We start from the raw sequence: 136,318 nt of genomic DNA on the forward strand, positions 1-136,318 counted from the left end.
TTTTTTTCTTTTCTTTTTTTTTTTCGAGGGGGGGGGGGGGGGGGGGGGGGTAAGCTGCATGAGACTATCGCCGCGAAGCGACCTGTACGGGTCGGTTAGGTGGGTTAACATTTTTGTAACGAGCAGCCGCAGACTGTCGCCGCGAAGTGGTGTGAACGCAGGCGGGGGTGTGGGTTTACGCGCACTTCAGTGATACACGAGTGGCGAAACGTCACTGCAGCATGAAATTCGCGTAACGAGTGTCGATGAAACGTTCGTGTCGACGAAACGTGTCCATAAAAAGTTGTCCACGACACGTACTGCCGCGAAACGAATTTCGACGAAACGATATGGACCCCTCGGCGAACTGAGAAGGCTACAGGAAGCGCGAACAACGATGCGAAACTCGTAAAGCGCACTCACGCACTCAGACGATGGGTTGTCACGTGCTTTACTGCAACTCTTGCGAGCCAGCACGCGCGAATAGCCTCCCAATCGCTACAAAACACGAACCGCGCGTCCCATTGGTCCCAGCGAGCTCACGACATGACACAAAGTTCAAACGAGCACCCGACTTGAGCTTTCAACTCTGAGAAGAACGTCAAACACGAACTGAGATAGCAGCGACAGTCATTGAACCCGAAAGTTTCAAGCGACGCAAATCCGTGGTTTCGTTTCTTTCGAGGAAAGAAGTGTCAAAAATACGAACGTATATACGACAGTCCCCCATCAATGTTAATAAAAAGAGCAGAACAAACTCACCGTTTTGATAACAACAAGGAAAGCTCGCACAAAAACCACCAAGTACCTCTACCCCTCGACAAAACAAGCGCGGCAGTAACGGCCGTAACGGCAGCAAAACGACCGAGCGGAGATGGGTAGATGAAGAGATAGCGGCAGTGTGATTATACTAGACAAAAGTCTTACCTCGTGCTTTTCAGTTGAGCGGTAACTAGCGCTACCTCGTTTCGGAACGTTTATCATTAGTTGATTGACAGTGCAATAAATGATTCTTTAAAATGTGAGAACCGTTGTCTATTAGTCTAAACCAAATAAAACAACTTTCAGCTTGTCGCAAACAATTTTAGTTGTTTAAAGAATCGTAACTTTAGATTTACGGACAAGTCAATCGTATTTCAGATTGCGGATGCTTCTCCGTAGCTTTTAATGAGAAGCTCTACGTTTTTTTACGGAACGTTTTTACCGTGCACACCTGATAGAAAGATATAAACTTTCTTGCCTAAACCTCTCGGACCGAGTCAAGAGCATTTCAGTATTGCAGCGAGAGGTTCCGACAATGAGTGCATCGCTCTAAAAAGTGCTTCGGCTGCATATGCAGTTAAACCAAGCAATCGTACATCAATCGCCGTACTTCAGTTCTACTAACCTGCCAAGCACAGTAGTTTCGCGTCGTAGAATCCTCCTTTCGTTGGAGCGTCTCCGGCCCAGTAGTACACCTTGTCGTCTTCAACTACACCGCTAAAGTGCCTTACATTGTCGGAACTCACAACAGGCTGGGTCTTGTCGAGTAGAAATTCTACTAAAACGTAAGACATTGTAGAGCCCGGGCAGGATCGACAGGTTGGAGCAAGCGGGCAAACAAAACGAGTCGAGAGCGATCGTTCATGAAAGCTCGGCGAAGCCTCCATGGGCGAAGCGAAGTGCGAAGCTGCCGAGCGTTCGACGCTTCGGCAGCTTCGGCGGCTTCGGCGGTCTTCTGATCAAGGTTGTCGGTCGGTTGCGTGTCACATCTCTAACGTCAGCGGTTTTATGGGCTCACGTCCCGAAATCGTTTTCTCGTGCATAGATTACTTTTCGTATTCATAGATTTGACGAAATAGTGGTATCCGAACGAACTTTACGTCTTTTGACCGTACTTCTGTCTGCACGTCAAAGCTTTCTGACGTACAGTCAGAGACAATCGATGTACAGTCAGAATCACCACCAGGACATCCTGATGGCATTTCGCGGCGGCCGACTGCCACCAGGAAACCATCAGAAAGCCGACAAGCGGGGTCTGACTGGAGTTTGACTGTCGGTCAGAGTAACTTGTTGGCCAATCAGACATGCTTGACGTACAGTCAGGCACAGTCAGCGGTCCACTAGAAAACATTGACTGCCAAGCAGCGTTACATTGATGGATTTTTCCTTCGGGATATTGCATTCCCTTCCTTTTTTATTTCCTTTTTTTTACAACTTCTCCACGAAGTTTGATATTGATAAACCCGAGAGTCAGTAACCTCGCCGACTCCCCCCCACCCCCCCTCGGAAATTTCGGGAGGGGCCGCTGCCCCTTCGGCCCCCCCCCCCCCCCCCCCCCCCGCTGTGTACGCCACTGGTCTGCAGTGTAGTTTCGATTCGAAGGGGACTCCGAACTTTCCCGATCCTAAACACTTCTTCCTCCAAACTGAAGGCTCCAGCGGCCCATCGTGCATGGAAGCCCTCCCTCCTCAAAGGGTGCCGTCACTTGCAGAAAGGCCTCCAGCGGGAGCTTGGAACCAGTTTTTTTTTTCCTCTTTCGTAATATAGGCCGGAGCCCGGGGTGTTGGGCTGGGAGGGGAAGAGACGCGAGGCGTGAGCCCCTCACGTGGCTTCACGCCTGCCCGGGCACGTGCTTCGGGGAGGCGAGCCGAGCAGTCGGAATCTCGTTTGGCGCGCCGGCAAGGGCCTCGCCGGTGGGGGGCCGAGCTCGGGTCGAAACCCCGCCGGCGGCCTAATCGCATCTGGAAGCCTCGCTAAGCCTAAAAACAAACCGGCGAGCGGCCCGCGCTCTGGCCTCGGGTTGGTCCGCGCCTCGCTGCGGGCTTTAGGCTGCGCCGGCAGTCGGGTGGAGACGGCGGGATTTCCATGGCGAAAACTCCCTTTCCCCTAAACCTTAACCCTCTCGCATACTTCAGGAGTCTTTCTTTCCTCTTTTACTCTCTTTCTTTCTCTCTCTGTCTCTCGGCGTGGGGACTCGAGCTCGTAGTTTCCTCATTCGCGTCCTCATCCATTCTAACCCGTCCCTCGGTTTGCCTCCTTCCTCTCGTCCCGTCTCGTTATGGTGGTCGCCCTTTCGCTATGACGTCATCTGCTATGTTCTTTTGTGGCCGGTAGGCCTCTCCTGAAGTGTTCAGAAGTGGAATGTTTCTAAGGACGATCTGCGAAATGCGGCGTGGTTTATGATGAGAGAAACAAGCGAGGGAACAAAGATGGCAAAGATACTTTATAAACTTTTTCTGTAAAAAAGCTCTCGAAAATGCACTTCGCAATTTGGGGAAAGTTTTGGATCAGGACTGGATCAAAGTGCACATCCTGTGACACTACCATTTAGTCCTTCAAAAGTAACAAAGAATATATATTTTTGAAAGAAGCTGTTGCTTCATAGAGATTGGGAGGACATGTCATCTTTGATAGACCCGTTTCTCTTTTTTTTTTCTCTTGATCTCTAGAGCTTATAGACCTTTCCCAAAAACACTCGACCCCAGGGACAACAAACTGTTTTCGAGCCGAGTCACCGAGTTTGAGGCTAGTCTCTCACCGGCGTCCCTCCTAACCCTAACCGAGGGGACTGTGATTTCAATAGGCGCAGTCTGCGTAGGCGCAGTTTCAAACGCTGCTGGCGGCTAAATTGTCGTCTTTTCCCGCTATATTTTGTGTTTCATGGTACATGTATTTTTACGAAAACGTTGAGAAAGCATTGTGCCACCCCCCATTTAAAAAAAAAAAAAACAAAAAAAAAACTGTAAACTATTTTTGTTGGGTACGCGCGCGACAGAACGAATGCGGCTGGAATGTATAGTTCTAGTTATTTTGTTTTACTCTTATGATAACTTTTGAAGGCGCCACGGGATTCGCCGCATGTGAAACGACAAGGCGCTTTGCTGTCAAAAATAAATTGCAACAGAAGACGGCCGAAAGGCATGCATTTTTCACGCTCACAAATAACGTGTTTACCGATGGACAGGACACGGACATACTGCCTCGCGCAAGGCTGAGAAAGCAACGCTCGGTCACGGTCCTCCAGAAAGTTCCCGTTTATTCATGTGCCGCACGTAACTTCTATCATTTATCCCTGCTAGTGCGTGTTCATTCTCGCCCCGATCACCCGACGCTCGAACCGCTTTCGCCGAATCTTCGAGATAGCGGCGCACTCTAGATAAGAGGCCGCCCGCGACCTTGTCGAGTCAGTCTCGCCCTAGCGCTCGATTCTGCTGACACGCCGACTTCGACGCCCGCGACGCTCTGCTTTCTTCTGTTTCCTTCTTTATTTTTGGCACAAGTTCGCCACATTAAACGTTTCTTTCTTTCTGTTTATTTAGTGTTCCTTTGGTCACCACCCGTGACATTTTGGTGGAGGTCCGGGGTAACCACATGCCCGTGCAGCGCTCCCCTCCGAGTTCTCGGAGTGCAAGTCCGAACACAAGCCCCCAAGAACCCAACGAGGACCAGACCGAGATCCGATTAAGTCGCCGGAACCTTGGCCTATCCCCGGAGTTAGGACCCTTGCCACCCAGGACCAGGCAAACAAGGAGGACGACGATGGCCAACCAGTCGGAGACCCCGGCCGCTCCAGCCGTCGTTTACCTGCCCGTCGTACCGCGGACGGCTGCTCCATTCCACGGCGAGCAATACGAAGACGTCGAAGACTGGATTGACCAGTATGAACGCGTTGCCCGCCACAATTGCTTGACCGATGAGCAGCGCCTGAACAACGTCTATTTTTCGCTTGAGGGTACCGCCAAGCACTGGTACGAGAATCATGAGTCCTCTTTGACGTCGTGGGACATGTTCAAGACTGATCTCAAGGCTACGTTCAGCAACCACCACCGCCGAGAGAGAGCCGAGGACCTACTGCGAACCAGAACCCAGGGCCCCAACGAGAGCGTCACCGGCTTCGTCGAGGATGTTCTTCGCCTGAGCGCCCGCGCCGATCCTCAGGCTACAGAGGAGAAGAAGCTGCGACACCTGATGAGGGGTGTGAAAAGCGAGATATTCGGAGGTCTCATTCGCAATCCCCCGACAACTGTGGACGGGTTCGTCACGGAGGCGACGAATATGGAACGTGCCCTACTAGCACGCGCCAGGCACTACGAGCGACACCCTGGCGTGACTACTCTGGCGACATCCGGATACAACCTCGGTACCGACCCCCCAGGCATCCGTGACATCATCCGTGAAGTCGTCCGGGAAGAAATCCGCAAGATGCTCCCCGCTATGGATCGCCCGTCCTCCCTGTCGCTCGCCGAGGTCGTGCGAGATGAAGTTCATCGGGCCTTCCAACCTGAGGTTCCGATCAACATGACGACGCCAGAGGAGCCGACTTTGAGCTATGCCGCCATGGCCCGACGACCGCCGCAAGCTAACCGCCAGGCCACGGCGCCACCCCGACGAGACCCTCCGATGCCACAGTATCCTCGACGCCAGGAAGGGCAAGTCCAGGACGTCCGCCCGGAGCAACCCTCGTCGAGGAAGACCGACGTGTGGCGAACGGCCGACCGACGCCCGCTCTGCTACCACTGCGGGGAACCCGACCATGTGTACCGCCGATGCCCATACCGACGACTCGGGCTGCGCGGGTTCCACCCAAACGACCCGCGCCCCCGGTATGGTGAACGCCCTCGGGAGATCGACGAGTACCTGCGACGACCCCAGTCCCCCGAGCCTGCGTCCCGCCGAGAGTTCCGGTCGCCATCGCCGCGACGTCCAGCTTCGCCGATGCACCGACCCCGACGTGAAAGCCTGTCACCCCTCGCTCCTCGCCGGGGAAACTAGGCGCGGCAACCCCTGGAGGTGGAGTTGCCGAAGACGACCGACGTAAAGAGCCTCCAAGAACGACGGAGCTCTCCCACTCCCCCGACGCCACGCATCGCTACGACGCCCCTGCAACGGTGTCCAACAACCTAAACGTCGTCATTGACGGCCACGACGCATCGGCACTCGTGGACACCGGAGCAGACTACTCAGTCTTGAGTGGGAGGCTCTCCCGCCGCCTTCGAAAAGTCATGACGCCGTGGGAAGGACCCCAAATACGAACCGCCGGAGGACATCTCATTACACCAGTCGGGAGATGCACTGCTCGCGTCGAGATCCACGGTGAAACGTGCCCTGTCAGGTTCGTCATTCTACAAGACTGTTCGAGGGACGTTATCCTCGGAATGGACTTTCTCTGCGAGTATGGCGCCGTCATCGACCTCGGAACAAACCGGCTGACGCTACGAAAACCTGCTCCACCATCGGAGGAACCCCAAGCGACGTCACCCACGGTCCGAGTCCTCGCAAACCACGTAAACCTACCACCGCGGTCGAGTGTTTTCGTACTTGTCGGGATCGATGAAGCTTCCTATGGTGAAGTTCTTCTCGATGGAAACCTCCAATTGCTCCTGGGAAGAGGCATAGGCGTCGCAAGGGGAGTAGCTGAACTTCAGGATGGGCGGACTGTGGCCCTCGTGACGAACTTCCGAAACGAAACGCAACACCTCACGAAAGGTGCAGCTGTGGGCCACGTCGAGGAACTCCGAAACCCCGCCGAAATCACCGCGATTACTGACGAATTCTCGCCGTCCCAGCAAGACAGTACGTCGCCAGCGCAGCTCGACATTGACCCTAAGCTTCCGGACTCTAAACGACGTCAGCTGGTTAACCTCCTCGCCGAATACCGCGACTGCTTTGCGACGTCGTCGAAGGTGCGCCAGACCGCGGTTGCCAAGCACCGCATCGTTACCGAGGACGACGCGCGCCCTGTGCATCGATCACCGTACAGAGTCTCCGCGAAGGAAAGGGAGGTGATCCAGCAGCAAGTTCAAGAGATGCTGAATGACGACATAATCCAACCTTCAAGCAGTCCATGGGCCTCTCCAGTCGTGCTGGTTAAGAAGAAGGACGGAACTCTTCGGTTCTGCGTGGACTACCGGCAGCTCAACACGGTTACGAAGAAAGACGTCTACCCACTGCCCCGCATCGACGACACTCTAGACCGGCTGCGCCACTCTCGATACTTTTCATCGATGGACCTGAAGAGCGGCTACTGGCAAATCGAGGTCGACGAACGGGACCGAGAGAAGACAGCCTTCGTCACGCCGGATGGACTCTACGAGTTCAAGGTGATGCCCTTCGGACTATGCACGGCGCCAGCAACTTTCCAGCGTGTCATGGACACCGTACTGGCAGGGCTGAAGTGGCAGAGCTGTCTGGTCTACCTGGACGACGTCGTAGTATTTTCAGCTGACTTCGACGAGCACTTGCGACGACTCCGCACGGTTCTCCATGCCATACAGACCGCCGGGCTCACTCTCAAGCCGTCAAAGTGCCGGTTCGCCTATGACGAACTGAAGTTCTTAGGTCACGTGGTTAGTAACGAAGGCATTCGTCCAGACCCAGAGAAGACTCGCGCGGTCGCAGCATTTCCAGTGCCAAGAGACAAGAAGGCCGTGCGAAGGTTCCTTGGGCTATGTGCCTACTATCGGCGCTTCGTTCGAGATTTCGCAAGGATTTCCGCACCGCTCACAAACCTCACGAAGGACGCCGAGAAGTTCGAATGGGCCGAGGAGCAGCAGCAGGCATTCGACGAGCTGAAGCGACGACTGCAGACGCCTCCTGTTCTTGGACATTTCGACCAGGATGCGGAAACCGAGATTCACACAGACGCAAGTAACGCAGGACTTGGCGCGGTACTGGTTCAAGTTCAAGAAGGCACCGAGCGAGTCATCGCCTACGCAAGTCGGACATTGTCCAAGGCGGAGCGAAATTACTCCACGACTGAAAAAGAATGCCTTGCGGTCGTCTGGGCAATCACGAAGTTCCGCCCGTACTTGTACGGGAGCCCGTTCCGTGTAGTCACGGACCACCATTCGCTCTGCTGGCTTGCTAACCTGAAGGAGCCGTCAGGACGTCTTGCTCGATGGAGCCTCCGACTACAAGAGTTTAACATGACAGTGGTCTACAAGTCCGGCCGGAAGCACAGGGACGCCGACTGCTTGTCCAGAGCCCCCGTCGAAACTCCTTCCGGCTGCAGCGACGACAATGACGACGAGAGCTTCCTAGGAGCTGTAAACGCCGACGACATGGCACGACGTCAACGGGACGATCCTGAGCTGCGCGCATTAATCGAGCACCTGGAAGGGGGTGGGGGTGCCGTGCCACGTGTCTTCTCACGAGTATTGCCGACCTTCGCCATTCGACAAGGTGTACTCTACAAAGAGAACTTCGGCGACAACAGCACACCGTGGTTGCTGGTAATCCCGACCGACCTTCGGGAGGAGATCTTTCAAGCATGTCACGACGACCCAACGTCGGGACACCTCGGTTACAGCCGAACACTGGCCCGTATTCGTGAAAAGTATTACTGGCCAAAGCTCCCCAAAGCCGTCCACCTCTACACCCGATCGTGCCACGAGTGCCAGCGACGTAAGAAACCGCCAACGAAACCGGCCGGTCTCCTGCAGCCGATTGCTCCCCCGACCGCACCGTTCCAGCAGATCGGAATGGACCTACTTGGCCCCTTTCCGCCGTCAACATCGGGAAATCGCTGGATAATCGTCGCCACAGATTATCTCACGCGGTACGCCGAAACGAAAGCCCTCCCTTCAGGGACTGCTGTGGAAGTCGCCAAGTTTTTCATCGAGTCCATCGTCCTCCGGCATGGCGCCCCCGAAGTCCTGATCACAGACCGAGGGTCATCGTTCATGGCACAGCTGACCCAAGAAATCCTGCGTCTCAGCCACACCAGCCATCGTCGCACCACGGCGTACCACCCGCAGACCAACGGGCTCACGGAAAGACTCAACAAGACCATCGCCGACATGATTTCCATGTACGTCGACGTGGAGCACAAGACATGGGACGAGGTGCTGCCGTACGTCACCTTTGCCTACAACACGGCCGTACAAGAGACCACCGGAGTGACACCCTTTCAACTGGTGCATGGGCGCAGGGTAACGACAATGCTGGACGCGATGTTACCTTACGAACCGGCTCTCGACGGAAGCGACGACGCCCAGGTGGTTGCCCAACGGGCAGAAGAAGTCCGCCAGCTCGCCAGACACCGTATTGAAGCCCAACAACGCGTCGACGCCGGCCGCTACAACCTTCGTCGCAGGGACGTCCACTTCCAGCCCGGAGATAGGGTGTGGGTATGGACGCCCATCCGTCGCCGCGGCCTCAGTGAGAAACTGCTGAAACGGTACTTTGGACCATACAAGGTACTTCGTCGCCTCGGCGAGCTGAACTACGAGGTGATGCCCGACGGAACACGAACATCGTCACGCCGCCCACCACGACCTGAGGTCGTCCACGTCGTGCGCCTGAAGCCGTACTACGCTCGATAGGACTGTGGACCTTTTGTGCTCCAAAAGACTCTTTAGTTTATCGTTCTTTTTTACTTTGATTTGTTTTACACTGCATCGGGGCGATGCACTTTTAAAGGGGGGAGTAATGCCGCGCGCAAGGCTGAGAAAGCAACGCTCGGTCACGGTCCTCCAGAAAGTTCCCGTTTATTCATGTGCCGCACGTAACTTCTATCATTTATCCCTGCTTTTGTTTTCTAGAAAGTGCGTGTTCATTCTCGCCCCGATCACCCGACGCTCGAACCGCTTTCGCCGAATCTTCGAGATAGCGGCGCACTCTAGATAAGAGGCCGCCCGCGACCTTGTCGAGTCAGTCTCGCCCTAGCGCTCGATTCTGCTGACACGCCGACTTCGACGCCCGCGACGCTCTGCTTTCTTCTGTTTCCTTCTTTATTTTTGGCACAAGTTCGCCACATTAAACGTTTCTTTCTTTCTGTTTATTTAGTGTTCCTTTGGTCACCACCCGTGACAATACAATTGAGGACGTTTTAACATTCGAGCAATATATTGTACGTACCACTCGATGCAGCGTTATCAGAAAAAATTTTATTTGAGAAAGATCTCAAATAACACAGTCACAGTCGACGACAGTCACATCTTGACGATCGGACGGAATCCGAGACGATTTGGTTTGGGGCAGGTTTTGGGGAGAGCTTCCTTTTTTCACAACCGCACCAAGGCAAAGAAACAAACGTGACTGACCCGTTTCTCACCCCAACCCGGACAACTTTTTTTGGAGATGACTGAGGATTCTACGCGGATTGTCTCTGGGAGGGGGGAGAACAATGTTCGCAAAATCGCGTCGATGGTCGTTCGACGCCCTTCACCTCCTTCGTTTCCCGTGAATGTCGATCAGAAAAGCTTTAATGGCAGTCACTTACCAGCCTTATTTCTCACAATGGAAGATAAGAAAGAAAGGGTACGCAGCACCCATAAAAACAATTAAGTGGAAACTTTCAAGAGGGGCGAAAAAACGTCGAATGCAAAACCGCAAAAGCGTAGGTAGAGAACCGCGCTGAACGGGTCTTCACAGTCCCAGAGAGTGGCAGAAAATTTCAAGCTGACAGAGGGCGCGAGAGTCACACCAGCCGCATCAGCATCAGCAACATGGCGGCGGCCTAGGAGCGTTTTTTGGAAAGGTGTATAAGCATATTGAATTTCTCAAAGCGCTTGAAACATTTGTCGTTGGTGTCGGTATAATGGGTGGTCGAGGACTGGTCAAGCTGCGTCTGTGCAGCTTTTTTTCCTCTTTCTCCCTCCGTCGTACATTTGGCGGAAAATAAACATTATTATCATTATGATTCACTTTTTATGGTCTACCTACGTATTCGTGTCATTATCTATGTGAAAGTTTTTTTTATGGTTATTATTGTTTACGCCGCACCGTGCATGGTGCATGTTTGATTTGAAACTTCAGGTATAAGGGGATACTTTCAACTATGAAATGTCGGGTACTATCTTACAAGCATTCACAGGGTTTGATAGGCCCGTTTCTTTCTCCCTTGATATGTACGCATACGAATGAATGTATTAATATTGTTATTATTTATTCTCCGTTCCAACGAGTTGTTTTAATAAACTGAGTTGTGTCCACTTTTCGAAGCCGTTCTTCTAATTGTGTCCGCGGAAGGCGACGCTATAAGGTGGGTTCACAGATTGGTGTTAGTTGCATTTGCAGCAACTGAAACGACAACAACGACGAGATCACCGGGACAATTGTTCGCCCTGCACAGCGTGGCAAGCGCACTGCAAGAGACAGCTCCGCGAAGCAGTCATGGTTGGATCCGGTGTCCTGGTCGTGTCTGCCGTTTTGGTGGTTGTTAATGCAACCGTCCTAAATGCGTAGACCGACCTCAGAGCGGATGCTACAAACCATCGGAGCCAATCCAGGGCCATGTGAGTGTCACGTGACTTTGAAGAGGAGGCTGAGTGAGCCGCTGAGAGCCTATGACTTTCACAGGTCTAGACTGACAGGTGTGGCTCGTAGCATTTATAGGGGGCGCTCCGGTCAGAAAAAATGGCGGACGAAAGGAGGTCGTTTTCGTCGTTCAGCACGCGGACCACCATGAATTTCTTGCACTGCAGCGTAAAATGGGTGTTACATATGAAAGCAAAGCGATTTTTCGACGGTAGAAACCTTTTTCTACTCAGTGCGTAAGAATGACACGGCGGAAGCAGAAAAATACTTACTGGAAACGACGTTTGTTTCTATGCTGCCTACGAGAACCAACCAGCGATAGCAGACGACAGAGTCGAAACGACATCCTCTCTTGAGTTTCTCGGCGTTGCCGCTACGCGGCGTCCATTCCAAAGAAGTCGCCAGTATTTAGTCGTTTACCTCAAACTAACGGGGAATTCCAATGGAGATCCAGAGCGATTTCCAAACCCCGAGGCAAAAATCCGCTCCGTTGGACCCGCTCGAAATCGACGAGCAGATGATAAACTCGCATTTTTGGAGCGACCCGCCGGAGACGGTCTGTCGTTCAAAATGGCCGTTGCCGGAACTTGACAAGCCGACTGAGCTTTTCGAAGACCAACCACTACTGTCACTGTCCAGCAGCGGAAAAAACAGGCCGGGCGTATTGTCCGTACCACGGAGAACATGTCACAAATAGCGAGGAAGATATCCGCGTTCGCCACCATCCCATACCTTTCGGCCGCCTCGGGGTGGCGGGGCACGCATATCAATCGCCATATGTGGAGCCTCGATTACTGGTAAAGTGGTAACACTTTGATATACACAAAGAGGTAGCATACCATCACTTGCATGGTCGTTACCCAGTCTTTACGTGCTCTATTGCACGAGAAAAAGCCGGTTGCATGCAGTGCAAAAAGGTGAAGAGTCAGTTCCGGCAAAATTAACACGTAACATTGCGTATGCTTTCTTCGGATTTGCTGTCGTCACTTTTCTCGTTCTTCTCTCGGGATCATAGATGTCAGCGCTTACGACTTTCCACGCTCCAGTCCCGCCTCTGCACTCCTGATCCACGCGAGGCAGGAACATTCGAGCCGCGTCACAATCCAGCGTAAATAAACGACGCGTCCGAGCAGATCCCACTCGACGGTCCGGCCGATCCGGCGACCGGGTGTAGGAACAAATAGTCCCGGAACTAATGGTCCCAAGACAAATGGTCCCGGAACTAATGCTCCCGGAACTAATGTTCCCAAGTCCGAGGAAGGAAAAAATGGTCCCGTAAGAAGATTGTTTTGAAACTAAGATATACCATGCAATATACTTCAACTGTTATGCAATCACTGATTTCCTGGTGGAATGAAGGATCTCGTCTATATTTTGAGGCCGGTTACTTTAAGGAAAGTGGTCGAGTATTGAACTTAATTTAATTTTCGATACGAATACTGTCCAACAGTTATCCCCTAACCGTTAGTTTTGTGACCTTAAACGATATTATAGGAGTTATTACGGGTCCATGTCACATTTGCGAATGTCGTTTTATCAAACAGCGACGTTTGAGCGAATCAACGTTTTGGTGAATAGCAGGGGCGCGTGTCAACCCCCCACCCCGCGCGCTGCGCTTACGCCGTTCGCGGCGACAGTCTGCGGCGGCTCATTACAAAAATGTGAACCCACTTGGCCCACCCATAAACGCCCTTCGCGGCGGCCGACTATTCGCTAAAGTGTCACTTGGTGAAATGTGGACGTCCGCTAAAACGACAGCCGATCAAGTGCCTCCCCCTTGCCCTCCCCCCAGTAATACTGTTGAAGCCATGAAACTCCAATTACTTCCATCTCATCATGACGTGTAGTGTTAGCACATATATCGAGCGGAGCTCGAAGCCTTTATACATGCATTATGTTTCCAAAGCGCAAAACATTTCTGAGCTTCCCAGAAAAATATAAAAAAATGGTCGAGTGCGTGCAACCGGCAGCCTCAAAATTCGGCCGGTGTTATTGGATTTTATCGGATTTATCCGAAACCGCAGAAGCCAGATTGGCGATATTTATCTGGGACCATTTTTTCCTAGTTTGTACTTGGGACCATTAGTACCGGGACCATTTGTTCCGGGACCATTTGTTCCGGGACCATTTGTTCTGGGACCATTTGTTCCGGGACCATTTGGTCCGTTTCCCCCGGTGACCTCGCCGTGCCTGCGTGCCGCCCAGTGAAAGGAACTGACGCGCATCTGTCGACTTTCGGCAAGCACCGTACAATTTCATGAATCAAGTTAATAGACTACTTCCGTAAAGTCCTGCATGTAACACGGCGCGCGTTGCACTCTGGGAACTAGTTGGCCAGGGAGGAGGGTGGCATGGTTTCGGTTTCGATCGACACGTCCACAAGAGATTATACAAAGAGCATGGACTATTAACGGCCGTCATCTCATGTTTCCTGGTCCCGAGAGCTTCATTTGTGGTCTCTAAACTAACCTAAATGGCCAGACCTCGAAGCTTTAGCACAAGCCTGAGACGTATAGCTTGTCTTAACACATGCTTGCTGTATTTTTGTACTTGGGCCTTCCTGTCAGCGTTCCAATCGAGGTATGCGGACGAGCCAGTGCTGAGAATCTCGACGCTGCGAAGCTCGGGGATCTTGCTTGTGTACGAATCAACAAGCTGTAGCAACCAATAAGTATGCATACATCGAGCTCGCGCCTTTACATTAGTGTTATTGATCAGGCAGTCTGTTTGTTTCGTGCGTCCATAGACGAAATATTACTTTTTGCAATTACTGTTTTTCTTAATATGCCAGGGTATGCGAGGTAAAACTAGGAGGCGCCATTGAAAAGCTCAATTTTAACACACTTCTTATCTCTTATCTCTACCGACCCGCAGCACTGCACGAAGTGAAGTTCCCACCCGCTTGCATTCCACTAATATTCAACATCGCGTACGCGAATAAAGTTATCCTGCAATCATATAGGAAAATTTGCACATACAGATCGTTTTAAGAAAGCAAAAGCCGAGCACTTGTGTGAAGAATGTCGCACCGTTCGCCGGAAGTGCGCCGGACGGGTGCGCCAAACGAACGAATTCAAAGCGCGTTTGACGGTTGCTAATGGCCATAATATTTGTTATGTGTTTGCTTTCTTCCTACCTGAGTGTGCCGAGATAATTTCAGACACACCGTTCAGGCACAGATCTTGGACGTCAGTAAAAGCTCGTCCAAAAAGGCTTAGCGAGGAATAGGGGACGTTTGTTAGGGCCTCCGTCGTAGCTAGCCGATCTCAGCGTTTGCGAAAAGTTAATCTTCTATCAGCATAAAATTTGAGTGGGAGATATATGATGATACGAGGAAGACATCATAGTAACTTCTGTGCAGTAGTGAGGTCGAATTTATTACGTTTCCTTAAAAGTTCATGCGTAAACGCTGGGTTCAACTTTGATACCCTAGCTGTGAGGATGCGGCTTGCTTTTCGCCCAATGAAGTAACAAGAAGCGGTCGTTTACCAAACAAAATACGTGTAAGGATCCAGATGAACAAATTTCAGTTTTAGTTCACTGGTACTATACTTCGTTTCAGCTTCGGTCCAGACGCAGCCAAAGCTACAAGCGCGAGCTCCGGGCTTCCAGCATCCCTGCCAAGCACGCGCGCTCGTGCAGTGCAAGCACACTTCTGGGCCACATGCTCGCGCTTGTATAGCATCGGCTGCGTCTGGACCGAAGCTGAAACGAAGTATAGACGGGATTATTGAAATTGAGCTCAAACACGCACTCGTGGGGTGAGGTGACTAAGCCACGATACGTTTGCATACGCACGCACAATATCCGGTGTTCCGGGAACCAAGGAAAGTGCCCCGGTCTTCGTTTTGAATCGCTCGAGAATGAGTGTATTGTATGTTCGTGAAAAGTCAGATAATCGAAAACGCAAACAGCGCGTTCGGTCACGGACTGATAGCATGAGATGAAGCTGCTCAGTCGAAACCAAAACTGAGTGGCCAACTAGTTCCCAGAGTGCACTGCGTGGTATTTCGCCGCGATGGGGCGCGTCGGTTTTGGAAGAAGTCCATTCGGCGAGGTTGGAAGCGCTCCCGGGGCGGACGCTGCCACAAATCAACGAGCGGAAGATCACCAACTGAAGCCGGATCTGCCAGCGGGCGCTTTTGGAACGCTCCAAATCTGCGAGCGGAATTACCGTAAGAGATCAAGATACATCAAGCAAAGTGCAAACGGGTAAGCTTTTAAGGCCGGAAACTCTCGATGCTGAAAATGGTTAAATTTTTACTTTGTTTTGCATACAAACAGAAATCCCGCTATAGTGCGTTGTCAGCCCGAAGGTATACCCACTCACTCAGTAGCCTAAAGCCATGACTATACACTCGTTTTCAACTCAAAAACTGTCACAAAGGAAGGTTCGACACCTCGCAGACAGTTACAAGTTTCCACCTTAATTAAGGTAGGTTATAACTTTCATGGTAACTTGCCCAAACGTGCACGTTCCCTATTCGTGAAAGCGTCGCTTTTTCCTGTGACGAATACAACTTGCGAGACTTCACGCAGCGTGCAACTATGTACAACCCCTCCACCCCCCCCCCCCCCCCCCCTTCTCCCACCCTGGGGCCCCCTTGTAGAGAATACGTGTAAAGTGTCTTCTACCCTAAAATTAATCTGATGTAGACGTTGTATTGCTCGTGAAAGCAAGCACGCAGTGACGAAAATAATCCCTGGAAAAGGGGAACAAGAGGGACAAAGGAAAAACACATATCTCCAAACACAGCTAGGTGACTGGGATTATTTTCGTCATTCTTGTCCAGGTCGCTGGCACCTTTGCGTTTAATTGCATTATAATTATAAAAGCACGCAATTTTGTGCGGAGATAGTAAATAAGTTATAAAGTATACTTACAGGAATGAAGCTCCCTTACCAAAGTTGGTTGCGAGAATAACAACGGGGGGATGTTTTTGCTGCTCTCCTCAAAAAGCGACGCAGCCACGTTTAATTCGGCGGTACGGGCTGACAATAGCAAGCTAGATATAGTAGCGTTCTGATATGACTCTGTTAGCGATACCGGAGACGATGCATGCGGATAAGCGCCGGAGGGGTATCGCGTATCGTTATCGGAGTCATGGAAAAATCTCCTAGAACTTCCTTATAATAACGATTTTGTTCCTTGTCGGTTGGTGACACTCATGCGTCTTGCTATGGGAGGATATGATGATCCTGCATGCAGTATATGCCAACAAGCTGTTCCCCCGACGGTTGCGAGCGCAGTTGGATCCACGTTTGCCTCGATCACAACACTCTTTCCCCAAGGTGTCCTGTCCGACTTCCGGCACGAAGGAACAGACGAATGCACAGGCAACCTTCCATTCACTTTCCGCGAGTTCGCGGGTGTCTTTCTGCCGGTGCTGTTCGTCTCCACGGCTCATGGTTTCTTACCAAAGTCCGGCGGCCCCAGATGGGGGCGAACGTGAACGCTGAAAAGCTACACTTGTTTATAAATCCCCGCGTCGTAAATTTTTTGTCTTGCGTGTCTGCTTTTGAGATCCCCATTTCGGAGGTGGTTTCGCCCCGTGTAACTTCTTATCGACTTGGAACGTGTTTTGTCTTGTGTATGCAGTTCTCCTGGTAATGTTCATGTTTGCTTTGGGCTCCGAGCCTTTTTATTCGTACTATGAGAACCCTCTGGGATTGGATGCCGAGATGGCTTCAGAATGCTGCCGAACTCAATATAAGCAGCCGCCAGCCGTGGGGGTGAGGCCACCAAGCCAGGCGTGTGTACCATGATAAAGTACGTTTTTCAACAATGTCCGACCCCTTCGGCGGTGGAGTTTTCTACCCGCTAGCTCCCGAACGTGGGACCCCTTACTGCTGTGGAGGACCGTGGTTCGTCCGCCGTTTGTGTGCGCCCTTGTTTGTGGCTTTTGGCTCTTCGACCGCACCCGTTGGAGGTGCGATCGAAGAGGACGGCAGGGTAAGTCGCCAGGGATTAGAAGTCCTTCACCCTGAAAGCTTACTATCGAATTTTTTGTTGTGCTACAGGAGGGTTTCTTCTATATACCTGAAATGAACAGTTATCTTTAAAACGATTTATCCCCTCAAGGAACCACGAGAACATTTTCTTCGTTGCACAAGGGCCTTCGGGAGCACAGCGGGGCTCTGCCTACGGCAGCTGCCCCGGCGGTGTTTCCCCCTCTCGTCCTCATTATTAATACTACGATTATTCGGTGGCGGGCGCCTCCCGGTGTAATCACATTACGGGTCCGCACGCCGCTCGCCCGTATATATCCCTCCCCGCGCTATCGACAAAGGGGCGAGCGAGCCGCCCGCCGCCACTGCCCCGAGTCCTTCTCTACACTATCCGTCTAATAAAGCCCGCGCACTCGCGCCCGGCGCCCACGCGGGGATCGAGCGGACGGGCCCTGCCTCGCGCGACTAATAACGCGCGAGGTCCCTTTGACACGCGGGCGGCGGCAGGAGAGAGGTGTTGTGTACGCGGGGATAAACTTTTGCGAGCCCGGCGCTCCCGAAAGAGCGCCGCGGATTATTGGGCGAACGAGAGAGAGCGCGAGAGGAGCGCCTCTCACCCCCTCCTCATCTTTTCGCACCTCCCGCGACGCCTCCGCGCGCCGCCGACGAAGCGCCGAAGCCGAAGTGGCCGCCGAAGCTAGCTTTCGCAGTTCACTCCGTTCGTGAGGCTCTTTTTTTTCCCCTTCCTCTCTTTTGGCATCTGCTATTTTCTTGTTTTTCGTCCGTTTTTCCCCTTTCTCGAAAAACGCTCCTCGCACTCTTTTCCGTCGCACGACGCATCGTCTCCCCCTTCTCCTTCCCGCAGCTTTCCGCACCCCCTTTCGATCTCGCGTCGCGCCGCGACTTTTTTTCCAACTTCCTCTTTTCTTTTTCTTTCCTTTTTTATTCCCCCCCCTTTTTAGCTCCTCCCAACGCTGCGCGCACGCGCGTTCGCGCGCGCGTCTTCGGTCCCATTTTTTTGTGTGTTTCTTTTTGATCCCCGTTTTCGCGAGCGCGCCGTTTCGGCTGGCTGTCCTCACGGTGGCGGCGGCGGCGGGAGCACTCGGGTCGGTCGGCGGCTCAAGCTCGAACGCGGAGCGGGCTGGCGAGCGGGGGGCTCCTCCTTCCGCTTATAAGAACTCCGGTTATAAGTGACCTCTGCTTATTGTGACGAGAGGAAAACGGCCGTTCCGGTTCGGAGGAGCTTCGGCGGCGTCGTCGTCGGCGACGGCTCGCCGGGCTCCGTCGGTCGGTCGCGGTGCTGGCTCTGCTCCGAGAGACCGTTCCCGAAAATGGGGCGTCCGCAGAGTTGGCTCCGGCGGCGGCGCGACGCGGCGATGCGAGAAACAGGCCCGCATATGTTTTTGTTTTTTGGTGGTTTTGTTGGAAGTTGCGCGCGTGTGCTCGCCGCTTGGAAGTCCGCTCGCTCGCCTCGGCCCCGAACGCGGCCGCGCGTTGTGGTGGCTCGAGACGGACGGGGCGCGCTGCCTTTCTCGTGCACGCTGCTGCTCCTGCCGCTGCTGCTGTGCGAGGGTACGCCGACCGCCGCAGATAGCATCGGGGTGACTCTAATCGCCGAGACGTTTCTCTCGGTCTTTTTTCTCCCGGAAATGGCGGTCTTGTCCGGAGATGAACCCAGATACAGGGAACGTGCGCACGTCGTACTCGGATTTTAAAAATCGGTATATATATATTTGCGTGTTTGCTTTAGTGAAGAAGAGAATATTCAAATCGTGAAGGAGTCTTAGCTTTCCCTTCACTGTAGGCCATGTTACGTTGTAGCCGGAATAAGTCTTTTGGAAGCAGCAGTATTATGACCATTGTCGTAGAAGCCTGTATTAAAAAAAAGGTTATTTTCTTTTGCTTTATTTAAAGAGAAACCGGAAACGTCACTCGATTTCTGCTTTCCTTGGTTTTGCGTTCATTGTCCCCGTTTCCGCTAAATCAGAAAGCTTGCAGTGTGGTGTCTTTATGTTCATTCGTTTCCTTCGTGGTTAGAAAGGCTCCAAGAAACCGGTTTTGTATGAGCCGACGCAGCTGTTGCCATAGCAACCCTCGCACCAGGTCGGGCTCAACGCAAGAGTGCGAATCGCCCTTTACTCGTATGGGAACTGACTCTTATTGGGGCTCATTTTGATACGGCGATAATAGAAGAGCAGAGAGCGCAACACATTTAACGCGAATTCGCGATGCTTCGTTTTACTGTTGCTGTTTTCAGCCAGAAGCGAAACTTTGGTCGCCAAGTCTCGTTGCAGGATGGAATGTGTAGTCCGGGTTGCCAAGTGCCAACTTATAAGCCGTAAAATTATAATTGGGTGTTGAAAGTTCGAGGATCAATAATGATCGTAGAGAGTTAGAGAGTAAAAGGCAAAAAAGCGCCTACTCTATGCTGTTTTCGCGCTGTCTCTCTCAGTGTGCGTGCGAAGGAGAGGTGATATGTCCCGCCGTGATATCTCGAAAATAGGGTACGAAGACGGCGGGGGGAGGAACATAACAAAACACGAGTACTAAATAGATATATCTAATATACTTCGAAACACGAGTCAAAAATAACTTGCATCATCCTTTATTATAACTTTCTCACGGTGGAAAAGTTCCGATCGCCGCACATTGCAGGATACCGGGCGAGGCGCGAACACAATTGATTGTTAGACCCACGAGATGGCGCCACGTGTCTAGCCAGGCGAGAACGCGACTCGCGATGTTTCTTTCAGACCGTCTGCTAGGGCGTGTACCTGGCAGACTCGCTTTAATACCACCTTAAATATCAAGAACGTTTTTTTCTTTTTTTATGGTTGGTCTAAACTCAGTGTTACCTTAAGTAAAAAGCAAATAAAACAGCTTGGCTATAGCTTATACGCTACGGGTAGTTGGTTGTCAGAGGGGAAACAAACTATGCTTTTGCGTTCTAAACGTCTCCGTTCAGATCGAATAACAAGTAAACTATCTTCAACTCACGATATAAACTTTGAAATTGGTAACACTCTGCCAGCAGTCTAATTATTTCACGGCAGTTTTTAATCCAAAGGAAGGAGTTTAGTAGCGCAGCTGCCGCCATCTATAACCAAATCAACTTAAGTCCATAATGGAAAACCCGATACTGAGAACAGATAAAGGAACGGACAAGCACACACACGGTGACACACCGTCTCAAAACACGGCTCTGTTTCGAGTAGCTGTGTTTTGAAACGCACTGTCCGCTTGTGTGTTTTTATTTATTTTACTTTTTTTTTTTTTTTTTTTTTTTTGGGGGGGGGGGGGGTATTAGAAAGTTAATTCACCAACTTGCCTGAGGTTTTTTTTTTTTCAGTTACAACTTTAGTTGAGGTTATTCGCTAGATATAAATATAGTTAATTGTCAACCTTTCCCAACGATGACACGCAAAAAATGGTCGTTTTGTCTATTCTTGCACTTTGGTTGATGCCTGTTGGGGAATTTCAAAAGTTCGCTAACATGTACGTTTACATTAACGTTTAAATGACAGTATAACCCCATGGTAGAACTGAAGCAGCTAGGTATTTTGGCAAAATCAAATAGCTTCTGCATTTGTACACACACCAAATGCGTCAGTTTTAGTTTCGTTGTATATTTGAAGAAAGGCACAAGCAAATCCTTCGCCCATAGAGCCAGTTGTTCATATAAACTGAGCAGTTTTTGCGTTCACAGTGTGATCGCTTCGTCAGGCGATGTGCAAATCAGGTTGCCAACAGGCGCCCAACCACTGTAGGGGAAGATGCTCCTTTAGAGAGAATGGCTGCTTGAGTTCGCCGACGAAAGTGCGCACTCGCTTTGTGGGACTGAGCTGCCTCCCTTCAGAGTGTACGGCTCATGCCCCTGACCGAACAAAAAAGATACCTAAAAATGCTAGGTGAACGGATGGCTCCAGGCTGTCTAATCGGAGTTAAGAGTTTGGCGGAGTTGACTGATCCACGCCGGCGGCAAGGCTTTAACGCACAACTAAATGTTTTTCGTTTTGTTTTTAGAGAGTGAACAGCTTTTTCTTTTTTTTTTTTAAATCGCTCGGATTATAGATATTTGTTTTTATTAAAATGAATGTGTTCACAGTACAAACAACGAACTCGCAGAAAAGTTAACGCGTGCGAAATATGGCCGATGGGATACTTCACCGCGGAGCATTTGAAGAGCCATATCATTGCTACCTATTCGCGACTCCCGAAAAGCGGACGGCACCTAGCGAGAAAACACTGAACTGTCTGGAACAGGTCCTTTGGCCATTTCTGCTCGTCTCTTGTGGCTTCCGTGATTACATGTTGTCGGTGGTTTGCGCGATAGAACGGTTGTCCAGGTGACTCTGTTGTAGGTATAGTATCAGCTTGTTTCCAGGTTTCCCTGCACACCACCTACGCAGCCGCGTGAACCAGGCATTCCGCGTTTATCAACATTCGTCATCACCGTGGAAGGACTGTAGCCAGTCCTTTGATTGCTTCCTCGAAGAGAGTCAAAAGCGTCTGGAAGCTCGCTTTCGCCAACGTATCGCCGCAGGTTCAAAACGTGGAGGATAAAAAGCGGAGCAAACCATTTGGAGTCCAATGCTTGCTCGCTGATGCTCCAGCGTTGTGCGTTCAGCTGGCAGATGGCACGGCACGACCTGCATTAGCCCGCCATATATGGCCGATAGTGGCGTCTCCTGTAGATCGCTGGAGTCGCGAGTACTCCATCTCACAAATGTCTGCAGTAAAGACAAAGGCGCAGGCGCGCGAGCCTAGCTCAGCAGAATGCTTTTGTTTGTGAGAGAGCTCGTGCATAGAAGGCTCAGCCTCGCGCTCGTGCCCGTGCATTTGTCTGTACTGCAAGACCTTTGTGGGATGAAATATAGCGAAGAACTTCAGCTCGACGAGCCTTTTCGCACTTAGAAGAACACGGAGGTGACGATGTGACACAGTCAGTCTTGTATAAACAAACAAAAGTTAATCGATTACGATTACAATTACTCTCGCTTCAAAAAAGTATTCAATCAGATTACTGGACTACTTGAGTAGAAAAGTAAACGGCCGTTACTTAAAAAAAAAAGTAACCGTTACTTTTCCGATTAGATCAAATTTTCAAAACAACACATTTTTTTCCGGCGGTTTGAAATCGGGTCTTTCCTATCTGTAGATTATTAGATTAGAATCGCAGAACTACAAGCTACTTGTCTTCTTAAGGCCGGTTCACACATACAGCGAAGCGTGATGTATACATCACGCGCTAGGAAGCGCTAACCGAGCGCTAACCGAGCGCCATAGCGCTCGGTTAGCGCTTCAGTAGCGCTCTGTTAGCGCTTCAGAAGCGCTCTGTTAGCGCTCCAGAAGCGCTTTGTTAGCGCTCTGTTAGCGCTACAGAAGCGCTTTGTTAGCGCTCTCAAGCTCCTTGTGCCGTGCTTGCTGCTGCGGAACAGCGCGTGCACGGCGATTCCTTTGTTATTGTTTTTCGTTTTGGTATTGAAAGAAGAAGAAGCAAAAGAGCCGCTCTCCAAGCAAAGGGTCGGGCAGGCGATCCAGAGACATGGATTCTGAGCGACTAATTGATTGGGCACGACCTCATCGCTTGCTATTTGATATGCGTGAGCCTGGTTTCAAAGACACGCAGTTAAAAATAATCGCCTTCGAAAGAGCTCTGTGTCTCGGTCCCTCAGCCTATGAACAATTGGTTCGCCGTGTACCCGTCGGTATCTCGGTGTCGAAAGATTTCGCGCACCCAGAAGGCGCTTCTAGGCGTTAAGCCGTCCACACACATATGCACTAATCGCGTATCTAAGAGCACATGTCGCATTTCTATTTCAGCATCCCACATGTCCGTGTTAGCGCTCTGAAGCGCTAACACGGCGCTACTGGAGCGCTACGAGCGCTAACAGAGCGCTTCTGGAGCGCTAACAAGGCGCTAGTGGAGCGCTAACAAGGCGCTACTGGAGCGATAACAAGGCGTTACAAAAGCGCTAATCGTGCGCAAAGTTAGAACTAAGTCACGCGCTAGGAAGCGCCAACGTAGAGCTAACTTAGCGCTCAGCTGTATGTGTGAACAGGCCTTTAATCCACCAATTTTCGTCACTTATCCTCTCGTCCGAGACTCGGTTCCAATATTCCTCGGCAGGAAACGTGTACAAACGCGGGTTGCTATTAGGAACCGGAAGGGAAAATAGTAACTGTTACGAGTAATTTTTAGAAGTAATCAGATTTCTCCTGCGATTACTTCTAACAAATTTATTTAAATGGTTACAAGATTACTCCAAAAACTAGCTTATTACAAGTAATTAGATTATACTTCGTTTCAGCTTCGGTCCGAGCGCGGCCAATGTTATGAGACGAAGGGCCAATCAAACAGAGAAAGAGGCACAACGTCACGGCGTGCTTTCTGCAGCTGATAGGACCAGTCGGTATTCGCCCTCTCCGTGCGTGCTCCTCCACCGGCTAGTCCTATCAAGCGCAGAGAGCACGCCATGACGCTGCGCTTTTGTGCTGATTGATTGGCTTTTTGGCTCATAACATCGGCCGCGCTCGGACCGAAGCTGAAACAAAGTATAGTTGTAATGAGTGTACGGTCATAGGCGTAGACTTCGGGGAGGGGAGGGGGGGATCGGGGCTCGTGCCCCCCCCCCCCCCCCCCCCGGAGACGCTGTTTACGTGCCATGTAACGAGCTCCTAGTAGTGGCAGGTAAACAAAATAACGCCCATGTTGCCTTTATTGACAAAATACATGGATAATGGAATCCCAGCGTGTTTTCGTTAGCTTCAATCTCCAGTTCTGGTGAAAAGGTAACGCGCAGCAGCAGCAACCCCCCCCCCCCCCCCCCCCCCCCCCCCTTGGAGGACTTCTCAGCCTGCCCCCTCCGGGAAAATGAAAAGTCTACGCCGCTGTATACGGTACAAGTCTGCACTGAATAAAGGGTTGCACGTGCTTGAATCACATTCAGTATCCGAAGCTTCAGCGATGGTGGCACCGCCGCGTGAGAATCGCGCTCCATAGCTCCTGGATGACCGACGTCAGAACGAATTGGTGCTTGCCTGCACCTTCATTACGTAAAGAATAAAATAAGGCTCTAATATAGTGCTCGTATATAGAAAAACTAGAATTACATACGCGTCGCAGACCCAGCATCGTACGGCTGTTCTACGACGATCACCCAGATGTCAGCCATTTTAGTAGGCACCAGTGGTCCCCCCATAGGTAGTGAAAGTTACGAATTATATAGCAGAGTTAAGTTTCGTACGGAAACAGTTATTTTTATGGCTCGGCATTTGCGGTATCTTTTTCAACGAATTCGGTGAACAGCACGCTCTCCGAGTGGTCCGCGAAGTGGGGAAGTGTAGACGAGCAGCCGCTTTTAGAGTCCCCCCAAAAATGCCTCGAATTGCAGATGATAACGTGGAGCAACCTTACATGCACCTAGAATCTTGATCTAGATGGCGTGTTGCTTGTGTGTGTTTGTGCGCTTTTTTTAATTATTATTTATATCGTTTCTTTTTTTGCTGGGTGAGGGAGCGAGAGAGTAGCGAGCAACTTCTACACTTCATTTCACCATACCTTGCCAAATGATGAAAGCTACGCCCCTGATGAGCCAATCCAGCACGTGATAAATCTGCGTAGAAGCACTGCGACGGTATACGTTGTCAAACGCCTCTCTCGCACGCACTCGTGTACGTGCACTCGAAGGCTTACTGCGGCCTCAGCTTCCACCGTTTGCTAGGTTAGACCCGAAAGTTTTCAAATTTACACGGACACCTTTTTCGCGGACAGCGCTCCGCGGCGTCTGGCGCCCGCGAAGCACGGTCCGCGCATGCGCAGCGGGGACATGCCCCATTCCGTTGAGCGGAGCGAGCGACCAAAAACCAAAACAACCCTGCAAAACAAAAAGAAAAAAGAAATGAAAAGGCTCTTTGCGCTTGCGTGGCCACGGGGGACCATCGGCGGCGGCCGCAGGGCCGGCGACGACGGCCCTGCCTGGGTCAGCCCCAAATGGCCCCGCTAATTGCGTCGACTCCGGACGACCCCGTGCTCCTCCGCGGGCGCTCAGGCGTCGGCCGCTGTCGGCGCTGCTCCTCCTCTTGTTGCCTGCGCTGCTCGCTCGCTGGCCCGGCTCCGGAGGGGAGTCCGCCGGACGCAGGCTGCTGCTGCAGCGAGTAGGAGCTGGCTGCACAGCCTTCGCTCTCCTCGCTTCGCTTCCAAGCGGTCATCGCCTCGGGAGAAAGCTGGGAGGATGGGCTTGATCTCTTTCACGGGCAGGAATGGGGGAGGGGGGAATCGGGCTAAGCACTCCGCAACGAAGAAGCCGCTACTGCGCCTGCGCCCCGATAGGCTTGCTGTAGAGTTCAGGGTATCGTAGCGGGATGCGGAGAGCGTTGCGGGACGGCGAAAATGATCTACGGAAACTCCCTAAGAGGGAGTTTTCGGGGGCCGTTTTCCCACGACCGCTACGCTCTCCAGAACAAAAGGGAGTTTTCGTAGATGGTTTTCGCCGTTCCGCAACGCTCTCCGCAACCCGCTACGATGCCCGGAACTCTACAGTCATGAAGGCCATCGGCGCGCTGGCGCAGTAGCGGTTTCTTCGTTGCGGAGGGCTTAGCGGAGGGGGAAACGCGGTCCACGAAAACTCCCTAAGGACGACACTACTGCGAAGGCTGGAGAGGAGGTCGCTTCCTCTCCATCGTTCGTTCTGCTAAAGTCGCAAGGTGGGAGAAGCTTCCCCTGAACTCTTATAACCTGTCACCGACTTTAGAGGGAAAGGTACCATGAATTTGGGCCGCTTCGGAACGTCGGGCCATAGACGCGGACATCGGTGAACATCGGCGGACCCAGTTGGTGGTCTCGATGGGCCCATACCGCTGGCGACGTCCTTAATATGCGCAAAGAAGTAGCAAAATATCGCCCGTAAGGTGGTTACCTTGTTCTTTTTTAGCTTACTTCGCACAAAAATAAAGGCATCGTGCATTTTATAAAATAAATAAATCACAAGCGCTCGTGCAACTTGAACTCGTCGCAGCAAAACGAACGAACCTAACCTTTCGTCTGCTTTCTGTCTCCGCTCTTCTGTCGTTCTCTTTCTCGTTAAAGGGACACTACAACGAAATTTCGCCGCTTATTTCTTGGCCTATTCGTGTTCGAGGGAGCAGTATCACATCGGAAACACCAATCTCTCGTTGAAGAAGACACGAAAAGGAATTTTAGAACGAATTAAACGATTAACAAAGAGCACCTGGTGGACGTCGCTAACGCCTCGTTTGTAATGCCCGTCTAGGAACCTTGACAGGTAGTGGCCATTACTGTCTCGCCTTCCGGCCGCTACGACAGAAGAGGGGAAGGAGGAACTCCCCTCCCCCCGACTCTATTTTGTGTGTCCCATGGCGTCGCTATTGTCCCTCTAGAATATTATGGAAGATTAACCCGTCACTCAAAATGTGTACAAAATGTGTACGTCAGCCTCGCCGCAGCTTTATTTGTACCGAGACAATCTACGTCACGATTGCGCCGGATGTCACGTGCTCTATGCTGGATGCTCTCCGAGCGCTTGCCAGAATGGGTTGTTTATAACGAAAAAGCCAGCCATCAGGGTCAAAATACAAACGCACTATTGTCATTTACGGGTGTTATGGATCATATTCAACATATTTCTGAACAGGACGGGTATATTTCGAATTTCGTTGAAGTATCCCTTTAGGTTGCCCTTGCGCCGTAAAACCCCAATCGTCATCATCATCATCTCTTTCTCGTGCTTTCTCTCGGGTCCGCCAATGTGTCAGCGCCCAGGATTTGCTGCCTGTTAACCCCCCCCCCCCCCCCCCCCCCCCCGTCCTTGCGGAACCCAAGGATCCCGAGGTCAATCGACACCGGCTAGAATAATCAAGGCACACCAACATCCTGCTCTCCTGCCACGGAACGTCATCGCAGTCGGACGGCGCAAACTCAGCAATTGCCACCCAAGCCCGACGCCAAGCCTCCTTCGATGCGTCGATATTGAACACGAAGGCCAACCGAACGCTGCTAACGCAGCAATCGTGTTCAATCAGCGCGTCTTTGCCTCCGATCTTCACTGCGATTATGTCGAAACTCCAATGCGCCCCCCCCCCCCCCCCCTCCCCAGGTTTTGGATTATTCTACACTTCACCGCAGCCGAAAATCCGATCCGACGGAGGCGATCAAGCTGCACTCAAAGTATGGTGCCTGGAACGCGTCTCCGACTGGTGTGTTTACCGCGTTCAAAAAAGTGGTCCCAAGCTCGATTTCCACCTGGTGACGTCATAAAAGTGTCACGCCGTCGCCGGTCGCGATCCTGGCGGTGTTCCAGCAGCGGTGGTGGATGTGGCAGACGCCTGTTGTGCTTCAGGTCGCTCCCTGGTGTGACAGTCCAGGGAAGCTTCTGCAGCCAGAAGTTGGGACGCCATGACGACAGCGACACTCGCGTTCGCTCGTGTTTTTTGTCAGCATTTCTACGACCAACCGCCAGGATCGCGACATCCGACAGCGTGACACTACGGCTTCTGCGACGTCATTTGTTGCCACTGCGGGACCAGTCTTGATGTATGGGTAGATAGGACGCTAGATACACCAGTCGGAGACGCGTCCTAGGAACTATACTAAAAGTGCATCGTCACGGCGGTCGTTTTCTTTAGGGGTTCACTTTCCCCGGCTCAACCGATTCCGCAGCAAAAATAGCACGGGACCAAGGCGACTTAATTCGCTGTGCGTGATCGGTTAAGTAGGTGAGAGTGCACAGCCTCCTCTATAGACCTTTTTCTCAAGGGCGCCGCCATCTTGAAATATCGTCACTTCCAGCAGGCACGTAGCCAGGGGGGCGGGAGAGGGGACCCATGGGGCCCGCCCCCCCCCCCCCCTCGTAATCTTCAATTTTGCTGGGACCCCCCTCTTCCCCCTCCCCCTCATACAGCATTTTGCCATAAGCATGCAGCCTCCCTCCCCCCCCCCCCCCCCCCCCCCCGGAACAAAATCCTGGCTACGTGCCTGACTTCCAGTATGGGCGAAAACATTGTTATGCTGTCGCAACGCCAATACATTGCATTTAGGAGATAAGGGTAACCGTCACCCATTCTCGTTTTGTCTCCCCTCTGTGTTTTTACTATTTGCAGGATGAAACGTTTTAATATTTTTTCGTCGCCGGATATGCCTACTTCGCGGTCGGTAGCACAGATCATCAAAGAGGCATTTCTCGGGGAACCTGGACGTGAGCGCACAACTTTTGCAGCGGCGAGGACACGAAACGCACTTGTTCGCTCGGAAAAAATTGGTTTCCGCGTATCGCCACAGCGTGGCGTCAGTCACCTGGCTCTCCTCTTATCCGTTGTCTGCCACTCCACTTTTTCCATTTCGGCGGCCGCTTCTCGTGGATATGTGCCAGGCTTTTTCAGTATATAGGAGGCTATGGTGAAGCCGGGGATAAAACAACGAGAGCAGTGACGATGCACTTTTGGCGCTCTTTGGTTGGCTCAATCGCTTAGTAGCGTCAGCTGCGGACGGACCTCGAGTGAAATAATTGAGTACGGACCTTTGCATCGCTTATCAGCCGGGCGAAAAATGCTGAGTCACCGAGCTGCGGACGCATGCCGGCCTCCGATATATCCCACGGCAGAGCAACATCATATGCCCAGAAGCCGTTCCACAGCCCTGCAAACCAAAAATTCTGTATTAAAAAAAAAAAAAATATGCGGGAGTTGAGCGATAATTTTGTGACAAGATAGTAATCGGGGAGAAATCGGGCACTTCGAGAACTACGTATACTAGAATTAAAAGTTATCAGGCTATACTAAAAAAAAGAACCATAATTAAGGAAAAAAAGTTATCTGTTTCAATATATTGTGTGTGTGTTTATTTATTTTTTTCATAAACAACTCATCAAAGCACACAACATAGCATTGGAGCATAATAAAAAAAATCTCATATGTGTCTTTTTTTTTCATAGTTTTTGTTGCTTACGTAATCTGCATGCTCAGCACTTTTGTATTATCCTAATCCTCTTGTCTGGTTTTGGACATGATTGAGAGAATGTTTCTCAACATCACAGCTTACGCGTAAATTTGCGATGCACAACATTATAAGTTCAACTAAAAAAAAACAAAATATCTGCCGTTTTTTTGTTTTTGTTTTTGTTTTTGAAACAACGTTTTGAGGGTACTTTCTCGTCCTTTCTTTCTCATTTTTCGCCGGTTGACGCGGGAATTAAAGAAGAAAGGAATCTTTGCAATATACATAAAAGCGACATTTTGGGGCTCGATCTATGTCCCAGAATTTTACATGGCGCCAAGAGAATCTATTTTCGCTTCCTAGTTCTGGAGCTATAGCGTGTTGCGTTCCTACCGATCCCTTCGTTCTTTAAAAAATATCTTCGGAGCGGAGTAATATGAAAAATGGCGAAATTCAATTTCCGCATTCTCGGAAAAACCTGATTTTCAAAATATATCAAGGGTGTAAATATCGGAAAATATCGGGTTTTAGCCGAAAACGAAGGACACTAACTGTATATGTGGTTTGGATTCAATCCCCACACCTGTCCGTTCCGGTCTGGATTAACGTCGTATTGGCGTCAGGTCGTGTGACGCTACTACGTGACGCACGTTGAAGACTCCATGGGCTCTCGGTGGGGTCTTCAACTTCAGTGGAAACACCAGACGTGCGCTGCGGCTGCCTAACTTTCCCGTGTTTAAACAAACACACAACACAATTGCAGCGGGACTCGTAGCCTATAGACCATTCCATTTAGCGCTCTCTGGGCGGCACCATTTTGTTGGACCGCAGCGCCCTCTCCACACATCCGGGAAGTTCAGCGGGTTCGGCGGGGTAAAACGAGAGAGAGGGCACACGCCGCCGACTCCGCTAGCAGACGACAAACCGGGAGGTTGCCGTTCTCCATCTTTGGGCTGTATCGGCGGGCTAGTCTACCGAACACCGAACTCTCGCTCGTGGCTGCCGTTGTGAAGTGGTTCGCGTTCTTAGAATAGTTGTGGCTACTCCAAAATCAGCCTATAGCTCTCTGTTGTTCTATTTTGCTAAATGATCAACTAGCATATCTTTTTTCCGTTACTTAAATAGCAGTTGAGTCAGCCGGCAGTACTACCCTCAACTACTGCGTGTATTGCAGCAGGAGAGCACGTTTTTATTTATTATTTCAGACTTCCACTCATGGTCGCTAAAGGCCTACACCAGTACGAACTTTTGTATAGTAAAAAAGGTACAGCAACCGGATTTTCTTTTCGCCAAAGAGACCGGCCAATCTGACACAGTTTTCCCTATTTTTGTTTTTTATTTGCACGCAGGTAACAGTGCAATGGACCTTTTCCGAGAAGCGTTGTGCGCACGCGCGAGCGCCCGATGCCAAGCGGTGGAAGTCGGCACGAAAAAATCGAAGAAATTCGGAATGAGGCTGTAAATCGACGAGTAGAACACGTAATTGCAGCATATATATAATTGTGTTACACAAAAAAAGAAAGTGGACGGAAAGAAAAACACGACGTTTGGGTGGACGCTACGGATTTCCTTCTTTAAAGTCGCGCTAGGCCTACCTCGTTGCGTTGGGCACGCGACGCTGCTCAGAGAGCGAAGCAACAGGTAACGTAGCTCCCATTATCGATGGTAGAGCAGGTAGGTCACTTCCTTGATTTTTAGTTCGTGCAGCCACCGCCTGGTGCCGTCGGTATTTGGAAAAGGTCCATTGGACCCTGTGAGTCTTTTTATCTAGCATAGTATTACACGATAAGTGGCATACCAAAATCTGCGCATCTGCGCTTGAAAGTTCCAAAATGACGCGATTTTAAACAGAGTTTGCACGCCAGCCGGACGCTAGCTACAGCCCACTCGGCGGAGTGGACGGCTTGCGCGGGAGAGGGGGAGTGCATTTTTTTTCTCCTTTACCCTCTCTGCTATGACCCTAATGGAACGGTCTATACACCATACTGATATTGACGAGTCCTCAGCCCAGCGCGTGCACGTTCGTCGCTTCGGAAAGCGGGCAGATCACGCAACATAAGCACGAATACACACGGAACCGGCCAGGAGCCCTTACTGGAAAGGTCTTCAGACATTTCCGACGCTGATCACATGGATGAAAGATGCTGAGTCACTGAGCTGTGAACACATGCGCAGCGTCTGATATAACGCGCAACAGAGCAGCCAGGCACGTAGCCTGGATTTTGTTTCGGGGGGGGGGGGGCAACCATGACAAAATGCTGTATGAGGGGGAGGGGGAGAGGAGGTCCCAGCAAAATGGAAGATTTTGGGGGGGGGGGGGGCCGGGCCTCATGCCCCCCCCCCCCCGGATACGTGCCTGAGAGCAGCGGTGCATGCTCAGAAGGTGCAGAAACATGCAATAAGACGAAGATGGCAGTGCACAGAAGGCGATTTTTGGAAAGGTCTATACAGATACGCCTGCGGAATGAACTTCTAAACGGGCAGCCTGCGCGGTAACCTAAACCAATAAAGTCGTTGCTTCTCTTTTTTTTTTTTTTTTTTTTTTGTAGTGTAGTTTAGAGGATGACCGGTGGAATTTTGAACTTTCTTTTCAAATGCTGCAAACAATTCGCCGTTTTTTTGTTTTTTTTTTTTAATGTGAAAGGCATTATTTGTTTTAGGGAGCGAGCTAACGTCATCAGTTTGAAGCGCGAAAACGGCCCCTAGTTTCCGCGATCACCTTCGGTTCCATTGGCTGGCGCGCGTCGACGGGGCTCCCATTGGCCGCTGCGCCGTGGCCTCCGAGATCCCAAAGCGCGCGCCCGCTAGTACACGGCAGACGACAAAGGGAGCGGACGAGCAGACGACACAGGGAGCGGACGAGCGGCTTGCCATGCTTTGGCATTCACAACTCATAAGAAATGCTTAGGTGTACCTCGAGCTTTTTTTATTATTATTATTACTGTGGCGAAGGTATTCAGCAGAACTCGTGCGCTAGGGCAACGAATCTACATCCTAATGGCTATGGCACAGCACTGCTGCACTGGCCTGCAGTCCTGTACTTCCGGCGACTTCGGGTGGTTGTTTTTGTTCTGTTACTTTGATTCGATAGAGCGGTCTCTTCTCGTCAACACAGTTGGCCGGGAAAGAACTTGGCGCCAACTCTCGGAATCCTTCTAAGCCGATCTCAACTCTTCGGCTCAATGCGCTCTAGCACGGCCTGACCTGTGACAAAAACGTAACCCTTCAACATAAAAAAATAAATAAATATATATATATATATATTGTTGTTGTTGTTGTTGTTGTTGTTGTTGTTGTTTTTTGCTTGCAACGTACGGGTGGTGATTGGGCAAAATTTACGTCTACAATACGATGAAATGAAAGCTCTGACTGGATAAACTGCTTTCCGCGGTGGCTTGTTGAAAAAAGCAAAACAATGAGCAGCATGTGCATAAAAGCGTGAGCTTCGGAGAACGGAACGAACGCCGATGTTGCGAAATAGTTGTCAACTCCTCGTCTATTCGACAGAAAACGCGATGCGAAGAGCACTTTTCACTCGACAGAATATTGTGCAAGCATCCCTGACAGGAGCAATACAATCGTATTGGCAGCTGACACAAAGTGACGCAAAGCGCCAAGTGACGCAAACTACATGAGAGTTGGGGCGTCTCTTCGTTTTAATGAAACACACTTTTACCAACCCCGAAAATCCTCTCAAACGTCCATGGAACATAGTAAAACAGCTGCAAACTGTTGCTTTACCGGGTGGTCATAGCTGGTCCACTATCGTGAGATGATCGAACTCGTAGAAGCTAGAAAATGATAATACTTTTCACGCCAATTTTTCTCAGTCAGTGTCAAACGTGAATGTCGCCTTGCAGTAATCCTCGCGCTCTCAAGCTCACAAGCGCTTTGTCGAACTATATTTTGTTACAATCCTGCCGTACATAACTGCCGCCGCCGTCATCAACAAACCCACGTGACGACGTGACGCCGTGGCCGTTCCGCACACTGAGACTTCAACAAGAGGCGTAGTTCTGAAGAGCTCTTCGATAAAGAGGCACGCCCTTGTATAAGGAACCACTCGATCTCGCCACGCGCGCTCTCTTTCCATCATTTGAACTCACGCGCTCTAAAAAAGCGCTCGAGAGTGAAAAAAAAAGAAGAAAAACACCATTCAAATAATTCATATGTTTAATGCATGGTATATACAACGCTGTCATAGCTACCGGCGCGAGCACGTGGCTTTGTCCGGCGTTTCAGCCGCGTACGCTCTCGCGCAAAGGTGACACGCTATAAGGGAGTTTTCGTAGACCACGCTGCCCCCTCCGCTAAGCGTTCCGCAACGAAGAAGTTGCTACTGCGCCTGCGCGCCGATAGCCTTGACTGTGGAGTTCCCGCTATCGTAGCGGGTTGCGGAGTGCCTTGCGGGACGGCGACAACGATCTACGAAAACTCCCTATTGATAAAGCCGCCGCTATCATAGCTTCCTCATACTCACAAAGCCTGGCAGTTCGACGACGGAGCCATAGAGTGCACGGTCGCAGATTTGGAGCGCGAGAATCTGGTAACAGAGAGCAGTTCTGGGGGAGCCTGGTATTCACCGCACAGCTTTTGCAGCGGCGAGGACCCGAAACGTGGTTTTCAAACCCGACGAGAAAAGATGCGGAAGTGCGGGGAACGCGAGGAGCACGAGCGGACATTCCATCGCTCGGGACAAGTGTGTTTCGGCTTCTCGCCGCCGCGGGGCGCCCGTTACGTGACTTTCCTCTCATCCGTTGTCTGCCTCTCTACCTTTTCACTTTCGGCGGCCGCGTCTCGTGCCGATCTACCAGGCTTTGTCAGTACAGAGGAGGCTATGATACTATGCGTCAAATGGAGACACTAAGTTCCAAAGACGTCACTTTTGTGCTCATTGCGAATAACCTTAGCGCGCCCACATTTGTATAAAGAAGCCTTTTTTTTTTCTCGCTTAATCAATACAAGGGGAGGAACGATCGCTGGACCGAACACCGTTCCGATGTTTGCAAATCCACAGCCCAGCGTATAGACCTTTTCACCCTCCGTGGCATGGGCGCTGCCATCTTGGAATCACGTGATGCGGCCGCCATTAGGTTGCTTCAACTCGTCGCTTCGCTCTCCCCTCCGCGCTACTCCGCGTCTTGGCGGATGCGTTGAATTTGTGTTTTTCGTCGCGTTTCGCGTTTCTTACCCCACTCTGTAAAGTGTCGCCTAATACTTAGATATTTACCGTGTAAATTGCATTACACGATTATGTGAACAACTTCCGCAGTTAATTTTGTAACACGTTTTGACTATTTTTACTGTCGGCGTGCCGGCTACGTGTGAAGAGGCTATGAGCACATGAATCAGCGTTAGCGCTCACGTACATTGAACACATATAGGACTCTAAATCAGCGCAAAGGTTCAAAGGTCAATAACTTAGGAGAACTCAGGTTTGCTTACTAATAGTGGCGGAACATTCGCAATAGGAAGCACGATGTAAGTATATAATGATCGCGCATTTGGGATCTCAAGTAAGGTGACAAAATGCTCAGTGTAAATAACCACGTGTTTCCTGAAGGCATCGTGTTTTGTATTTATAACAGAGCGAAAACAGTGACTTTTTTGATTATATAGGTGAAATCGTGGACAAGGTAGGGAACAAACTTTTAATTTTAATTTGTTGTTTTATGCAAGAAATAATGGTACGTCAACATCAGAGAATTTGTTTGTTGACAATATCCCACGAATGTATAACAGACACGATGTTCTTAATCGTGTCTGCTATATAAACATTCCCCTGATCGGTTTATTTATGAATTCCAAGAAACTATATACTGTGCGTAATTAGGGAAATGCCTACAGTATTTTAATTGTCGAACTATTTTGTTAAGATAACCAGTTCAATTCAATTAATTGATTTCAACGCAAAGGTTTTGACTTCCCGCGTAACAAACTGTCACAGACAGCTTGAGAGTGCCTGGGGTCCACAATATGTGACGCTGAAAAGACTCCGTCTGCATTAAAATCGTACGAATGCAGTGTTGTCGACGGCTATTATAGATTTACCTTTAGCAGCTGGCGACGCCAAAATCTACGAAGCGCATCGGTTCAAACCAGTAAAAAGCTTTCTACACAGGTTCATTGTGAGGCGCCTGGCACTCCACTTCACCCAAATTTAAAAAGAGATCACTTCTTTTGCGGCCTTTAATTCCATCTGGCAAATTTTACGGGAAAGTAATGTCAGGTATCATTTGAGGGGCCTGTCACTTATTTCATACCTTGAGGACGTCGTAAGCAAATCGACATATAAAAAATAATCTATTTCATCGGGCCAATACCATAAAATCTTGTTAATGAGTACTTTAGTTTAAAAAAATTTTTAGTCGGCCATAGGTTGATCTATTAAAATATTTCTCGAGAACTTAATTTATTTAAATAAAACAGGCCGAGAGAATAAGTTTGTTTTTAATATTATCTACTTCATTATAGGAGACTTCCAGTCTGTGAAGTTCAATAATTGGTGTACGAAACCCAAACTGTAAATTTGCCACTTCATATGTTTTTCGTGATTCGGCACATTTTTAATCATGTAGTGGACCTGATTCATCACTAAGCACTCATGCATTATAGTCTGCTACAATATAAGATGAGCAGTCAAATCTTTGACATGAGCTCGAGCCCTTCCATACCACTCGGAGCACGCGCAGCCAAAGCCCGACGCCTGACGGTAGGCAAGAATTGCGTGCTGGACGCGGAGCTTCTCCAGCTCTTTATTTATTTATTTATTCTAATAACTAGCGCCCGGGGTACGGCCGTGGGCCACGGTAATCATCTCTGTACACCAGAACAGTTGTTGCACCGCCGAACCTGGCCGAAATCGACGATTGGACGTAATCAGACGCATCTGGGGTTCATAAAAGCGCTCGCAATTTAGGCTCGAAACCAAAACGCGGTTCTCCAACTGACTCAGCACCATTGTGTCATTTGCTGTGTTGCACAAAAAAGAAATTTGTATCACAAAAGTAAGCAAAAATGGCATGAAACAGCAACACAATCGCGTGCGCGTTGGAACCGAAACCAACAAATTGAAGCAACCTCATGGCGGCGAGTGCACCAGCGCCCTCTACCCGACGGTCAGCCAACTACTGAAATGAAAAGGTCTATAATGTTAGCAGTTCAGCACTCGCACGTTTGTCGCTAAACACGGTTCATACGCTCGAATCCCGGAAACGGCACCGACCAGAGGCCCGTATTCTGATATGGTCTGAGATGAATCGCTCGAACAGGCGGGAGCTGTTCTTTCAAAAATCGTGGATTAAAAAGGTCGCTCCGAGGGGACGCTCTCCTCCGACACCGGCATAACGCGCGCCACACTTCCGCCTACTATGCATCTCGTGCGCGCGGCTCCACGCTCCGCTCGCCGCGCAAGCGCGACAGGCGCGACACGACGTCTACTGCGCACGCGCAGGGCGCGCTACTCTCGTGCGCAGCGTAGCGGAGCGTGACGTCTCCTGTCCGGTTCAGTCCCCCGCGGGGAGCAGCGGAGTGAGCGTCGTGCAGCTGACGGCGCTATCGACGGACGCGGGCCCGAAGCGGGGAGGAAGTCAAGATGGCGGCCGCTTCTGCGACTCCCGCGGCCCCGACGCCGTCGCGCAGGCGCTTCACCGTCGCCGAAGACATCATCCTTCTACAGGCAGTGGTGGCGAGGAACCCGCTGAGGAATGCCGATCATTGGAACGATGTGATGGACTCGTTGTGCGCCGCGTCGCAGCGGGATTTCAGCTTGCGCGGGACTCGAGAACGCTGCGATCTTCTCCTGGGCTACTATCACCAGAACGACGATGCCATCCTGCGCAAGTGAGTGCTTCCTAGCGTCTGTCGAGCGAATGGGTATGTCCTAGAATGGTGCTACCCAGCTACATTGTGGCGCCATCTTTTTTTTTTTTCTCTCTCTCTAAGCGCGCGTAAAAAAGTTTACCCGGTGTTTTCGTACCACGCGTTGTTCAGACTTGCGAATGAGTATGTCCTAGAATGGCGCTACCCAGCTACATTGTTGCGCCATCTTTTTTTCTTTTTTTTTTTTTTCTCTCCAAGCGCGCGTAAAAGAGTTTACCCGGCGTTTTCTTTTGCCGTCGAAGCTATACACCTTTCCAAAAAACACTCGACCCCAGCACCGTTTGTGAGCCCAGTCACTGAGTTTGAGGCTAGACTCTCACCCGCGTTCCTCCTAACCCTAACCGAGTGGACTGTGATTTCAATAGGCGCAGCCTGCGTAGGTGCAGTTTCAAACGCTGCTGGCGGCTAAATTCTCGTCTTTTTCCGCTATATTTTGTGTTTCATGGTACATGTATGTTCCCGAGGACATTGAGAAAGCATTGTGCAACATTAAAAAAAAAAAAAAAAAAGAAGTAAAAAAAAAAATCTAAGCTATTTTTGTTGGGTACTCGCGCGACAGAACGAATGCGACTAGAATGAATAGTTCTAGTTAATTGTTTTTTCCTTTCGATAAGTTTTGACGGCACCGCGGGATTCGCCGCATGTGAATCGACAAAGGGCTTTGCTGTCAAAAATAAATTGCAACAGAAGAGGGCCGAAAGGCATGCATTTTTCACGCTCACAAATAACGTGTTTACCGATGGACAGGACACGGACATACAATTGAGGAAGTGTTAACATTCGTACGTACCTCACGATGCAGCGTTATCCGAAACGAATTTATTTGAGAAAGATCTCAAATAACACAGTCACAGTCGACGACAGTCACATCTTGACGATTGGACGGAATCCGGGATGACTTCGTTTTGGGGCACGTCTTGGGGAGAGCTTCCTTTTTTCACAACCGCACCAAGGCAAAGAAACAAACGTCACTGACCCGTTTCTCACCCCAACCCGGACAACTGTTTTTGGAGATGGCTGTGGATTTTACGCGGATTATCTCTGGGAGGGGGGAGAACAATGTTCGCAAAATCGCGTCGAGGGTCGTTCGACGTCCTTCACGTCTTTCGTTTCCCGTGCATGTCGAGCAGAAAAGCTTGAATGGCAGGCACTTACCAGCCTTATTTCTCACAATGGAAGATAACACAAAAGGGTACACAGCACGCATAAAAAAAAATTAACTGGAAACTTTCAAGAGGGGCGAGAAAACGTCGAATGCAAAACCGCAAAAACGTAGGTAGAGAACCGCGCTGAGCGGGTCTTCACAGTCCCAGAGAGTGGCAGAAAATTTCTTGCTGATAGAGGGCGCGAGAGTCGCACCAACCGCATCAGCATCAGCAACATGGCGGCGACCTAGGAGCGGTTTTTGGAAAGTTGTCGCGCGAGGAACGCGTGGCTTCGCTTGTGTCTCCTCACTCCTTCGCCACATCGGGCAAATATGGCGGTCTAAAACAGGTCGTGTAGTGAGTGCCATGTGCCAGCTCAACGCTCGGGCTCCAGCAGACGAGCATTGGACTCGAAATGGCTTGCCCCGATTTTTATTCGCTACGTTTCAAGCCTGCGGCGATCTGTTGGCGTAGAGCTTTAAAGGCTTGGAACTTCAAGGAAGCGAAAGAGGGACTGCCTACTGTCCTTGTGCGGTGCTGATAAACGTTGGTAAACGCACACAATAGGGAGTTTTCGTAGACAGCGTTGTCCCCTCCGCTAAGCGTTCCGCAACGAAGAAGTTGCTACTGCGCCTGCGCGTCGAGAGCCTTGACTGTGGAGTTTCCGCTATCGTAGCGGGTTGCGGAGGGCCTTGCGGGACGGCGAAGACGATCTACGTAAACTCCCTAATGTCTGGTTTATGCGGTTGCGTTCAGAGCGACCAGGGCCGACTTGCTAAAAATAGCGTCTCAGCTGAGACTGGGTGACAGAAAGCAGTGCCAAAGCCAGCGCACGAGCATAGCGGGTCTCTAACCACGTCTGAAAACGGTCGCGCGCCCCAGCCTTTGCAGTGCTTCCTTTCACCCAGTCTCGGCTGAGACGCTATTCTAGCAAGCCGGCCCTGCGCACAACGCTGATGCGACAGTCAAGACAGCCAGCGGGACGATCGTTTTCTCGCGCAAACTGCTGACAACATGTAATCACGTAAGCCTCGTACAAGGGACGAGCAGAAATCAGCAAAGGGCCCGTTGCGTTCAGCTCAGTGTTTTCCCGCTAGGTGTCGTCCGCTTTGCTGGAGTCGCGCTTTGCTGAAGTTGAGAGGCTGAAAATACAGAATATTACAGTTGAGAGAGCTAGTAGATACTAGCTCTCTCAACTGTATGGATATGTGACGGTGCAGAATATCTCAGTGAGCATGAAAAGTATAGACCGACACGCGGAGCGGCTCTGTTTACCAACACGGCCGGAAGGCCGCGCATGCGCGGTAGCTATGTGGGCAAAAGCATCCCGGCTCTCCGTGTTTTCGCCATTGCGCTCTATGGCGTGCGCTCGTTGTTGACGTTGTAGGGACGCTTGTATCTTTATTTGTGCGTCGTATTTCCTCACAACGTATGTCTTATGCTATGCCCGACTATTTGAGCTCATTGCCCGAGCCTGAACGGTAGCGGTATCGAAACAAACAGTGCGTGGACGGCGTTGCCTACGAGGATCCGTACGCCGTAAACAAGGCCTAGGTGCTGGACTTCCGACGTAAAGTTGCTGCCACGGAAGTCGACGGCTCAGGTCGTCGTTTATTTAGTTTTCGCCAAGTCAGTTCACGGCCGACAAGGTGCAGGCCTACAAGTCTCTCGAGGCCTACGATTACATCGAGTCGGTTTCCGCACTGCCGGCGGGATCAGCAGACTGTGGGTCTGCGGAAGTGTGTGTATTCATTAATTGATTAAATATACAGAGCGTCTTCAAGTCAAGGTATAATATTTTTCATACCCTCGTGACCACAAGGCATTACAACCAGTAAAGGTTTGTCCGTTCTGCAGTCTTGGCGGTAACAGGTTGCAAGTAGCGGCGTTACCAGGAACTCGTTACTTCTTTCAGTAACGTAGTAACCTGCTCTTTACGTTTTTGACACAGTAACGGGCAACGTACTTATGTTACTATTTCAAGTAACGTAGTTACGTTACTCGTTACTACTTCCCAAGTCTTAAAGAAATTACACTTCAATTGTTTCCGTGTTTTAGGCGTCAAGCCATGTTTTCTTTGCGTTTTTTCTCGTAAGTATTTAGGTGAAACCGTAAAAAGAGATAAAGTATTTATGTTCAGCTTCTGCTTAATATATGACCTGTATCGTCAAAACCGTAAAATGTGTTAAATCATAATTTAAAAAAGTAACGCAGAAGTAACGTGCCTTACTTTTTATCGGTATCGGTAACGCGTTCTTTTTATTTTTAGGCAACGTAGCTCAGTAACGCGTACCTTTTATTTGCAAGTAACGAGTGACGTATTTCGTTACTTTTTTTCGGTAGCGCCTACAACTCTGCCGTTTTGTCGCCGATCCCCTTCTGTTCGGTAGCACGTGCGTAGCGAGCCTCCGACGAGCGCTCGGCCGGTGCGTTGAGCGCGAACACCGTGGGAACAAAATCCGGGTGATCTCGATCGGACAACGGTTTCCCTGCACATAAGCAAGCCTCGGGACGGAGATTGAAATGGAAACCGCACTTGCCTCCAAGAAAGTGTTTGCCGCACAAACGGTCGTTCGCGCGAGGCGACCATTCTTTTCGATCCACGGATATTATCCACCTTCTATGCCTTTCAGAGTCTGCCGGGAATTTGTGGAAACTCACTCCTCTGCTTTTCTTGTACCTTTCGGTGCAATTAACGGCAACACAGCTTCGCGACATGCTGAAATGGTATGACGCCCGTGCGAAACGTGCGCGCTTTTGCCCACACCCCCCGGCTCCGGCGCGATCGCAGCGCCGCCGCAGCTCCGTGACGTCAAGCCCGCGTGTCGGTGTATATAATAGGTAAGGGCAACAGAAATGCAGCTGTAATGAAAAATAGAGCACTTTGGAATTACAACAGGTATGAAGTGGTGAGAGAGATTTGGAAAGGGGTCATGGTCCCTGGTTTGACTTTTGGAAACGCAGTGCTATGCATGAAATCCGAAGTGCATGCAAGACTAGAAATAAAACAGCGCGGTTTAGGTAGGCTGGCTTTGGGGGCACATTGCAAAACGCCAAACTAGGGAGTACAAGGAGAAATGAGATGGGCGTCTTTTGAAAGCAGGGAAGTGGTGAGCAAGATAGAATTTCAGGATCGGTTGAGGCAAATGGATGGGGACCAATGGGCACTAAAGGTTTTCAGCATGAGGAGCATAGACACAAAGCGGAGACAGCGCACTAGGAAATTAAGAGGAAAGTTTTTAGGCTATAGTGGAGATACGGAAGCGCAGGTCTCAGTTAAGAAGAAAGTTAAGGCCACAGAAAGAGATCGGTGGCTAGACGGAATGCAGACAAAGACGGCTCTGGAAAGCTATAGATTAAACAAAACAGTTATTGCCAAAGAAAGCATTTATAACAATTCTAGGGGAAGCTGATTGCTGTTTGAGGCGAGGACGGGTGTTCTGCGTACCAGAACATACAGAGCGAGGTACCAGGAAATTGACACAGAGTGCGCTGCTTATGGAGAGGAGGACGAGACGGCTGAGCACTTGATACTCTACTGTAAAGGACTTCACCCTATGCCTACCGAAGACAACATGGATTTAATAAAGTCATTAGGTTTTAGATACAGTGAAGGGAGAGTGGATTTCAAGACTGTAGAGATTACCAAGCAAAGATTAAGTGAATGGTGGCAGAAAGCGAGGGAAAACTAGGTATTTTCTTATTAACTGATGGCGAGGGGGTTTTATAGCCCCACTTTCTTTGCAGTGCGGAGTGAATATAGATTTCACATTTAAATATTCTAAGCTTAAATGGTAAAACAAAATGGCTAGGTGGCATAAGCTACCGCCCGATCCAAAGGGCTCAGCCGCATTCATCCATTCATCCATCCATCCATCCATCGCGAATAGCCACCATATCATTAGCGCAAGCACGCGTGCAAGTGAACCGCAAAACGAAGCCAAGTGCTCGCGTAGCAGTGTGGCAACTGTGGTAACCTTGGCAACGTTGCAGGGAAACCTTGACGCCGAGTATACAAACCGTTTTTTCTCGCGCTAGTTTTAAGCCGCAATTACGTATCCTTTGGTTTCACCTCTAGCCTCACCGAGAAGCCGAACCACAGAAAGGGGTGTTGACGAGTTCACCCAAAGCCTTCGTTCAGGACCAAAAACACTGCGGTGTCCAAAAGGTCAGTCACCTGTTGCACGCCCACAGTGCGAAAGGGATTAAGCGAAGGGACTGAGAGGAAACGAAACGTGAAGGTCACTCATGGCCGCACCCATGCACAGCTGCTAAAAAACGACTAATGTTTTTGCTATGACCGGTGCCTCGCCTCCATGTTGTTGCGTAAAATTTCGTGTTTTTTTCTTGTTTTGTTTTGTTTCTTTGTTTACGTTGAGTACAGCTCTTCAGTTTTTGTTTTTTAATATCACGAGAGCTTCGACGAGTGGACAGGTTAGCGACCTTTTCTGTTTCCTCTCGTTCTGAGTCACGTGGGTTCCGTATCTGGTATGCGGGACGAATAAATAATAAAACATTTGAACCTGGAACATGCGAGAAAATATACATGCCTTCCAAGTGACGTCACGCTAGGGAAGGACGGGGCCCCGCACCATGCTGGTGGTTGACTTCACACCGCGCGGATGCGCTTACCAAGGCGTAGGCTGCTGCTAACTACCCGGACATGCGCTGACTGACGTGCACCGTATTTTCCAGAGAGAAACCTAGTTGTGCTACATGTTAACTTGGAAAAACTTGCCGAGCTTACGATGATGACGTTTAGCCAGTACGTGCGGAATTTTTCATCATTGCTGCGATTGCGCTACGAGCAGAAAGTTTCAATATGCCGCAAAAAGTTTCGACAAAAAAAAAAAAGAGAAAAGTTTAATTGCGCATTTTAAACTTTGACGAGCGGCTCTAGGAGTCGCTTGTAGAAAACTTTTGTTACGATTTTGCGAAATACTGCCTGGTAAACAACGCAAGGTTACCGTCATAATCTAAACCCTGAGACAAGAATAAATTAAATAACGTACAAGAAGCTCTGATTGTCTCATGGTTTACATTATGCTGTTTCCTAACCGCCTGGCCTGCGTATTTTCGCTCCTTGCGAAGGTCACCGTCTCGCGGACGGCACAAACCGACGCCCCGGCAGCGGCGTATCGGCGAGCTTGCACACGGGGGCCGCCGCCGACCGATCGCCGTCTGGTCGGGCTCGCGGCGCGACACTCGCCCGTACTCGGCCGGGAGCCCCGAAGGTGCGCTCGAAGCGTGGAAACGGCGTGGTGCAACGGAAGGCAAAAGGGCATCTACACCACGAACGGCAAAAGCCGATGCAAAGGCGAGCGCAAACGTAAAGAACGATAGAAAAGTGCCGTCGCTCGCCGCTATGAGATGCGTCCCGCAAACTCGGTAATCCGCGGCCGCATCCCTTTTCTGCCGCTCGTACTTTCTCTCTGTCTCGCGGGACATGCCGACGAAACGATCGGACGATCGTCGGGATACCTAGTAATTGCTACAGCCGAGCGCGGCGCAGTTTACCATTACTCTCGCTGCTAAGGGCCGTCGATTCACCACCAGCATGGTAGATACCGGTGTTCGACGTCATCCTGTGACGTAGGTGCAAGGACTGTATAGCTGAGGCAAAACAATAATGTGTGACAATCAGGCGTATTTCGTAAGCACCTTCCAGCGGCGTGGAGAGATCAAAACAATGTTTTGACGTTACTAGATCACCTCAGTTGCGGAACTCTCGAGGAAGGGGGTGCCCCCCCCCCCCCCCCCCCCCCTCAGTCACTTCCATCCGCCTCCCACAGCCTCGCGTCGTTTGAAGCGCCATCTTGATTTTCTTTTCATAACTGTGTGCTTCATAAAGTATACGGTGGAACGCCATCTAGGCGCTGTGCTTCGAAACGTACGTATGCCATAGAAGACACTGCAGTTACCATAGCAGCCGTGTGGCGCTTCGAACGACAGGAGGCGAGTCGTGGTGACTGAGGGGGTACTGCTCGGTTCATGCAGCGTCTATGAGCAGTTTCGTAACTGAGCTATAGTGACGACATTCAACATAGCTGCGCCCTTGTGGAAGACGTGTATACTGTGCGCAGTATATGGTCACGGAGTGGTGAGGCGATATGACCGAGATGACGGTTTCTGTTAACAAACAGGCCGGCGTTTGCCCAAACGTCTGCTCCGTGCGTCAGCGACGTGACGTCAGGTTCGCTCGTTGGTCTGCAGATAAGCGCGGCGTGTACACACAACACGTCCATTTGCGAGCGTTGTCTGCTAGACGCTTCCGCTAACTGCCCACGAGCCCTTCGGCCGATAGCGCTGCCCGCTGATAAGAAGATAAAGAGCTCAGCGCGGAGGCGCTGGGAACCTCGCTAGAGAAAGCATCGATTTGTCTGATAAACGAAAAAAGGAAGCTTATCGTTAGCTCTGTCTGTTGTTAAAGATCACTAAAGAGTGACCGGTGTCCGCGTATGCAGTGATCAATTACGGGCATAACAAAGTCTCTGTGCACGAGCAAGTGTTTGTCCAAAAGCTAGTTTGGCAGAAGTCTCGTGACCAGAAACGTATAGGCCTCCTGCGTTGCCCAGGGGGCGCTGCGAAAAGGGACTTGTTTGGACTTGTTTTGGGTAGTACAAACTTAAGCGTCTCAAACTGCCAAATACGTAGAGGCGTGCCTGCTCTGAACGCAAGGTCACGAGGAAATACAAAGAAACAGGAACACTTCGCACGTCTTCGAAGCACACGTCAAAGCTTAGACGCTAAGAATGTAAGCCAAGAGACGCCGTTTTACGTGTTGAAATGTAAAAAAAAGAAAAGTATAGCGTCGGGACGCTAGGTGTTTTGACGTCACCACTCAAATCTAATAGGCCCGTAGCTCTCAAGTTTTGAGCAGCGGCCCAGGCGGGCAAAATAGAATATTTGGCTCGCGTTTCGAACGTGCGTCATCACGCTTCCCCACTACAGTTTTTTATACTCCGTTCCATACGAAGTGCCAGCGTAGCAGAGGCTACAAGAGCGAGCTCCAAGCCTGCAGTGTACCTTCCAAGGAAGCACGCGCGCCCGTGCAGCGCGAGCATCGTTCAGGGGAACATGTTTTTTCAAGTAGCTTCAGCTTCGCTATCACGTAAAGTGAAACATACGGGCTCACGGAAGCTATAAAAGAACGCAGTAAAACAATAAAGTTGAACGGGACGCTGAGGCCGCGAGCTGCATAATTCTTTTTTTTTTTATTTTAGTTTTTCTTTTTTTAGGCATTTTGTTATCGCGCGTCTACAGATGCTGACAGATGCTTGCATTCGAACGTGGCACGTGCAAAATCGAACGTTACAGCGCCGCCTGGATAGTGCTGCCAGCATAACATGGTTGCGTCTTGCGGACGCGCTCGCGCCCCCTTCCCGAGAGCAACGGGTCTATAGACGCGTACCCTAGTGGTGGTGACATTAATCTTGCACTTTCGTTTGTCTTGAATCTAGCCGAGTTCGGCCGTCCAAAGGTATATCTTCTCGTTCTTCAACACCCAAGAGAGAGAAAAAAAATAATAAAAAAATCCCAGTCAACATGCTATTAGTGGTGCGAGGCCCAATCGAGTGAGCTTGTACTACCCCAAATGAGGGCGCCAGTTTATTTTTAAAGCTTCAACTCAGGAGGCCCATATTGAAGGACTCTGCTACTATTTTGTGGCATTACTGACGAAAGAGAAGTGCCCGTGCGCAGCTTTAATCGGCGTTCATGCACCCGCGCGCCTGCATACCTTTCACCGCATAGCGCATTAGCGGCATTTCATCATCGTTAGCCGCAAAACGCGTGCGTCTTGGCGTCGCGCTTGTTGCGAAACGCTGCAAGACGCGTGCTGGCGACGACCGCTGATGCGAGCAAGGCGTCGCCGTGTGGATTCATCGGCGATAACTTCTGGGAGGAAAAGGGGCACACCTCGTCTGCTGGGTTGCATTGGTCCTATAGCCGGAACCAGGGATAGTCGAAGCACTGCAAGAAATGTATCGTTGTGCACGATACTTCGACAAAAATGTATTTAATTACAAATCTAATCCCACTTTTTAGGGAAGTATTTAAATACGAGATGCAAATACAACCAGAGTATTTGACCACCTTCCAGGAATTTTTACGAGTACATTTTTTTTCTCATAATCTTACACCTTATACGCTAAAAAAAGTCTGGTCGCACACTGGTTCTGCGCTGAAGTTTAGAACAAACTGGGTAGTACAAGCTCACCTGATTGGGCCTTGCACTACTTATGGGGTTTCGCTGATCTTTTACTGCGGAGCTGTTGAGGGCTAGTTTCCCCAGGATCGTGTCCGCCAGCAAACAAATGATGACACAACACTCTGGACAGCTACCGCCATCTATGAGCGACGACGGCAACGAGACAACCGCATTGCCGGTTGTCTGGTGGCTGCCATCGCTCATAGATGGTGGCAATCTTTGCAGCCTTTCCACTCTGGCTCGCGGACTTGCGGCCGGCCATAATAATAATAATAATAATAACTTTTTTTCCATCAAATGATGGGGGGGGCCTAAAGGAAAAAAGCTGCAGTAGGCAGCTTGACTGGTCCTCGGGCCTTCATTTGACTTCATTCCGTCCATAGTACAGCTTCGCTGGTCTTCCTTCACCAGAATTGAAAGGCTTAAAGTTTTTTTCTTTCTCTACAGTGCTGTAAAACAAAACGAAAAAAAAAAACATTTTGTCGTCCGAGATTGGCTAGATTCAACGCCGCAAGAGAATCGAAACTACCAGATACATGCCACCAAGCGGGAAAACTAGGGAGGCTCTAGTGAGGGTGGGCGCAACTCAATACCTGGAGAGCGTTTGCAATTTAATGGCGGCGCCTGAGGGAGAGGATTCAAAAAAGGATATGCGCCAATGTTGCCTGCATGAAAGCAGACGCCCGCTCTCTTGCAACTCTGTTGCTCCATGCGCCTTTCCTCCTCTCGCCTCCCATTGCAAGCAACGAACGCCTTGGCGCAGCCTTTCTCGCTTCCTTCTCGCTCCGAGAATTGCAACCGTCGAGAGGAGAAAGCAGGGTTGCCAGACAAGCAGCAATGTCCACGATGGCGAAATTTACCATTTTTTGCGTTAAAAAAATACTTAGCCTATCGGAACAAAACTGGTGGCTATGGAAAGGTAATCAATTATACCTTGTGTAAATTATTCAAGCACCTTGATGGGCTCTTATGACCTGAGTTGGAAAAGAAAACGACCCTTTGCCCCATAGACTCCCAGCAAAATTTAGCAATTAAATGGCGTCCATGTGCCGTGATCCCCGATCTAGCAGTTACACCCACCCTCACTTGAGCCTCCCTAGGGAAAACCAGCAAAACGGACGCCACCAAGCGGGAAAACCGGGAACCAGCCGGAACAGGTTGCTTTGCGCCCTTCCGCGTCTCATGGTGGCTTTCGCGGACACGTGTTGTCGGCGCGGTGGCGAAAAATGTAATTTGACGAAGGTACGAAAATTTCTTTAGTTTCCCTGAGTGTTTATTAGTGTGGTGAAGCCTCAGTAGATTGTTTCCTTCCATCACGTGTTTGGAAGCCCGTTTACTCCACAACATACGGTCGCGTGCTTTTGATTTCTTCGACGGGGAAGAAATACGGAAAAACGTTTTGATTTCTTGTCTGTCTCGAATCACATTCAAAGTGACGACTACTTGGTGGTTTCTTTATAAGGATGTAGAACAGTGGACTGAGGGCGACAGATGAGGTGTTTCACTGGAGGAAACACAAATGTTGCAGTCAAGTGAATGGGAAGGATCGATAGCTGCTTTTCTTGAGTTTGGTTGTGTTCGATTAGCTTCAAGTTTGAGCCACCCACGCTGGTCGGTGCGTTGGCTATTCATCTTGGCTGCTTTACGCCGAAACAGCCTCTGGACCACACCGAAGGAGTTGGGCTGATTTCGCAATTAACTTGATTCCGGAAAACCTGCTCGCTGCATACGATTAATGAGAGAAATTGTCTTCGTTCAAAAGGTGGGGGACGCGTCTTGCAAAGTTAGAAGCTGTCACTGCATTATGATCTATCGCGCCTCCAATATTTATGTTATACCCCCGTCGAAGCCAGCAGAAATATACGTCTACATTGCTCAGGTTGACCGGTCAAAAAAGTACTCATTTTCTCCGTTCAGAACTCGAAGTCAAGTTCTATGCAAAGGGGTTTTTGCGTGAATCTCCGATGAAGACTCTTCAGTTTGTCCTCATTCGTCTCCGTGCTGCCGGCTATAGACCTTTTCACCCTCCGCCGCATGGGCGCTGCCATCTTGGAATCACGTGATGCGGCCGCCATTAGGTTGCTTCAACTTGTTGCTCCGCTCTCCCGTCCGCGCCTTGGCGGATGCGTTAAATTCGTGTTTTTCGTCGCGTTTCACCGCGTCTCTTGCATTACTTCGTAAAGTGTCAGATACTTATACCTACCATGCAATTGTATTACATCATTATGCGCGCAACTTCTGTATTTGATTTTGTAACACGTTTTGAATATTTTTTACCGTCGGCGTGCGGGATACGTGTGAAAAGGTTTTATAGGAACAGGAATCAGCGTTAGCACTTCCATACGTTGAATACATATATGTCTCGAAGAAAGCCTCGTGGGTTCAAATACCAATAACTTATGAGAACTGAGGTTTGGTTACTAATAAGGGCGGAACATTTGGAATAGGAAGCCCAATGTAATTACATATATGAGTGCGCATTGGTTGCAAGAAAGGAAACAAAAATACTCAGCGAAATTAGCCACGTGTTTTTCCTGAAAGCATGGTGTTTTGTAGTTACGACAGATCGAAAACAGTTTCTTTTGATTATACTATGGAACTTGTGGACAAGACGTGGCAAGAAACGTTTAGTTTGAATTATTTTTTAGGCTAGAAATAATGGTACCTTAACATTAGGCAACTTGTTTGTTCGCAATATCACACCTATATCTGTTTTACGTTCTTAATCGCGTGTGTGATATAAGCATTCGCTTTATCGGTTTATTTATGAATTCCACGGAATTGTATATCGTGCTTGGTCCAATGTCCATAGTCTTTTAGTTGCTTAATTCATTTTATAATATAATCATGCAGTTTCAATTATTCTATTTTAACACAAATATTTTGACTCCCCGCGTAAGAAACTGTCACAGGCAGCTTGACAGTGCCTATGATTCACAAAATGTGACGCCGAAAAGAATCCTTCAGTGTGAAAATCACCCGAGTGCAGCCGGTTGTCGACGACGAATAGGGAGTTACTTTCAGTAGATGGCGACGTCCAAATGCCCAAAGCGCATCGTTCAAATCAGTGAACAGCTTTCTACACAGGTCCATTGGGTGGCGCCTGGCGTTCGACCTCACCCTAACTTATCGGAGATCATTTCTATTGCGCTCTTCAATTTCATTCGGCATATTTTACGGAAGGTGAATATCAGACTTTATTTGAAGTATGGCATTCACTTATCTTGCTATTCTCATACCTTGAGAACGTCATAAGCAAATGTCCATATAACAAAACGTTTATTTAATAAGGCCAATATTTTGAAATGCTGTAAATGAGTACTTTAGGCAAAGAAATTTTCTAGTCAGCCTAGGCTGGTGTATCAAAATATTTCTCGAGCACTTAATTTCTTTCAATAAAACAGGACGAGACAATATCACTTTATTATATTATCTACGTGATTATATTAAACTTTCCTAGTTATTATAAAAGACGTTTCCAGCCTCGAAGTTAGACAAGTTTGGTGTACGGAAACCAAACATCGAACAGTAAACTTGTCAGTTCATCTGTTCTTGGTGATTCAGCAGATTGTTAATCATGTTGTCGACCTGATTTTTCACTAATTACTGGTGCATTATAGTCTGTTGCAATATAAGATGATCAGTTCAATATCTGACTCGAGCGCGAGCTATCTACCTTCCGTACCGCTCGGTGCACGCACAGACAAGGCACGGCTGCAGGCAACGAGCGCACGCTGCAGGCGGAGCTTGTCCTGCTCTTTATTTTTTTTTTTTCTTCTTGAAATTAGTGTCCGCGGGTACGGCCGTGGACAATGGTACTTTTCACTGTGCATCAACGCAGTTGTTTCACCGCCGAACCTGGCCGAAATTAATGAGGGACGGAATCAGACGCATATAGTGTCAGTAAGAAAAGATCGCAATTTAGGCTCGAAGCCACTTCGTGGTTTGCCATGTGGCTCAATACTATTATTTCATTCGCTGTGTGCTACTAGAAAGAAATTCATATCGCAAAATTAATCGAAAGTGGCATGAAACAGCATCACAATCGCGTGTACGTTGAAACGGAAACCGACCAAATTGAAGCAACCTAATGGCGCCGAGTGCGCCAGCGCCCTCTACCCGCCGGTCAGGCAACTACTGAAATGAAAAGGAGTTTAGGTAGTATCTCTCTGTCTGTCAAATATACTTTTATTCAGCAGTTAAGTTAATAGCTAGTCAACTAAGCTCATATTTCAACCCGAAGAATATCCTAATATTGCTCTTGTGGGATATATTACGTAATATAATACATAACCCGTACGTCAAAATGACTTCTCGATTGCTGCTAAAACCTGAATTGAAATACGAGTATCAGCTGCTTAGTGGGGCGCCAGCGGGCTAACATGCACCTTGGCTGAAGAAGCGCTTGCTCAGTTTTCGTGATTTCCCTGCAGCCTGTGTTGTTGACCGAGCAGACGACTGGACTTTTTTCTTAAACGCGGATACGCACAAAAGCTCGAGTTCGCGGACAGATAAGTCGCATGGTCGAGGCATGCAAGTCAGCTAAAAATTACTCTCGGTGGAACAATTCCGTAGTCATCGCCGCTTTCCCTAGCTGATCAAAACTGATTAGAGTCTATTGCCGTCGCTCCGGAGCGCATACACTCTTAGAAAAAAGGGTACGGATAGTCCTCCCTTACGGGAGGAACGGTCTTGTAACCTATGTTCCTTTAGAAAGGGAGAAACCTTCGTCCCTGAAGCAGGGGAGCAAAGTTCCCCCGTCGCTTGCATCTCAATATGGCGGCCCCGAATCGAGCAAATCGAGCCCAATAAGGCTTAACGAGGACGCTACGTCTCTTGTATGGGACGAGAGCAGCAGCAAATGAAAGCGTAACACGAGCTTTCCGCAAACTGTGTTTATTTCCGAAGCCAGATTCCCCCCACAGGTACAGAAACCTGCGTTTCGAAAGCAGTTACTCAGTCTTCTCGTCGACAGCACTGCGATGTTAAACGGAGACAACCGATACCCAGTTACTTCGCGCACTTTGCGTCTTACCTTTGGTGTTCCTCGAGTCACAATTCCTTCGTCAACCGCACATCACGGAGAAGGGCAAACTCACTCCGCGAAACCAAAAGTCGCTCTGGAAAGAACAAACTCGAAGCCGCTGTTTATCGCATAGCGTGAAAGAAGGTTAAATCGCTAGCCACCAGATGGCGGGGTCAAGCAGAGTAATTGCAAGTAGCTAGGCTAGGTGGCGCTAGGTACCGCCCAATTCATGTTCTACAAAAAATAATTTGCTTCTCTCAGGCCACTACTGCGCTTCAGGATCCTCTACTATACACACATGACACCCATTACACTTATTACAAGAATCAGGTGAACATACATTAAGCACATGCACTGCACACACAAATGTCAATACAACGGAACACCACACTAAACCGAACACTACACCAGCGCTCTGCGTTTCCGTCTTTTATACTGGTCGTTTTGAACGTGCGGAACTTTTCGGTGACTCCCTACGCAATGAAAAATATTCCCAGCATGCTGATTTTTTCCCAGCAATGTTATACCTCTGAGAGTATTTTGAATGGCTCAGGGGTTGAATCTCTTATTAAAAAGTAAACGCTCAATCATGCTGTAATTATTTGAAAGCCAATAAATCAAGCCGCTCTAATGCGGTTCGAAGCCATGAGTTTGTTTCCCCACACGGCACGTCGTAGCCTGTATTTCTATTTGTTTTTCTATTTGTGCTGTTCGCGCAAAGCTGCAATTGCCGTTTAAATTAATCTCTGTAGAGCGGATATTCAGTCAGCTGGAAGTGATGCTTCACGAACTGAGAAATTGCTTTTCGATCAACTTGAATGCAGTCAAAGCCGCGACTTGCGTCAGGTGTTAAGTGTACGGAGCAACGCCGTGGTGAGCCCGAAAACTCTAGCGCTCATCCCAGCGCGCCACGGAGGCAGTTTCTCCAGCAACCGTAGTATAATTAAACAGCAAAATAAAGGGTAGCTTTTTTTTTTTTTTTCGATTTTACCTACTATTGTTTTTAATGCCAAAATTCCATACTGTAAATATACGTACTTTACGTCACGATTTCGCACTGTTCAGTCCTTGCCCCTGAGCGCAATCGCTCTCGGGGGCGAGACAATTCCGACAATCACATTGGCCACTGTACTATAGGAGCTTTTACTGTTCAGACCAGCGTTCCAACATGACTATCCGCACGTTGATCGATTGCACGTAATCCCTCAAGTGGTATTAAACTTTTTAATGTAAAGCGGAATGTCAACCTGCGACACCCCGCCCCCTCCGATCACAACCCGACCAGCGGCATCAATGCCCAACAGTTTACGATATCATCTTCTTGTTACACCATTGATACGCGAACACATGGTCACATCGGCGATAATTCCAGTCTTTGTTCACAACCCAACACTGCCATCACGATGTTGCAGCTATGTTGCTGACACGCACAAACACAGAACCACGTTGAACGCCGGTTGCACTCGGCATCGGAAAACAGAACCGAACTCAGGGGGGAAGGCACCCAGGCAGCCGGCAGCAAAACCTGCCTGTCTTGGACGCAGTTCCTGCGGTTTCCATAACGTCGAAAACGTCGACACAGTTCCGCGTGGTTTCGCTACTGTAGGACTGTAGTCTGTAGTTCCGTTATCGTGTACTAGAACTAGTTCCGTGCCGCGTGAGTCCCGCAATTCGGAGACGGCCATTCTACCCAGTGTACGTGGCGCTGCTGGCACTGCTCCGGAACTTCGCTGTTTCTAGCGGCTTCGTTTGCTCGTTTGATAAAATTAGTGCTAAAAACGTCAATGCTACCGAAATGGTTTTCACGTTTACACTCGAAGACGGAATTACAGGCGGCCTTCGCTGCTGCTGAAGCTCAATCAACTCAACAGCTATTTATTAAACAACGTGCGCGACCTGCTCGAAAAACGAAACCGAAAGACGATGAGTCGGGAGGGCGAAATCTTTCACCCGTCTGCCTGGAGAAGGAGAAAAAAGTTTCGTTCCTCCCCTTTTCTCGTGTCCGCTTGGGGGCGCGTCGGCAGAAGGGAGGAAGGCGCGCCGTTGCTACTTTTTTCCTCCATTTTTTCTTAGAGTGTAGTTTCGGTTTTGAACGAAATCTCCGAAACGAAAGTTTGGCACGAAATGAACAAAACAAACACCGGGAAAACAAAACTATGCTCTGCAAGTTTATGTGCACCGGGTATACACTTAACAGTTACAGTTCAAATACCTATAAAATTGGGCATTAAACAAAAGAAAATCTGTTAAATTGAATGCGCCGCCCGTTCAGGCGGCCCGGCCGAGTCGACGCGAACTAGACCCAGCCGCCATGTTTGTTTGGCGTTGGTGCCCCCTGTAGGTCGCTGGAGTCGCGAATAGGGTATCCGTCACTTTACTCTTGGTGATGATGTCAAAGCATCTGGCTTCCGACGTTTTTATTTATTTTTTTTTTTTTTATGTTGTAACCTCTTGACTCGCGCTCTTAGCGCCTTAGCTTTGACTTGTGCTTTGACGGCGTTCGAATTGTTGCTGTTCCTTTGTATTTTACTCCTCACCTCGTTCCCCACCAGAGCAGGCACGCTTCTGCATATGCGAGGGTTTGAGACGCTCAAGTTTGTACTAGAGTGAAGTTTGTACTACCCAAAACAAGTCCTATTAAGTATAAGTCCTAGGGTGCCTCAATGTCCTTCTGTTTAGGGTGATGCCACCCTTTGTAGTACCCGATGCCGACAGCACGCGCTCACGGGTAAAATACAAAGAAATCGACGAAAACAAAATGTCGCCATAGCACAATCAGCGCCACAAACGCGCGCAGGGACACGCTCTTTCACGAGCTTCTGAACAAAAACTAAAAATAAAAATGTGGGACAAAATGGCCAGATGTCTCCACCCCACTTTTGTAAGATAATACTCTTCAGGTGAGGACAGCGCGCTCCTCGCGCAGTGCAGATAAAGTTCGCTTTTCACTCTCTCTCTCTCACTATAGTTTCAAGCGGCGCCGGCAGATGACTCGTCGACCCGTGGGCACGGCAAAGACGGCTCGTGCCGCCTCATGCTCCACACGCGCAGAGCTCCAGCGAGGTTGTCGCTCGTGCAGAAAGACCATGGTGTACCGGGGTGTCATGGCAACGAGATAATTTTTTTTTCGCTCTCACACAGTTTCGCCGTTTGGCCGCTGGCGACACTGTCAGCCGCGGGCACGTAGGGTGACTACATGTCTGTCTGTCTCAGGGTGAAGACATCCATTGTTGTCCTGAATGTGCCAGCGCGTGACGGGCTCGCGCACTCGGTGCGTGACTTGGGCGGTAAAATGGCGTCTATCCCTTAGCCAAAGCTACGAGCTCGAGCTGAGTGACACCAGATTGCGCGCATTTCAAAATACATAAAAAACGATTGGGCGGAAAAAGTCGCTGAGATGTCACCACTCAAGCAAAAGCGCGCGTGTGTATGAAGGCTCTCTACGGGCACGGTGGCCGCGAAATGATGCAGCCTTTCGGATGCCCGTCGAACGAACACTATCTGATTCCTCGCGCCGCGCCTTCAGCCCCGCCGTCTCCTCACCTAAAGAGTGTATCCTACACCGTGCTCCACCCTAAGCAAAGCGCACATAAAGGCACCCTAATAAGTCCGTTTTTGCAGCGTCCCCTGGGCAACGCAGGAGGCCTATCATACAAAAGGCAGTCTGCATAAGGTGTATCCACACGACGGACCAAATTGCTGTTTTGGTCCGCGGGCCGCGCATCACGTGATCTTACGTCACCACTTTTTGAGGTCCGCCGGCGGTCCGCGGCCCGCGCTTGTGAGAAATGCCAAGCGCTTTTCTCGCCCGGACCTTGGCGGCGGACCGCGGCGTTTTTAGTACAATAGGTGACCGGCGTTTGGCAGCAGCCGCAAAGCACTCTGGGTACTCTTCACTTCCGGTTCGTAGCTAGCAGCCGACGCAGCCCCATGACGGCTATGGAAGCGTGTGCGGGTGTTGAAACCCGATCAATCCGGGGCCACTTTCCTCTGCTGCTGGGCCACTTACGCACATCTGAACGTTTCAAGTTACTTTTACGGATATGTTAAGTAGTTGTCGGTACGCAGAAGCATCGAGAACGGCCACGAAAGCGCAGAGCGAGTACGGCCGGCGGCTCGCACCGCGGTTTCCGGGTCTTCGCATGAAAACTCAGGTTAGATGTTTCGTTTTAATTTTGAGCGAGCGTTTTTCATTTGGGTTCTGTTCATTTTTGATGGTTACGTCAGATCACATCACGACTGAAATAGGTGCGAATGTAAGCCGTAGGACGCGGCCAGCTGAAATGCCCGATCGGAGGTCTGGCGTATTTTTCTCATTTTGTTAGAACACCTGAAACTTGAAGCAATCAAAAGTTGAAGACAGGGAAAGAAGTCGGTCAGACGGCGTTTCAAACTGAGCTAATATGTTTTCTCGCGCGATTGAAATGCCACTTCCGTACACAAGTTAGTTTCGATGACATCTGATTACGTGACGATCCTTGCTTTTTAACACTAAAAATTTGTTTGCTCTGTATGTTTATACAGCCTTGATGGAGATGCGCCTCAACGGGCAATCGGTCTCTTAGCTGTAGATGAGAAATTTAGCCAGTGCAGTACAACGCCTAACCTGGGATTTTTAACGTGAATCACGCAGCAGTGATCACACGAACGCGTGCCGGTACGAAACTCATCCGGATCGAAACGGCTGGGGGGGCGGGGGTACCGAACCCAGGCGGTTCCCAGCGCAAGCTTTCGCTCCACGCTCCGAGCTGAGCCGCGTTCGCCCACTCGGCCACTTCCTCCCCTGCTTTTTAACAGTCACGCGTTTTTGGTACTTCAACTAAGTTGTCCCCCGTGAACTGCCGTACCCCCCCCCCCCCCCCTCCCTCTACGTTTTTTTAATGATGTCGAGTAAGAAAGCATGCATGAACGAGCACCGATTTTGATGTGAGCTACGCAGGGTCGTACTACCGCTTTATTATCAGTCAATATGAAAGTGCTGCCCATTTGCTTTTACTTCTTTATATTACAGCAAGCTGACGTGTTCTTTTGTTTATTTATATTATAGTAAGCCACCCATTCACCGCCGCTTCGCGGGGACACTCTGCGGCGGCTCATTACAGAAAAAGTTAATCCGAGCTGTCGATATAAGAATTAAACGGCATGGCGATGGCACTGTATGTCGACAAAACGTCATGCCATGAACTGATTGCCTGCGAGATCGCATCTCGCGTTCTTGCGGATGCCTTGTACGACAAGCAGTGCTCACCCCTTCGCGGATTAATCGAGACCTTTTGGTGGGTGCCAAAATACTGTAAGAGATCGTTATTTCAAGCGGCCCGTACCTGAAGAGAGAACACGTTCTACTAGCCTGTAACAATATTGGCCGCGCATAAACGGTCACCGACGTTTGTCTGTCACAGGTCACTTCGCTCCATCACTCGCTTAACAGCGACGTCCATCGTTGCTTCCATGCTTTGTTCCACGGGAACTGGAACATATTATGCCCTCTATGGCTTGCGTTAGAACAACGTACCGCGGAGCTGTGAACCATTTTCACCGCGAACACAGCACGGCTACCGCGCCTAGAAGGGCTCTCGATGCAGCTGGACGAACCACCACCGGCACCGGACGAACCGGAAGCGTGAAGTCACGTGGTGCCTCGCTTCGGATGACGAAACTTCCGGCTCAAACGCCGGTCACCTATTGAAGTGCTAAGTCTGGCAGCAAGCTGACTTTTGTCGTTTAGATTGGAATCCAAATCCAAAGTCGTGTTCTTTTGGCGCCAACTGTTGAAGACGAAGAAGACGAACCTTTTGTTGTGCGACGACGGCGGCATGGTGCGACTAGAGCACTATATAGACAATTGCAAGCATGGCGGCACAAGTGGTGCCCCATGCGTGCAAGCACGTACAACGCGCGGGTGAACGTAGCTTTGGCAAGCTCGTAATCGCGCGGGCGTGCCTGCTCGAGCAGAGACATGGCGGCGGCCAGTCGCCCAGCTTGCAATCGTCTATAGCTCCTTCGGAGCAGAGTAGCGCAATCTAGAACGCCGCCTCTCGGCGACTAGCAGCGAACGCCCGGAGGTTCCAACTGCGGTCAGAAATGCATGGAGAACGTGAGACAATCGCTGTTTCTTCAGTATTGTGGGGGTGTACGGAGTGGCAATTGTTTTTGACACAATAACGGAACATTTTAGAATAATTTGCGCTAAGTTTTGTGCCCCGCAAGGACCTTACTTTTTTTAAAAAATTGCTTGAGCGGCATCATGCAGCAGACGACACGGCGACGTCACACCATTCACGTGACCCGCTCCGGCCAACCCGAAAAGCCCATCTCCGCTGCGAGCAAAAATCGTCTGCTTCAAACGCCATTGCCTTGGAAATTGCCTTCTCAAAATTTGCACACGCATCCGATATTATTAAAACTTTGATAAAGTGTTTAGTGCTTTACTAACTTCACGGCAGACTAGTTTTGAAAAGTGTGAACTCGCCGTTCATTTTTTAATCAGCCGTGTTGTATCGATCTCCATGTATTCTCCCATAGGGCGGGCCGCCTCCTGGAACCCTGAGTACCACGTGACTCGCGCCGAGCCGCTCTGTCGGCCATGTTGTCGGCGAAACACGGGGTTCAAAGGATTGCGCTACTCTGCTCCGTAGGAGCTATATAGTGCTCTAGGTGCGACGATGCAACTTTTTAGTTCATCGCGCTCGTCGAGCAATTCCCCGCTCTGTGGGACAATAGATGCATGCCCTTTTCAGTTCACTTTAGTCCTCCTCGTCCTCAATAGTCAACGCCAGAGCCACCACGGCCAAAAGTCTCTTTCGTTCAACCTCCATCTTTGCTCCTTAAAAATAGCCTCAAAGCAGCTCGTTGTATGCGTTAGGCGGAGCTGTGAGGTCGAGGGTTAGACCGACCCGTTCACTCTGTCGTCTGCTCTTTTGGTCCGCCGTGTGGATGCTCATTGCAGCCGGGCGGCCCGCGGGCCGCGCATCACGTGATCAATCGGTCCGCGGCCCGGTCCGTCGTGTGGATACACCTATACGGATTCTAACGCGAGTCCCCGCGAGATCCGTGCTTCGAATGCCGCATGGGAATGAGTTCAAGGAGAAAACTTGGCACGCGCGACTCCGGCGGCGTATAGGGGACGCCACTATCGGGCAAATATGGCGGTCTACACTGTAAAAAATTTCCGTAATTTTACAAACAATTTGTCGTAATTCTGACGGACAGTGTGTCCGTTTCTTACTTAACGGACATAAAACCCGTTTTTCGTTAGGTTGAATAAAATAGTACAGTTGTGTGCCAAAGAGTACCATAGTAGAGGATAAAAGCGTTAGAAGTGCTTTTATCGTCTAATCCTGCTAAGAGCAATTCGTTATAGTAAAGAGGCCAAAGACTATACCAAGAAACCCGCAGTACCCTGCAAAAGGAACAAATAAAAGTGGGGGAAACACAAAATAGAAATTAAGTAAAAGTCTGCAATTCACGTTAAAGCACATAGGCACTCCTCTACCTCAGTGGGAGTGAAGTTAGCGAGTTTCCTGTCTACAGATGTTTTCGAGCTTGTGATGATTGTTAGGGGGGTTCTGCGTGAGTGCAAATAAAGGGATTGCCAGAACAGTGAAGACCACACCAAGAAGGAAGGCTGTTGCTCTACAGTACGAAACGGTTGAAAGGCACCAGCCCAATTCTTGCAAACAACTCCCTTCAGTGCTGTCTCATGAACTTGCAGTTCCACAACGCTGTTTAGGAGGCATAATAAAACAACCCGCTGGAGGGCCACACTTGAGATCAACTCTGGTCGTCCATTGAAGGGCCAGAATTCTAGCCAATGTCAAAGCAGTGAGTGATCCGGAGTGAGCTTGGCTGCCGAAGAATAGTGTATAGTTGCCCTTCGATGAACACTTTCAACTGATCTTACAAGATCAACCTCACAGGAGTCTCATATGGAGCGGCAGATTTTAGGTGTGGCAGGACCAGGGCTGTGAAAGGCATGGGAGTACCAACCGCTTGTCCCCCAGTTCTTAGAGTGGGGGGGGGGGGGGGGGAAGTCATGTGTTTTGCCCCCCCCCCCCCCCCCTTTCCCTAAAACAGCCACCACTGGGCAGGGCAAACACTGGCTGGCAGCGCCCAAGGGATACCAAGGGCACCGCTCCTCGGTCCCGGGGGGGGGGGGGGGAGGAGGGGAGGGGAAGGGGGTTTAGTTTGCCCCCCCCACTCAAAACCAAGTTGGTACGCCACTGGTGAAAGGCACGTAAGTCTGTTATGGCCTGGTCTACTGGACACGCTAAGTACAAAACCCAGTGTTCCGCACGTTTTGAACAAAACTGTCGTCAGGCTGTGCGAAGAAGCATAGCTGGCTGTTTATAGTAGACCTTGTCGACGTTGTTCTGCAAACCCTGGTGGTTTCTTGGGCCACCTGATAAGCGGCACCAGTATCAGGTCGTTCGTAACAGCAGTGGAGTTGATTGCAGGGATCACAATTAATAAACATGTTGAGAACAAGTGGACTGAGCACACTGTACCGTCGAACTGTCGAGTATTTGGGGCCACTGGAAATGGTTCCATGGTATACACTGCACTCCGAGCGACTCAACTTGAAGACGTCTAGTATGCACACATTTAATTAAATCGTGTTAATGAGCACCAGTGGCTCGCTGGGCAGGTCATAGGACTCAGCTTTCACGGAAGCCAGGTAGCATGCACTGTATAGCAGCCCCTTGCCATGCTTGTGAGAGGTTCCAGCTCCAGGTCGTGGCGTCGCCAAAAGAGTAGTAGAAAAGGTACCACGACCAGCACACCCCTACAGTTCTTAGCACGATCCTTTCTGTAAGCAGTGTGCTCCACTGCAGCAATTGTCAAGGTGACTGCCATAAACCGAATCCTGAATTCACGCTTTACATGCCGCTAGAACTGTTCAGGGATGCGTCTCATGGAGTGAGTGAAGGTGCAGCAGCTTATTCGGGACCAAGTGCCCTGCTTGAGAACCACACTGCGAGTTGAAGCAACGCAAACCAGGGAGTACAGGGTTGGGGTTCGTCTGGGCGGGCCAGGGTGGTGGAACACGGGGGGCAGCGTCGCTGGTTGCCCGGGCAGGCCAGAGTGCGGTGTCCGTACTCGACACAGCTGTTACAATGATGGGCTCGAGGTTTGTGGGGACGGCAGCGAAATTCAAGGCGGCGGTAGTACACTGTGTAAGGGACATGGGTTCCGATGAAAGTGATGATGGCTGAACCTGTTGTGCCTACTCGCCTTGCGTGAAGGATGTCACCTTGATAAGACTCCAGATCATTGATGATCTCGTCGGGGGTAGGTAGGAGTGGACGGGAGGGGAAATGTTTTGTAAGGTGATATTGGTGATGCGAAGTAGCCAGTTGACGATCGCTTCGTGATGGGTGCGGAGGACGGTTATTTTGCCGGAGGTGGAGCGACACGTTGGTACATGTATGAGCAAGGAGCTGTGCGGCTTGCAAGAACGCCGGCAAACTGTCAAGAGGCAGCGCAGCTGCGCCAGCAGGACGGACTGGGAGATGCACTATAACTACGTGAAGTTCGGGGTCAAAGTCAGCCGGAAGACGAGATTTGCGGGGCTTTCCAGGGGTGATCCATTTCCCACCTTGGTCGTCTCGCTCTAGAGAGATTTTCATGTCCTGTCTCAGGATGGACGCAGAGATATTGGTGAGCTGCGAAGCGGCGATGTCGGCTGTAGCCATATTCGAAGCAGAAACGGGCGTGCCGCTCGCAGAACGAGACTCGAGCGAACCGATCTCTCGGCGGACGTGCTGCGGCGGGCCGACGGAGCGCGGCGATGTTTATACCAGGATCACGTACAGTCGCGTACAGTTCTCTGGGCTTTGCGGAGCCCGGAGAAGACGTCCGCTCTCGTCGGAGGTTTGCAGCAGTCTCCGGACACTGAAGGTAAGGGCGCTCACATCGCAGAGTTCACTATTGAAGGGGGGCTACTGAGGTTTTAAGAGCCACTGATCGTAGCAATCGCATTCCAAAGACACCGCGTTGTCGTAGATTGTTTTTCACCCGCTACGTCCCGTAGGGCTGAGGCCAGGGCTGGGGGATCCATCGCCGGAAACGCGGAGGAACCAAGCAACGACGTGAGGCTTGCCGAGTCGGTTCGTGGGTGCCGACGACATTCGAGCAACGCTTCCAAGAAGACTGGATATTCTTTCCGGCGAGGACACAATACTTAGACAGCATGCTTGGGGCTGATGAGGATCGCAAGAGGTGGATAACAGGACAACCAATGCACAGCAAATAGGTCGAGCACGGTACACGGTACACGGCACAATAGTGGTCGCCGCCATGTCAAATTGAAACGAAGCTGACGAAGCCAAGCTCCAGTTTAGTACACATTGCGCTTCGACATGCTTTATTACAAATAATTTTATAAATCTTAAAACAATTTTTTTATATCTTAAAGTTTTAATTTAAGTCGAATAAAACAAGCAAATTCACTTTGCGTCAAATAAACTTGGTCGGAACTCGAAACCAACGAGCATCGCCGCGTCGCCATCGCCATCGTAACAAAACGCAAAAACTTTCAAAAACGAAGCGAGTTTCAAAACTTTCGCAACTTTCGGGCGCTTTCAGACTCTAGGAACAAACATCGAAGAACGTTCTCGGAAAAAGGAAGTGTCCTAGGTTCCGGCGTGCCCATAAAACCAGCTGTGGATATGAGTCTAATTGGTGAGTGCTCGCTCACTCGTTTTACTTTTTGAGTCCTTTCTGTTCGGAGCGTTTATAACGTGATCCTTTTGTGTGCAGTCGGCGTGGAAGCGAACGTGTGCGGTTCCTTGTCGCACAGGTGCTTTCCGCATTGGATGACCCTCGAGCTTTTGCCAAGGAAGCCACGGAACCGACCTGTCACTGCACGGGCACTCAGATTGCGGGAACGCAACCAAAGGCAAAGGTCCCACCGGAGGCAAGGGGGGCCAAGCGAGACACTTGGTGAGTGTATCAGGGAGCTTGATTTCTGCAAATTGGGTGGCGGCTTGGTACCAGACAGCTAGCCGGTGTGTTTTGCGGAACCCATGACTGCTAAAGGTACCCGTTAGTGTGATGGCGCTTGTATTCGCTTCCACTGTGCGAGGTTAGATTCAAGTTCGATTTTCGTCCTCGGAAACTACTCGAAACATTGCGTGACGTGCGCCTTTAGAAGTAAGGTCTGTATTGATGATGTTGCTTGCGAAGAGTATAAACGAGTTCTCTCTCGACTGGGGCACTGACTTCTTATGAAAAAAATTTTGTGTATGGTGCACTTATTTACTAACCCTCTGGCAGTACTTCACTGTAAAGATTAGGAGAGAAAAAAAAAAACGCGCATTGACTAGTGTCAAAAGAAACAGAAAAAAAAAGTGTTTTAAACTACTTCCTCCTCAGCTCATAAGCAAAGGGAGAAATCACGTGGTCGTATTTCACTGGAACCCAAAGTTATCCCAGCAGTCTGAGAGTCAGCAAGGGCAAAGCCCTGAATAAAATGCATGCTTCACATTTTGGCAAGTGCCAACAACTATAAAGCATAAAACGCATGTAAGCAATTTAGCGAGCAACAAGAAAAGTGATGGCGACCCTTTTTGCTATCGCTCGATCAGCTGCACGACGAGGCAAGCCACATGAAAGCGACGGGAGCAAGCGATTGAGGCGATGAGCAAAGCTTTCTAGAAATCCAAAAACCGAGCAATGAGAGCTCTCCATCGCTCATTGCCGTCGCTCGCTAAATCGCATACATACGGTTCAGCTTGAATTGTATGAACGCGAGAGACACATGCAACTCACTTCCAAATGCCTTTCATTTCAGGGCTACACTTCCATTTGCGTCCAAGTGCTGCACGGGCCTCGTGCACTGGCACTTTGACACCACTTAAGAAACTAACACAAACATATCCAGGGGTTTTAGGTTGGGTTAGCCATCCTACAGAAAGGTGCTGCTCAGTTAATAGACGATTCGCTATTTTCCCGAGCGCCCCGGCCCGCCCGCGAGGAATTGTGGGAGAGATTGTCCTCGCCTGGCCGCTCTGCCTTGAGATCGCATTGCCTTGTCGCTTGCCTTCTCTTAATCCTGTTTTTCGATTCCATTACATATTTTTATCTATTCCAGTGTATTTTTTATCGCTTCCAAGGGTTTCTATTCTCTTCTGTGCACAATATTTCTTGTATATATATAGTATTTGTGTCTTTATTTTGCCTTTTTCGATGGGAGTGCCGACGGACAACACGCCGCTTCGCGCGTCGTTTCCCGGTATGAGTACTACCATTGCTACAGATTCCTATCGCACTGTTAGCTGTTTGTGTTGGTTCAATTAGACCCGCGTACAGTCGAGAGAAGCCGTTTATGAACAGCCGCGCACATGTCATAGGGATAGGCACAGCTCTGAATCAACTATCGTGATGCGAGAGCCGAGCGCGCTGTGATTTGGCCACCCACGCTTGCTCCATTTACTCGCACTGTAGCGTATGCCTTCGACTGCCGCTTACTTAACTGAAATACAGCACACCGCTGTATCTTAGGGGGGCAGGGCAGGGCCCGAGGGTAAGGCCCTGCCCTGCCCCCCTCTCCCCCCTGCGGATCTCACCAGGGGGGCACGAGCCTCGATGCCCCCCCCGAAGTCTACGCCTATGCTTAGAAGCAATAAAATATACATTGGAATAGATAAGGACAGGTAATGGAATCGAAAAACAGAGGATTAAGAGGAGGCAAGCGACAAGGCAATGCAATCTCAAGGCAGAGCGGCTAGGCGTGGGACAGTCTCGCACAAATCTTCGTGCTTGGGGGATTTTGCAAAAGGGCTATTTATATCAAGTTCAAAATGAACAGCACTCTTCATTGATGGCTGATTCACACGACGAACTGATCCACAGACGGATTGATCATGTCCGCGGTTCGTCCGTCTCCCAAGCGCATCCACACGAAGGAGCAGACACGCAAATGACAGCCAGGACGAGCCGAACATGTTTGTGACCACACTGTGGCACTGTTGTCCAAGATCGAAATCGACATTTGCTGCTTTGAACAAGAACTGTGTGCCACTGTTACGTGCGGAGTGAGACATAACACCATGATAGGCTTAGTGCGAAGCGCCACTAGCCTTACTAAACCAAACCATGGCAGAGACAGAAGCATGGTTCTGCTCGAGGAGACTTTGGCGTAGAGGCGGTGAAGTCCTGGGCCCGCTAAGTGGCATTTGGAGATGCCTTCACTCACTTTGCACTTGCGCTTTCAGTACACCACAGCCACAAGAAAAAGCTTGCTGGGTGAAAGCTTGATTGGAGATTCCAAGTGATTGCGGCGTGGTAGACGCGTCTTTACAGAAGCTTTTCGACGCAGATGAGTATCAGATTCTGCGTCGTGTCAGTTGGGCAAAGTTCCTCATGCCAACCTTTTTGGTATGAGAAATGAAAGAATATTTTGTTGCAATAGTTTGGGTCATTTTTCTTTAAAAGTCTTACTTGCAACTTTCAGGAAAGCACAAGCATTACAGACCAGCTGCCCTCACAATCATGACCCCCCCCTTTCTCTTCCTGGTAGTTGCTGTCGGTGAGTAACCTGATAGCCTTGGGCTTTTCCGCTTTTCTAATAGAAATTAGCGGTTCTTGTACATGTGCAAAAGTGAAAAGTATGCTACTGCCATGTTTGTCAGTTTTGTAACTCTTTATTCCCTCACACCGCAAATTTGCCTTCAGCTTGGTTCACATGCACAGCACATTCATGGCATCTTGTATCCAAAAATATCTATTGTGGGTTGGATGTGTGTTGGGGGGGGGGGGGGGGGGCATTACTTTGCTGGTTGAGTTGGTAGGCAGGAGATTGCGAGAAACAAAAGGGTAGATAAAATACAACCGTCACTTTTACTATGAAAACCTTTTAATACAGGACTGGCGAAAAAATGAGAACATGAAAAGGTATGACGTCCCGTCCTCCTCTTACTCTTTACTTTCTGTAACCTAGTCTGGTAATTTAGGATCATATACTAATACATAAGATTCAACAACGTGGAAGGTGTTGGTGCACCTTAACCCATTTTGGACGAGCCTCGCTCGTCCACCTAGGGTTGTTCCTAAACCGTTTAGGATGGGTGTAGCTCATCCGCGCACTATACCTCGCCCCTTGGCTCTTTTTGGACATCCCAGGCTTGTTCCGAGCATAGTTTGCGGTGCTGCTCAGAGATGGCAGCATGTATTTTTTTTATTGTACACATTTTTAAGGATGGCGACTGATTGTGGAGACATGTGCAGCTTGGGCTGTACGTGCAATAAATATAGAAAAAACAACTTAGGATCAAAAACTGAAGAAAAAAGAAACGGTTAAGGTAAACAGTGTGCGACATTATTATGCAGTTTCCTCGTTCCTTCGACAATGTCTAATTGGATACGAGACACACTTTTATGACGTGCAGGCAACGTCAACAAAAATGTTTGGCGTGAAATGACACGCCAAAAATACAATATAAGATAGCTATACTGCTAGGACCCATTGTATGTTCCTGTAACCCTGCTAGATTTGTTTTGAGAATGGCGCAATAGCTTCGTGGATAAATCCACTTAAATGTGAATCCCTTGGAGGGGCGGATCCAAGCAGAACTGGAGGCTGGCTTTGTAGCCAGCCTCCAGCGCGATGTCTCCTTGCACGCACTGACAGATTTGGCTATTTTGGCGTCTCGAGCTTCAGTTTTCTCGTTTACCTTCCACGTTTCGAGCATGCGGTTTGTGATGATTACGTCTACGACATCGCTCGCCTTGTCAGAGTGTTCGACATTGATTGCAGCAGCGATGAGCATAATTGCTATCAAGAGATGTTGAAAGCTGTTCATTTTGACTGCGACCCGCTGGCGACAAACTCCAGTGACGGCGAGTTACGGACGAACTCGTTGTGGTCACTGTCGCCCGGGAATATCTCGCAGGCGCATGCAGGGTGGAAGGTCAACGGGCCGGCGGCGAGAGCGAGAAAAGCATTTTGGTTACCGAGTTGCGCAAGCGGTTTTGATCGTACCGCGGCGAGGAGAGCTTGGGCGATCATGGGGGCCCCTAGAATGAAAGAGCGTTCATGGTCACATGCTTTATGGGCACCATGATGTGACTAACTTGGGCAGTGTTGCCTGGTCGCCGGATGGAAATGATACAAATTCGTAAATTGAATAGTGGAATTACCAGAGCTCTGAAATTGCGTAACTTGGTGTATATACTACGTAGTCTATGAGCAATCCATTTCAAGAATAATAGATCCGTTTAATTTTCGTGTTATAACCCCTTTAAGTCACCGCAGACTCCGCTGTCCACTTATTGCCGATTCACATGAACTTATCCGCAGATAAATTGATCAAGTGACAAGACGTCCACGGAACATCAGTCCTCCAAGCACATCCATACGGAGGAGACGAGCAGATGACAACGAGGACAAACTGAACCTATTCCTGGCCCTGCATTTCCGCAAAATGCCAACATCGCACTGTGGCACAGTTTTCCAAGGTCAGAAGTGATGTTTGCGACTACGATCACTGTGCTATTATGAAAAAGTATTGTGTGCTGCTGTTATATACCGAGCAAGACAAAGCATCATGACAGGCTTAGCGTGAAGCGCTACTAGCTTTACTAACCATATGACACAAGTATCGTCCTGCTCCAGGAGGCTTCAGCGTCTAAGTGATGAAGTCCTGGTGTTGCGGAGGGGCATTTGGAAATACCTTCACGCACTGCTTGCTTGTGCACCACTCTTCAGCACACTACAGCCGTAAGAAAGGTCTTGGCTGGGTTGAAAACTGGGTGGACATGCAGGGAAGCTTGCAGCTTGCTAGGCAAGTTTTCACTGAAGCTTCTTGACACCAACCCGGAGGAGTACCAGAACTTGCGGTCTTCGGCTGGGCAAAGTTCTGGCAGCTTCTTTCACAAGTGGAAAATAAGAATGGTTCGACAAAATGAAACAGCGAATGGACAAAGTACAGTGCACTATCTTTGTTTGGTTCATTCGAAAACCAAAAATATTGCTCTGCTGTTGGTGCTCTACCGTAAACGCTTTTACTGTTAAGGCCCGTTCACACTCTTGCGACTGACTTCGACCGAGAGAGACCAGACCGGTTTTTAAGCCTTTTGCGACTTCTTAGGACCGGATGCGATGCAGCGGAGTTGGACCTAAGAAGTCGCAAGAGGCTTAAAAACCGGTCTGGTCTCTCTCGGTCTAACTCTGTCGCAAGAGTGTGAACGGGCCTTTACTCACCCGCTAAAAATCTGGGCATGGAAGGGCACTTTGCCCTTAAGTCTGGGCGTCTGCTGACGAGGTGCAAATCGGAGGAATAGCCGACATGATGGTAACGTGACAAACGGTCCACGGATGAAAATTGCGATTCAATCCATCTCGTGAATCTGCCATTATTTGACAATTGTCCTAATATGATTAATTGATCCCTATTAAAAAAATAACAATTGTTCTCTGAAACAATGTAATGAAGCGAAGTTTTTATGAACAATGCCTGCTCCTTTGACAACGGAATAGTACGAGCCTTGGTATAACAGGAACTTTCCGTAGATCAGGCATACATTTATTCCATGCTCAAAGTAAAGACATGAGTTTGTCTTGGCGATGCCAACCTCCTGTGTATGATCTGTAAAAAGTCCTTAATGACCGTGGTCAAGGGAGAGGATTTTCTGCTTTCAAGAACAGGATGGGGTGAAAGAAAAAGTGTCTCAATGAACAATGAACGCTCCAGCTTATCCACTCAGCCAAGTTTCTGCAACATGAACTAGGCTCTAAGAGAAAGACGTAGGATAAGCACTTCGAAATCTTTAGGATTTGCCAAGGGATGAAATTAATTAGATGCACAAAAAAGTAGACGGAGGAGGATGGCAAGAAAATTTTGGGGTTTGTGTTCTTACACTTGAATTGTTTGTGCAGGAACCATTACTGAAGCAGCACTTCATTCCTGAGGCAATAATTTATTGCTAGTCAAAGCCTGTTTCCAGAAATGCACATCAGGTGAGCGGCTTTTTTTTTTCTCTTAAACATGAGGTGCTCTTTAACATTGCCCTCCAATCCCAAACCACGGCTAGGAGATTCTTTTCGGCTTCTGGTTGGCCAAGAGATCTTGTCAAGCCCTCTATTTGCATCCCGGTGTTAGGCATCTGCATTGCCCTAACTTCGTTTGCGCTTTCTTCTCTGTTCTAAACTCCCAAACTTAATTCAAGCAACAAGCATCGATGGCGACAGTCCCTCGGTCATCGGGACACCATTGCTCGGTTTTAGGGTACACGAATTACGACAGAAAGCGTTGAATACAGTCTGAGGACCTATGTATCTTGCACGGAATCCGGCAAGGTGAGTGCGGCTGTTTCTACATGACCCCAATCTCCGGTGGCAGTGGTTTGCTTCTGTAAACTGAAAAGACTTTTCTCCAACGCTATCCTCTCGACCGTGCTCGTAACATTTTGTGAATGGAGCGCACACCGAACTTAACGCTGTACCGTCGATGAACATGGGGTACGCTCGCAAGGTGCGTGCAAGTTTTCTCGAGATAATGGCTGTTTCAGGTTGTAACATTTTCTAACTGAATTTATCTTAATATTGATATCTCAAAGTGTTGACAATGACTCAATTTTATCAACAACGCTGAGTTAAAGGCTCATTTCTGCTGCCGGGTGTGGCTGAAAATTGTCGAAAAGCTTGTTCTATTGGTCTTCCTGAATCACGATCACCTGAGCAATACCAGAGAGCCATGAACCTATGTTGACCGTCACAATGCGACTAGATACTTATTCTAAAAATTAGTACATAATGTAGCCGGGAAGAAGCCTTCAATTTCTGTTGCTGAAAGTTGAAATATGCTCATGCATCAATTTCGAATCGTTGAATCATTGACCGACTCGCTCCGGCAAAAGGCCCATCTCGACTTTGCTGTTTTCAGTTCTCGACAAAAGACACACTCGTTGGCACGGGATCCTCAAATAAAATGTTTATAAACACCGATGCATGAGCATGTTTCTATGTTTATAAACAGTGATGCATGAGCATGTTTCAACTTTAAGCAACAGAAATTGAAGGTTTCTTTCCAGCTACATTATGTACTAATTTTGAAAATAAGAAGAATCTAGTCGCATTGTGACGGTCAGCATGGGCTCATGGCTCTCTGGTATTGCGCAGGAGATTGGGATTCAGGCAAAGCAATAGAACTAACTTTTTGACAATCGCCAGCCACACCTGGCGACGAAAATCAGCCTTGAACTAAGTGCTGTAGATAATAAAATTGAGTCAATGTCACCACTTCGAAATATCTATATTAAAATAAATTCAGTTCCAAAATGTTACAAGCTGAAAGCAAATATCAGGAGAAAACTTGCACACACCTTGCTAGCGCACCCCGTGTTCATCGACGGTACAGCGTTAAATGTGATACCCACTCCATTCACAAAATGTTCCGAGCACAGTCGAGAGGATGGCGTTGGGGAAAAGTCTTTTCGATTTAGGGACGCAAGCCACTACTGCCGGAAATCGGGGTCATGTGAAAAGCGATGGAGCTTAAAGACACTGCAGCCGCACTCGCCTTGCCGGATTTCGTGCAAGCTACACAGGCTCTCGGACAGTATTCGACGCTTTCTGTCGTTATTCGTGCACCGTATAACTGAGCAATGGTGTCTTGATGACCGGGGGACTGTTGCCATCCAAGCCCGTGGCTCTAATTAAGTTTGGGAGTTTAAAACAGAGAACAAAACACGAACGAAGTTTGGGCAATGCTTACACCGAACACTGGCAAAGCCTCTCATCTGGGGCTTTCACTGTCTTTAACGCTCCAGCAAGGGGGAAAGCGCAGGTAGCCCTTTCCCCTTTTATCTCTCGCACTCTTTTTGTAAAACAGTTTATACACGGTTCTGCTCTGCTTTAACCCCGTTAAGGGGGGACACGGGCTCCAATTCCCGATTTTTTTTTAAAAAGTGCATTTTTCAAATTTGTTATAACTAATTTCAGAAACTAATAATGCACCCTTCCATAAAATTTCATGCCTGTACGTCGAGTATTTAAGCCGATATAAAAGATTTTCGATAGGTCGGCGACGCGCCTCCTATCCCCGAGTCGTTCCGTCGCGCGATCGGTTGACAATATTCGCCATTTTCAAATGCCGACCGCTCCGCGCCCATTTGGCCTACCGCGATGTTGATACCCTCGTTGGAAGCGTCGTTTCTTCGGGCTTTTATGACGATAGTAAACTTCGTTCGAGAGTAAGCATGAACAAAGCCAGAGCCCTTTTGTTGTCGGCTATAATTGGCTTGAAAACGAAACTCAAGCCTGGATTGGCCCGTGGCACCCCACGTGATCCGCTCGCCCGAATGGTTGTTTCGTCTCGTTGCTTCGGCCGAACGTTCGCTTCTTTTGCTTGCTCGTTATATATTTCTCACAGTTTTATCGTTTTATCTACGGTCTTGTCGCCGCGATGCCGGCCGTTAAACGGCATTCCCTCCAAGCCTTTGGAGCTCGCCGCCGTTCTGTGAAACCAAGAGGCTCGTCAGGTGGACGCGTACGATGCGCTAACCCTAACGGAACCACGTCGGACGCGTCGGCTGCTTCGCTCCCGAGCGCGTCACCATCTCCCGGTTCGTCGCTTCAGGACCTGACCTCTGAACAACCAGCCGACGTTTCTTCGTCTCTTCCTGAAGATTATGAGGTTGTGGAGGAGCTCACGGCGATAGAGCGCAAGATCTCGCTACTGCAAGAGAGCGATCCCGCTGCGGATCCCACGGACGCTCCCGCTGCTCCCGACGGTGCCCCAACCGAAGGTTATCGTCTGGTTGCTTTATCTGCCATCGAGACACTGGTGTCCGCTCTTCTGTGCCCGGTGTGCCGTGGATCAGACCTTCAGCTAAGCGAGAGTGGCAAGGGAGTTCAGGCGCAATTCGTCGTCGTCTGCCCAGACTGCGGGGACGTTGCTCGGACGCCGCACTCGTCGACCATCGGACACTCGCGGCAGAATGAATTGGCAGCACGGATTTCTCTTGCGTCTCGTGAATGTGGAATCGGATACACGAAGCTTACGAACTTTTTTGCCGGTATCAATGCTCCTTCGCCCATGCACCTCCGATCTTATCAAGATCTGGGAGAAAAGGTCCACGACGCCTCAGTGAGAGCAGCCAGCAACGTAATGAGCAAGGCAGCAGAAGCTGTACGAGAAACACGCGAGTCAGATAGCGGTGATTTGATGGACGTTTGTGTGACATACGATGGCACTTGGCATAAGCGTGGGCACACTTCACACTTTGGTGTTGGAGTTGCCATCGAGCTTGAGACTGGACTAGTTTTGGACTATTCTGTCCAGAGCAATTATTGCCATGGATGTAGCCTTGGACCTGCGCAGGGATCTGACAGCCATGAAGACTGGGCCGAGAATCACAGGGCAGTATGCCAGAAGAACTTTGCTGGGTCTGCAAATGCGATGGAGCTGCAAGCAGCAGACGAGATCTTCCGTCGGTCCGTCCAACTCCACAACCTGCAGTATGTGACAGTGCTGTGCGACGGGGACAGTAAAGCCTTCAACCATGTTGCGGGACTTGATCTTTACGACAAGGGCATGAGGAAAGAAGACTGTGTGAACCACGTCGCCAAAAGAATGTATGCTGGCATGGAGGCCCTAAAGAAAACAAAAAAAGGTCTCGGTGGAAGGGGCAAACTAACGAACCTTGTCATGAAGAAATTGACCAGCTACTATGCATCTGCACTGAAGACCAGTGCCCCAGACGTTCCAGCCATGCAGAAGGCAGTGTTTGCCAGCCTCCTCCACAGCTACTCCACCGATGAAGAGCCCCGGCATCAGGCCTGCCCTCATGGAGAACATTCCTGGTGTCACTTCAATCGCCAGAAAGCGCTGGAGGCAGCAGGAGAGCCGACGAAGCCACAGCCACAGCGCCCTGCCTTCTCCAGAGACATCGCAAAGGAGTTGGTGCCCCTCTACAATAGACTCTCAAGGCAGGACCTACTCGAGAGGTGTGCTAGGATGGGAACGCAGAACAACAACGAGTCGTTCAATGCTCTGGTGTGGAGGCGGTGTCCCAAGACGGATTTCGCCTCTCGAAGAACTGTGGAAACTGCCGTGGCTCTTGCCGTCCTGGAATTCAACCTGGGCCCCAAGGGCTTTGAGAGGGCCCTTCATGAAATGGGAATTGAGCCCGGAAGCCACCAGGTTCAGCACGCTGACAAGGCCCTCCAAGCCAAGGTCTCCAAGGCGAAGCAGAAGGCCCTCAACTCTTCGAAAGTGGCCCATAAGCAAAGGAAGCTGGCAGCAATCGCCAAGGCACAGAGGGACCAGGCAGCTGAAGGGGAGACCTACTCTGCCGGCGCCTTTTAGTGGACACAGACTGGGCCAAACTAATAAAGTAAAGGTGCTCAATGTTTGAATGCGTTTTTCTCAGTTTCACTTTTTTGCTGCAAACTTTGTAGCAAGGAATCTATCGTTTGATGGTAAACATATCCAGGTTCCTCGTTCAAAGTGTTTCTTAACTGAAATTTACTGGAGAATTGGGCTATCTACTTCATTTTGTTTTAAGTTGAAGTCATCACTGAGAAAAAAAGACATTTTGGCAAAATGGCATTCAAAGAAAGTGCATGTGATTTTTGGAGACAGAATTTCTCTCCGAAATATTTACATTTTAATCATACAAATTAGATAGCCCAAAGCCACATACCCTCTACTTCATATCCAAGCAATAAAAACAGTGGTTTAACATTTCATTTTCATACGATAGATTTCCTAAGGAAAGGTGCCACAGCCTCATACACAAATATGTAACTTTTTACATAATTCTCCTATAGAAGTCAAAGTTTGCACAGTGCCCCTGCATCTGCTCATAAATGCACTCTCCAAATTTCATTAAAATCGGACGAGGAGTTCAAAAGTTAATAATTACGCCAGTGTCTCCCCTTAAACAAACTTCTTACCAAGCACCGGTGCACTGCGGAAAAGCAACACCAGCGGAAGCAAGCTCCACGGGTGTTGCTTCTCCGCAGCGCACCGGTGCTCCAAAAGAAGTGCGCTCAATGGTGCTGCAAGAACAAAAAGTATGAATTACACGAAAACATCGTTCGAGTTAAGCGGCTTATAAATACATTGAAAACGTAGCTGGTCAACCAAAGTTTTGAAATTTGTTTGACTTAACCAGAAGTATTAAATATCCGAGTTTGAATTATCGCGAGCCTACTGTATATACTAAGGGAGATCTGGCTCAATCCAATATGCTTAACATCACTGAATAGTTGTGTAATTTTAATTGGCTAGTTCTATTTCTCAAGCACTTGATATGTTTGGTATTCAAATCATTGCAAATTTTTACTTTGGTTCAATTTATGAGGGGTTTATTTTATATGTCATGTTTAGTAGGAGCTAGGCTAGTTGGTAAGCACGTTGCTTACTTACTTTAACCATGCATGTCATATACAATTTGTTGCGATTCTGTTTGAATGCAAATTCTCTTCTGCTCTTTATTTCAAGCTGCCCTTACATGCACCATGAAGATACCGAGGAGGTCTTCAATTGAATGACAACTTCAAGCACAAACATGGAGGGGCATCTAAATGGCCAGCACAAGGACAACTATAATGTAAATTTTCTCCAAAGCTAAAGCAAGGCATGCCTTCTTCCAATAAAGGTATTGTGGCGAACCTTCTTAATTGGTTCGTTTGTTGAGCTGTCATCTATAGGAACAGCTGAGCTCACACAAAAAAAATCCTGGCAGTGAGAAGTACAGGTTGTGTGCTCTTTCTCTTTTGCAAAACATGAACTTTTTGGCTGAGGATGAAAGATTATTCAAGTTCATATCTACAATGACGGAGCTATGAACTCTCCATACCAATCTACCCCAAAAGCTTGATGTGACTTAGGCTTGCTTGAATATGGAAGCTTTTTGCACTAAATAATGAAACACTTGACATTTACGTCTTTTTGAACTGGACTCTCCGTAAAAACAAGGCATATAATTTTGTAGAATGGCGAAATTTCTGTAGCCCACATTACGAACAGCTCTCCATAGGAAATGAAAGCTGTCCGCACTAAATACCGAAGGACTATACCTTTCCGAATTATATAAGGCCAAAGCTACGAGTCATCCGCGCCAGTCCTGCACCTCTGATAAGTCAGGTGACACCCCTGGCAGATCTAGAGCTCTGCCAGGTGAGTCGCCTGATGTATCGGAGGTGCAGGTGGTACGGATGGCTCGAGGCTTTGGCCTTATAAGGCGGAAAGGTGTAGTCCTTCGGTATTTAGTGCGGACAGCTTTCACATTTCCTACGGATAGCTGTCCGTAATGTGGGCTACAGACGTTCCGTCATTCTACGAAATTATATGCCTTGTTTTTACGGACGTTCCCGTTTCTAGATTACGGCAAACCATACCGGCAATATTGAACCGGCAACTTTTACCCGTAAAATGGAAAACGGATAACTGTCTGTAAAGTGAACTACGGACGTTTCGTCATTTTACGGAATTATATGCCTTGGTTTTACAGACAGTCCCGTTTCTAGATTACGGCAAACCATACCGGCAATATTGAACCGGCAACTTTTGCCCGTAAAATGAGGTGAAAATTTTTTACAGTGTAGTACAGGTCGTGCCGTGCCATGTGCCAGCTGAACGCACAACGCTGAAGCACCAGCAAGTAAGCATTGGACTCAAAATTGGTTCCCCCGCGTTTGATCTGCCACGTTTCAAACCTGCGGCGATGTGTTGGGGTAAGCGAACTTCCAGAGGCTTGACTTTCTTCGAGGAAACGAGGAAAGGACTGCCCACTGTCCTTCCACGGTGCTGATGAACGTTGAGAAACGCAGAATGTCTGGCTCACGCGGTTACGCAGGTCGCGTGCAGAGCAACCTGGGTCACAAGGCGACGGTTAGGACACAGTCACCGGTACAACTGCTCTGTCGCGCAGACCACCGAGAGCATGGAAGCACGGAAGCCAGAAGAGACGAGCAGAAATCGCGAGGGGACCTGGATCGCTAGGTTGGACATTTGAGAAAAGGTACATGGAAGTGACGTAATGCAAAGGAGGAGCGTATCCTAGCAACACTCACGTGGCGGCTCTGCCCACTTTGACGCCGCTACGTCATCGCAAACTTGACACCCGTCACCCGTTTCAGCGACGTCCGGAGCCAACCACCGACGAGCGGAAGTAGCTACGCGTTCCCTGAGGCGTCCCTACGCGCGGTATACGGGGTAGGATTTACTACGACGCGGGGAGCAGTTCCTGCGTTTAGCGAAGGAACGGCAACCAATCCTGTGCGTCGCTGGCCGTCGCATCTGTTCTAGTACAGGTAAAAGTATCGAAAAACAATCAAAACCTTTTGGGCGTTGTTAAAACAAACCGCTTTTTTGTGTCCTTTTGCAATACATTTAAGAATTAATTGGAGAAAAAGTTGTTCCAATATTATGCGGGATGTGCGCTACGCGCCTTCTTCAAACCAAAATGTCGAACCACGGGTGTGCCGGGGGCAGCGGAGGGGTCGGCGGAACCAACGGGGAGCGCGCGAGTGACGGCTGCTTTAGTCAGAAACAATTTTTTTATCTTTCGAGAACTTGCTATTGCTGTGCTCAAATAAGAATGTTTGGCGCAACATCTGTAATAATTCTTTCAAAGTGGTCCAGTGTTTATATGGTGGTATGCTAGTCAGAGAATATATATATTTCTTTTTTCCTTTCGAAATTTAACTATTGTGCTCAAATAAGACCAGAGTGTTCAACAAGATATCTGTGATATATACTTAAGATTGCCCAATTGCTTACATGGTTCCAGTCGATGCTCAGTTTTACTTCCAAGAATGAAATATTACATTCCATGTTATCACACTTTTATTCATGAAGTCACAGGTTTTTCTTTAAGAAATAAAGCAATTTTCAAAACAAACTACATGTGCACTGTCTTGAGATAACACAATTACCTAACTTGGATGAAGTACCATAAAAGAGATAATAAAATGGAGCAGAAGGCAAGACGCTTTGAAGCATTTTTAAAATGAAACAATGTCCATGACAACAATATCCCTGGTTCAATCAGCAACTAAGAAAGCAATCTCTGCAAAAGCAAACATTTCTTTCTAGAGGTAGTCTGAATTACTTCTGAGTTCTTTGCAGGGGCAATCCAGATGACCTGTTGGTCTGGCAACTAAACCTCCGAACCTTTTCTGTCACTGTCGACTTCGTCTCGTGCCTTCTGCTCATAAAAAAAAAAAAAAAAGGCTGTATCGATTTCCCCGCGATGCACTCGACACGTATCCGGAGGCAGCACGCTGGCTGTGCGACGAACTTCACAAGGTGTAGGAGCTGAAGAGAGTATGTAGCTTGTGGACGGCCATGAGTGGAGCAGGAAGCGAAGTGTGCACTTTACGGCTTCCACGGGGAGGGCTTCACTGAGGGCAAGGATGTGACGGGGTCCTTGGTGGTCAGGACCTCAGTCGTGGTGGCGAGAGGTTCCCTGTCGCTGGCGGCGTCCGTGCTGGGCACCACCGCAGCGAGGGCGCTGAGGGGCTTCCCGACGGTGTCCCTGGTGGTCGGGACTACCGTTGTGGCGGCGGACCCCTTGCGTGTGGCGCTCCGCACGGGCACGTCTGCGGCGGGTTCCGAACCGGGCGACAAGGCGCTGCCTCAGAGCCTTCCCCCTGTCCGAGAGGCCGACCGGAAGGCCGACCGGAGGGCCGGCAGGAGCCAGCCTCTCGGGAGCCGACGCTGACCTCTCCGAGCTCGGCTCAGAACCGTCCGAGCTCGGCTCAGACTCCAACTCTGACTCTTCAGGGTCGGAGTCTGACTCCGGTTCTGGCTCGCTCGATGCAAGGCAGATGTTGTGGAGCACTGCACATGCCGAAATAATGGCGGTGGCTGTTGAAGGGTGGTAATACAGAGCCCGGTGCCTTTGCAGACACCGGAATCTGTTTTTCAACAGCCCGATGCAGCGCTCCACAACAGACCTGATCGAGGAATGCGCCTTATTAAACCGGCCGCAAGCGGTGGAGGTCGCGTGGTTCCGGGGGACAGGGGTGATGAGCCAAGGCTCCAAGGGGTAGCCGCTGTCACCTGCACATGTAGAGGATAGAACATATTACATTCTTTACTTTTTAAAATAAAAGGCAAGAAAACAGCTGTGTGCAACTATGTCAATTATAATGTAACTTAAGTGTGACTTGTGTTAATATTTCTGCACTACAGTATCAGTTTACATTATGATTAAATAGCACCAGCTTGCCTGCAAACTCCCTGTTATTTCATGTAACTATGTGTTTTCCTGGTGGGTTGTGTGGGATGTGTGCACGATTCCTTAGGGGTGCTGTGTTGTATGCAGGTGCATTATTAGGCCCTTGCATCCGACAGATAAAAGCTCTGTTGCTTTTGGGAGTGTGGCCGTGACCTTAGGCACGGGCAGAGCAGAACACGCTGGCCTTGTCTTTGGCAAGCAAGTGGATAAGGCGCCAGTTCGACGAACCTCTTTCCTAATCCTCGGTGGAGTTGGAGATGGGGAAAAGAGAGGGGGTGGTTAGATTGGAAAGGAGTCAGGTCCTGTTGGGACACGGAGGGTCTAATAGGAGGAGCTATATAGGCAGACCGAAAAAGAAGGGTCAGGGAAAAGAATCCAGTGTGTGGGACAGAGACGACCCGAGGACAGATTTGGCGAGCCCCAAGTGGCCAAGGAGGAATTGATCCCATTCCGTACAAACTGACGACCGTCAAAGCGACCAGGCGAGCCCCCAGGTATCAGTGAAAGAGCTCCAACTTCATGCAAAAACCAACCAGCAAGAGGGTACAGGCAGACAGTAACAGTGAGTGGGCCGAACCGGACAGCGACTCGCACTGCGGTCGCATGCCTTGCGTAGTCTATCACTGTCGTGAGATTGGTGTAGTGCGGCTTTCGTAGCCTGTAGAGTGTGAGAGTTATGTGGACATAAACAGAGATTAATGGCCAAACTTTGGGTGTTATCTCACTTCAAGGAGTTTCAGCAACTGTGTCTGTGTGCCTCACAACAAGCACAGTACGTGTGGTACTGTGGCTTTCAAGCAGTGGGAGCCACCGTGTGCGTAAGGAATGAATTTAGTATGCTCACCAAGCAGGAACCGGCCGTCGCGTGCCAGCTGCCCTTGCTCGAGTTGGTTTCGGAGCCAGGACAATTGCCACACGAAGGAGTCGTGCACCGACCCGGGATACCGTGGGTTGATGCACATTATCCGGCAGTCGGCGTCACACACCTGAAAGTGAGAGAGATATTGACATGTAATTACCTGAATCCACAAGTAGTAGATTGTACTTATGGTTCACAAAGCAGTCGCAATTTCAGAACCTTTTAAGTTATTTTGTCTGACACATGCATGTCAACACACCTTCCTGGATGCAAGGTACAACTAACTACCTTGAAATAAAAATAATGTTTTTTTTTTTTTACGGAAGCTTGCACGTTTTAACAGACAAGTATTATTTTTGGGAGAAGCGTCTCACGGCTCACATGCTACGTAGAGCACACGCTCGCGCAGTCGTGAGACCCCACAGCCCGCAGTCATAAAACGGCATACTTAAACCGTATCGGCAATACGTTTTTTTTTTTTTTTCTACAGATTTGGGGCGCGTTTTGACAACGTAACATGAGTGTACTTACCACCATCACGTTGAGGGCGTAGAAGTACTTGCGGCACCAGTACGCCGCCTTCGTGACGGTGGGGTCGTTCTTGTACGGGCCGACGATGGAGACCATGGTCCCGTCCACGCAACCGATGACGCCGGGTATCCTGCCGAGCAGCCTGAAGCCCTTCTCCGCGTCGAACCTCTCGCTCGGCGTCTCGGGGAAGTGGATCCAGCCACGCTGGACCCCGAGACGACGCACGATAGCGACGGACACGGCGCGGACCGCAACGCTGACTGTCTTTTGGTCCCGCGCTACGTGTTCGTCGCTCGCCACCATGCCTTGGAAGCTCCCCGTGCCGTAGAAGCGCAGTGCACACAACACTTGAAGCTCCCACAGTCATGACGTGGTACGCACACTCCTCACCTCCGGTTCCTCGCGAAGTTCGTCGCACAACCACCGCACCACGATCTTGGGCAGCTCTCCTCCGGGAGCTCGAATGCATCGCGGTGTTCCCGATACAGCCTTTCTGGCGAAAAAAAAAGCTCTATTAAAGAAAAAGTTGAAGTGACGAGACGGCGACGCCTCGCCGCTGAAAACATGCTGCCAATGACACCTAGTTCCGAGCAAGTACCTTTTGAAACGTACTCGGTACAAAACGAAACGTCATTTTGTTGTCACGTCCGGTAGCCAACTCCGCCCAGTTTTGCCGACTCCGCCCACATTTTTCTAGGGAAATTACGTCACTTTTGCTTCCAACCAATCAGACGTGATGACGTCACTTCCGTGTACTAAAAAAAGGTACATGTACAATGTCGAACCTAGCTATCCTGTTCCGGCCAGTTCAGTGTTTTCCCCTTAGGTGCCGTTCGTTTTGCTGGAGTCGCGAATAGGCCCGTAGCTCTCAAGCAGGTCCGTATATTAATAGAGTTTGGCCATTGGGCTGAACAAAGGACGCCGTCAGCGCCGGATATTCCTCCCGTGGTTAGAGCGTATATCGAGGGTGCGACACCGCGTCGACCGATCAGCAGACCGCGACGCCACAATATTGGAAACGAGATTTAAAGCGTGAAATAGAAGCGTTCAATCTCGGCGTCTCGGTGACAATGACGTCAACAGGAAATCAGCAGCAATGATGGCAACTCCACAGTTTGCTCTGGTTTGGAGCGCACATTCGTTTATTTTACCGCTGAATATAAACGTGACGGAAACGTCACATGCGCCAAGTTTTTAGAGTTTTACCTTTTTACTCTAGCGACGCTAAAACGGCTCGAATTAGCCGAGTCGCATTTTTAGAGCTCCCGACGCTGTTTCGCGGCTTGTGGTTTGCTACGAGATGCTCGCCAGTGTTGTACGGAACGGCGTTCCAAGGAACGGCGTTCCTGGAACGCGTTCCTTTTAGGAGGAACGAAGGAACGCCGCCGTTCCATTTTGCATCGCTGGAACTGGAACGGGAACGCGTTACATTTTTACTGGAACGGAAAGAGTAACGGCGTTCCTTTTTTTCGTCCAGTGGGGTAGTTTTTATTTTATTTATAACAGGGAAATTTTTACAATACAAAAACAATATCTTTACGAAGTGCAGGATCTCGTTAACTATTTAACTGCTAATCTTATGGGTAATTTTGTGTGGTCCTCGCTTGTTAATAGTTTTGGGTGCAGGAGAGCTGGTGGACATTGACTCTTTTTTGAGTGCCCGAAACTGCGGCACAAAAAGCAATGCTTTTAGTCGTAGGAAAAAACAAAGAGGGTCATTTCAAACTCGACTACTTTTTTGGGTTTCACGAACCCTCATACACCAACACCCAGAAATCTAAGGCCAACTACAGCCATTTCTGAACTTCCCTAACGAGACCTACGGTTACAACAAGATCACAGGTTGCCAGACATGTAACGCACCCTGTATCCCAAACATTGGTCACTTAAAAAATACACAAAACATAACCTTTATTTCTTCTCTTGTCCCCTACCTTCAAACTGAACAACAAATCCAGCCTTCACAAAGAAGTATTTGTAGTTTTCAAGACTGACTTTCAAAAATCCATACCCGCTCCTGTACTTGCTCGTCTTGCCGACAGCAACATCGAGAAGCAACTGTTGTTAAGTTCTAACAAGGGACTTTGTTAAATTGAAACGTGTGAGGTTGTTGTAAAACGCTCGTACATTGTGGTTACATTTGGCTCGTCTCAATCGTCCACTACAAACATGAATGTGGTTAAAAGCTGAGATTTTTAACTTGAATATATCAACAAATAAAACCCTGCTTCCGCTCGTTTTCTTCTTCTGGTGCTCTTCCATCGCGACATACAAACTCGTATCGTATACGAAAAAATAATCAGAGTGCAGGCGAGCTGGTGTAAGTTGAACATGATTGTAAACCTGAGACTGGGGCAGAAAAGAGAACACAACAGAAGGTAGTAAAAGAGGAGGCAACATCTCAATTAGACGTTGCCTCCTCTTTTACTACCTTCTGTTGTGTTCTCTTTTCTGCCCCAGTCTCAGGTTTACAATCATGCCGTATAGTATGTTGCGTATTGATGGGATAGATAAAAAAGAAAATCTTTGCTTGATTTAACTAAATATGATAATTAGCAAACTACAAATGTAACGTATATGTAACGATACGTTCCATTTTTTACGCTGTAACGGGAACGAGTTCCTTTCTCACAGATGGAACTTGTAACGGGAACGCGTTCCGAAAATCAGAAGGAACGAGGAACGAGCTTTCGTTCCTTTTTTTGAGGAACGTGTACAACACTGATGCTCGCCGACGCCTATTGAAACCAATGAACGGCCAAACTCTCCCAACTTCGCCTCTGCTCTCAAGTTTGAGCAGCGATACAGGCCAGCAAAATAAAATATTTTGAACTCTCGTTTCCAACACGTGTCATTTCGTTACCCCACTAAAGTTTTTTTATAGGCCCGTAGCTCTCAAGTTTTAAGCAGCGCTCCAGGCGAGCAAAATATAATACTTGTGAGAGAGAGAGAGAAGTGTTGAAAAGAAAGGAAGCCTGGAGGCTCGCGTTTCGAAGCTGCGTCATCACGCTTCCCCACTACAGCTTTTTACACTACGTTTCATTATAAGTGCCAGCGTAGCAGATGCTGCAAGAGCGAGCTCCGTGCTTTCAGTGTCCCTGCCACGCACGCGCGCTCGCTCGTGCAGTGCGAACATCGTTCAGGAGAACACGCTTTTACAAGTAGCTTCGGCTTCGCTATCACAAAAAGTAAAAAAAAAATATATATATATATACAAAGAAGACTAAAAAAAAGAACGTGCTCACTCAGGCTACGAAAGAAAGCAATACAAATAATAAAGCCGAAAGAAATGTTTGATGGGACACTAAGGTCACAAGCTGCATAATTAATAATTATTTTTAGACGTTTTGTTATCGTGCATCTACAGATGCTGACAGATGCTTGTATTCGAACGTGGCACGTGCATAATCGAACGTCTCAGCGCCGCTTTTATGGTTGTATCGCGTAGATATCATGCGGCCAGCAGAACATGGTCGCGTCTTGCGGACGCGCTCGCGCCCCCTGCCCGATAGCAACGGGTCTATGGGCGACGTGCGCGATCGAAAGCGTCGCTGTGGTCGGCCTTCTACGATTGGCCGAATGCTGACTATGACGTCGGGAAAGGATTTGTCATCGACGGAAATAAAAGGAATGGAAGAACTTTAATTTTGACGGTGTTGGCGGTGTTGCTTTGAGAGTGCAATGATTTCAAGCTTCCACCATGCTAGTTATTACAAACACCATTGAATTTGTTGTTCGCAAGGTGATGACGTCACGAGAGGGAACCATAGGAGGGTGCCACCAAAACATCTCGCCGCTAATAGACCTATTGCTAAGTTAGCCAAGCATCAAGATTCAAGGATAATCCAGGGAATGCTGTTCCACGCGCCACATGCGCACGCCTTCCCCGTATAAAGGAATCGAAGTAGATAACCAAAATAAAGCGATGACGAACGCGCGTGCAAGATGCAATTTGTTTTAGGCATTTGCTAGAGAAAGTTTACTACTGCTGAGGCCAGCACGTGCGGTGCGTGGAACACCAATCTCTGCATTCTCCTCGATGCTTGGGTAATATAGCAATAGGTCTATTGCGGTGACTCGTGTTTCCAGACTGTCTTTGGTATGATGTATGATTAGTGTGACCCCGACATTAAAGGGGCAGTCAAGTGGTTTTTGAGTTCGTGTTTTGATAATGACAGCTGAATTTAGACGCCTTAAGTATCCCTAAAAACCAAAAAGTATAGTCATACGGTGATTATTTCTTTAATAAAAATGTAATTGAAGGCCGCCAAACCTCGGATCCATCCGAAAACGAAACCACTCTCATTGGTCGTCGCACGCTTATCAAAAGGATCTCGGGCCAATGGCGTTGGACGACGTTCCGTCGCGCAGTGATCCCGAGGCACGTCCCGAGGTATAGCCAGTATAGCCGCATCGGCCGAACCTCTTTGTCATTCGAGCTTCGATCATGGCGGAGTTCTCCACGCTCGAGGACCTGACGCCGTTAGAGGTTGAAGCTCTTCGGCGGACAGCCGACCTGGGGATGATTTCCTATGACGCCACTCCGACGTGTGATGTGGACGATAGCAGCGCTTCGGAGTCATGTTCGGATTCCGAGGACGACGAAACGCAGACCTTTTCGGGCGTTCTTCGATTTGCGGTTGGGGCAAGTCGTAACCAAACCAACGTTTGACATCGCAGCGTTACCTCTGGTGCGTGATGTCAAACGATGTCGCCACGTTGACTTTCGCCTCGGGAGAACGGGGGGAAGGCTGGTTCAGACATGTGCAACGAGCGCGTACTTACGACTGCGTCCGTTGCAACCGGAGCGACCGGATCGACCGCACTGCGCCGCGCGTACACACACCTGTAACCACTACAACAAGCGCAGCGGGTCGTCAGCACGGCGACCGCTTCTGTACGCCGCCGTCAACTGTGTCAGCGGCCCCTCTAAAAAAGGGGACGCACTGCTACTCAATGCCGTAACAGAATATAGACAGACAGTTTTCTAGTCTAAAGCTTTATTATTTTTTCTTGATAGGCTTGCAGGGTACAGCGAATGAAAAAAATAAAATAAAAAGATGCAGCGCCGTCTTGGACGATCACGACTCTAATACACGACATTGCAATAGTACAAATATCGCCACACGCCTTTTCTACGATTATAAAAGACAATGTAATCTTAGCAGCGATATAGCAACGTAGAAATATGATTTCGTGATCAGATAGACGTTGCGAGCGTTCAGGATTGCTAACACTAATCACTTTTCTCCGGTGATGAAAACGCGTGAAAATTCGTATCCTTTATACGGTACGCGCCAGTAATACCTTGAACTTGAGCACACGCATGAAATGCGCCAAATCAGAAATCCGGGCGATGTTCGAGGACACAAATGCTTAGAAAGCACCACTGTAGTCGAAGTAAACAAACACAACGGCACGGGCGTTTCTGCCGTCTTGAGAGTGCCGCGACGACATCGCCGCACGAGTAGGTGGATGTTCCCTTCTAGTACGTGCTGGGTTATCATAGCGAAACACGACGAAAATTCACAGTCAAGGATAGCACTTTTACGCGGAACGATGAGCTTTCACCAGGCCGTCCATTCCGACGATCACCACCGACGCCACGTTTGCGGATAGAAGGAGCCGGCCGGCCCGCGACCGGCACGACCGACGGACCTGCAACGCGCGGAGATACGTGCGCTTCCGCGCATCCCTGCGGAACGGGAAATTCACCCCCCGCGGAGGAAGACAAATAGAAAACGTAGTCCCTTGTTTGTGAAACGATAATTGCGCTATCGCGTATTCTAAACTAGAAATATTTTACGTCTTGTGAAATTATCACGCACAACATATTTAAATGAACTGAAAATTGTTTTTTTAGCGAAACTTTAAAAAGACCGCCAAAATTTTCAAACATACGATAATTTCATTGGTCCTCGCAAGTACAGAAAAGAGTCCGCACGTATTTTATTCCTGCGTGATTAATAGGCGTTTCTGCCTTCTAAAACTGAAGATACTCATTCACTGACACTTCCTTAACACCATCGCACCAAAAAGTAGCTTCTCCAAAAACCGCTTGAGTGTCCCTTTAAGGGTTCTTCGGCTTGTCCATATTTTGCACCCTAAAATGTTACTTTAAGCACCCCCTAGAAGGGTCCTTCGTGAAAAACCTAGAAGGGGTACTTTTGAAGGGGCAGTGAAATGAATTTTTGGGCTGGCATGAATAATTTTAGATTAGAATCTTACTAATCGCATATCGTTTCGTGGACCAAAAGAAAATGGGTAGAAAGTGAAAAGCCCACTTTTCGGTACGAAAATTTGAGAATATATCGGACATATTCGTACTTCCTTTCCTTCGAAAGCTTTCCGCTTTTTCACTGTGATACATCCGCGGTACCCGAGGCACGTCAGCTGAATTCAGCTCACACATTGGGCACGATCACTGCGTGACTCGGACGTATGCGCTCGTCAACAATCCATCCGTCGACGAGTATTTGAATTCGCGTTCGTGGACGATGAGTGCCCTGACGGCACTTGCCAGCGCTTGAGAATGACAATTGTTCCATGATGTGCTTGAAAATGACAATGGAAGCTTGGACTCATCGCACCGGTGCCAGTGCGTCAGGACCGCGTGATTTCTCATTTCGCTTTTGAGCTCAGGATTAAAGCAAAGGAGGAAGATGAAAAATCATTTCATGACACATTTACGGGGGTCATGAAACGATTTTCCTACTTCTTCCTCCTTAGCTTTAATCCTCAACTCAAATGCGGATTGTGAAATCACGTGGTCGTGACATTCCTTCGGCACCGGTGCGATGACTCCTAGCTTCCACCGTGCTTTTTACGCACACCGTAGAACTTGTCATTCCCCAGTGACGATAAGTTCCGTCAGGGCACTCATTGGCCACGAACGCGAATCCAAATATTCGTCGACGGGTTGATTGTTGACGAGCGCATACGTCCGAGTGACGCAGCTCTCGTGTCCAATGCGTGAGCTGGGCTCTGCTGACGTCAGTTTGGCGCCGGTGACGCGCTTTTGGAACCGCGGATGTATCATAGTGAAAAGGCGGAGAGCTTTCGAAGGCAAGAAGGTACAAAATAGTCCGCTATATTTTCAAATGTTCGTACCGAAAATCTGGCTTTTGACTTTCTAGCCTTTCTTTTGGCCAACTAAACGATATGCGATTAGTAAAGTCCCAATTTAAAATCATTCATCCCAACCCAAAATTCGTTTTATGGGCCCTTTAAACTCCTTTTCTTTTCTTTTTTTCTTTTCTTTTTTATGCGAAAGGTTTTTTTTATTGCCTAGTTGCCTTTCTAGTGCGCCATGGGGTGATAGTGCTTGAGGCAAAACGGGTTCACGAACTGGAAGACTTCTTGGCGCGTCAAAAAACCGTTCAAAAACATCTCTTTTTTTTTTTTTTTCGTTTAGAGTGTGGACCTTCGGGTAAAAAAAAGGGGGGGGGGGGCCCAAAAGTCAGGCTCATGATCAGGCATTTAAAAAAGTTGCAGCTCTAAACTTAAATTTGTCGTAAGATGTGCTGGTATAACGTCAGAAAACACTATGTATTCCACGAGATTAATTTGAAAGGTTCAGTCGAAGCATTCAAGCCTTTTCAAACATCTTGATGCGACGTCTCAAAAACTAGATCAACCAAACCAAAAGTCGATAATTGTAGCGACCCCGTTCCATTCCTTGTTGTACTCTTCCGTTTTTGTTCTGTGTTCATTATGAGCTATCACAACGAGTATGACTTCCATGGCGAATAGTGCATAATATCGCATTTGATTGCGAAGAACAGTGCCCCAAATTGTATTTGGGCAATACTTTAAATACAAGTATTTCAAATACTAAACCATGAGGATTTAAATACAACTGACAAATACATTAGCCAGTATTTAATTACATACGAAATACGAGTATTTTATATCCGTATTTCGAACACTTGTATATAAAATTCTGCACATCCCTGCCGCGAACGAATGCCAGATTTCGTCGGTCGTTTCTCTCACTCCGAGAAAACTGTGCTTCCGCCCACGGACAGATTCTCCCTTCTCCGTGGCGTTCCAGATGCTCGACGGAGGAGCAGTACCGGAAGAAGGTGCAGCTCCTCAAGGCCGTTGCCGCCTTGGCCCAGGAGTGCGGCTACAGGCCCAAGGTCCTGCCCCGGAAGGCCCCTCCCGCGCGCCGGGGCTCCGTCCGGGGCTTCTTGCCGTCCGCCGCACCGCCGCCGATCCCCGCCGGCGGCACGACCACCTCCGCCTCGGACCTGCGGGACGTCGCCACCGTGAATGCGTCGGCGGCGGGAACGCTGGAAAGCAGCGTCGACTTGGAGTCTGCCAAGTCCACGCTCTTTGCCAGCAAGAGGTCTTACTCCCCGACGGGTACGCGCGCCTTGGGTGTGGTCACTTGGCTCGCAGCTCATGACTTCGTTGTGGGCTAGAGGAATACCTCGCGGGAGAGATTCCGAGTCATCGAGGTCCAACGAGTCAAGAGATTTAACCCGTCAAACGATCAAGTATCGGACCTTTGATCTCTCGTCTTGTTGGATATTTTGACTCGACGATCACGTGCCTGGTGGCCCTCCTGTCTCGTTGAACCTCTCGACTCGTATCTCTTGTTCGTATCTCTTGACCAGAGACGCCTAGGAGACATTGCCCGCGCATTACGTTTTCGTTAGTGGATCCCCGACACCCTTACGGCATAGGGTTTATGAACAGAAATTTCTCGATACTCCCGCAAGGCCCCTTGGTGACCCCACAAGGGATACCGGGCGTCGCTATCATGGGGCCGTTAAAGGGCCGGTGCAACGATATTCAAAGGGAATGTCTCACTTCAAACGAGCTTACTGGCACTAGTAGGACTCAACGATACTCACACGCAACGCCACTGGCCAAGAAATTCCTTTGTTGAGGTGTAATTTCAAGGACAAAAGCGAGCGTTTCATTTAATCTCTCCTTCGCGAAGCTTGATGACGCAGTTGGGCGGTAGCAGTACCGCCGGTGACGATATTTAAATGCGGCTCATAAATCGGATCCGAGCATTGCGTAGGCACTGGATTTGGGCCCGTGTCCAATCGCCGCGATGACGACATTAGCCGAGCCGTAACAATGTCTGGAACTCGGCGCGTGTCCTAGTGCCTTGCCAACCCCAGCGCGTGGCTATGATCAACATTGGCGGCATATTATCGGCACCAGATGACGTGGCCGCTTGGTCTTGCTGCGAGTTGAGGGGGTGAACACTGCTCGTTCTTCTTTAATTTTTTTTAGGACTTCGATTGCGTGTGGTGAGAAAAGAACGGGTGTTTCACAGGTCATTCACGGCAGTGATCCGTTCTAAGCGGTATCTGCGCATAGTACAAAAATCGTTTCATCGCCCCTTTAAGCAGTACGCTGGGGCCCACTGTGATCTCTAATCTATTGGGCAGGAGATCGAACTATAGGGGGCGCTCTGACCCGTTTGTTTTCCCCACGCTCGGTGTTTACGCCAACACAAGGCCTGTGCGCATGCAGACAGGCCTTATGGGCATGTTCATGTCATCTTCTACAATAGAGTGCGGGGCACAGTGTAATCTTAAAAAATACTAACAATCGACGAAGCGACGGTAAGTGCCGGATCTATCCTCAGAGAATGCGAGCTTGACCCACTTCGGCTTTTGTGCTGAGCTGGGACCGTGCATGCTGCATTGTTAATGCAGGCCGTAGTGGAAACAAAAGAGCCCCTCCTCCCCACACCGGAGAACACGAACTCCAGCCGAACGCTGACGCCGCGTTCGGTTATGTCGGCCGAGCGCTGCGTCATGGTATTTGTTGTCCCCATCCGTGCAGTTCTAAAGTTAACCGCTTGGCGCGTCACGGTCTGTCCTCCTCCCCAATTCCCATTGTGAGTTGAGAACACAATAAAAACAAAACAAACGCATTAAAACAAAAACTATAGTACTCTGTTTTGTTGTTGTGGTGCCTTCTTCGCCTTTGACAATTGAAAAATTATAAACCAACGCGAACAGCTCCCTCCCTCACGCGCCATGCATCGGGTTGCAGTAATCCGTCAAAAAGACGGTGCGCGCGGCGTATTTTCGGAATGATATATTGCTCTATCACTCTCAAATTGAAACAAAAAAAGTATGTCTTTGTTTTGTGTAAAAACTTTGAGGGACATTATGGGCGTTTGATTTGAACTTTCACTACTCAGGTCCTCAGTGGTTATAGCTTTGTCTGTCTTTGTCTATAGAACACAAACTTCCTGACGCCAATATTAAAAAAAAAAACAAAAAAAAACAACTTTAAATTGATTGTAAAATTAAAATAAAGTTGCATCGTTCATGCAGTTTGCGAGAAGTTAATATGACTACTTCTGTCGTACAGCTCCGATTTCGTTAATGCACAGTTGACTGCTCACTTGAGGCGCTTAACGCACATAGACCTTTCACCAAATTATCCAAGCACCAAGGAAAATCCTGAGAGCATAAAGGTATACGGGAAGCCTCTGGAGGCAACATGACGCTGTGGAGGGAGGAACACGCCTTCCAACGATGACCAAAACCAAGAGACGCTATTGGACGAAAAAGAAAGTTGACTTTGCGCCAACCTTTTTCGTCCATTAGCGTCTTTTGGTTTTGGTCATCGTTGAGGGCCCGTTCCTCCACGGCGACATGTCACCTCCATAAGCTTCCTACCTCCATCCCTGGGAACGTAGGTATCTCGCGTTGCACGTGCTCGCCTTTTATGTATAAACGATTCTGAGTTAACCAAGATAAGGCGTTGACGGACAGACGTGCAAAGCGCGATATGTTTTAGACTTTTGCTTTGGAAAACTTGCTGCTGCAGACGCCGGCACGTGCAGCGCGTGTAACTACACTCGCGGCAGGTTTTTTGGTGCTTGTGTACTTTAGCAAAAACTATAGGCCTTTCCCAAAAAGGCTTTTTAGCTGGTGTCAGTTTTAGTGTCCAAAAGTATGGTGCGCGCTTTGCTCGCTTTCCAAAACGACAAACTCGCGCGTGCTGGGCTGTGGAGATCGTGCACGCTGTGGCGTTGCAAACATTGGAATGGTGAATAGTGGCCAAAAAAAAATTGGGTTGTGTGGATGTTTATACAGCCTAGAACTTGGTCTGCCTCACAGGGGCGACGAGTCTCCCAGCTGTAGATGAGAAATTTAGCCAGTGCGGTACAGCCGCTAGCCTGGGGTCTTTAACGTGCATCATGCAGTAGTGATACACGACCGCACGCCGGTACGATGCTCCACGAGTGCACACCTGCCGTTGTACCGTTCTATGTTTACTGTGTACTACGCCTATTTATAACGAAACTCGCAGGAACGCTTCATTCGATAACGTTTTATTTTTCTGGAGTTCAAAATGTATGACCATTTTCGGCAGAAGTGGTATATACCATATGAAATCTTAAGATATATCACTTTTTTTATGGGCAGCTTTGCATGATGCAGCGATCCTGTCACCGACCGGTCTCTTGATGCAAGTGTACGTGGAGGAGACCGAGGATGCGCCCGCCTCACCAGTCAGCGGCTCCGAGGGTCAGCCGAGCGGTGGCCGAGAAAAATCGCCGGAGCCGAACGCCGGACCTTCTTCGGAGAAGACCGCCGAAGAGATCAACCTGCAGTGGACGCCCCCATCTCAACGTGAGGCGATTTCTTACACTGGTTTCTCCAGACATCCGATGAGTTTTATTCTTTCTTTTTTTGTTTTTGTTTCGAAGGACTTTGTTCACATTAAATGCCGCGGTGGATAGTTGCATGCGGCGCCCACAGCCACCTATCGAGTGCTTTTAATTTCAACTATTAACTTCTGCCTAATAGCGAAAACGACATGGTTAAGCATTTTTATATTGGTGCTTCTACATCTCTGCGCGAATACTTCGTGCGTACATGCGGGCGATCTTTTACCTGTGATCTTCGGGCACTGCTCGGTGGACCGTGGCTGCTATACCCGAGCCTTGTTACTTGGTATCTTGTAGTATTTATTCCTTCCAGAAAAAAATAAGAGTTTGTTAAGGATACCAGTCATGCTGAAGAGAAGGTTACACAACTTTTGGACACAACGAAACTACACGTTAATAACTAAACGGCATGTTTTTTTTTTGTTTTTTTTTCACAAGTAACCAGTTGGCGAAACGCTTCGACGTATAGACCATTCCATTCAGCGCTCTCTGGGCGGCACCATTTTGTTCGACCGCAGCGCCCTCTCCACACATCCGGGAAGTTCAGCGGGTTCGGTGGGGTAAAACGAGAGAGAGGGCACGCGCCAGACTCCGCTAGCAGGCGACAAACCGGGAGGTTGCCGTTCTCGGTTCTCCATCTTTGGGCTGTATCGGCGGGCTCTACCGAACATCGAACTCTCGCTCGTGGCTGTCTTTGTGAAGTGGTTCGCGTTCTTAGAATAGTTGTGGCTACTGCAAAATCAGCCTATAGCTCTCTGTTGTTCCATTTTGCTAAATCATCAACTAGCATATCTTTTTTCCGTTACTTAAATAGCAGTTGAGTCAGCCGGCAGTACTACCCTCAACTACTGCGTGTATTGCGGCAGGAGAGCACGTTTTATTTATTATTTCAGACTTCCACTCATGATTGCTAAAGGCCTACATTAGTACGAACTTTGTATAGTAAACAAGGTACAGTAACCGGACTTACTTTTCGCCAAAGAGACCGGCCAATCTGACACAGTTTTCCCTATTGTTTTTTTTTTTTTTTTATTTGCACGCTGGTAACAGCGCAATCGGACCCTGTGAGTCTTTTTATCTAGCATAATATTACACGACAACTGGCATACCAAAATCTGCGCATCTGCGCTTGAAAGTTCCAAAATGACGCGATTTTAAACAGAGTTTGCACGCCAGCCGGACGCTAGCTACAGCCCACTCGGCGGAGCGGACGACATGCGGGGTTGGAGGGGAAGTGTATTTTTTTCTCTTTTATCCTCTCTGCTATGACCCTAATGGAACGGTCTATAGCGTTCAGCAAATTATACCCTCTCCATAATCCTATATACTCATATAGCTATAAACTTATAAAGCTCCGAAGATGTCTATTATCACATCTCTAATCTTCCTTAACCATATTTTCTGCCAAGTTACGGGTGTTTTGTATTGAGTTTTGTTTAAAGGGAAACTACTGCCAATTTTAGAACTCTTGAGCTTTTGTGCTAGTTAGCTGGAAAACTTTATGCCGGTGACGTCATTCGGTGCGTTCCGATAGAGGGTTGTTGTGACAGTGTGCATTCAGCCACGGCCCAATAATGCCAGCGACAGACGCCGCCTCGCTCTGGTTGTTGTTGGGCTAAATTAAACAGGTACACGGATTGCCTCAGAGTATTCCCGTCGCCTCCTTAGCGGGGGCATGACTTGTTCAGGTCTTCGGTTGTCTAGAACAGGGTCTCCGAATAACGGCCCGCGGCCCGCTTCCGGCTGAAAAAAATGAGCGCACGTAAAGGAACGGCGCCGCGACGCGCAGCAAACTAATCGTATCCGTTCTGAATGTATATCCCACTGATAGTTTCGTGTCATATTCATTGTCCATTGTCGTCACCACCATTACCAGTCTTAGTCATCTGTGTTATGTCGGTTTAACTGCGTTAAATTTCTTTTGCAATCTTACGTATAATATTGTGCTTATATAGTGTCACTCACAACTCTCGCATATTTTTATCAGGAGTTCTACCATCCTCAGTAGATTTCTGCCCCTTTTGAATAAGACGAATTTCCTATCCGTCTTGATTTATACCTGGCGTGTTTTTTAAGCCAAAAATAATGTTTAATGTCATAATTAGCTAATTGTAATGTCAAGACAAAGTATATGTATTCATTCAACTTATATATATATATATATATATCTTTTTTACTATAATCTGAATTTATGCATCTAAAGGGTTATCGACTTTTTTTTTATCGTCGTCTTATTTGTGGTGATCAGCCAGAGTCAGAAGCGCACTGGATGTCTTGTAGTAGAGAGGCGGTTTGTAAACACATATTGCTCTTTCTTATTACGTGATATGAGAGAACCAATCGATGCAGTTAGCACTGACTTCACAGTGCCGGCTGCTTCGTAGCAATCATTGACCTAATGAATGGATATATCGTTCTTCCGTGCGTTGGAGTTTTAGATGGTAAGAAACGAGCATCGAGCTTGAACCCCTTCGCGACTCGAGCAAAACGGACGCCACCTAGCGGAAAAACTCTAAACTGGCTGGAACCGCTTTTTTTTTTTTTTTTTCGCGATTTCATGCTTGTTTCTTGTGGCTTCCGTGATTACATGTTGTCGGTCGTTTGGACGATAAAACAATTGTCCCGGTGAGTCTGTAAATTGTAAATTGGTGTGTGTATGTACAGCCTGCACTCAGTCTGCCTCAACGTGCGACTTGTCTCCCAGCTGTAGATGATAAATTTAGACAGTGTTGTACAACCGCTAGCCTGGAGTATTTAATGTGCACCACGGAGTAGCGACACACGACCGCACGCCGGTACGAAGCTCATCCAGATCGAAATAGGCAGGGGTGGGCATTGAGCCCAGGATCCCTGGGTTCTGCAGCGCAAGCTTTCGCTCCATGCACGTGCTCCGAGCTGGTGTGCGCTAGCCCACTCGGTCACCGATCCACCTCGGTGAGTCTCTCGTAACTGTAGTGTCAGCTTGTTCCCAGGTTGCGCTGCACGTCACCTACGCAACCGGTGAACCAGACATTCCGCGTTTATCAACGTTCATCAGCACCGTGGAGGGACAGTATAGGCAGTGCTTTCATCGCTTCCTCAAAGAAAGTCAAGCCCCTGGAAGCATCGCTTACGTCAACAAATCGCCGCGGGTTCGAAACGTGGAGAATAAAAAGCGGGGCGAACCATTTCGAGTTCAATGCTTGCTTGCTGATGCCCCAGCGTTGTGCGTTGAGTGACGCATGGCACGGCACGACCCGTATAAGACCGCCATATTTGCCCCATTGTGTCGTCGCGTGTATCATCGTTGGAGCCGCGAATCGTGTGAAGCTCAGCGGAATCTTTTGTACGAATACTGCATCCGGTTCTGTGTGTGCTGGATTTGTACATATAAATAGGTGTTGCGGATGTCTCTAAAGTCGGTAACATGTTCGGAATTCAGTAGGTGCCTGCTGCACGAGCCTCCTGCCCTTGATAGCAGAAGGAAGCGAGCTCGAGCTGCAGGTGGTGCATCAAATGGAATTCCTAACCTGTCATCACCTATAGTCCCAGGCAATTCGAAGACGATGGAACAAAATGGACTCATATGCTCTGCCCGTGGGCACTGCTTGTTCGTGGCGCGTACTTATTATCACCTTAAAATCCCGAATGATCACCCACCTTACATTTTTGTTTGCAGTTTGATCTCTTCGCCGTGGATGGGTGTTTATATTCGGGGGTTTGTTTGTGCGCAGGCAAGAGGCGGCAAGACAGGTCCGGCATCGAGTACATTCGGAAGCGGTTCCTGTGGGACGTCGAGATGCGCCAGAAGGAGCTCGCCCTGGAAGCCCGGCGCCTGGCACTGGACGCCCGGAGGCTCGAGCTGGAGGAGAAGCGATTCAAGTTCGAAGAGCGCAGACTCGCCGACGAGATCCAGCTTCGGGCCCAGGAGAGGCGAGAGCGCGAAGAAGAGAAGCACACCCGACTCGAACAGATGCGCCTGCTGCTCGAGCAGCAGGAGATCAACATACAGCTCTTAATTAAAGAAACCAACAAGTGACTATATACCTAAATGCTTCCCGCGCGTATGCCACCACACTCTTCATCAGGGTAGCCTTATACTTCGTTTCCTTTTACGACGGACCGCAGACCACACGCTACGAGCCATCAAAGCCAATCAAATGACGTGTGACCGTCGCGTGACCTTCGGGAGAGGAGCAGTGACGCGCGAAGCAAGTCGTTACGTGACACGTTCGCAACGTTGGATTGGCTGGAATGGCTTGTAGTGTCCGCCGTGGTTCATCGTGACGTGAAACGGAATCTAGGCATTGTTTCCAGAAGCATTTTTTTTCCTCTGTCTCTCCATCCCTTTTGTGCTACTGGTGCCTGGAGCGCGTGCTCGACTGGTTTGTTTTCCGTCCTATCCCTCACACATCAAGAGTTGTCCAGAGATGGCGACAAATGACCTCAAAGAAACCGCCGTGTAATGTTGTCGGATGTCGCAATCCTGGCGGTTGGTGCTGGAAGTCCCGGCGAAGAGCACGAGCGAACAGGAGCGTCGCTGTTGTTGCGGAGTTCCAACCCCCGGCTACCGAAGTTTCAGTGGACTGCCAAGCTGCAGCCAAACAGGCGTCTGCCACAACCTCCACCGCCGCTGTGACACCGCCCGTAGCGTGAGTGGCGACAACAGGACGCTTATTTGACGAAATCACACGGAAATCGAGGGACCACTTTTTAGGGCGCGGCACACGCACCAGTCGGAAACGCGTTTGAGGCATCATATGTTGCAACATAGGAACCGTGGGAGAGGCTGTGCCCAGTCAACAGTGGGATTGTCTCTGCTACAAGAGAGCAGCTGTTCAACCACTCTTGGGGTCCCTTCTGGGGTGGAGGAAAGAAGAGGTACCGCGAGACTGAAATTCTGACATGGACTTTTATTATCAGACTGTGAGCTCGGTACGGGCGCTCACCCTCTTGGGCACTGGGCGGGTACATTGGGCCTGCCTTAGATTTTTGCTTTTTTTACAGAACTCTTGGCATCGGTGTTATTCTTGGAGCTTCGTGACGATGCATTTATGACGTTCCTGCACTACGATGTGCTAAGGTCTTTAACGAAATCGGAGTCTTGCAAAGAGCGCAGCCCCCTACTGTGTTATGGCGTCGGCCAAAACAAACATGGCGGCCCCCATGGAACAGAGCAAACACTGGTTTGCGTCAACTACTATGTGTTCCGTTGTCAAGGCTTACATGGCTACGCATGGTTCCCACTAGGGTGCCTTCATGTGCGCTTTGCTTAGGGTGGAGACATCTCGCCATTTTGTCCCACACTTTTATTTTTATTTTTTGTTCAGAAGCGCGTGAAAGAGCGTGTCCCTGCACGCGTTTCTGGCGCTGACTGTGCTATGGCGACATTTTGTTTTCGCCGATTTCTTTGTATTTTACCCGTGAGCGCGTGCTGTCGGCATCAGGTACTACAAAGGGTGGCATCACCCTAAACAGAAGGACATTGAGGCACCCTAGTTCCCACAGGGCTGCAGCCCGCACTGTTGGAGAGCACGTGCACGTGACTTCCTCTTGCATTCGTACGCTCTTATAGCCTCGACAATGCATCATAAAATAGTTGACGCCGAGCATAGTAAACTACAAATGTTTCTTAAGTATAGATGTCCCAGCTATACTTTTTTTGTCGTAAAAGCGCTAAGTTAACACAACACATAAATAACCCTTTACTTTTCATCGAGGGCCAGGAAAGATAAACGTTGGTATGCCCGCAAGGCGGGGAGTTGCGGCTGCGCCCACCAACAGGCGCTTCAAATTCATCTCTCTTTTGTTTTTCTCCTTGACGCTTCATATATTTATTTTCTTTTTTTGTCGACCCAGCTTTTTGCCTCGAGTCGTTCAATTACCCACGACGTGGCACAACGCTGTGCGAACAAGAGCCCGGGGAAGCTCGCGGAGCGTCACCAAAGGCGGTGCCGTCGCCGTATACCAAGAATGCACACAATGGCCACGGGGAGTTGCCGCCGCCGAAGAGACTCGGGAGAGCGGCCCTACCGACGACGGCGTCGGTCCGTCCCCCGTGGGCCGACGGTGTCGCGAACGTGCCTTCCTCTCCTCGGGGCGCCATTGTCGGCCCCGGACAATGCGGGCCCGTAACGTCCGCACCAGCCGTGAACTTCTTTCACGTCGTCGGTGTCGCTCTGCGGGCTTTCGGTGCGGTTCCCAGATGCCGCCGGTCGCCGCTACCGGCCGCGAAAGAAGAGCTGAAAGATGCGCGCGACACGACAATGCACTTTTTTTGTGGTGGTGTGCCCGCATACTGCTTCCGCGCAGCCCCGATCTTCGTGAGCTACCAAAAGTATAGTCTCAGCTTCGCTTCTAAGTTCGACCGGAGCTGACGCTACGATCGATAGAGCCAGCACCAAGACTCTGTTGTCACGGCGGTCATAATTTTTGTGCATTGACTGTCACCGATTAAAGGGATACTTCAACGAAATTTGAAATATTCCCGTCGTGTTCAAAAATAGGTTGAATATTATCCACAATATCTGTAAATGACAATCGCACGTTTGTATTTTGAGCCTGGTGGCTGTATTTTTCGTTATAAACGGCCCACTCTGGCAAGCGCTCGGAGAAGGCCCAGCGGAGACCACGTGACATCCAACGCAATCGTGACGTAGGTCGTCTCAAGACGAGCAAAGCTACGGCGAGGCTGACGTCGAGAGGATGGCCTAGTCGTTCCAGCCACCGAAGCGGCTGCTTTTGTGCAAATTTTGAGTGACGGGTTAATCTTCTATAATCTTGTAGGGGGACAATAGCGACTTCTGTGACACACAAAAGGCATTCTCGGGAAGAGGGTAGTTCCTCGTTCTCCTCTTCTCTCGTCGTGGCCGGAGGCGAGACAACCTCCGTCACTAGCTGCCAAGGTTGCTAGACGGGCATTTCAAGCGAGGCGTTAGCGACATCCACCAGGTGCTCTTTGCTAATCGTTTAATTCGTTTTAAAATTCCTTTTCGTGACTTTTTTAACAAAATTTTGGTATGTTCGATTTGATGGTGCTTTTTTGAACACATATAGACCAAAAATGAGTGCCGAAATTTCGTTGTAGTATCCCTTTAAAGCAATTACGCACAGCGTATTTGCCGTGACCTTACGTGTTTTTTTTTGTTTTTTTTTGCGTGATTGGTTTAGCTTGTGATAGCAAACACTTCTGTTCTGCGAATATCGAATAGTAGTTTCGAATATTACGCTATTTGAAATTCGCTTCGACATGAACTGCGATATTCGTATTTTTCGAAGTGTTGATAGCACGCCGGGTTAACTCTGTTAAGTGTGCTTTTCATCGAGCACCGGTGTACGGCGGAGAAGCCAACCCCGCGGAAGCGAGCTTCGCGGGTGTTGCTTCTCCGCAGTGGCCCGGTGGTCGGTAAGAAGCGCACCCAAGGGGCTAACCCTCCGCGGTCAACACCTGGAAAAGTGAGAATATTGCAATTGCGTGCTTGGGAGAAAAGCACACTTTCAAAGTGGGATGGTGCACGCGCGCCCCTGGTGCATTTAGAAAACAAAACAGAAACTTTGTGAATGTTGATATTTACATTGCAATAAAATTGTCAAAAGTGAACTGGTTGTTAGGCAAGGGTATATGTTAGAGATTCCCACTATGCAAGAGTATAGGTTAGTGAGAGATACCCATGCTCATCATTCGTGATTTTCTTTTTTTTTTTTCAAACTCTGGATTGAAGAAAAAGATTGCAAATGACAACGTTTGTAAATCTGCTCACTTGGGTATAGTTGGGCGTCTTTACAGGTTTAATTTTATGTCAAATCGGGGATTTACTTACCATTTCAAGGCATCGGACTTTTCTGAGGTCACAGTTCATAAATATTGTTAGATTAATATTAGCTCATAAATAGACGAATCGCGAGTGGAAGTTTGGGAACAACCTTCGAGAGCTTAGCTGGGTTTTTCATTTAAGCACGGCGTAACAGTAGTGAAAGACTTGGAGAAACTATTCGATATTCGAATCGAAAATATTCGGCCGAAATTACTATTCCCTTCGAATTCGCCTCGAACTCAGTCCAATATTCGCACATGACCAGGAAACACACAAAGAGAACGAGCTCCGTGACGACGCAGTTTTAGTGCTTCTCGATTAACTCAATCCTTCGTAGCGTTGGCAGAAAACAAACTTAAAGTGAAAAGTATTTTTTTTTTAATATATAGTGAGTTTTGCGAAGCGCGTGGGGAAAACCAATCCCTCCCACGTAAAACAACAACAACAACAAGAGTTTGAATTATGTTTCTGGGCTTGACGTAATCACGTCAAATGTCGTGCTAAGTGTCACGGCGCAGAGGGTTATTTTAGTTCCAAACATATTTTCGGTTGCGTCATTCGCCAAGTTACCTCCGTAGATTGCAGCGATTGGTTCTCTCGAGTGCATTGCCGGAAAGTAGGCGCACCGTATTTCTTAAGAGTGTGTTTGGGCGGGTCGTAATCTCGCACAAAGTTTTGAATGCTGTAAAATTGAAGTGCACTCACTTGCTCACAAAAAGGGCGCGACGATTTTAGCAGCTAAGTAAGATTAGGTTAGGTTAGATGAGCGGCTAAAATTATCCAAAGCCGCCGTGCTTTTTGCTGTGCGTGTACGCTGCTCACGAAACGCCGAAGCGTTACCATTTAAATCCCGTAGGCGACTATGTACCTTCCCAGCGCTTATCACACAGGCCAAAAATGCTGGGTCATCGTGCTGTGGAGGCATGCACGGAGTATGATTATTCCGCAGAAGAGGGCAACTGCGCATGCTCAGAACGCATTCCACAGCCCAGTAGGCAAAGATCGCGGTGCTCAGAAGGCGGATTTTGTTACGGTCTTTCGTTCCCTTAGTAAGTTTGCTTTCCTGCCCCGTGAATGTATACAAGAAAATGCGCCGCGATTATTGCTTACGTTTACGAGAATAACTCATCTTTTCATTTGCTTAAAATGAGAAAAGTGCGTCCACGAAAGTAACATAAGGACAATTGCGCGCAACCTGTTTTGCTCGTCGCGAGGTCCGCCTGATGAGTCGCAGCCGACACTTTCTCGCATCATTGGCACGTCGGTTTCCACGCGACAGGCGGCGGGCAGTTGCCTCCATAAAATGCGGAAGCACCCGACGCGCGTTTTGTGCAGCGGCCTTTGATCGCGGGCGAACAACATTGCAGTCGCGAATTCCTAAGGTGTTACTAGTCGGCGCATCTCCCGCTTCGGGACGTTGCAGGGGAGAACGCTTATGCCAAGCGGTAAGGGCAAACCCCTTCGGTAGTGGTGTGGTAGTTATACTTTATTCGTAACGCACGGGAGGTTTTGGCTACTTTGGTTAACCTCCGCGTTTGTTTCCGCTGACACCTTTCGGCTTACTGCCCGATGAGAGAACCCGCATGCGCTAGCATGTGATCGTTCGTGATGCAAACCTCAACACTGACCTGTTATTTAAGCGCATTCGAAACGGCCAAACACTTCGCGTTCTACTTTCCCCAACCTTTCTACACGTTTCGTAAAGAAAAAAAAAAAACTTTAATTTTAGAAAACACGCAAGACGTACTGTAACTTCGCAAGAACAGCGAAGCGGCAGCTGCTCGCCTTCCTTTGGCGGAAACTTTCAACAAACGCGCCAGTTTCTCGGCCGCACAAACTCCCCGACGCGAGACCGCGAGACCCGCGGCGCACACAGGCACAGCAGGCAGCGCAGCATCGGCTCGGCGCGGCCGCCGCCTGTTCAATAGGGCGGCCTCCGATCCGTCCGGGCCCCCCATTTCCCCCGGCCTCGGCGCGCGTCGGCGGCAGCGGCTGCCAGGGCTCTCATTAGTGAGGCGGCACGGGCGCCGCCGAGGGCCTGCCTTACCTCCGGTGCTCGGCTGGCTCGTCGGCTGGCTCGACGACCACGCGGACGGGTCTCCCCCCCCCTCTTTCCCTCTCTTCCTTTCCCGGAGCACTCCGCTGTTCACCCCCCAAACTAAGCTGACAGTGAGGTGGAAGCCACGCAGTCGATGGGCCAGTCCAGTAAAGTATGCAGTGTTGTTGGAAACCTAGTGCGTCTTACAAAAGGCAGTGTGCAGACGCTGTCCGAAACGTGTTTCTGCCTTGCATGGCGGTCTTGTTACATTGATCACACAAAAACTGTCGCATGTAGGCAGATAATTATGTCGTCCTGTCGGCGAAACACGCCGTGATTTTTTTTTTTTTTTTTTACTCATGTATCTGCAGTATGATGGAAGCTTCAGGTTTGCAGTAACGTACTAAGGCACTCTCTAGAATCTGAGATGACTAACGACTAAAGTAATTTCGCTACTTGTTTTTGCTGTTATTATTTTCCACCAAATTACGCCACGGGTTACTCCTGACTTTTGATTTAAAACTTGTCACATTTTCGGTCCCTTTAAAAAGTTCAACCCGCCATCGGGACCTCGCTTTGTCCTACAATTTTGATAAACAAATAATAAAACATTACGAAAATTGCTTCGTAAACATTTAATTGCTGTCGAGGTCGAAGCCGGGGGCTTATCGCTGCCGGGTACCGAAATTTCGTGTTACGCAAAGGTAATACCTTCGTTAGATTCGGGAGAAACGCCAACGGTATTTCGTTACACTCGCAGGATTCTAACGAATTTCAGTAACGCTTTAATTTTTGACGAACTAGCGAGTCACGCAATTTCTATGCTTAATTTCGGCAACGGGGACGGCACTGGGACTAATACCTTTCGTCACGTGATCACGCTCCCGCCCCCTACCCACGTGCGGAGAGCGGAGTCACGTGATCAGAAAGAGGCGGCTGATTGGTCCGGTGTGTGCGTAGCTCCCACACCGCAATGTCACGCCTGGGGTGCCGCCGCTCGTCCTTCCGCCGATCGCCGCCTCGGCTCGGAGAGCCCCGCTTCCCTCCCGAGCTCGTTACGTGAGCGCCCCACCTGGGGCGCCGGGGGTCGCTAATGTGCGCGCGCCGCCTCGGCTTCGTGGTCGCCGCTGTCCGCCGGAGGAGACCGTGCCGCCGTTGTTGCGCCGCCGCCCTTCCCCGCTCTTCTCCTTCCTTCCACTACCGAGATTTACGGTCGTCGGCGTGCAGCGAACAGCCGGGCCGCCTACGAGGCGGGAGCCGTAGGACGGACGCCCGGCGCCGACAGCGGGTGCTTGCGTGTGCGGCTCGCGGAGAAAGCGGAGATAGTGGGGAAGATTGGGCGACTCTGTGAGGGAGACGCTTTGTGAGGCGTAGGGCGCTTCTTCTTCGGCGGGAGGGAGTCGGGAGCCCCGCGTCGTTCAGCTGTCCTGGCTTCACTTTTTTTTTTTATTTTTTTCTCGGAGTTCTCGGTTTCGTCCCGAGATGGAGAGATGAAGGCGACGCATTGTGTCCGAGGTGTCTGGCTCCTCCCGGCTTCGCGGGGCTGTCCTTGGGAAAATTGATTGATTGATTGATTGGAGGTTGGGTGTGTTTGGGGGATTACGGCGGGAGACCCCCGCATGGGTACAGCTTGGGAGAAAAAGAGCAGGGTTTGAAGCTGGGGAGACAAGGGGAATCCCCCATGTGATAACCGAGGAGACAATCTCCTCCTCCTTCCAAGTCGGTAGGGTTGCAATAGTGTGTGGTTGGGAAACGGGTGTTCGTTCCTTGCTGACGTTTGAGGGAAAAGGATGGCGTTTTGCGAAGCCGCCTTTGTTGTCGAATTGTCACGTGTAGCCTCGAAGGAAAAGAGACAAACGCGCGTGGGCCTCATCCTAGTTAATTACTGTAGTCAGATACAACATAAGAAATACAGTGCGAAAGGGAAAAGGGCGCGCACGAGAAAAGCCGCTGTGGAAAGGAGGTCGCTCCTCTCCACTTCAGATTTCCTAGTTTACGCCCTTTTCTCTTTTGCACTGTCTTCTTAAAGGGGCCCTGCAATGACTTTTTGACTGGTTTTTAGTTTGCACTGAACCTGAGCGTACTGAACGTAGTAACTTAATCCAACTTTTCTTTTCTCAAATTTCGCTTTATTTTAAAAGTTATAGGCAAATTAGAATTACAAAAACAAGCAAAAAATAACCTCCTTCATGACGTCGTAGGTCCTGCCTTGAGTGGCCTTGAACTAGAGGAGGACTAGTGAGCTCATCGAGCGCACACAGCTGCCGCACTCCGTGTCGACGGCTCGAGAGGGCGCCACTAAAGCACGTGTTGGATAGGCTGTATGAAGCGGGCGGCCAGGGCAGCTCGCATTGCATTTGCAGCGCGACTAAACACTAATTCGGCATAACATTTCATTGGCCACAAACGACAGCAAACACGGGGTAAAGATCAGTTCAGAACGGGAGCCACTTCGCGCTGACGCACCGCCAAATGGCCAAATCGCCAACAGGGCCCGCGCCGAAGGCCTTCGGAACGCTCGGAACCGGTCGGATTCTTGAGCCGGTATACGACCACAGCGCCGCCGCGTACATCCGGGACCTTTCTACGCTCCTCGTTTGTCGTAGCCTCATCCCACTAGCCTTTTCTAGTATGCGCCGTTTTTTTCCGCCGCTTGGTGGCGGGTATGTCGACGGGTCATTTCTCGTTTCCGTACTTTCTAAACTGCATTTGTTTCTTTTCTGATCTAAAATAGTGAACAAAAACTACTTTCATACATAATTGAAACGGTTCGCGACACTTATATTTTGTATCTCGACTGAAAAAAAGCTCTTAGCGGCTTTGACCAGTAGTAAGCCCAGGACCAAAGACGTCACATTTTGCGCGCTTTCGGTACCGCGGGTCACCCTCGTCGGTGGAGGAGGTTTCCGCGTCGTCCGGTTAAAATATGACGCACTGATATTTAGTTACTCTCTCCGTGCCCGCTGGCTTGCCCCAACCCCAAGAGACGTGGAAACCGCAAAAAAGGTAGACGCTTAAATATGATTGCAGGGCCCCTTTAAGGCCCGTTCACACTCTTGCGACCGAGTGCGACCGAGTACGACTGAGAGAGACGAGTTCTCTTAAAACTTGTTAAATGTTTTTAAAATGAGGGAACAAACTGGCATTGTGGCGCCATCTATGGGTGACCCTGGAACTGCATTTCACAAAAGCGAAGGTTTTGCGGGATTTCCGAGGTCAAATGTGCGTAATACCCATAGAAAGGCTCGTTTATAACATTGACAAAAGTTCTTCGAGCCAAGAAAGAAAGGATAATGCGCGAGAAATAAAAAAAAAATATGCCGGACCGCCGAGTTTACACTGCTTCCCAATAGATGGCACCAGTGTGTTTTCTGGTTTAAGAAGTTGTAAGGAACCTAGGTTTAAGAGGTCGCAAGAGTGTGAACGAGCCTTTAGGCTGTATCTGACTATGGCTGTTACTTAGGAACATGAATAGTGATGTGTGTTTCTGGGTTGGAACCTGGAGGTTATGGCTGGAAATGTCGGTATAAAAATTAATTGAACGCCGGTTTGATGCGAAGGAGGCCCGGATTGTACGAGCCTGATTTAGAGAAAAAGAACTACAACCCTAGCGTTTCAAGGATTTTCGTTTTGATCAAAGAGCTGAACAATTTACAACAAACTGTTCGCATATTTGGTATTCGCAAGTATCTGTATCTCGGGCAAGCTTTCGCCCTCTGACAGCTGCAGGTCATCAGGATTTTCCCAGCGAGAGAAAAAACGAAGCACTGCGGCGGGGTCTTTTTCCTTCACACACATGCAAACCTTTTTTGTTTGTTTTACGTTTCTCTATCATCTTTTTCCTTTTTTTTTTTTTTTCGGGAGACCCGCATGTCCGACGCGCAACGCGTGCGCTATGCCCCCTCCTCCCTCTCTCCTCGACCCCCCAAGCCCGACTCGTAAATTTGAAATTGGAGACCCGCGATGCGGGCGGACGTTTCCCCCTCCCTCTCCTTCCGTGCCTCCCACGTCCGTGCCCGAGTGCGTGTCGCCCGTCTACCGCAACAGCGGCCGCGCTTGCGACGCGCCACCGTGGCCGTAATTCATCGTTAGGGCTGGCGCGGGGACTCTCCCGGACCGAACCGCGGGGCTAGCAACCGCGTCGTCCCGTCCAAGCCGGCTCCGGTTCTCATTCGTTGTTGTAGCAGCCCTGCCTCCGCTCTTCGTCTCTCCGGTTTGCGACAACTTACGTGTACCTTAAGGTTCGTTCACACTCTTGCAACCGAGTACGACCGAGAGAGACGAGATCTGTTGAAACCGCTTAAAATTTCTATATACCCACCTGTAACTCTAGCCAACAATAAAGGTTTTCCAATCCAATCCAATAGAACGAGGGAACACACTGGCATTCTGGCGCCCTCTATGCGGTGACCCTGGAACTGCAATTCTCATTCTCAAGAGCGAAGGTTTTGGTGGATTTCCGAGGCCAAATGTGCGTAATACCTATAAGAAAGGCTCGTTTATAATGTTGACAAAAGTTTATCGAGTCAAGAAAGGAAGGATAATGCGCGAGAAAAATAGAAAATATGCTGGACCGCCAAGTTTATACTGCTACCCAATAGATGGCGCCAGTGTGTCCTCTCGTTGTAAGAGGTTTGAACTTTCAAGGCACCCAGTTCTAAGAGGTCGCAAAAGTGTGGACGGGCCTTTAAGCTCGAGCCATCTATCGGGCAGCCGTGGAACACTTGCGGTTACCGCATATTTTCTGTTTTTCGCGCATCATTATTTCTTTCTTGAACAACTTTTGACAATGTTATAAACGACCATATATCTCGTATATAGTATGTACATTTCATCTCGCAAACACCGCAACACATTCGCTCTATAGTGAAATGCAGTTCCAGGGTCGCCTCATAGATGGCGCTAGCGTGCCAGAGTGTTTTCTCGTCGTAAGAGGTCACTAGGAGTCGGTCATAAACAAACGCATTGCAGCGGTTCGGTGGAAAGTGTCCCGCACTCAGAGCGTCTCGTAAGAATACGTTTCACCGCCTCCGATTTATGCTCCAGTTAACGAGGTGGTACAGTCGCGAAATAACAACGTTGCTGAATCCTATTGGTGAATAGCGAGTTTTCGTAGACCGTAGGTGTTTCGCCTTCTGCTACACTCTCGGAAACGAAGATGCCGCTACTGTGCATGCCCGCAGCTAGCGTTGTCTGCAGCGCTCAGGATTTTATAGCGCCTTGCTTAGAGGAGCGTAACGGGATAGCAGAAACTATCTACGAAAACTCCCTAGTGACGTATTGGGCGACCGCGATGAGTATAGCGTCAATAGGGAGTTTTAGCAGATCCTTGCGATAACTCCGGTGAGACTACCCGACACTCCGCGGAGGCCTTTGCACGTGCACCGCATCGTTATCGGATATTGTAAGCGTTATATCGGCGCGATGTGTTGAAAGTCGCAATAGGCCGTTTCGACAACTCCGATGATAATACCCGAGTCGGGGGCCTTCGAGTGTGCATCAAGCAGTTTTCGTAGAGGGTTTTCGCCATCTCGCAACGCTCTCCACAACCCGCTACGATAGCCGGAACTCTACAGTCAAGGCCATCGGCGCGCAGGCGCAGTAGCGGCTTCTTGGTTGCGCAGGCCTTAGTGGAGGGGGAAACGCGGTCTACAAAAACTAGTTATTTGTATCGTTAGCGGAGCGAGCGTCGTCATCGGAATTATCGGAGCGTTCTACCAAAAGTTACGGGGAGTTTTAGTCGATCGTTTAGCGCTCTGAGCTATGGATTGGTTCCGATGGTTCGTAGCGACCGTTCCGGGATATCAAAAGTTGAAATAAACTATATCGCTTCCCGCTACGCTGTTCATAATACTTTTTTTTTTTTTTATCTGGTAAAAAGGGAAGGAGATATTGTAAGAGAGCTTCATAGACAGTAACAACTCTCGTGACCGTGACAGTGATATGTCATTGTTCCTGCGGCTTTTCCGTTATATCCTTTCCCTGAAAACCAAGACACGCGGCGTCATATTTCATTGTCTGCCGACAAATACGTGCAATATTAGTCTTTTTTTTTTTTTTTTTTTTGCGTTTTGTGTGGAAATTTTTTTCCGTTACCATTGTCAGTCTTCCACTGCCGACTTCGCGGAAACACCATCTAGCAAACAAGCCGCTTCCTCAAAAAGAGAAAAGAAGAAAGCTGTTCAGGGATCCGCCAGAGAGCCGGTTTCGGCGCTTTGCACACACGAGCTCGTCGCCAACGACGTCGTCGTCGACGGCGGGAGTTGCCACGGAGAGTCCGCCGTGCATTCGCGAAGCCGCCGCCGGTCCGCCTCGCCTAGGCAAATACCACCTAGAAGACAAGGCTTGCGCCTGACGTCATCGTTGGTGGTCCTCCGACCCGCCCCAAGCGGCAAACACACGGAAGCTCGACAAGAGCTGGCTTTGCGTGGATCCACAAGTGATGACGTTCGGGTGTCGGGAAGGCCCAGCCCTTGTCTTCTAGGTGGCATTGCCTAAGCAGGCAGGCACACAAAAAGCGGACGAGTCCGCGCGAGCGCGCACTCGCTTCCCGAACATCGCCGGTTGTTCAAACCAGAGCGACGCACGCACGTGGGGACGGGCGCTTTACGACCGCGGCGGACGTTAACGATCCCAGGTGCTGTAGACGCGCCGGCGAAATTGCTCCCGCAGTCGGCTGCATCGGCGGGCTTCTGCCGCCGCTGCGAGGGCCGGTCTGCCTCCCCTTCTCGAGAACCGGCGTCGGGCGTTAAACCCGGCACGAAAAACAACGGCCGATCTCCCGCCGAGGGATAAAGCGCCGCACAAGGCCGTAGACGCGGCCGCCGGCGCGGGCGCCCACCACTGCGGAGGTCTTGGCTCTACGTTATCAGCAGTTTCAGCCGGTGACAGGTTGCTTCGTAAAGACCTTTCTCGAATACCGAGAGTTTGTCATCCACCCATCGGCGAAACAAGCGCGACTCTTCGCACTGCCACCACATGCGGCGTCATAGCTTAACAACGTTGAATCTTTTTTACAGCGGTGTTGTTAAGGGTTAGTTTCCCCAGGATCGTCTCTGGTACCAAACAAATGTCGACTCTTTGGTCGACACAACACTCTGGTTGCCGCCGTCGCTCATAGATGGCGGTAGCTATCCAGAGTGTTGTATTTGCCGGTTGTCTGCTTGCCACCGTCGCTCATTGATCGCGGCAATATTTCTTCGGAGGAAGAAGAGCGGGAACCGGAACGAGCGGCGATTTGCGCAGCAGCACGAATGGTTCCACAACGGTGCAACCGCCGCGAGGCCGCTGTCGCCTAAAGTTCCACTGCGTCGAGCGCTTCAGATTCCCTTGCGAACGAAGAGCAGATCGCTCGCCATGGAAAGCCACCGCCGAGAACAGAAGCCACAGCTCCGCTGCTTTTCCTTCTTCACCAGAGTGGAAAGGCTGAAAGTTTTTCTGTGTTGAAATAAGCAAGAACAACAATACCTTTGTAAGAAACCTGTGGAGATAAGCATGATTGATAAGTTGATCGCATGCACAGTGTCGAAGACGCCTATATTGGCAAAGAACGCTTCCGTACGATGATGCGCCATAGCCATCTCGTGACTGGTTCAGAACGACCCTTTCGAAGGTTGGAATGAACCGAAATGGCGATTGCCATGGCAACTGAGACCAATCAGCCAATCGCCTCGCGAGTTTTGGTGTCTGTATGTAAGTATCCGTTTGTGTCCCACTAGCAGGCAAGGAAGGCGATGGCGCTACTTTCCCACGATCCAGTGGCTTTACTCTGAACCAGATTCCAAAGTTTCAAAACACACTGTCATCTCATACAAAAGTTATAAGTGATTTTCTAAAAAAATCATTAGGAAAATGGTACACGTTCTTGGTAACGTGAGCCATTCAACTCATGTATTCGAGGGTCGGCCTCCAATTTCCCGTTTAAAATATCAGAAAAAATCCTACGTAGAAACTAACCTATAACATTATACTTCACTCGTCATTCGAATCTGGGATAGTAGAGGCACTACGCACAGATTAGGCCGTTCGGAGGATTAAAAAGACCTTGCTGACCTTATTAAACACGCTTGTGCGCTATAAGTATGATATCGAATCTTGTAGCACACGTGAAATTAGGCAATATTTTTTGTATCAAAATGAACATTTTATAGTGCTGTTGATTATCGAGTAGACTTTGTTTACTGCTTTATTCCTCGCTAGGCATTTGCATTACATAATTTGTTGGGAACGTTTTTCGCAACTGCTGTTTAAGCGTGGGGGTCTGAAGATAAGTCGAACTGCTTGCGCAGCTTTTTTCCTCAGCTCCCACGCACCATATTCACATGGGAAATAAAAGCTATTATTACTATTTTAATAAGACAACGGTTAGTTCGGAAACGTTGGCCTCTGGTTCGGACCACTAGTGCTAGATTTGGGCGTACAATGAGCATACGTCTATGCGCAGTTTATTTTTGCAATAAACAGACAAAAAAAAAAAGCATTTGTGTGTGTGTGTGTCTGTGGATGGGGGGGAGGGGGGCTTTCTAGAAAACAAGCAGAAGAGTAGAAGTAACGTCGAGAGTTGGGCTAACTGGTATTCGTGAAACATAATGTAGAAACCGCAAAAAACACGGACGGAGCTGAACAAACACGCAGACAGTTCGTTCTGTTTGCGTGTTTCTTCTGCTCCATCCGTGTTGCCTTTTTTTTTTGCACTGGTAATAAATTATAATTATTACAAGACCGGTCGCTCGCAGCGAGGTGCGGTACGAAGCGGATTTCTGCTAGTATGTCGATACCGCTATACGCCTATAACCGGAGTCGACGGTGTCGGTCCTCCAACGCAAACCGGCATCCTATACTTCGTGTCACAAGTTGTGTGTAGTGCAGGCGAAGGCAACGCCAGGCGAGGACAGAAGGGCGAGCTCTAGGAAAGCGGGACGAGAGAGGAGGGCAAGGGGGGGGGGGGGGGGGCAGAGGTCGGCATTTTAGGTCGCCCTCACTCACCCTCACCCTCACAGCCACACTGAGCTAAGCCCCTCACTCACCCTTACCCTCACAGCTACACTCACCCTCACAGCTACAATCTCCCTCAGCCCCTCACTCACCTCATCCTCAAAGCCACACTCACCTTCAGCCCTACACTCACCCTCACTGAACCTCACGCCCCTCACACCCCTCACGCACTCATGGCCCTCACGCCACTCACCGCCCTCACGCCCCTCACGCACTCATGGCCCTTACGCCCCTCACGCACTCATGGCCCTCACGCCACTCACCACCCTCACGCCACTCACCGCCCTCACGCACTCATACCCCTCACGCCCCTCACGGACTCATGAGCCTCACTCCACTCATGACCCTCACGCCACTCACCACCCTCACGCCACTCACCACCCTCACGCACTCATACCCCTCACGCCCCTCACGCACTCATGAGCCTCACGCCACTCATGGCCCTCATGCCACTCACCGCCCTCGCGCGCTCATGGCCCTCACGTTACTCACCGCCCTCACGCACTCATACCCCTCACGCCCCTCACGCACTCATGGCCCTCACACCCTTCACGCACTCACCGCCCTCACTGTTCTCACGCACTCATGGCCCTCACGAAACTCAGGCCCACTTCAGACGGAACAATTTTGCCCAGAAACTTGACGTCGCAACACCAGCAACATGGGCCACCCGCGTTCACACGCAGCAATCAACTGCTGCAATTTGCCATCATCATCATGAAATTTCATTTTTCTTGCACTATTTAGACAAACAATTGCGCGCTATAAACGTGTTTTTATGCATTTAAATCTCGTTGAGAATACTACTGCATCTTTCTGAACCAGTTTATTTCCAAAAACGATCAATTTCAAACCAGAACCAAGTATTTTGTTGTCATCATCACCGGCACGAGGTATCACGTGAAAATATCGCGTCCCTGATTGGATGTAGCCTCTTCAAACTTCCTCGAATCGCTCCGCGTTGCTCGCTTGTTTCAAGTCGTAGACGATCTCAGCAATTCGTGTCGATCTAGGGAGGTCTAGGGAACAACCCTTCAGCAACATCAAAATTGCTAAGTTGCTCCGTCTGAAGGGGGCCTCACACATTCACCGCCCTCACGCCCCTCACATACTTATGGCCCTCACACCCCTCACGCACTCACCACCCTCACGGCCCTCACGCACTCACACCCCTCATGCCATCACACACTGACCGCCCTCACGCCCCTCACGCACTCATGGCCCTTACATTCCTCACGCCACTCACACACTCATGGCCCTCACACCCCTCACGCACTCACCACCCTCACGGCCCTCACGCACTCATACCCCTCACGCCCCTCACGGCCCTTATGCCATCACACACTGACCGCCCTCACGCCCCTCACGCACTCATGGCCCTTACATTCCTCACGCCACTCACGCACTCACCGCCCTCACGCCCCTCATGCAGTCATATCCCTCACACCCCTCACGGCCCTCATGCCATCACACAATGGGCGCGTTAAGTCCGCGCTCCGGAGCGCGAGAGTTTGGCGCTCCTTTCACTAAACGGACAGGAGTGCCACCGGAGACTGACACTCGAGCGCGCTCTTCGTGCACCGAGAATTTTTCGGAGCGCGAGTGACTTCTTCGCGCTCCGTGACGTCACGTAAACAAACAAGATGGCTGCGCTGCTCTTGCGACCGGCGAGACGAAAAGGCGTAGGCGGACCGCTGCCCCTTTTCAGTTGATTAGTGCTTAATCCAGCAGGTAAAAACGATTTGATTTGAAAGCCGAGACAGCAATTAGAGTTCCGCAAAAGGTTTGTTCGTTCATCTCGCATGAAAAAGAAAATCTATCAAACGCTACCGTGCCGATAGCACTGCGACAGAAAAGTTGTCGAGATGAGGAGATATTCGGACCGCTCTGTCCCTTTTATAATACTTAGCGCAGCGAATAAACATACTTCGATTTGAAAGCCGAAACATCAGCGAGCGTCGATGAAAAGGTTTGTTCGTGCGTCTTGCCTGAAAACGAATTGATCTATCGAACGAGCGTGCCGATAGCTCGGCGACAGAAAAGTGATGAAAAGACAGACGGCTGCCCTGCTTAGAATGCTTAGCCCGGCCGCAGCGAATAAAGATACTTAGATTGGAAAGCCGAAACATCAGTTAGCGTTGCGGGAAAGGCTTGTTCATGCATACCGCCTAAAAACGATGTGCTAACGAACGACGGTGTGCCGGTATCGGCGTAGCTTCCGTCTCGCTGCGAGACGGAACCGACGGAACCAGAAAATCTTTGACAAATTTGAGGGTTTTCCTGTGTCGCCCCGAGCGGGTTCAAGAATATTGTCTTTAGTTTAAATCGGAACAGCATGCGTGGTCGATAAATAGATCAACCAAGGTAACCTTCCACATATGTGCACGAAGCGAGTCTTCAAACCTTTCAGGAATATTAAAACGTTCGTAGAAACTTCATAACGTTGCCGTCTCTTTTGCTTTAGACTCTGCCGCTCCACCCGGGCCTAATTATTTATCTTCGAAATATTTTCGGCTTCTGCCACCCGCATCCACGGTTGGAAGGAGCTCGTGTGGGCCGTGGCCCGTCGATAGGGTCGATAGTTTCTGGCCGTGTTCCAAACTTACTCGATCTAGCTCTAGGGTAAAAGTGGTTATCGGAGACCTACCCGCGTCCAGCGTTTCTCTATTTTTGTTGTCACGTGACATAAAACGCCAGGGTAACTCGGATCCATTTGAGTAGGTTTGGAACGCAGCCTCGGTGTGTCGCGCTCCTGTACGATATGCGCCGTTTAGTTGCTGCGCTCGGAGTATGAAACTCGGAGCGTCGGAGTAGGAGTAAAGGAGCGCCGACTTAACGCGCCCACTGACCGCCCTCATGCCCCTCACGCACTCATGGCCTTTACATTCCTCACGCCCCTCACACACTCATGGCCCTCACACCCCTCACGCACTCATGGCCCTCACACCCCTCATGCCCCTCACGCACTCACCGCCCTCAAGGCCCACACGGACTCACGGTCCTCACAGCCCTCACGGCCCTCATGCGATCACACACTGACCGCCCTCACGCCCCTCACGCACTCATGGCCCTTACATTCCTCACGCCACTTACGCACTCACCGCCCTCACGCCCCTCATGCACTCACGGCCCTCACACCCCTCACGCCCCTCACGCACTCACCGCCCTCAAGGCCCACACGCACTCACGGTCCTCACAGCCCTCACGGCCTTCACTCACCCTCACAGTCATGAATTTTCCTGGTTCGGAAACTCACTCACCCTCACCTCACCTGTGGAGATGAGGGTGAGTGAGGGCCCTAATGAGTGAGGTTTGCCGAGGTATGGTGGGGGCCGAGTGGAGAAAGGGAGAATAGAACGTTAGAGAGGAAAGGAGGTTTATCTCTCCTCACCAGTCTTCCTAACCCTTGCAATTTCTCCCCTTGTCTGACGTTGCCTTCACCTGTACTGCACGCAAGTATAGTGACACGGAATATAGCTTGCTGCTCGGCGTTTTCGCCAGACGGGTATTTGGAAGGCCGGAGAGACGACCAACCTCGGACGGGGGCCTCCCGGAGCGAACCACGGGGATCCGCGGTCTCGATACCAGGCCTCTATCCACGCCTAGACTCAACCGCGCGCACGCGCATACAAAATAAGAAATTTAAACGAGGCGTAAACCGTATATCCTCTACAACCTTTTTTTTTTGTTTCGGCGACCGGAAACAAAGGGAGGCAGATTGCCTATTACTCCCCTGGTGAGAGCCGTCTGCCCCGCTCCTTCTCGCTAGTTGGTTTTGTGCCTGAATGTCCGAGTAGAAGTAAAGAGCGGAGTTTGGGCTGACCTGATAGTTAAACTTGGGCTTTTTGGAAGCCTTCTGCCGTTGTTCAACATGGCAGCGTCTGAGGCAGCAGTCACCAGCAGGTGTTTCAGAATCCTCTAGGTGAACGAAAGGTAATCGAAGGGACAAAACCAATTAGTCAGCTCGGTGAATACTGTGTGCGTGTGTGTTCGTAGTTTGACGGATGCTTCTGTTTGCGTGGCGAGCTGCGCGCATTGCACATGGACAGAAACCCATTTTGGGAAAAGCGAAGCATCTGTGCTTACGTCATCTCGGCGTGACGTCAGTCAGATGTGTTGGTGACGTGCTTCTGTGGCCACGATATTCGGTCAAAAGGTTTACTGCAGCTAAAGTTCTTGGAACTACGCCCCGATTCACCTTATAGCTTGCTTGCGAAGCTACACTCCGTTTCATACATAGCGTGCAACGCTTGGAAAGGTAGTGAAGTAGTGCGCATGAAAGAGCATTAAAGATGTGTGTCTATACTTAAAGCCAATTATTTACATGGTAGCGTGAAAATCAGAAAGTACCTTGAGAGTGCGGTGGACGGGCTTTCATATAACGAATACTGTTATTAGGAGACCGCACTGCCATTGGTCAAACGGCTCGGCGTTCCCTCGCGTGATGTGACTTCATGGAAGTTTTCTTCAGAGTCGGAATGCTGGCGCCGGTGTATGGAAGTCATCCAGACGGCAGTATCTTGCCGCTCTGGTGCCGGCGCTCCCATGAACCTTGAGTGATTCACAATATATACGCGTAATCAACAAAGGGCACTCGAGGTCAGGATCGAGTGTTGTTTATTTTGGAGGAAAACAGGGGCCTCGGACTGCAGCCACGGGCACGTGCGTCGTCCAGATAGCCGACCATAGTTAAGGTGCCTCAGGCAGACGGAGCCGACCAAGGTTACGGTCCCGCAGGCAAAAAAAACCAGACGCGTGGGAATGCAGCCTCGGGTATCACCCGCCAAGCCGACCAAGGTTAAGGTCCCGGAAGCATACCGAGCCGTAGACACAATTCATCACCGGCACGGTTCCTTCTTGAGGCGTGTTTCACTTTGAAGCCGTAGGCCGATTTTAACACCAGACATAACAGAAGGCAGTTCACAACACGGCCCGCGTGCCCGAAAGTTTCACGTTGTGAGGTCTTCTCTTCGGGGACGCCACCTTGCCAGATAGACACTGCGCCTTGCACTTCGCGACAGCACGGGCGCACATTCCGGTATCGTTACTGACCGTCTCCGGGAAACGCGTTCTTGAACTTGCGTACACGTTGGCGATCACTTGCTCGCACTCTTTTGAGATCTTCGCACAACGAATCTTCGAAAATATCCGAGCAGGAGAGGTGCTTGGGGTTGCTCAGGCGCCATCTTCTCAAAACCGGCAAGGCAGGGGCAGCTGCACAACCCGTAAACCCGAAGCGGCTGCCGCACGGACGAAAACGGAAAACAATTTAAAGTAGTTTACATTATCTTTTCCTTTTTATGGAAAAAAAAAAATCTGTGTTCCGTCGAAATTATAACGGCACTATCAGTTACTAGCTCCAAAGCTGCACATTTTTCGATTTTTTTTTTTTTTTGAAGGGGCAGCGTTATTTTATAGGGTTGAACGTAGGTGCGGCAGTGCAAACCGGTGGCTAGCTTTGACTGCGTTGCACGCTATGTATAAAACGGAGTATATACAGAGTGAATCGTGAAGGCGACAGCACCGCGAGACGAATTCCTGTCAAGTCCGAGATCCTGCGCGGAAATTATGGGATGAAAGCCGCTTCGAAGTTGGAGAGCACCATCTCCACAAAAACAAGGACAAAACAAAGAAGCCGGTCCGAACGGCGCAGTCCCGGCGTCTTCTCAAGGAACGCTCCCAACGGGAAGAATGGACTTTTACCATTGTAGAGACGAGGTTCGCGAGTCCGGGCATTGTACCAACTTGCTTGCCCGTTTCCTTTGTCTTTCTTTTTTTACTGCAATTAAGGTTTAGCTATACAGCCAGCCAACTGCAGGCCCGGGATCGGGATGCAGCCTCGGCGGCGTGCAATCAGCTCGCGTGCAGCGCTGCCGCAGCCACTATTCCCGCGGAAGCCCTCTGAATAATTGAGTCTCGCCCGGCCGCCGGACCGTCCAAAGGCCCCGAGCGAGTGCTCGGTCGGCGGCGGCACCGCCTGGCCGACTCGCGCGACCACGGCACGCCGAGATAGCGCTGCTGCCTGCCGCGACCGGAATTTATGAAGGCCGCTGTCGCGAGGAGCTCCGTTCGCGCGCTCGGGGACGGCGCTGACCTCGCCGCGCGCCGCCCCCCGGAGAGGCTCTCTCGGTCGGGCCGCCGCGATAGCCGCTGCCGTCCGAATAAATCCTGTCCGATAAGAGGAGCCGCCACCGAGGAGGGGGGCCCGGGGAGCCAAGCTGGCCGAGCTGCCGCGGGGACGCCGCCAGCCAGCGCCGTTCGTTCGGCTTTTGACGCGTCGCTGTCGTGGAGAGAGCCGTCGAGGTCGGGCGGACGGCCGCGCGCTCTTGGGAGGCTGGCTCCTTTGGCACGAGTGTGGGACGCGTCGGGAGCGGACTGAGCTCGCGGAGAGGTCTTGCGGAGGCGCTATTGCGCAAACCTATGGTTCAGGCATTTTCGCGGAGGTCTTGCGGAGGGGCTATTGCGCAAACCTATGGTTCGAGCATTTTGCGTTCCACTGTGACCGCTCCTGGCGTGCCATTACGACCTGTTGATAGCTGTCCAAAAAAACAAAACAAAAAAAAACACGCACGTTAAAAAACAAAAAAAAACGCTCATGTTTCTTAAAAATGTTAACGCTGCGGCGCGCGTGTAAGTGGGGATGATGAGCCACGCAAACAGCACGGCTTTCCCTCCTCAAAGCGTGTTAGCTTCACACATGTATGCTTCGAAAATATCCGCAGAGTTTTTGTAGGACCAACGCGAAGGAAGAAGCAGGCCTTAAACAGTGTGTGCAGGCTGTATTTAGTATGCGGCTTTGTTCAACTCAGCCCAGAATGCGAAAACCTCGGCCAGCCAGGGTCAATTATACGCCTGTGACGAGACCACACGTGCGTAGAGCGCGCAGAACATACCAACTCGCGCAATATAAGCCGTCAGAAGCCGTGTTTACAAGTAACGCCTCAGTGTGGCATATGAATATCCCATTTCACGAGGCTTGCCAATTCGGCAAGCGAGGACCGCCATAAGGTCTGCTAAGAAGGAAGTGCACACTCCAGGAGGTCTTTGCAGCGTTGCGAGAGCCATGTTCGTGGCATTCATTGGCTTCATAAATGCGATTTGCATCCACGTGTTTTCGAGTCTACTTTCGCGGCTCCGTCTTTAGACCGCGAGGCGCTGTGAATGCCGAACCTGCCGCCGTAGCTTTCTGTTTTATAGCCGCTCTCCACTGGAAAGAAACAATGGAGTTGAAAGTTGAAATGCTTATCTCGAGCGAGTTCTTGCCCAAAGAAACTTTTTTTTGCAGAGGGACAGGGGCGTATTTGTACTTTTGATAGCGCTGCACGCGATATGTGGGGCAGAGTATCTGTGTCGCTAAAACAGCGGTTTGAGTAGATGACCAGAGAAAGCGTGGCCATAAGAAAATATTGCGAATTGCGACGCCAAAAAAAAAAAAAAAACCTATGCATGGACACTTGGGTAACTGAACTCTGTCCAACGCGAAAGCGAAGAATACACGCCGGTCGCGGGCTTATCCTTGGAGGGTGCAAACCTGTTTTTGTTCCCATTCCAGACAGCAGCCACCGGGGCAAAATCCCAGTTTCCAGTTTACCGAATCGCATTCCAACATCGCACTCGGAGGAGGCGCGTGCAGCGAGCGAGACCGCTGAGGTCGTCGTCGCGCCGCGCCGCCGCTGCCGCCGGCGGACCAACTGAAGTGTTTGCGCGCCGGCAGCGAGCAAGCACCAGCGACAGCGGGACGACCTCTCCTCGGAGTTCGAGGGACGCCTATCTTCTCTGGACGGGCGAAGAGTGTACACTCCGTTTCGTTCATACTTGAATGTGCTGTAGAAGCTACGCTCTCGCAGGACCAAGACCAATGAACCGCCCTTGTTTCATCACCGGACAGGGGTCCCGTTTGTGCAAGTCAGGAATTTGGGTGCTTTACGTGCGAAGCAAGCAACAAAGGGCATCTGGCGGCACGCTGAAGAGAAGGAATGATGATTCATTTCACCCACTCGAGGACCTTTTAACGTGCAACCGAAATCTCGGTTACACGCGTTGCCTACTCCGTAGTTAGCCTCCGTCGGATTGATTGCAGGGACCTGGGCCGAGATTTAAACCCTTAAGAAACATTTTGTGAAGCTACAAAAATAGCAAGGAGCACTTTGCGAATGTGTTTACATGCGCTGCATCATGCTGACGTCTGCGGCAGTCTCTGTTCGAAAGCAAGAACCTAAGAAAAAAGTCACTTTGCACGCAAGTTCGTCAACGCCTTGTTTTAAGGCGATAGTTTTATGGGCAACGCTTCGCAGAAATTTCGTCCTCGTCGGTTGTCGTTGCAAAGAATGGAAAAACGTTTTTTTTCTCCGCTCTTGACGGGAGGCCAGGGAAGTCGGGTTTTCCCGTCGGCCGCGCGACGCGGAGATAGAAAAGATGGGAGCTCCGGCATCCTGCCAGTAACGACGTGACGACGAAAGGAGAGTCTTCCGGCCGTGTCGCCTGCTTGAAAGACTTGTTTTCAAACATTACTCGCGTTATGCGAAATCCCACCTTCGCAGTACGCAGCTGCCACGCGTAATGTTGAATGGTTTTAGAGACTTCCACCGCGCTAACTCATTTACCTCGCGGATCACCGAGCACTCGTTGCAGCCGTCAATGGCACCCACGACGCCAAGCACGGCAGCTATGAGAACTAACCACGTCGCACTTCCGCCCTCTGGTACGTGACGGCACCATTCCACCAGCATTGCGCAACCGTGCTACAACTATCGCTTTTGTTTCTTCGGACATTTTGACTAAAATACGTTTTTTTTTCTTAATTATTTATTTACTTTGAATTTTTGATACCAGCAGCCGGGGTGCTGATCTCAGAGTCGTTGCAGTACCGGAGCCGATTACCTTCTGCAGCGGCGGGTCGAGTCGTCGTCACGAAGCCGACATAGAGAGGGCCGGACGTCAATGTCGCAAAAGTGCAAAAAAAAAAAAATGTTAAGACGTTTTTTGCGCAAGTATGCGGGTGCTGGACAATGAAAAATTGGAAGTGGCCTTTCTGGTGCCTTGTCGAGGGCTGCTTGAAACTAGCTGCCTCGCGGGCCGCGGTTTGCCGACCCCCGTTTCATACGGATAAAGCGAGAGAGCGCAGGGCGCCTTTACCTACGTTCGCAGCATTCTCATTGGTGCTGGGGTAATTTAGCAAAAGGCGAAAGCCAGTACCATCTGTATCTCGCGTTCGAACGCAAGACGCCGCCGTCCGGCGTTGGAGAGCGTACGAGCAGTGGGTAGGGAGAAAGGCAGCTATCCTTTGCGGCTACCCACTGCCTCGGAGTCACCGAGGCAGCCGCTCTATGAGCGTGATCACATGGAGGAAGACGGGCGCCTGATTGGTTCAACGGGCACGTAGCCTCCGCCGCACTGTCAACTTCTTAAATGGTGTAGGAAGAAGCGGGTCCGGCGGCGGAGGCAGGGGTGGGCCGGCCCCCGGAGAGCCCCGAATGGCGACCTCTTCGGGGAGTGGCCCACTGGAGTTGCCGCCGCCGAGTCTCGGTCGGCCGTCTCCCGTCGAGATGCGCGCAGATAACGCGGCGGGCAGCAGGCTGCGAGGCGGTCGACACGCCGCCGCTGCCTGCGTAAGCCGCGTCGGGAATTCCAGACAGGGGTGTTGTCCCGATCTGCGTGCACGTGCGTGAGCCTGGTTACCGCGGCCGACGAGTTCACGGCCTTTTCTTTAGTATTATATTTTTTCGCGAGAGGAATTTTAGTTGCCGACTCGCCGGATCCTTAACACGAAGGTTTCATTTTTGAGGGAGGTGGCGCGGCGGGCATGCTGAGGGAAGCTGGTGGAATTCCCGCGTCCTGAGTCCGAGACTTAAATGGGCCTCCAGCACTAAGATTTCACGATGCAAGCTGCGCTGCGTTGAGACAATGTAGCCACCGTTCCAATAGTGCAAATGAGTGTCGAGACAACGATGTGAACCGTGTTTTTCTGCGACACTATAGTCGCGCCGTACGACGGTAGCAGCGTTCTTGGTCCCCACTGCGGGAGTTTGTAATTCGGAAAATCCGCGAAAAAGATCTCGCGAATCAGGCGTCGCCTCAACTCCCAAGTCGCGGCGGTCTGCGAGGATGTGCGGTACAGTGACGCGCTGGTCCACCAACTCTCCTGGCTTTTTGGGTGGCACCAACGGCTGGAAGGAGATGAGAAACGACAACCGACCAGTGGTTCCTCCCGATGCTCAGCTGGTTCCACCAGAAATGAATTCGCAACTTTCACAACCTATAGGGGGCGCGACGGCGCCTATCAAAATGGCTGTCATCTGGATGATCGTCCTAAAACAGCCGTACGAGGCGGGGTATGCGACGCGTAAGTGATTCTAGTTTTGCTTTATGTGAGCTGTATTGGAGCCTTACTTTATTTTTTCACGTCAGGAAGGTATAGGCAAGCCCTTTTATTCTGAGGCCAATCATCCAGGAGCTAGGGAGCGCGATTCTCACACCGCGGTACCACCATCGCTGAAAGTTGCGAAGGAAAAACTATACTCGGCGCCAACTATATTGTGCTATATCCCCGAGGCTAGCATAGCTTCCACAGTGTGGCAGCCCCGTACTGCTGTGAGAGCACGTGGCTTCCTTTTGAGTCTTAAAGCCCGTTCACACACTCGCAGCCGAGTACGACCGAGAGAGACGAGACCTGTTGAAACCTCTTAAACGTTTTTAGGACGAGAGAACACACCGGCACGCTGGCGCCATCTAGGCGGTGATCTTGGAACTGCATCTCACAAGAGCGAAGGTTTTGCGGGATTTCTCAGGTCAAATGTGCGTAATACCTGTGAGGAAGGATCGTTTATAACGTTAACAGAAGTTTTTTGAACCAAGAAAGAAAGGATAATGCGCGAGAGAAAAAGAAAATATGCCGGACCTCCAAGTTTACACTGCTACCTAATAGATGGCGCCAGTGTGCCCTCTCGTCGTAGGTGATATTAGGAGGTTCTAGAGCACCCGGGTTCTAACAGGTCGAAGTGTGTGAACGGGCCTTTATTCGCACGCACTCGCGCATACTTTCAAATAGCTGGAACACTGCGAAAGATTCGCTAGTCTTTACAAGGCAGCAGAAAATAGTCGACACCAGCTCAGCTTGTTCCCCTTGTAAGCTCTGCTGACTCGTGTGTCTTCGGTGAAAGGATAGGTTTTCATAAACCGCGTTATGTTATTTTTGAATGTGTTTTTAGAGCTTCGAAGTTCTTAGCGTCTTGAACCGACAGATCGAAGTAGCAAAGATATATCTTAGACTCTTTTCAAAATTCACTGCCATCTGGTGACTAAAAAAGGAGTCTCACATTTGGCAGACTAACCTTCGTCATGAAACTATTTCATCGGGCACCGTTTCTTTCGCACGTCAAGGGTAGATGGGGATTGGTTCTTCGATAACTCGAACCTTTCTTGATTTGCTTCAGTTTCGATGGTGTAAGCGCAAGGGCTGACCAGTACGAAGCAGACGATTAAATTTCCGCCATCAAAACATTTTAGAGCGAAACTTTGGAGCCAAGAGATTGATTGGAGCATGGTCCAAAATAAACGCTTAGCATTGTATCTAATTCGTACGTCATGATGTATTGACGTCTAAAACTTACACTGCTAACAGAACGGGTGTATTTAGTTAATATTTGGGGGCGAATACACCCGATCTGCACTAGTGCTCGCTTTGCACCAGCTTCACAAAAACAAACTAATGCTGCATAATGATAAAAAAAAGTCGAGATTTTGAGAGACACTGTTACAGCTGTTATGGAAATGTGCCCTCAACCCGTCAATATTATGTATTGTTTTCGTGGTTTCACGATACCGGCTAGGGAGTATCAAATTGGAGAAAAAAATCACGATTCTTTTTAATGAAGCAAAACGTATTAATTTGATTTAAATCATTGTGGCCAGGAAATATTGACTCGTTATTACTAGATATGTATCCTAACAAATTGCAAGAGATGCCAATATTTTAAGATTTAAAAAGATAAAACGACACAAGGATGGGAACTTTGGTGGTTTCTGGGACGCAACGTAAACCACAAAGAAACAAAAATCGTGAGCCATTCCACTTTGTGAAGTTGGATGACCAGCGAAGCCGTTTAGCACACGACACAGACGTGGCACAGAATTTAGCGTATACTCTATTAAATTTGTCCAATTTAGCAGCATGGTACCTGCGTCTTTTTGATGCATTCTCCGCCCGAGACGTTCGTCGTCTTGTCTGGTTTGCCGCTTGCGCTTGGCGTTTTGTGCACGATCTTCATCGGTGGTGTTTGGCGCCCGCCGCCGCCGCTGATATTTTTGGGTGCTGTTCCCGCCGTTGCTCTTCGTAGGCGCGTTGCTCTTCGGGACTCCGGAGTAGATGCGGCCTCCCCAGTACGATGAGAGAAGTACAATTGTCCTTATATAGGGGGGTTAAATTACCCCAGCATCAAGGAGAATGCAGGGAATGGTGTTCCACGCGCCGCACGTGCCGGCGTCTGCAGCAGTAACTGTTCTAAAGCAAAAGCCTAAAACAAATGACATCTTGAACGCGCGTTGGTCAAAGCTATATTTTGCTTATTTACTTCGAATTTTTTATACGGGGACGACGTGTGCGTGCGGTGCGTGCGGCGGTGCGAGCGTACAGTTTTTGGTCACTCACACGAAAAATCCACGGAACCCTATAAATATTGTCACGGTTGGTGACCAAAAGAAAACAGGAAATAAACAGGGAGAAATAAACGTTTAATGTGGCGAACTTGTGCCAAAAATAAAGAAGGAAACAGAAGAAAGCAGAGCGTCGCGGGCGTCGAAGTCGGCGTGTCAGCAGAATCGAGCGCTAGGGCGAGACTGACTCGACAAGGTCGCGGGCGGCCTCTTATCTAGAGTGCGCCGCTATCTCGAAGATTCGGCGAAAGCGGTTCGAGCGTCGCGTGATCGGGGCGAGAATGAACACGCACTTTCTAGAAAACAAAAGCAGGGATAAATGATAGAAGTTACGTGCGGTACATGAATAAACGGGAACTTTCTGGAGGACCGTGACCGAGCGTTGCTTTCTCAGCCCTGCGCGCGGCATTACTCCCCCCTTTAAAAGTGCATCGCCCCGATGCTGTGTAAAACAAATCAAAAATAATAAAGAACGATAAACTAAAGAGTCTTTTGGAGCACAAAAGGTCCACAGTCCTATCGAGCGTAGTACGGCTTCAGGCGCACGACGTGGACGACCTCAGGTCGTGGTGGGCGGCGTGACGATGTTCGTGTTCCGTCGGGCATCACCTCGTAGTTCAGCTCGCCGAGGCGACGAAGTACCTTGTATGGTCCAAAGTACCGTTTCAGCAGTTTCTCACTGAGGCCGCGGCGACGGATGGGCGTCCATACCCACACCCTATCTCCGGGCTGGAAGTGGACGTCCCTGCGACGAAGGTTGTAGCGGCCGGCGTCGACGCGTTGCTGGTCTTGAATCAGGAGTCGGGCGAGCTGGCGAACTTCTTCGGCGCGTTGAGCAACCGCCTGGGCGTCGTCGCTCTCGTTGTCAGATGGCTCATGGGGCAGCATGGCGTCCAGCATGGTCGTTACCTTCCGACCATGTACCAGCTGGAAAGGGGTGAATCCAGTGGTCTCTTGAACCGCCGTATTGTAGGCGAACGTGACGTAGGGCAGCACCTCGTCCCACGTCTTGTGCTCTACGTCGACGTACATAGAGATCATATCGGCGATTGTCTTGTTGAGTCACTCCGTCAGCCCGTTGGTCTGCGGGTGGTACGCAGTTGTACGACGATGGCTGGTGTGACTGAGTCGGAAGATTTCTTGGGTCAGTTGTGCCATGAACGATGATCCGCGATCTGTAATCAGAACTTCTGGAGCGCCGTGCCGGAGGACGATGGACTCAATGAAAAACTTGGCAACTTCCACAGCAGTCCCCGAAGGAAGAGCTTTCGTTTCGGCGTACCGCGTGAGATAATCTGTGGCGACGATGATCCAGCGGTTCCCCGACGTCGAAGGCGGAAAAGGACCAAGTAGATCCATTCCGATCTGCTGGAAGGGTGCAGTTGGAGGAGAAATAGGCTGCAGGAGTCCGGCCGGCCTCGTCGGAGGTTTCTTGCGTCGCTGGCACTCGTGGCATGATCGTGTGTACAGGTGGACGGTCTTGGGGAGCTTGGGCCAGTAATACTTTTCACGAATACGGGCCAGTGTCCGGCTGTATCCAAGGTGTCTGGACGTCGGGTCGTCGTGACATGCTTGAAAGATCTCCCCTCGAAGGTCGGTCGGGATTACCAGCAGCCACGGCGAGTTGTTGTTCCCGAAGTTCTCTTCGTAGAGTACACCTTGTCGAATGGTGAAGGTCGGCACGGCTCGTGAGAAAACACGGGGTATGGTACCGCCGCGCCCTTCCAGGTGCTTGATTAAGGCTCGCAGCTCCGGATCGTCTCGTTGACGTCGTGCCATGTCATCGGTGTTCACTGCCCCTAGAAAGCACTCGTCATCATCGTCGTCGCTGCTGCCGGAAGGTGTTTCGACAGGGGCCCTAGACAGGCAGTCAGCGTCGCTGTGCTTGTGTCCTGACTTGTAAACCACAGTCATGTTGAACTCTTGTAGCCGGAGGCTCCACCGAGCGAGGCGTCCTGACGGGTCCTTGAGGTTCGCAAGCCAGCAGAGCGAGTGGTGGTCCGTGACTACGCGGAACGGGCTTCCGTACAAGTACGGACGAAACTTCGTGATTGCCCAGACGACCGCAAGGCATTCTTTCTCAGTCGTGGAGTAATTTCTCTCTGCCTTGGACAATGTCCGACTTGCGTAGGCGATGACTCGCTCGATGCCTTCTTGCACTTGGACTAGTACTGCGCCCAGTCCCGCGTTACTTGCGTCCGTGTGGAGTTCTGTTTCCGCATCCTGGTCGAAATGTCCAAGCACAGGAGGAGTCTGGAGTCGTTGTTTCAGTTCGTCGAATGCCTGCTGTTGCTCCTCGGCCCATTCGAACTTCTCGGCGTCCTTCGTGAGATTCGTAAGTGGTGCGGAAATCCTTGCGAAATCCCGAACGAAGCGTCGATAATAGGCACAAAGTCCAAGGAATCTTCGCACGGCCTTCTTGTCTGTCGGCGCTGGAAAGGCCGCGACGGCGCGAGTCTTCTCGGGGTCTGGGCGGACGCCTTCGTTACTAACCACGTGGCCAAGGAACTTCAGTTCGTCATAGGCGAACCGGCACTTTGACGGCTTGAGTGTGAGTCCGGCGGTCTGAATGGCTTGAAGAACAGCTCGGAGTCGTCTCAAGTGCTCGTCGAAGTCAGCTGAAAATACTACGACGTCGTCAAGGTAGACGAGACAACTCTGCCACTTCAGCCCTGCCAGCACGGTGTCCATGACACGCTGGAAAGTTGCTGGCGCCGTGCATAGTCCGAAGGGCATCACCTTGAACTCGTACAGTCCATCCGGCGTGACGAAGGCTGTCTTCTCTCGGTCCCGTTCGTCGACCTCGATTTGCCAGTAGCCGCTCTTCAGATCCATCGATGAAAAGTATCGAGAGTGGCGCAGCCGGTCTAGAGTGTCGTCGATGCGGGGGAGTGGGTAGACGTCTTTCTTCGTAACCGTGTTGAGCTGCCGGTAGTCCACGCAGAACCGAAGAGTTCCGTCCTTCTTCTTAACCAGCACGACTGGAGAGGCCCATGGACTGCTTGAAGGTTGGATTATGTCGTCATTCAGCATCTCTTGAACTTGCTGATGGATCACCTCCCTTTCCTTAGCGGAGACTCTGTACGGCGATCGATGCACAGGGCGCGCGTCGTCCTCGGTAACGATGCGGTGCTTGGCAACCGCGGTCTGGCGCATCTTCGACGACGTCGCAAAGCAGTCGCGGTATTCGGCGAGGAGGTTAGCCAGCTGACGCCGTTTAGGGTCCGGAAGCTTAGGGTCAATGTCGAGCTGCGCTGGCGACGTACTGTCTTGCTGGGGCGGCGAGGATTCGTCAGTAATCGCGGTGATTTCGGCGGGGTTTCGGAGTTTCTCGATGTGGCCCACGGCTGCACCTTTTGTGAGGTGTTGCGCTTCGTTTCGGAAGTTCGTCACGAGGGCCACAGTGCGCCCGTCCTGAAGTTCAGCTACCCCCCTTGCGACGCCTATGCCTCTTCCCAGGAGCAATTGGAGGCTTCCCTCGAGAAGAACTTCGCCACAGGAAGCTTCATCGTACCCGACAAGTACGAAAACACTCGACCGCGGTCGTAGGTTTACGTGGTTTGCGAGGACTCGGACCGTGGGCGACGTCGCTTGGGGTCCCTCCGCTGGTGGAGCAGGTTTTCGTAGCGTCAGCCGATTTGTTCCGAGGTCGATGACGGCGCCATACTCGCAGAGAAAGTCCATTCCGAGGATAACGTCCCTCGAACAGTCTTGCAGAACGACGAACTTGACAGGGCACGTTTCACCGTGGATGTCGACGCGAGCAGTGCATCTCCCGACTGGTGTGATGAGATGTCCTCCGGCGGTTCGTATTTGGGGTCCTTCCCACGGCGTCATGACTTTTCGAAGGCGGCGGGAGAGCCTCCCACTCAAGACTGAGTAGTCTGCTCCGGTGTCCACGAGTGCCGATGCGTCGAGGCCGTCGATCACAACGTTCAGGTTGTTAGACACCGATGCAGGAGCGTCGTTGTGATGCTTGGGGTCGGGAGAGTGGGAGCGCTCCGTCGTTCTTGGAGGCTCTTTACGTCGGTTGTCTTCGGCAACTCCACCTCCAGGGGTTGCCGCGCCTAGTTTCCCAGGTGAGGAGCGAGGGGTGACAGGCTTTCACGGCGGGGTCGGTGCATCGGCGAAGCTGGACGTCGGGGCGATGGCGACCGGAACTCTCGGCGGGACGCAGGCTCGGGGGACTGGGGTCGTCGCAGGTACTCGTCGATCTCCCGAGGGCGTTCACCATACCGGGGGCGCGGGTCGTTTGGGTGGAATCCGCGCAGCCCGAGTCGTCGGTATGGGCATCGGCGGTACACATGGTCGGCTTCCCCGCAGTGGTAGCAGAGCGGGCGTCGGTCGGCCGTTCGCCACACATCGGTCTTCCGGGGTACACGGGGCTCCTGGCTGGCGTACTGGGGCTGGTCGTCGCGGCGTCGGTCGTGCTGCGGCGCAGGAGACTGGCGTCGGGGCGGCGCGACGTAGGCGCGAGGAGGAGGCGGTGGCCGTCGGGCCACTGCGGAGTAGGTCACGGTGGGCTCCTCGGGTGCAGCTACGTTGGCAGGAGCCTCCAGTTGAATTGCCCGCTGAACCTCGTCGCGGACAACTTCGGCTATTGACACCGAAGCCGGCTGGTGGGTAGCAGGCAGGAGCTTCTTAATTTCCTCCCGGACGACGTCCCGGATGATCTGGCGAATGCTGGAGATGCTGGAGCCAAGGTCGCAAGCGGACGGCGGAACCGCGCTGACGCCGGGTAGCCTCTGGTAGTGGCTGGCTCGGGATTGCAGTGCACGCTCAATGTTCGTCGCCTCGGTTACAAATTCTTGAATCGTCGTCGGTGGGTTACGTACGAGGCCACTGAAAATGTCGTCCTTCACGCCGCGCATCAGGATACGCAGCTTCTTTTCCTCGGTGGACTGAGGGTCGGCGCGGCTGCTCAGGCGGAGGACGTCTTCAACGAAGCTGGTTACCGTTTCGTTGGGCCCTTGAGTTCGTACTTGAAGGAGGTCTTCCGCTCGCTGTCGTCGTGTCTGGTTCGTGAATGTCTCCTTCAGGCCAGCGGTACAGGTGTCCCACGACGTAAGCGACGCCTCGTGGTTCTCGAACCACTGCCTCGCGGTACCCTCCAAGGAGAAGTAGAGGTTTTGGAGGCGCTGCTCAGTGGTCCATCCATTATGGCGTGCTACACGTTCGTAGTGCAGGAGCCAGTCCTCTACGTCTTCGTGGGTCTCGCCATGGAAGGTCGTCGGGGTTCGCTGGGCAACAGGCAGGTAGACGACGGCGGCGGCGGTCGGGGACTGCGATTGCTGGTCGTCCATCGTCGGCCTCGTAGGCTGCCTGGTCCTGGGTGGCAGAAGTCCGTATTCCGGGTGTAGACCTTCGGTTCGGCGACTGATCCGAGTTTCAGGTTCCGCGTTGAGTGGTCTTGTCACAGGGCTTGGAATCGGGCTTGCACTGCGGGCCCCGGGAGGGGAACGCTGTACGGGCATGCGGTACCCCGCACCTCCACCAAAATGTCACGGTTGGTGACCAAAAGAAAACAGGAAATAAACAGGGAGAAATAAACGTTTAATGTGGCGAACTTGTGCCAAAAATAAAGAAGGAAACAGAAGAAAGCAGAGCGTCGCGGGCGTCGAAGTCGGCGTGTCAGCAGAATCGAGCGCTAGGGCGAGACTGACTCGACAAGGTCGCGGGCGGCCTCTTATCTAGAGTGCGCCGCTATCTCGAAGATTCGGCGAAAGCGGTTCGAGCGTCGCGTGATCGGGGCGAGAATGAACACGCACTTTCTAGAAAACAAAAGCAGGGATAAATGATAGAAGTTACGTGCGGTACATGAATAAACGGGAACTTTCTGGAGGACCGTGACCGAGCGTTGCTTTCTCAGCCCTGCGCGCGGCAATATCTTTGCTGTAATAGGTGATACGATTTCACGCGGTACGCAAATTCACACCGTATTCTAAATGTTCATAACGGCTCATGCCCAAACGATTTCAGTTTCTTACTGATATGGTGTTTCGACAGAAAAGGCCAACAATAAAGCACTTGGCATCATAAAGGATCGAGGTATCTCCAGTGACCGCTATTTCGGCGTCGGTTGTTGTTGACATGATTGTATCAGAACGGTCCAACTTTTGTGAGTGAGGAATTCAATTTTGCGGAAGAATGGCATATCGGGCTTTCAATGGGCCGCCGAGCACGCGGGACAGATGATAAACCAAAATTTTAATCTGGCTGCATTGGGTGACTTTCATGCACAGATAACCCGAATGCTGCTCTCGCACAAAACAATGCCACATTAGCTGATGTGCTACAGACCTGCTGATCTTTCATTGGTCCGGAAACTTAAACACTGCTGGCCTTGGTGCGGCCAAATGTTTTTACCATAGCGAGTCTAAAGCAGCTTTATCACAACATGCGGAGCAGCGGAAGGTCGACAGGGATATTCGATGTTCATCCGCGGTGCCGGTCTCCGTCCGAAATGTTCGACTTGGCCCAAGCTAGGTGCCAGCTGCTGAAATGTTCGACCAGGCGTTTCCGTTGTTAGTATGACTGCTGTATGGGCGCTTGTAGATGAGGCATCACGATCACATCCTCGTAGCCCCGAGGAATCCCAGCTCATCTTGACACCTGGGATTCTCTTTTATAACTTGCCAGGGCATGTCTGTTCCCCGTTTACCCCTAAGGCCGGCAGTGTGGTGGAAGCCGCACCTCCTTGAACCAGTTGTGCGTCTCTCTTTCACCATGTAATAGCGCTTCTGCCCAACACACCCACAAGAGAAGCACGTTCACATGGCAAAAAAAAAAGACTTATGAGTGTTAACCATGTTTAATTAACCTGATACTGGGGCAGGGAAGAAACATCAAAAAGTAGAAGAGAAAGATGATAGACAGGACGATGTCTCAAACTCAGCTAGCTTGTTTATTTAGTGCACCTCCATATATAGTCTCAATTTCAAGGGTCATCTCCACCAACGCAAAAAGGACGAAGTCTACACAGTCCAAGCGCCACAGGCTCCATCAAACAATGTACGCGACTGAACATCTTCTTATACAGGAATGAAGTATAGCTAGAATAGCCTGACTGTTGAGGTTTCTTCTTGAAAAGATGCCGGTCAATTCAATTCGCAAATGAGCATCGCCGTCGCTAATTGATGATGTTGTTAAATAGAACAAAGTAGTAATTGATGCTCTACACTCGACATGACAGTATATACTTAGGTCGCTTTCTTGCGGTCTGCGTGCGTAATCGTCATAGCTTCGCCACGCGCCCCAGTGTACTTTGTTTTTGTCCAGCCCACAGACGCATAAAATTGTTGTTAATCATATAACAAAGGCAGTAACCGCTCATTCACACTGGAAGCGGATCCGCGTTCGCAAAGCGGTTGCGAACGCGGTTGTATAAAGATGCAGTACAATTGCACGCGCACTTGATGTCATCGAGTGCGCGTGCAATCGTACTGGATCTTTATACAACCGCGTTCGCAACCGCTTTGCGAACGCGGATCCGCTTCCAGTGTGAATGAGCGGTAATAGACTTATGTGCGGCTAGAAACTAAGGGAAAACGTGATATCTCAGAACGCCGAGCTTGACGGAGCTCTGGTTCGAATGATTAGTGGTATAGACCTAAAACTAGCTGCCTTTGTCTCCACTGCACTCGTCGAACGCGTTCGAATCCCAGAGCCAAATACTGGACGTCGGCGTTCCAACACAGCATAACAAAAAAAGTAACCTGGCCTAGCACTGTCTGGGCACGAGCGCTTCGCATTGACCGAACTTCAGTCGCACGAGGAACGGCCTTCAGGTCACAAACAAAAAAGAAAATACGGCTTGTTGTGCCCCACAGCTGAAGCGTACCGCTAGAGGCGTGATTGGACGATCTTTTCCCCAATGTCAGTGTGAACCCGTTAATGGCCTAGTGTATCCATCAGGATACATAGGCCGGTGGGGTGTGCACACCCAAACACACTAAGTTGGCCTTATGGGCACACCAGGACACAATTGTCTGGTGCGCACACCAGAACACACTAAGCTGTTGATGTACACGTAAGGATATATTAGGTAAGTCTGGTGTTTACACAAGGAAACACCAGAACAGACGCAACCGGTCTGGTGTATTTTTGACTGGATACTAACGCAGCCGCTCTGTTCTTTCGCTGGCCTTTATTTGAATGACCGTCTCCTACGCGGAAAGCCGCGAAGTCTACGCACACACGAGATATGGTGGACACGTCGAAACCTCTCGACCTTGCGTCCAATGCTGCCCGCGTGAAAAAGGTGAGCGGTCGGAAACGCCGGGCCGGGTCGGGATCGGAGCGATTCCTCATCGCTCGCGGCATCGCCCACGGTTCCCATAAAGCTTTCGTAGCGGTGGTTGCTAAAAGATTCCTTGTGCCAAGATTATCCGGTTTCGGTGAAAATTCAAACCGGCGCGAGGACCCGGAGGTCGGCTGAACGGGACCTGTTGGAAGAGGAAAGACGCGGCTGGATGCAGTTGTTGCTTTATCGCCGCAATGGATACGGTGTCGGCGCTTAGGGCGGTGCCTGCGGTGGTTTAGCACGTATGGAAGACAATGAATGAACCCGGGCAAGTGCAACCTACGCTTCCGCGCTGGCGATAAACCGCGTAAAGCGCTGGGCTTCACTCCAGTCTGAAGCCAAGCGTTTGTTTTATGCCATCGCAAAAGACAGAGACGTGTGATCGCGTGACGAGGTACACCTTCAAAGGTTTCTATTTTATAGGAGACCTCTTGTGTAAAGAAATAGACCGAGCCTTGTGTGTAAAATGAGCATCCATTGGGGTGTCCGCCCTGGTACAACGGTTTACACGTCTAGAGGTGTATATTTTTGCTAAGAATGACCTCATGTATCCTCCCTTGATGGTGGTATCTTCAGCTTCTCCCTTCTTCAGCCTCAAGAAAGCCGCCATTAATTTGGCACAGATGCCATGCGCTAATCCACACCCCTGCCCATTTCGATCTGGGTGAGCATCGTACCAGCGTGCGGTTGCGTATCGATCACTACAGTGTGATGGACTTTAAAGACCTCAGGCAATCATGCTGTATTCTCTAAATTTATCATCTACAGTGGGTAACAATGTCGCCATACTCGGGCAAACTAAACTCCTGCTGTCTAAGCAACTAACGACTAATCTGTTGTTGTTTCTTCGCCACACACTGATATGATAATATCGATCAAAGCTGCCAGACTGAATTTTGAAAAGGATTTATTTTGTGCACAAGCGTTTAGACTTGCCCCTCACCGGTCCTTCCGTTGACGCACCGAAAGAAGCGGTAATCACCGTAACGTTCGATCCACGCCACTCCCACTATATGTTGTCCATGTCCAACTTTGGCGGCCTAGACGCCCCAGGAGAAGCTGGTGCTTGTTGTGCCACAGCCCTTTGCGGCCACTCCCGTATTTAGAGGATACGCCCACTTCTGGCATCGTATTGCATCGCGGCATTACATGTGCGTCATTGAAAATAACGGTCTAAGATGGTGAATATAATAGCGCACATAAAAGACAACACGGAAGAAAGTAGAACACGCACAGCCCTGTGCGTGTCCTACTTTCTCCCGTGTTGCATTTTTTTGTGTGCGCTATACTCACTGTTTTAGGCATGATCCACTAACGAGCTCCACCTTCGGTTTTGAAAAGAAAGGGCAACTCACCGGTTGCTATCTGGCAAACGCAGCGGTTTGATTTTGACAGCTCTTTTCATAGGCGATCCTGCAGACATCATACAAAGATATCACTACATAGAGTTTTCACAGCGTCGACAGCATACTGTTATCACACTATAGTTACGGACAGTCTCAAAAACGCTGTCAGTTACCATGGTCCCAGTCCGCGGATGACAGCAAAACCATGCTGGACCTTAAAAATGCTATAATCGAGAAGTGACTCAAAAGATTCGCGGAAACGAAGCCTGGAAGGGCGACCATAAAGCTCAAGTGCTTCCCCAAAGACCCTGCAAAGAGCATTACTCATTTCGTCTTGCGGGAGCTCCGAGTCAACTTCGGGCATATGACGTGCCGCAACCCCCAAAGTTCCTGGAACGGGTCCCAGCCACGCGTACTCGAAAACCAGCGGCCGCCCTAAAAGCCCGAACGCCGGCATCGCCGGAACTCGTCAACCCCGCGCCGCACAATAAAGTTCCCTATCCCTAGACAGTGGAAGCCTAGACTCTCCAGGAAGTGCCTAAGGGACCGGCTCAATTTAGTGTGCCGCGAAGCAGGGCGCAAGCCTCGAGCCAGAACCAGCGACCGGACTCTCCAGCGATCACTCTCCCCTCCCTGCCGCGGCCTTGCGCCGATTTAGCGGGCGGCCCGCGGCTCCATTCTCACGCGGGTGTTCCGGCGTCGCTGGTCGGCCACCGAGCAACCGACCAGCGAGCACACTGCAGAGAGCGCGCTCCCCAATCTCGCGCGTTCCACCTGGGTCCCGCTCCGACGGCGCTCCAGGCCGCGAGGCCCGCCGCGTTATTTGCAGCCGCGGCGTGCCGGGGAGAGCCAGCCGGCGGCGCGATGCATTAATCAGGAGAGTGGAGCGCGCTGCCGTCGCTCGCTGGGAGCTTCGGCCCTCCGGCTTCCCTCCTCGCGAAGCCGCTGCGAGCCTCCCTCCGGCTTCCCCTCCTCGAGCAGTGGAGGACGAGGAGGCGAACGACGAGTGCGGCGGCTCCCGACGCGTCTCGGAGCGCGCGCGACAAAGCGGCGGCGACCGGGCCTCCCTTCTTCCCTCGGGGCGACGAGAACGGTCGCGGAGGGCGAGGAGACCGGGAGGGCTCTCTCGGGCCGCGCGGCCGCGGCACGATCGTTAGAGGGCCGACGTCTGTGCGCTCACGCCTGGTCGCCCTCGGCGGGCTTGCAAGGGGGCGTTCCCGCTTCGGGGATTCAGCTCCCGGCCGCCGGAGAGCGAGCGGGGGTCGGAGGGCGGGGGGGTCTTCTTCCCCCACGCGGGCTCGAGAAGGCGCTGCTGTCACGCTGGTCTCTCTTGTTTTTGTTTTCTGCTTTCTCGGGGGAAGGAAATCCGATCGCTGCCGGAGGGGGGATCGGACGGGACGGGATCGACGGCGGCTCGCCGTAGCTCGCATTTTAGGAACCCCGGGTTCGGGTTGTGCAGGGGCCTTGGGGGGTCGTTGGAGCGGGGGGAAGGGGGCGGGGCGACGACCCGGTTCGCTTTTGGGGTACGGGTTGCCGGACGAACTCGCAGGTGGCGGCGGCTCGGGAGGGCAGAAGAGAGGCGTGAGCAGCGTCGTGCGCTCGCGTTCGTCGAGCAGCGGCGTCTTTGGCTTGGCGGCGGGGTCCCGAATTCGCGAACATCGACGCGCTTGAGGGCGCGCAGCGGGCGGCTGGGAGTTGGACGTCGCTTTTTGTTGGGCAGTGAGCAGTAGGGTGACCACCTTCCTGCTAGCGAAATGCGGGACGTGCAAAGGGGGGAAGGCGGGTAGAGAACATTTATTAAGAACGCACCACGAAGCCAGGCTCTGTAACACATTTAATATCCTGTGCTGTTTATACACCTGCTAATTGTATTGCGGCAATTAAGCTCAATTAATTCTCACTCCCAGTGATATACCTTTTATGCCAAATGTGTTATTAATGTGTCCAAGTTGAAAATATAAAAATCGACTGTAGCAGAACTCCATGCATCAAATGGAAATAAGAAACTGTAAATATTTTTCAGGTTATTGTTTCCTGTCAACGCTTAGTTTTATCAACATGGTCCTGCACAAATTTTTAACATTATATTTTTTTCGACCCTCGCGAGTTGTAGGCTTTTTGCCTTGTATGGCTGCCTTCACTAAAACAAAAATCCACAGCAACCCTTTCGCATTCCACAGTGAATTAAAAATAATTACACTATTTTATATTGAAACTTTTGGTGAGCAATTCTTCTGAGAATATTTTGCCAAGGGGAGAGGCACAACGGAGCACGCGCGTCGGTTCTCCTGCAAGAACGACGGTTGCTTCCCAGAATGCTTGGATAGGAAATGGTGTACCATTTCGATTCACACGATTACCAGCGACATCCGCGCTTCCCCGTGCTCCGTTGTTCGGCAGCGCCATGAGTTGCAGAATGAATTTTACGACAGTATGAAATGCGAGACATTTTGAAGATTTGAGAATTTCTTGCGGGACGCGGGACACGAGCCCTCAATGCGGGACAGTCCCGCGAGTCGCCGGACGGGTGGTCACCCTGGTGAGCAGCGTAGGAACTCGTTAGGCTTCCTTCGTGAAGCGAAAGTATCGCGGAAAACAAGCGAGTGCGTTTGGGAGTCGACCCGTTGCAACGTCCAGCGCTCCACAGCCGCGGAGGAAAAGCGCGTTCTGCTCTAAACAGGTAGATTTTTTTGTGTGTGTTATTTGAGGGAAGCCTAGCGAAGTTCGGCTTCGTTAGGAGTCGATATCTCAAAGGGGGGAGGAGCCTAAGATGTGACATTAGCGTGCCTCATCTTAGGCTCTCGTTTCGTGCGGTACGCAGGTAAAAATAGCACACCCAACTTTTGATACTAGAAACTTTCGGCGCAATACCTTGGCAATGCCCGATTGAGGGCCAATGATGATATTCTAGTGCGAAAGTTACACGAACCCTTTCGAGTAGTCTTCAACGAGAAGAGCTTCCAAAACTGGGCCCAGTCTCTGAGCAAACATCTGAACACATAGCTATGATGATAGATGATAGATGGGGGTTTATTTGCGCGCCTGCAAACAGCCAAGTGGCCTGAGCAGCAGTCCACTGTCCTGTACGCAGATGGTGTGGCACGCGTCGAAAAGCGAATAAGAAACGTTTGATCGGAGGAATGCAGGCTCAGATTGGTGTTTAGCCATTGGTTGAAGCTGCCGCCGGCACCAAAAGACGAAACGCGATTGGCCGATCACGAGATGGGCGTGGTCTCAACACACATCTTTTGATTAGCCACGAGCAGCAGCAAATACTCAAGCGCTGGCTGTGAGCAGAATTTAAAAATCTAACGGCGAATTCCACTGGGCGTTTCGGAGTGCGCCGGGATCAGTTGACCAGATCCGGAATGGAGCACACGATCCGAACGGGGTCGCGCCGCCTAAAAACCCCCAGTGGAACATGACCACTGCTCCGGGATCGGCGGATGCCTTCCCGTCATTCAACTGCCCGGGAATCCCCTTTCCGCGGCTGCCGCGGTCGTTTCGAAGACGTTTTCGCAATCACGGCGCGAACATGTGTTCGACGCACGAGCGGCAGGAATGGCTCAGGAGCTTCTAGCAAAGATTGCCGGGATGCCGGAAGCTGCTCAAGTAACTTGATGACGAGCTGTTGTCAAGCAGCAGCAGCAGTAAGGCGGGCGGCACAGGCGGCACCTCCCGAGCGGCCATTACGAATTCTACCGAGGGGAGATGGGCGAGATCAGGCGAGATGCTCCGCGAGAAAGGAAGTCACGTGTGTGCGCCGAGGGCTGGCCCGGCTGGTTTCCGGTTGAATCCGCCGAAATTGGCGGTGCGACTTTTCTCGGATCCAGATCGAGATCTGGAGCGGGAGGTGATCCAAAACGACCTGTGGAAGACGTCGAATAACGTAACAGCGCACCAACTAGAGAAAAGCTCGCAAAATCAGACACACCAAATAAATATACACTCACTCGGAGTGTATATTTTTTTGGTGGGTCTGAGTTGGCGAGTGTTTCTCTAGCTGTGCGCTGTTACGTTAATCGACATGAACTACCAACTCGCCTAGTCAGGGGTCTTATCAGTGGAACACGTCCGTCTCGATCCCGATCATCCAATGAAATAGGATCGCTCCAGAAAAGTCGATCCCGGCGCGCTCCAAAACGACGAGTGGAATTCGCCATTAATTGGTTGTTTCTGAAACGAACTTGTTGCTGATCAGTGTGTTGGTCTGTATACGGTCACGATATGTTAGAAAATGTTCAGTGGCGGCTCCCCGTGATCACGTCAACACGAATCTCGATGTCCCAAACACTTGTTTGTGTGCCTGAGCAGTGCCCACACTTGGTGTGGGAGAACACAAACTTGTTTGTAATCAGCGCGCTGGTCTATGTACGGCTGCGGCCTGTTCAAATGTTCATCGACAGATACCCGCGGCCGTGCGCACGTCGACAGGAATGTCGATGTGCCAAGCCCGTTCGCAGCAGAGTCACCGCGGTGACTTGTTTTTTGGCGACGCTGGGCGGGTGACTCAACGCCCAACGACGGTGCGGCGACGGCGGTCTTCTGGTGCCGTGAAGCAATATGTCCCGT

At 50.2% G+C, this 136,318-nt stretch overlaps 1 protein-coding gene across 2 annotated transcripts; it reads left to right on the forward strand.

Moving 5' to 3' along the window:
• The first annotated feature begins 36,571 nt into the window (after window positions 1-36,571).
• LOC8035752 (chromatin assembly factor 1 subunit A-A) lies at window positions 36,572-94,643 on the forward strand. 2 transcript variants are annotated; one of them, XM_029968500.3, is made up of 4 exons: window positions 36,572-36,961; window positions 87,020-87,333; window positions 90,393-90,584; window positions 94,336-94,643. In XM_029968500.3, exons 1-4 carry the CDS (start codon window positions 36,714-36,716, stop codon window positions 94,638-94,640), a joined length of 1,059 nt encoding a protein of 352 aa, XP_029824360.2. In that variant the 5' UTR covers window positions 36,572-36,713; the 3' UTR covers window positions 94,641-94,643. The 2 variants fall into 2 exon arrangements, with proteins under 2 accessions (XP_029824360.2, XP_029824359.2); XM_029968499.4 differs by having other exon boundaries at window positions 36,618-36,961; window positions 90,378-90,584.
• The last annotated feature ends 41,675 nt before the right edge of the window (window positions 94,644-136,318 follow it).

The sequence above is a fragment of the Ixodes scapularis genome, unplaced genomic scaffold (assembly GCF_016920785.2).
Source record: "Ixodes scapularis isolate PalLabHiFi unplaced genomic scaffold, ASM1692078v2 PGA_scaffold5__190_contigs__length_132052651, whole genome shotgun sequence".
Lineage (NCBI taxonomy): Eukaryota > Metazoa > Arthropoda > Arachnida > Ixodida > Ixodidae > Ixodes > Ixodes scapularis.

Bases quoted from the DNA above. Each gene is read 5' to 3' on its own strand.
- LOC8035752 (XM_029968499.4), top strand. From the start codon at position 36,714: ATGGCGGCCGCTTCTGCGACTCCCGCGGCCCCGACGCCGTCGCGCAGG. The intron at 36,962-87,019 runs GTGAGTGCTTCC...GTGGCGTTCCAG, and splicing joins GACGATGCCATCCTGCGCAA to ATGCTCGACGGAGGAGCAGT. The intron at 90,585-94,335 runs GTGAGGCGATTT...GTTTGTGCGCAG, and splicing joins GTGGACGCCCCCATCTCAAC to GCAAGAGGCGGCAAGACAGG.